Source organism: Netta rufina, assembly GCF_964035555.1.
Source record: "Netta rufina genome assembly, chromosome: 2".
Lineage (NCBI taxonomy): Eukaryota > Metazoa > Chordata > Aves > Anseriformes > Anatidae > Netta > Netta rufina.
This window is the reverse complement of record NC_140124.1, coordinates 59,947,170-60,087,162: the sequence shown is the minus strand read 5'-3', so window position 1 is coordinate 60,087,162 and position 139,993 is coordinate 59,947,170. Positions and strand designations below refer to the sequence as shown.

Below are 139,993 nucleotides of genomic sequence, written 5' to 3'. Positions count from 1 at the left end.
TTGAAGTAAGTTTTAACAGCTTCTTCAGAGTTTTTCTTTCTGGCCAGGTGTGTGTCTATTCCAAAAGGATGTGTGACTTTAATAATAATAATAAAAATCTTCAAAAAGATTGTCTTAACTTTGATTATTTATGAATTTTTTTCATCAAAAGATAATCAACACAGCACATAGCAGCATCAGATTATATTTGGTTACAGGGATGCATGCAAGCTACTAGGGAAAACACTTTCAGACACTTTTGTCCCTGTCTGTCTGTCTAATCTAGTGATAGTGGATCCCAAAGTGTCAAGCCCCAAAATGTATTTTCATGCTGATGGATGAGGAGCATGAAGATGTGTCAGCTGTAATCAGTCATACAACCAGTTTTTTCCTCCTCAGTCAGTCAATCTGCACTGGTTTTGCCCCATTTAATGGCCTTGGACAACAGCAAGGAATGGCTTTTTCACTGATCAGTTTATGAATGTGCATGGTGCTCTACATCATCTAAATTTTGGAAAGTAAGTAACAGCAAATGATCAGGCTAATAGATCCATATTCCCTATGCTAACAAAATCTATCTGTCATTTTTAACACTTATTGTAAATCTATCTTAAAACTTCCCTATTAAAATATGTTTTAAAGGAAATTTCTTCCTCTGTGTTGCTGATACCCTAGTCGGAAATAAACAATGTTTCAAAATGAAGAATTATTTACTACACTTTGCCCTGGTTGTTTATTCTTTATATTTGTTATGGTGTTGTTTATTTGGTTTTATTTAAATTGACACTTCAGTTTCACGCTTGAATAGCAGGGATGACCAGTCATTCATAGAAAAATGTTCCTAGTGGGGTGTCTACTTTTAAATGTAAAATCTGTAAGGGGCAGGGTGGAGGTAAATGTTACTACTATTGCTACGTCACCACTTTTGCCAGGTTTTTATTCTGGTTCACCCAAAATCTTAGAGAAGGAGCAAATCTACATCTCTTCTGACTCATCCACAACAAGGTTTCTAATCACTTCTGCTTTTCTGAGCACTCTTATTTCATGTAAAGCAATAAAATGAGAAGAGATTGGTCTGTTGGAGTCAATTTTACAATGTCAATAAGACAAAAAAAAAAAAAAGGCAAGTGTCTTACAGCCATTTCCACTGGAATGATAATTCCAATATAGCTGTCAACTGTTTAGGAGTAACACAGAGATTTCTACCTCATGGAACTGTACAAACAGTAACAGAGACTTAAAACGCATAAGCCAGATATGGTAGATAAAAGACATTTCAATCATAAGTGAGCTATTTAACAGGTCAGAGCAGTGGCAAAGTAGCGTGGGAAATGAAGATTATCCGAATAAAGCTGCAGTTGAAATCACACAGTAACTGGGCATTTTGGAAGGCAGAATACCTGTACACAAATTCAGCACCAGTCAGGACAAACAGATTAGCAATAGAAAATGAAAGTGAGGAGTTAAATAACTTCAAATTTAATGGATCTGAGTTTTAAACGGTTTTATATAAACAATGCCTGCTTGGTATTCTTTTAGAAGTTTAGGTCAGGATATAATAGGCAGAGAAAGACTTACTAAGCTATCAGACAAGTTCTCTTATGTCTCACTGCTCTTTGGTTGTGGGTCATGGAGAGGAGAGCTATCTGTCAAATCACGAGACAAGGAAGGTAATGAACACCGTGGAAGATACCTGTCAGAAGAAAAAAGTATCTTCATAAAACAAATGTGGTGCCAAACCCTGCAAAAATCTACTCCAGAAAAGAAAAATAATAAAATCTGGTTTTAATAAAATATATATGTTCTATATTCAAAGACATAGGCATTTACTTTTAATTAAAATTGTTACAGTTAAAGCCAAATGCAGATTTTATTTTATTTTTATATTTTTCATCACTGTTGTAACTTCAGATTAAGACTTCTCTTTCAGTATTAACGTGCTAACATACATTGAATCCATACTTACATTCTGGCACAGAACACCAGTTTCATCACTGGGAAGCATTTTATCTGAGAGGTGGAAGTGCTCTTTGATTTCAGCTTAATTTTTTGAACCTGTCTGATTTCACAGAGCTACACACTGGGAAGATGTGCTTGGCAACAGCCTCGCATTTTTCCTCTGGATGCCTGTCCTGCCACTGATTTCTGTTAGCAAACAGTTGGGATGACACCCCAGGCCCTGAAACCCCTGAAAATGAGCCTTAGGTTGGAAAGCAGCACTAATCAGGGCCTGCAGAACTCGCTCACAGAATGAGCACCAGTGATGTGTCTGTGAAATTCAGTCCTGGGTAACACCTGTGAAGCACAGATATTTGTGTTGGACTTCAGCAGGGGGTGCGTTCCTTGCCCTTTCCAAATCTTCTTCCCTGAAAAAGAAGGAATTAGAGAAATGCTTCAAAAACAGCATTTAATATCACGTTAGTGAGAGAATGCCTGGAATTATCACTGCCTTTGGGGGAGTCTTCCCAGGTTTGAGGCTGCTCAAGTAGATAAGTAGACATGACAAGAGATCCAAAATTCATTAGGACTAGGAGGTGGGAGTAGGAGTAAGGAATTAAGCATCACTCAGTTCTATACTAAATATTACTTTTCTTTGTACACAGTTGAAGTGTCAATAAAATACATAGTTGGGGGAAAAGACTAAAATGATAAGGACAAGCATTTTGGACATTCAAGAATAGGCTTCTGCATTGCTAGAGCTCCTGGAATCGACAGCTCCCTCCCCTAGTGAGGGTAACTGCCAATCTGGACCCTGCTGCAAAAGGAGACGCACAACAAAAATTGGCTTTACGTTGTGTCATTTAGACAGCAATAGGGTCGTGATAGGAGCACATACATTGTTAATTCAAGCGTTAGGTATGCTTCCTGAATAGGAGACACATGCTCTGTTTGGCCTTATCCTGATATGTCAGGCTTTATATGAAAAACACTGGAAACGGTTCAGAAGAAGGATTTTAGAAAATCATGTGTACAACATACTAGCTCTTGTATCTAAGCAGAAAAACTCCCATGATGTGATTTAAAAAAAAAAAAACTCGAGGCTCCCAAACTCCAACCCTTTGAAAGAATGTAATTTTTCCGAGAAGTAGCAACCACTCATGGCCTAAATTCAGGCTTCCTTAGTCTATGAGGTGAGCATTCAGAAGTCATTCAAAATTGCTTGTGAAAAGTCTGCATATAGACAGATGTTCTTGACACATTTCATGCTCTCAGTCATAGAATCATAAGGTCAGAGGCCACAAACAGAAATACATGCCTTTTATCTGGCAGCTAAAAAGGATGGAAACACTTTCTGTTGGGTACCCTTTGGATCTCTCCTGAAAGAAAAAATAATCTCTTTGCTTAGAAAGTGTATTCCCCCATTACACACATTTCCATACCTCTCCTCGTCTCTTTCCCATCAAATATATTTATGATATTCCTGATATTTACAGTGAGAATCTAGAAAAAACACCTTTCATCGAGATAACGGCAATAATGAATATCGTAACGTTTTATGTCTCTGTTTTTTGAACAGATTATACCACAAATCTTCCCTTCCTTGGTGAACTCCTCACCAGAGGTAAGTTCTTCACACAAACCAGGCACTTGTAAAGGGAGCAGCTGCATGATATCAGGTTGATTCCATAAATGACTCTTGCTCATGAACCAGAGGACAATTACGTTCTGAGCACATCATATCATCACCTATCTTCTCCATTTTTATTCCTAGTGGTAATGAACATTTACACAGTGCCATCAATCCACAAATTCACATAGGCTAGGATGAAGAGTGGGGTGCAAAGCTGTGTAATCCTAATCCTTTAAATTTCACGTGAAGAGAAAGATGGCTAAAAAAGAACATCTATCAAGCTGCTCCATTTCAGAGCTGTAACTATTCTGATTGTGTGTGCCTTAATTTAGAAAGGCCATGAAATTCAAAGGGTACGTTTATTATCACAGAATCACAGAATTTCTAGGTTGGAAGAGACCTCAAGGTCATCGAGTCCAACCTCCAACCTAATGCTAACAGTCCTCCACTAAACCATATCCCTAAGCTCTACATCTAAACGTCTTTTGAAGACTTCCAGGGATGGTGACTCCACCACTTCCCTGGGCAGCCTGTTCCAGTGCCTCACAACCCTTTCAGTGAAGAAGTTCTTCCTAACATCTAACCTAAAACTCCCCTGGCTCAACTTAAGCCCATTCCCCCTCGTCCTGTCACCAGGCACGTGGGAGAACAGGCCAACCCCCACCTCGCTACAGCCTCCCTTGAGGTACCTATAGAGAGCGATAAGGTCACCCCTGAGCCTCCTCTTCTCCAGGCTGAACAAGCCCAGCTCCCTCAGCCGCTCCTCGTAGGACTTGTTCTCCAGGCCCCTCACCAGCTTCGTCGCCCTTCTCTGCACCCGCTCAAGCACCTCCATGTCCTTCTTGTAGCGAGGGGCCCAAAACTGAACACAGTACTCGAGGTGCGGCCTCACCAGAGCTGAGTACAGGGGGACGATCACCTCCCTAGCCCTGCTGGTCACGCTATCTCATGAAGGTCACGTTTTATTTTTCAAGAAGGCACATGTATGTAAGCTAATTGTGTTAGTTCAATCTCTGACACAGTGTTTACTAAATATCAGTAGATTTTTCCTCTTAGTCCTGTGGAGCTGGGCTATGGAGGTTGGAAACCTCCTGTGCTGCACCAGTTCTTGTCTTGACACTTGGTGATTTCAGTGAAACAAAACAAATTTAGAGCAACCAGGATCTGCTTCTGAAGGTGCAGAAGATCACCTGTGAAAGGAGATGCTATGCTCTCACTACTAGCACTAGACCCACCAGACATGTCCCAAAACACTAACATCTGCCGGGAATGGTGTGACCTCTGGCCACAAGAGAGGCATTTTAGCAGTGAGTTCCACAGAGTATAGCAAAGGATTAATCCAAACTTCAGGAAGGCATCCTTTCTCAAGACACATCCAATTGTAGCATCTATTGCTTTTAATTGTGGAGTCTTAAGAAACCCATGGACTCAAGATCTCACTGCTAGCTTTTGATTAACAAGGATCCTTATTCAAATTTCTCCTTTCTTCCTTCTTAATTTGTAGATTGTCCTTAATTCAGCTAGGCTGGTCCTGACTTCAGTTTCTTGCCATAAGCCCCTGGAGTTAAATAAAGCAGTCCTACCTGTAAATGTCTGGCTAGTTTAACAGACTGTTTAGCGTATTTTTCAGTATATTTGAAAAGTTAAGTTCCATGTTTATGTTATTTTCTATTCTCCCCTCCCCAGAATATATCTTCGCAGCATATGCAAGAGTTATAAACAAATAGCAGGGACTGGAGATCTGTTATCCCTACATCCAGACACCCAGCAAAACTTTTTTGGCCTTTTCCTAAAAGCCATTTCTGATCTGTATCACCTTATTATAGATGTATACATGACAATAAATACTCCACTCATCCAGCCACTGTCTCTGGAAGGACATTTTTCTGAACTACTTCAATAATTAGATGAAAAGACACTTTAAATACTAGCAGTCACTATAGGAACCAAACTCTGAAACTGTTGCAGGCTTCCTAGTCCTTGGCATGTGAGACAGTGATTTTTCTCACACTGTGTGGAAACAAAAAAAAAAAAAAAAAAAAAAAAAAAAAAAAAAAAAAAAAAGTCTATAGCTAATAATGTTATGCTGGTCTTATTTTAGAAGCATATTTTTACATATTTTTTGCATCTTTCATCTGTGGCAGCCTTGGTAAAAGTTTAAGTTATACATCATCCAAATTAAATTTTAACACCTTCTCCCTTCCCTTCCCCCTCTTCAAAATGGTATTGAGAACTGTTCACACATTGCTACTGTTCTCCTTGTTGTATCCACACAGAACTACACAGAAATGATATTTTCTAACTGTATGTCTGTTAAAAACAGTGATTTTTAAAGAAAAAAATAATTAGTAAATCTTTATCACTAATGCATTACTATTACATATCAATTAATTGAAAACAAAACAAAAGAACAGAAAATGCCTTTAGACCAATACAGTTTGTATAATCAATTATGAATGCTTTGCTCTGTAGAGAGAGGTCATGGACTTATTATACTTCTCTGTATTCCCTGAACACCTGTAAAACAGGCAGAAAAAATAAAATCTGTCATCCTAAGAAAATTGAGGAACAGGGTCAGAGAGCAGATCTGTGGCAGGTTGAAGGTTCAGGCCCCTTGGTGCATTACTAGAATAAAATTTTTCCTTCATTGTGGCCACAATTTGCAGAAAAGGAGTGAGCAGAACCTGGTGGTGAGTATTTTCCATTGAATACTCGTTTCTCTTCAGCTCAATACAGTATTGTTCAAAACTGGTATTTTCAGATACTCTAATATATATATATTTTAATCTGACCAAGAATTTTAAAGGGGAAGACCCACTCATATACCCCCTGAAATCAAAGAAATAATTTCTGAGCAAGGCTAGTGAAATAGTAAATGAGCATTAAATAAATTTAAGAGTGTTAAAGGCATAAGTGTTAGTGTCAGTAGTTTCACTACAATGGAGAGCAAATGGGATGGTAACCAGCTGTCACACACCTCAACAAGGAGCTCACGGGGGCAGCTAAGAAATGGTACAGAGGCATGAGTAAGAACAGTGATACACACAACACTAGTTATCTCAGTGTAGCTGATACCTACCCATGAACAAATCTCTGAAGCCCCCACTGCTTCCATATGTCAAGTGAGAAACGAGTTTCTTCTGATCCTTCTCTTCATTTCTGCCTAAAAGTCCCAGCATGGCTGTGTATGGGGACACACATTTTTGGTCTGTTTGTAGGGTTTCACTGTGACTGCAGGGAAGCAAGCTCCATCTCATGTCAGGAGACCCACAGGGAATCATGCCATGGTCTGAGCTGCTGCAAAGCCATTCCTGAACACTGCTGGAGCAGTCCCATCAAGGCAGGTGCCCATCACAGAATGAGAAAGGTAAAGTAAAGCTTAAGGAGCAAGGCACAAAACCTACTTCTCCCTTTGCAGAGTAGACACTCTGAATGCCAGACTATTAGTAGACGAGCGGATGGCAACAATCTCACCTCCTACCCTTCCTACCCAGAGAAGAAAAATCATGATTTAAGGCACTGAACAGCATCAGGTGCTGAGTACCACTTTCATAAAGATGCCTAGCTACACCTACGTTCACGTGAGAAAAATATCCCTGTCTTGAGCATTTCAGAGCAACTGGCAGAGGCATCCCTGCAGTCGGAGTTGTGAGCCAAGGGCTGGTTTTGATGCATGCACAACCCAGGCTCAGGCTCCTGAGATAGCGGCTAAGATGTGAGGAGAAGCTGTGAGAAAGCAAGTTGGCTAGAGCCGTATAAAGCACGGAAAGTAAAACTGCAGGCTGAGGCAAGTTTGCTGAGTCTGCTATAGACAGCAAACGGAGAATTTCAGAGGAAGAATGGTGGCCTGAAAAAGAATTTAACTATAAAGGTAAAACAAGGAATCGGAATAGCAATGAGAAGGTTCCACCCTGTTGAGAGGAGGGATGGGATTTATCCAGTGCCTTGCTGGGGTGGTGGCATATTAGACTAGCATCTTACCAGTCTTAGCTGGGAGACAATACGGAACTGCTTTGCCATTACAAGTCCTATATATTGGTAATATACTGTGTAAACCCTGCATTTAGTTTCCAGCTGCACATGGTAAATGTCTGAACAACGTCTGAGAGTCTAGGTCAAACTGCCATGGAGGCTTCCTCTTCCTTCCTCAGAACTCAGGAAACTTTGGAAACTATCTCAGCCCCTCTAGACCCAACTTTGCAATGCAGTTTAGGCTTTGAAAGACTGAGCTTTTTATTTGCATCTCTGTCTGATGACCTAGGTAGGAGATGAGAGGCAACATGCATATGGAAATGCACATTGGAGCATATGGAGATGTAGGGGTGAATAGGGAGCAATGGGACCTGATAAAGATAAGCAGAAGCAGACTGAGGCAGATTGTTGTCACATAGATGTGAAAAGATATTTTAAGTCAGGCTTTAAATTACATGACTCATCAAAATATTACTTAAAACAAAGAGTTTACATGACACATTTCCACACGCATTGAGATATAATTTAAAACCTTGATCCAAAAGAGCAGTGATACCAAATCCTGGGCTCCAAAATTAGCCTGCAGATATCAGAAGGGCAGCAAGATTAGGATCATACAGCAATGCAAACAGCAAGACCCCTTTTTTGGCACCATCTTTTGCAGTATTCATATATATTTAAAACTCCTAGATATAAAGACTTCAGAAGAGGTAAACAACACTTAGCAGAAGAAGGGGAGAAGTTGTCTATGCTCATATTGAAGCATACCATAATGCAAATGAAAAGTATCCACTTTCCATAGCATAGTGGTTTAACTCAGAAGGCAGACAAGTGCCACACAGCAGCTCGCTCACTCTCCCCAGGTGTAATGGGGGTGAGAATTGTAAAGGTAAAAGTGCAAGAACTGGTGGCTTGATATAAAGACAGCTTACTACGTAAAGCAAAAGCCATACACGCAGGCAAAGCAAACCCAGGAATTCATTCACTGCTTCCCATCGGCAGGCAGGTGTTCTGCCACTCCCATGAAAGCAGGGCTCATCTTGCGTAATGGCTATTTGGGAAGACAAAGTCCAAATGTCCCCCTCTTCCCTCTTCTTTACCCCAGCTTTTGTTGTTGATCATGATGCCATATGGCATTGCATATCCCTTTGGCCAGTTTGGGTCAGCTGTCTTGGTTGTGTTCCCTCCCAGCTTCCTGTGCAAATTAGTTTTATCTCAGCTAAAACCATGACACATAGTGATCGTTGTCTTTATAACTGAGTTATAACACAGCTAACTTAGGTGCACCATGAAAATAGTTTTAGAAGAGAGCAAAAAGAGAGGGAAATAACTTGGACAAAAGCTTTCTGTATTTTACTGGAAGTGAGAAATAAAGAACTACAGGAATGAGCATAACAGTCTCAAGCCTATTGCCCAGTTCTCACAAATAGATCAATGCCAATTTAATGTAATCTGATGTGATGAAGAAACAGCTCTTGGTAGAACACCAGGTGGAATTGCTTACATTTTTCATGGATTTTTAATTACAGTCATAGTGAACTACAAAGATACTTTGAAGTACCAGGGCTTCAAGGCCTGTCCTATCAAAATCAATAAAAAAACTTTGGTTTGACTTTAATAATCTTGATTTAGGATTTCCTATTCTGAGGCAGAGGATGCACATATCCACATATGGTGGCTCTGCAACACAATGCAACATTAATTGTAATGTAAGCTTTGGTACTATTCAACCTTAACGTGCAATTGCCTACACAAATACAATGAACAGCTTTGCTTTGACTTTTCATGGCAGCTGTTACTTTTAATTTGTTTTTAATGTGAGTTTTAAGGCACACATTTTTTGTGGTGAGCTAGTGCCATTAAGTGAAAGTGAAAACATGCTCCTTTTGAAATGGAAGGCTTTTCCACTTTATTTCACGTCTCTGTTGCTAAGCCCTCTAATGGTATTGCACCCTAGAGCCAACAAAATTAAAGCACGAGGCCATCTTATAAGAAGTTAAGGAAATCAAATTCCATTGTAAGACTTTACAGTAATTGTTAAGGGCAAGATTCATCTCCTCTCCCTGCAGCCCTCTACAAGTTCAACTTTTGAGTAGAAATTAGGCTCTATTTAGACAAATGGATGGAAGCACTCTCCTCCTAAGACAAATGACAGCAATTACCTATGGCCTACATGATACGGAATTTAGAACTAACATTTTAAGGTAGATAAAGTTTGTATTGATGAATCAAAACCACCACCGAGAAAAGTGAGTGGGAAGATTGAAGCAGAAGTTTAACCAGGTAGATGCTGCTCAGTGCCTGAAAGGCCAGAGGCTGGAAAGGGGAGAAGGAGAAGAGGTTGGGATGCATATCTAATGATGCTGTGGTATCTTGTTCAACCAGCCTGGGTCAGGCAGATGGCCACAATGAATATTTAAAGACATTTGGCAGATGAATTGTAATGGAAGCAGAAGTGATGCTGGTGTCATTGTGAAACTATACAAAGATCACTAAGGACCATCGGTTCAGAAGTTTTACATTTTCTTATAATGTATTTCTCCTGTCCCACCTAACTGCATCACAACATCATTTTGATGCCATAATTTTTACATTGGTGATCCATCACATGCAGGACATTTACACTGCTACATTCATAAAATCCAGATGTACATCCCTTGCGAGGTGTTCATAGAAGCATTCCCAATATTTTACTGCAATATCTTAATAAATCAGGCCATACACTTTACGACTCTGCTGGAACATTTGTCATGAGAGGAATGTATTAGGAATAGTCATTTATTAATCCTAAGAGATGCTGTGAACCACCAAGCAAGGAAAGGCAGCTGCCCGAGAGCTGACATAACTTCCAAACAAACAACAACAAAAGGCAGCAAGCAGAACAACACTGTTTTTTCCTACACCTACAGAGATCCTTCTAAAGTGCATAATTAACTTGATTAGGAAAATCTTCTTACTAGTCTTTGCTAGTTCATCTGCGTATGGAGAAATTGAAAAGGTCAACTATCACAAGGATGTTATATTAGCAAGCCAGAATTGTGTGAATTTGGTCTGATTCAAAATTTGTTGAGGGCAATGAGACTCTTTCAACCATATTGTATGATCTATGTGTCAAAGTCCATAATCCAGGAAGGTTTTTGAGTAGTGTGCAGATGAGGGCACAGTACACGTGGTGTTAATGGCTAGTGCTGGGAATATCCTTAGTGTATAATACTCAGCATCAGGTAACAAAGGAGGCATTGCTAATGACAGGATAAGATAGAGAAAAACAGGTCTACCTTGCAATAAGCCATTTGATCTTAAAAGAGCACATTATACGTTCATCAATGCCAGGAGCTAAAACTGCAGAAGTTAGAAGCATCATTTCAGGGAGGATCTGTCTGGTGTGATCCTGGAGGATCAGGATGTTTCGGCATTTGGCTTCATTCCAAGTTTTACTAAGCATCAAAAAATATAAAATAAAATTAAGACTCTGGAAAAAAAGATCATGCCTGTACTATGTATTTTTTTTCCTCACATATTCCTGCTTCACTTACAAAGTTCAAAAGTGATTAAATGACAAAAAGTTTTATAAGCACCTCAAAATGCATCATATAAATGATGTCTAACTAGAACATTTTTCCTTTGACTTTTTTTTCCTCCAAGATGCTCTTTAAAAATGCAAGTGAGACTGGTTTAGTTTGCAAAGCAGGATTATTTCCACAGCCTGGCACAGTATTTACCAGCAGCTCGTGTCTTTTGCCGACATAAAGAAGCAATCTTATAAACAGATTAACGCAACATTAGGAGGAGGTTCTGAAGCTGGTTATGCACCACCCTCTTGCTTCTTAAAATATACATCTGAGAACAAACAACCAGAGTATGTGTTAAATAAGACAGTGCCATTTTTTTGCTGTTGTCTTTTATAGTTTATTTAGCCTTAAATACTGTATTGCAAAGAAAGATGAATGTTTGAGTATAATTAAAATTGTCACAGTGATTTTGACTACCACTGTGCTGAGGCTCTGCTTTTATAATTCTTGCTTTACACAGTTGATCCAAACAGAGTCAAAATAACAGCAAATTGTAGACGTAAATCTGAACACGTGAGGGACAGTGTCTGTAAAAGCCAAATTAACAATGTTATTACATACAGAGTAAGACTACTTTTACCTTTTTGTTCATAAATGCCATGAAAAATCTGCCAGTGCATGTTTCCATGCAATTCAGGCTGAGCGTTGTTATCCAGTTCTCGCAGATTAAGATCACAATCACAGAGCAGCACTCACCTGGACTGGCCTTATGGGTCAGACCACTCCTGAACCATCCTCACTCACTGGGCTTTTTGATTCACGCCCCAGAGCAGCCCCAGAGTGCAAAGCAGATTCCTTTTGAAAGAAACTAAACCCCAAAACCGGCTCTCAGAACTGATCTTGTTTGCTGCAGTTGCCTGCGGGTGCATAACCCCCTGGACCAAACTACGCTTTGCCTGGAGCAAATAATCATCCATAATGCAGATACTGAAAGCTCAGCACGAGTTGCTTTGCTCCACAGCCTGGCTCCTCTTGCACCATGCTGCTTGCTGGTGCCATCATAGAGATGTTTTTCAAAACCAATAAACCATTTGGGAATGTGAATTTGTCCTGCTTCTGTCTAATAAGATTGCACCAAGTCCAGCATGTGAGACAGAGATTTTGCTTTCATCACAGGAAGGTTTTGCATTGGTTGGGTGGTGCTGTTGTTTGTTATAGTTTTTATCACGATAGAAAGAGTCACAACACATAAAAAGAAGTTACAAAGGATTATGTTCACTTCTTTGCAAAAACCTTGTGAAAAAGACATAAAGGAAACCTACAGACTGGCTCAACCTGGTGCACCTTCTCAAGGATTTGTTTATTTTAGCCTATAAAAGAAGTCATCTCATTCGCATTTACAAGGTCATCTTGACTTTTATGCATGTACCCAGTCATTGTGGTGCCCAGCAATTTCAGTTATGATTTTTCTCCTTTGCTGTCCTTCAAAAACCTCACTGTCTGCTATTCAGTGAGGTTTACCGACCATCTCAAAAGAAGTAGGAGTTGAACCATCACCTTCTCCAATGGTACAGGCTTCTGTTGTGCTATCCAGTAGCCCGAGCAGCTGAAAGTGTTGCAGCGTGACTTTCTCAGTGACAGATTTTAGCTGAGTAAAAGCAGTTGTTCCACTTGCTTTCCTGCCAATGTCCCTTTTAAGAAAAATTAATAACAGCAGAGCAATGACTGCTGCCTCTGAAGGACTGTGAAGCTCCCTCCCTGTAAGGCACCTCCTCTCACCATGCCAAATCCCGAGCACCAGCCATCCAGCAGTCTGCTATGGTGAGGTGCAGAGGAAGGGGAGAAAGGAGAGGAACCCTGGGACAAGGCCATGCTTGAGAGAAAGAAGGATCCAGATTTTCTACATGGAACAAATGAAATAAGGGTCCCATTTTACTTCTTCACACTTACAGCAGGAATGCTGGACCGTTTCACTGGCTCCTTCACCAGGGAGAGTCTAGCATCCCGGCCCAGCCTGTGCCAAATGAAGCAGATGAAGTGGTGAGCTGGGGCACCTCCCCTGTGATCTGCCACCACAGCAGGTGGGACAGCACCTGACATTAGGGGGAGGACAAGGGAGCCTGTTACAGTGTGTTGACACAGAACCTGACAGAGAAAGGCACAAACACAGGTTTCTGCTGCCACACCAAGCTGCCCTTGGCAGTTCCCACAGAGTGAACCTGGCGGGCTCCATGGCTGGACACTGGACACTTGCCCACAGGAGAAATCACTTCTGCAAAACATTTTAACTGGCTTGAGAGCAGCTTCATAATAGATTTGCCACCTCAGAATTGATTTGAGTGGAAAAATCTCTCTTTCATTATTCTGTAGACCTCTTCCTCCCATTGTAGGGATCACGTGAAAAGTGACTGTGGACCTGATCAACAAGCAACAGAAGAGATTCAGCAAGGATGGAATGAATATTTGCATGGAGCCATTATACATGTAATCCCAGCATCATTGCTTTGTGAAACTTGTATTAAAGTTAGCAGACAATTTCTGTGGGAAGCAGCAGTGGTAGAGGAGCACTAGAATAATAATAATAATAATAAAAAGAAGGTTACAGTTCACAGAATCACAGAATTTCTAGGTTGGAAGAGACCTCAAGATCATCGAGTCCAACCTCTGACCTAACGCTAGCAGTCCCCACTAAACCATATCCCTAAGCTCTACATCTAAACGTCTTTTAAAGACTTCCAGGGATGGTGACTCCACCACTTCCCTGGGCAGCCTGTTCCAATGCCTAACAACCCTTTCGGTAAAGAAGTTCTTCCTAACATCTAACCTAAAACTCCCCTGGCGCAACTTAAGCCCATTCCCCCTCGTCCTGTCACCAGGCACGTGGGAGAACAGACCAACCCCCACCTCACTACAGCCTCCTTTAAGGTATCTGTAAAGAGCAATAAGGTCACCCCTGAGCCTCCTTTTCTCCAGGCTGAACAAGCCCAGCTCCCTCAGCCGCTCCTCGTAGGACTTGTTCTCCAGGCCCCTCACCAGCTTCGTCGCCCTTCTCTGCACCCGCTCAAGCACCTCCATGTCCTTCTTGTAGCGAGGGGCCCAAAACTGAACACAGTACTCGAGGTGCGGCCTCACCAGAGCCGAGTACAGGGGGACGATCACCTCCCTAGCCCTGCTGGTCACGCTGTTCCTGATACAAGCCAGGATGCCGTTGGCCTTCTTGGCCACCTGAGCACACTGCTGGCTCATATTCAGCCGACTATCCACCATCACTCCCAGGTCCTTCTCTGCCTGGCAGCTCTCCAACCATTCCTCTCCCAGTCTGTAGCTCTGCTTGGGGTTATTGCGCCCCAGGTGCAGGACCCGGCACTTGGCCTTGTTGAACTTCATGCAGTTGACCTCAGCCCATCGGTGCAGCCTAACCAGATCCTCCTGCAGAGCTTTCCTACCCTCAAGCAGATCGACACACGCACCTAACTTGGTGTCATCTGCAAACTTACTGAGGGTGCACTCGATGCCCTCGTCCAGATCATCGATGAAGATATTAAAGAGGACCGGCCCCAGCACCGAGCCCTGGGGAACGCCACTAGTGACTGGCCTCCAACTGGACTTGACTCCATTCACCACGACTCTTTGGGCCTGGCTATCCAGCCAGTTTCTAACCCAACGAAGCGTGCGCCAGTCCAAGCCTAGGGCAGCCAGTTTCTTGAGGAGAATGCTGTGGGAGACGGTGTCAAAAGCCTTGCTGAAGTCAAGGTAGACCACATCCACAGCCTTTCCCTCATCCACCCAGTGCGTCACTTTGTCATAGAAGGAGATCAGGTTCGTGAAGCAGGACCTGCTTTTCATAAACCCATGCTGACTGGGCCTGATCGCCTGCTTGCCCTGCAAGTGCTGCGTGATGACTCTCAGGAGGATCTGCTCCATGAGCTTCCCTGGCACTGAGGTCAAACTGACAGGCCTGTAGTTTCCCGGGTCTGCCCTCCGGCCCTTCTTGTAGATGGGCGTCACGTTTGCTAGCCGCCAGTCAACTGGGACCTCCCCTGATCGCCAGGACTGCTGATAAGTGATGGACAGTGGCTTGGCCAGCTCCTCTGCCAGTTCTCTCAGTATCTTCGGGTGGATCCCATCCGGCCCCATCGACTTGTGCACATCCAAGTGCCGTAGCAGGTCACCAACCAGTTCTTCATGGATAGTGAGGGCCACATCCTGCTCCCCATCCCCTTCCACCAGCTCAGGGTACTGAGTATCCAGAGAACAACTGGTATTGCCGCTAAAGACTGAGGCAAAGAAGGCATTGAGCACCTCCACCTTTTCCTCATCTCTTGTAACTAAGTTTCCCCCCGCATCCAGTAAAGGATGGAGATTCTCCTTAGTCCTCCTTTTTGTGTTGATGTATTTATAGAAACATTTTTTGTTATCTTTAACGGCAGTAGCCAGATTGAGCTTCAGATGAGCTTTGGCCTTCCTAATTTTGTCCCTGCACAGCCTCGCTACATCCTTATAGTCCTCCCTAGTGGCCTGCCCACTTTTCCAAAGCTTATAAACCCTCTTTTTTCTCCTAAGCTCAAGCCACAATTCTCAATGTTGACAATGTTGAGCCAGGCCGGTCTTCTTCCCCGCCAGCTCGTCTTTGGGCACGTGGGGACAGACCGTTCCTGCGCCATTAAGACTTCCCTCTTGAAGAGCGCCCAGCCTTCCTGGACTCCTCTGCCCTTCAGAACCGCCTCCCAAGGGACTCCACCAACTAGTGTCCTGAGCAGCTCAAAGTCAGCCCTCCGGAAGTCCAATACAGCGGTTTTACTGGTCCCCTTCCTGGCCTCGCCAAGAATAGTGAACTCCACCATTGCGTGGTCACTCTGCCCAAGACAGCTCCCGACAATCACATCCTCCACCAGTCCTTCTCTGTTTGTGAAGAGAAGGTCTAGCGGGGCACCACCCCTGGTAGGTTCACTAACCAGCTGCGTCAGGAAGCTATCTTCCACGCTCTCCAGAAACCTCCTAGACTGCTTTCTCAGGGCTGTGTTGTGCTTCCAGGATATGTCAGGGAAGTTGAAGTCCCCCACGAGAACAAGTGCTGAAGATTTCGCAACTTCTGTCAGCTGCCTGTAGAATTCCTCATCCGTCTCCTCATCCTGGTTCGGCGGTCTATAGCAGACCCCAACCAGGACACTAGCCTTGTTGTCCCTGCCGATCCTAACCCAAAGGGTCTCGACCTTGTCCTTCCCAGCCTCGAGTTCTACAACCTCGAAAGACTCTCTAATATAGAGAGCCACACCACCACCCCTTCTATGCTGCCTGTCCCTTCTAAAGAGCTTATAGCCAGGCATTGCAGCACTCCAGTCGTGAGAGTGGTCCCACCACGTCTCCGTGATGGCAACCAAGTCGTAGCCTGCCTGCTGCACGATGGCTTCCAGCTCCTGTTTGTTACCCATGCTGCGTGCATTGGTGTACATGCACTTCAGCTGGGCCATTGCCTTATCCTCCAGCCTTGCCATTGTTCCCCCTGGCACAGCTCCAACAATCCTTGTTTCAGCCCCATCCTCCTTCTTACCTAGTTTAAAGCCCTCTCAATGAGCCCTGCCAGCTCCTGGCCCAGGATCCGTTTTCCCCTAAAAGATAGGGACCCGTCTGCAGCCATCAGGCCAGGTGCCGAGTAAAGTGCCCCATGGTCAAAAAACCCAAGATTTCTGTGTTGGCACCAGCCCCTGAGCCACGTGTTTAACAGGTGGGCTTTCCGTGTCCTCTCTGTACCCCTCCCTACCACCGAAGAGATGGACAAAAACACTACCTGCACTCCCGCTCCATCCACTAACCGTCCCAGTCCCCTAAAGTCTCTTGTGATAGCCTTCAGGCTTCTCTCTTCAATGTTGTCACTGCCCGTCTGGACTATCAAAAGAGGATAATAGTCAGAGGGGCAAACCAGGTTGGGAAGCTTCCTGGCAACATCCCTGACCCTGGCCCCAGGGAGGCAGCAGACTTCCCTACGGGTAGGGTCAGGCCAACAAATAGGGCCCTCTGTTCCCCTAAGAATAGTCTCCAACAACAATAACCCTCCTGTCTTTCTTGGTGGAGGCAGTCCTGAGGTGTGGAGTCGACCTCCTCGCCCTAGGCATCCTCCTGGGAACACTTGCTACCTCTTCCTCAGCTACTGGTCTGTCGAGCTCCAGGGCCTCAAACCTGATGTGTAAGGGCACCTGGGAATGCGGGGCCGGAAGGGGAGGGCGATGTCAAGCAGGGACTTGTTTCCATTCCTCCTCAGCTCCCAGATCCCCTCCCTCTGCCCGACGGGGACAGGGCAGGGGGTCCACCCCCATTTGAGGAGTCTCACCTCGGTACCTCCCCTTGAGGCCCTGCAGGGAGTTACTCCACAAGTCTATCTCTCGCTCACACTCCCTGATGGCCCTCAACCTTTCCACCTCCTCCTTGAGCTCCGCCACCATGCGGACCAGGTCATCCACCTGCTCGCACCTCACGCACGCAGTTTCTCTGCCTCCCGCCAATGGCAGCAACAGGCTCAGACACTCCTTGCATCTGGTGACCTGAACTGCGGCATTTTTTAACGGGTAGTCGGTCTGCGTGTGTACCGACTTCCTGGAGAGCGCGCCGTGCCTGGTGGCGACCATTATCACCTAGTTACGGCTGTTGTTAAGGAGGTGTTGTTTGTGTGTAGGGGGAGCGCTCTGCCCTTCCTGCTCACCCTGCCTGCGCGAACTGCCGCGCTAACTGCCGCGCCACTCCCTTCTGACGCGCCACGCCCTGTTTGCCGCGCTCCCTAGGGGCAGCTTTTGAACGGCTGGGGAGGGGGCGCTGCTGGCTCCGCCTTCGCCTCGTCAGCCTCCCTCACGAGGGCTGCCGGGTCCTGGCGGCTCCCTCAAGTAGGCTCGATGCTACTAGTTCGAGGAAGTAAATGCTGTAGCTATCTCCTGTCCACAGCAATATCAGCTGCAGAGCTCAACCTTTTCTGGAACAACTGTTTTTGTGTCAGGCAAGAAGCAAAAGAAAATAAAAGGCATTCACAAGCTCAGTAATGCCTTTAATGGCAACATCTATTGGACCTTCCATGCAGACTTTCAAGGGACCTGTAGGATGTGGTGCTGCTTGGACATGCATAAAACTAAATTACAAAGACATCTAGACAACATTCTAGTCCTGTTGGGAGTAGTTCTTCAGTGGCAGAAAGGATTAAGTAATTTAATGTTCCTTCATCTCTAAATTGCTGTAAGTTTTGGCAAAGAAATATTTTGGTCACAAACAGTATTTTTGGAAAGATGGTTCCCACATCTCAAAAAATGACATTAAAAATAGGGAAGACTTTGCCTTTTGTTTCTTTTTCCTTCCTAAACTAACTTACCACACTGGATCAGGTCCATGAAGCCTTTTTAAAATGTATTCCAGCCTTTTGAGATGAAAGCGATGGGTATTGGGATTTCTTGTAGAACTCAGCAAGTGGAGACACCAAAGAAATATGCAATTTTTTTCCTAATGCACTATACTTTTCCTAGTATTTCCCACATTCTGCTTGCCTTTTGGCTGCCACCAGCTGTTGGGGTGACATTTTTGTAGAAATGTAGCGGCTTCTGGGTCTCTCTCCTCAGTGACAATAACTAATTTAAAATCCATCATTGCCTTTGAATTGCTATTTTTTTCTCTTTTGTTAATGAGATTAAGTGACAATTGAATACAATCTTGCCCAGTCTTGCCAGGGCAAGATCCTTTAGGACATGTTCTCAGTCAACTTTCTCTGTTGATTCTGAAAACTTTTATGTGTTTAGCAAATCTGTTTTTTTCCCCTTCCACTCCTCTACCACACCATCCATAATTAGGTTGAACAGCCAGAGTCTCAGTGCTTATCCCTGTGAAATTTTACCAGCAATTGTTCCTTCCTTGTTATCCCACAAAATATCTCATTTTAAATGGATATAAATCTTCTATAGAAAACTTTTGCTTCTTGTTTCAAGGTTGATAATTAAATTTCTCTCTCTCTCTCTCTCTTTAAAGCACCTGTAGAAGGACTTTAACATGAGTTTTTGTCTGTACGTGTAAAAACACTTCTGAACATCTGAATCAGTTACTGACAAGTTCATCAGGTCCTTCCAGAAACTCAGATAAATGTGTGGGATACCTTCAATCTCCATAATCCATGCTCACTTTTCCCCAGTATGTGATATAAAATAGATATGTTAATCTCTCTTTTTAATGGTGCTTCTATTGATATCTCCACTGAATGGTCTACTTTTATGGATTCATCTTGGATCTTTTTAGAAAATATTAGTGGCATATTTACTACTTTTCATTCCTCTTATACTACTTATAACACAGCTTACATACAACAGGTAATCATGTAGCATTATTCTGTCCTGAGATCCATCAGAATTTTAGGTGAATACCTACTGATGCATGTGGTTTGATACTATTTATTGTTCCCCCCCCACACACACACACATTTTCTATAAACAGCTTAGCTTCAGAAATTTCTTTGTTAAAAAAGGCTCCACTCTAGGCTTTCCTTGAGCACTTTCATAATAAATACATCTTCAAGGAACTCATTTACTTTTCCTGCTAGGGACTCTTTGCTGAAATCCTTTTTTGATTCAATTTTATACAGGTGGCCTTATCCCTCCGTAGTTTACCAATAAAGTTTTTAGCCTTAGCTTTCAGTTTCATCATGTTGCCTCTGATTGACTCTTTTGGCCTATACTATTGTGTCTGGATACAAACTGCCGGAATGTGATGTTCTTCCATTTTCCTTGACACATTTTGCATTTTTTGAAGGAGATCTGTTTATATCTAGGCAGGCTCTTCTCTCTGCTGCCTATCAAAGCTTGCTTTGGAGAGATGCTTCTAAAAGTCCACTATGATGAATTTGGCAGTTTTCGTACCACTCATAAGCAATTTACTGCTTTTAATTTGCTGCTTTTATTTTTTTGTTTAAAGTTTTTTTTTTTTTTTTTTTTTTCTCTCTCTTTAAAGAGTTAACCTTTTCTGTGACAGATTACTTCTTCTTTTTGCTGCTGTGTCTTACAAGGATATTGACTTTGATCCTATTAAGAACTCTCTTCTTGAGCAGCTTGTCAGTTGTAGCATTCAGGTTCTCTGCAGTTCCCAGAGCAAAAATCAAGGACTGCTTCCCCTTTTGTGCTCTCTGATTAGGTGTTTTGAGAGTTAGTCATTTGCAGCACTGAAAAAGTATTTTTCTCATGATGCCTAATCCCGACTTTCACAGCCAACCTGGGAATGGCTGAAGTCTGACATTGTTATTGCTCCTCCTGTTCTCCTTGACTCTTCACTATCCATGCTACCATAGTAATACTATGCTTTATATGTAGACATAAAATTTCAAATCATTAATGACTGTGTTACCTGTTGATGGTGTTCATTTATCTCCCTCCTTTGATTCTATATTTTCCTAAACATATATTGCCTGTCTTTCCCTCAAGATTTTCTCTGATACTTCTTTTACAGAATTTGAACCTCGGTATCAAGGTGTCTTAGCAACACGTTCTTCTCAGCAAACCCTTAAATGAAAGCCTGACTACAGAGATCCCTTTCAAACAGCATTTCTATGATACACAGTATGTTTTCCTTTGAATTTTATGTGCCCTGATTACAAGTTTGGGGGTTTCCTTTTGTTATTTTTTCTTCTTACAGTTCCTCAAATATATTTAAATCTTTTTGCTTTATTGAAAATATAATTTTTGTAACTTTATATTTGGAGTCTTCTGGGCAAAGAGTAACCAACTTCCATGTTAGTCTTTGGTTTAAAACACCTCTGACTTATTTCAGTTCCAGGAACTTTGTTTCATACTGGTTTAGGTGGAACCCACTTCATTATAACCTTAAATTCCCTTTCACCATGCTATTTTCTTGAATATATTTTGGGACTCTGCCTTTCTATGTTTCATGCTTCAGTGACTGGGAATATTTCAGAAGCGTTACCATGAGGATTTTAATTTCATCTTTTAACTGTTTTATATTCTTAGCCCATTTTAGGTTATTTCTCTTATATGATCATGTGCTGACAACAGTTACTATGAATACTCTTGAGACAATGCATCCACAATCACAATGGTCAAAAAAAAAAAAAAAAAAAAAAGTGTTGGTTCCTCCCCTCAAAAAGAAATTTGCTTTAGACCAGAATTAAATGATAAGCACAACATCATACTAGAAATCTGTGGCCAGTTTGAGTTTTTAGTTGCTGGGATTCAACCCCAGCAAAATACATAAAATCATCTCATTTCTCTTGCCACTGCATGAATAGTAAGGCAGCCCATTCAGGGACATAGTTAGATTCAATTCAACATAAAATCTGGTTGCAGTCATGAAAGAACAGGCTGCAGCAGAGCACAAAAGGAGAGAGGAAGGATTCAATATCCAGCAAAATCTCTTTAAGAAAGCCTGATGATTTAATTTCTTTACCTAACCTCACTGTGCAACAAAACTAATTTTCATTCTTCAGATCCAAGAGCATTCGCCTTTCCAGTATAACACTGCAATGCAGCATACGGAAACAAGCATGTAAAAACAACTATAACCATCAATATACTCATATTTCACAGGAGCAGCTGAAGGTATAACCTCTTTAAATGTGTTTATAATTTTGTTTTAATGTGGTTTTGGAAGTACACATTATTAATTAAAGTGTTTTTCACTGCTTCCTAGAACGGTAAATGACACTCATAAACCTCTTCTGCCATGAATCCTATAGATGACCACGAAGCTCTACTATTAAAATAATTTTGTACTACATGCATCTGGGCAGTTACAGACTATCAAAACCTGCTCAAAAAGAAAAGCTCCAGATCAAATCAATTTTATGGCGTTCATTCATAATACAAACTAGCAAGAAGGAGAACGCACATCCAGGCTGCCTTTTTTTCAGTCTTTTAAAGGTGAGCGGGTCCTATCATGAGAAGTAAACCAAAGAGAGCATCAGTGAATAAAAGCACCCTATAAAAGCAGAACTTTCATTAACCTCTAAAACAGCTGCAGAGGATTTTGTATATGCTGCTGACTGCCCTCAGCTCATCACCTCCGATCTCTGACCCCTAGCATATGTGTTACACCCTGCTTTATGCATAGCTTACCAAAACAACTGTTTTTTAAGTGAAATAAGTACCTAAACCTCTATAGCTATCCTGCTAAAGGAACAAATTTTCTTCCTCCCTCCTCCAAAAAAGTGCCTGCCATTTTTTTCCTCTTTCTACCACATACAAAGTGTTTCTATTCATTCCTCTGTATTAGTTTGAGTCCAGCCTCATCTGTTATTCATCAGTAGTGAAAAGGTATTAAATATGCTCTTTAAGAGCTGATACAAGATGCGCATCTACAGACCAGCCTGGCACAGTTCCTTGGTACAAAAAATGGAGGAAGAGAGGATTTCCACTGCAATTCCCAGTCAGCGAGAGCTGCAAGCGCAGTTGTTGGCTATGTGAGTGAGCAAGACAAGAGCAGCAGCTTCCTGTGGAGGAAAAAGGCAGAAAAGGAAGATCTGCTGCCAGAAACATGCTCAAATGCACTGTGTTTTTACCAAGGCTAAGTAAGCTGGCACTGTTTCAGTGGATAAAGATTGTAAAGACTGAATAACATTTCTGCCAAGTGCAGGTGCTTAGGAACATCTGCCCTTTCCTTGGGAATCCTGATCTAACCCAGTGGTTATTTATACTGTTTTCATCTCTGGACTGGGCTGCAGTGTTATAAAATGCCCAAGCACAAGCCTTCAGCATGAAGAAATCACTCTTGATTATCTTTTAACAGTCATGACAATCAGAAGAGGTAACTGAAGGCTGGAAGAAAGCAAATGTCACTTTTCAAGGCCCTAGTCTTTATTTTAACTGATCCTCTGGGATACCATCATCTGTAGGAAGGGCAAAACATAGAATCTGGGGAACTGCAGGCTCATCAACATACCTCAGTCCCTGAGTGGAGCAATGAATTATGGAAATCATTTCTAGACACATGAAGGTGAAGAAGGTGATCAGGAACAGTCAGCATGGATTTACAAAGGGAAAATCATGCTTTACAAAACTTACTGCCTTCCACAAGGAGGTAACTAGCTTGGTAGATGAGTGGAAAACAGAAAATACTGTTTATCTTGACTTTAGCAAGGCTTTTGAGGCTATCTACTGTAACATACTCATAGGTTAAGCTGATGAAGTAGAAGTTGATTAAGTCTTCAGGTAGACTGAAAACTGGCTGAACAGCTAGGCCCAGAGGGTCGTGATCGGCAGCACGAAGTCCAGATGGAGGGAAGTCGCTAGTGGTGTACTCCAGGGGTCAATTAACTCCACTCTGTTTAACTAAAGATCTCCATTACTTTGCAGAAATTCCAGATGAGGACTCTTAATAGCTGGTGATGGACCCTGTAACATGCTTCAGTGATGCTTGTGCTAGCATGTGCGAAGAGCTCCTGTTCAACAGATCCTGCAGGGTAAAAACACTATTGCCACCTTCACCTTTCAGTGCTACTTCTTTACTGTGTGCAAGGCATGGCATTTTATGTGGATGGTCGCTCATTTCTAAAAACATTTCCCCTTAATCTGATTTTTAAAAAAAGCCCATCACAACTGTTTATGTTGTGCTGCAGCACCACAACTCCTCATGAACACAACTCAGCAGCAGAAGCCACTGGCACCTTGTCCATTCAGATTGCAAGCTCCTGGGGGAAAGTCTCAGCCTGAACACATAAAGGTCTCTAAGACCTCCTCTGTTGCAAAAGCTTATTATGATCCCCCTGAAATTAAATTTGAGACTAAATTTAGGTTGTTTCCACCATGACTCACTGCCTTCTCTTAGAACTTCTCATACATTCTGCTTTCCTGTGTGTTTGATACCTCAGACACTTCAGATATCCTCTTTTCAGCATAATTTAATATTTGATTATAGTAAAAGAAAGCATGTGTTGTCTTGGAGAAAAGGATCATCTAGGGATTTCTCTAATGCCAAGACAAAATTAATCTTTCATGGCACAGTGGAGTAAAAATTCAGTCCCCAAAGAAGGTAATTACAGAGTTACTCCCTAGATGTGGGAATGACTCTTTACTTAGAAGTTTTGTTTAAATTGTTTTGAGAGTACAGCAATTGATTTAAAACTAGTATTTGGTGAAAACCTGTTTGGGGGAGAAGTTCTAGAGAGGAAGAGAATGATGTTGTATCTAGTATTTGTAAACACAGGTAAAAGTAATGCTGCATGGATATGAAGTCAAAAGTGCACCCCACAACAGGAAAGAGAAAAGTCTTCTCACTGAGCCTTTCCTCAGATAAAGGCCCTCATTCAGCATTAGGTAAGAACTTTCTTGCAAGTTCTTTTCAAACTACTATCAAATGACACATGCAAGGACTGATCCAACCAACCTGCCAAGATGACACTGTATTTTCCAAGGTGACTGAGACACGTAAAACTTGAATGCTAAATCAGATCAGAAATGGGAAGACTCTAGCTCAATAACCATTAACTTTAAAGTGGAAAGTGAATAAAGTTCCAAAGATGAAAACTTGATAAGCCAGCCTGTGCAGTCTATACAGAGTATTGACAGTGACTACCCACCTATCAGCCAAAATTTAGAAAAAGATGTTGCAACAATTTCCTACTAAAAACACTAGTTACAAAACATTGCAGACAAATGGAAATTTTCTTTGCTTTATAGTAGTACTTGACTTGATTCTGTAGTCAAGCCAGTAGCAGCAACTGTCCATGAATTTCAAATAGGTTTTTCAACTAGAAACATGATGCGGATCTAAAAACAGAAACAACCCATTCTGTGTTGCTCTGACTCTGTAACACAAGACAATTCCTTCATTCCTGTGCCTCAGCACTAAGCCGCTGCCCTTAGCAGTCCAGGTTAACCTGTCCAACTTCTGTCCTTTTGTCACTTAGCCAAAAGAGCAGCACGTGACTTCCCTCTTGCATACTGACATAGTTGTGCATAAGGTTAAAACCTGAAGGGTCTACCTAACCTAAGGCATACAAAAAGCACAGTTACCCAAGGACCATATATGCCTTTAATTTTGAGTGTGGAATAGAAAAGCCTAGGGAGGCCAGAAATGGCAGCTACAAAACCAGCAGTTTTTGATGTGACACCAGAGTTGCTGCGAAGCAATAGCTGTAGGAACATGTTCTGCTGCTGCTGCTGTACAGCTAAGCACCCTCCATATACTCCAGTTCTGTGGTGAAACACTACTCCTACTAAATTCAGTGGTAAAACTTGCCTGAAATGCTCAGCTCCCCAGCCCTACAAAGCATTAAGCATCTGTCAGAGACCTAACAACTTATTCCTGTTCCTGCACAGGAGAGCCCCTGCCTTCAGGTTCCCCGGAGGAGCGTGCCTGTCAGATGCAGCTGGAGGACACATGGACATACCTTGTATGTGGCATGACTCCTCGAAGGATTAACTGACCCACTGACACATGTAATGCGGGACAGCAGGTTCCTGCCCACGCACCAAGCACAGCTGATTCAATACATCGATGTTTCAGGAGCTGCTTCAAGCCCACTGAGACATAGCTTCCAGCCTGCAAACACAGCTGTAGTAGGAGATGCAAAAACCAATCATGCTTTTCAACGTCAGTAAGTCCCAAAAGATCTGCAGAGGTTGTCCCTGTCCCCTTTCAGACACTGTCAGCCATAAAAGAACACCCAATAAAACCCCAAAGAGAGAACAACAGCCACTCCTCACCTGGGACTGACAAAATTTCAGTGTGGCCTAATATTGACACCAAACCTATCACACACGCCTATTGTGGGTTTCAAACAATTGTTTTGATTTAAAAATAAATAATCCTAAGACTCATTATGACTTTTGTCTCATTGATATGGCAGACAAATACATTCCTACTTGGCCCATCACATATCCTTGCAGTTACAATTGGTTACAGCTGAAGAAATCATACAGAATGGAATGGATCAGTGAAGAAAAAAACAAAAATCCCTCGTTAAATTTACCTTAGGTTTACCTCAGTTTGAAGCACAAGCACTGTGATAAATGGATCGACCTATTAAATAAGCTCTGGTGAAACTGGGTAGGTACTGTTCTGTGCTTTCCTGAAGGGCTATGCAACTTTACAGCTACTTATTAGGCAGAACTGTTCTCGAAAAGAAAAGCTCTTGGGTAGCTGAATATTTTAGACTCCAGCCTCAGACTTTTTCTATGATGTGAACGTTTCTTAGGAAGAAAAGTGAATCAAAGTCAGGAACATGTGCTTCTTGCTGAAAGCTTAAAGAGGGGATTTGGAATTCAAGAACATGAAAAGGGTAGTCCCTGAAGCCCAAACGAAAGAAGCTTTGGATTTAGAGAAGATTCTGATTAGATTTTCACACACTGATTTAAAATTACTTGCATAATGCAAAGAATATGCCAGGGTATAATGCACCATGGTTGCCAGTGATGGCAAGCTGTCACCAACTGCTCAAATGCTTTAGGGAATTTAAGGCCAAGCTGAAGTAAACAACATACTTGCTTTAAATTATCACATAAGTGAACTACAGAACACCTTGTGGCATAACTGCGCAAGAGCAATTTGACTTCTTTCCTCCTGGAAGCTGACAGCTTATGGTGCTGCACAGTTCATTCTTAGGGTATAACATGGAAAAGCTGCTTACAGCTACCAAGGAAAAGGTTTTAAAAAAAGTTTTTAAACTTGTTCACTGGCATGCAAGAGCTCAAATATCATGACGAAACAGACCTTGAGCTTACTGGACCATTTTGTTTACAAGGAACCTAAGCAACATTGCTGATCAGCATAGCAAAGAAGGGTTAAACGCACAATATACCTGAGAATGTGTACTAGCCACTGAAAATGAATGGCTACAGAGCCAGGCAGTAATTCTTGTGGGTGAAGTTTGATGTTTGCAGACCATGCTCTGTACTACCAAGTTCCTAACCTTCCATTACTTCATCTATTGCTCGTCCACAAATAACCTGCACCATTTTTTGTTTTCCCTTCAGCAATTTGTATTATCACCATACAATATTATTGCTATGTTTTGAGGGATCTATCCTTTTACTGATAGTTCTGTCATATGTAACTATGCAAAGTTACAGCATTTATAATACACTTAAAATTGTAGCCTGGTACTATACAAAACCACATTGTGGACAAAATCACACATCAGATTGGTAGAGCAGCTCAGCCAACTGCCTGGAGGATAGCAAGAGAGTATTGTGAATTTACATAAACTAGAAATCCTTTTTTATTTTATTTTTTTTAATATAGATTAAGGTGTACCTACATGCTAATAAGGTATGGAAGAACTTAGAGGTATTATGTTTTTCAGTTTTACAGATACACTGCAATATCACTACAGTGTTCTTTCAAAACTTCAGATATTAACTACTTGTTTAAACTCCACAACTAGTTGGTGAAGCAATGTACGTTTACTTTCAAACTTCAGTGACTAAATGGAGGAAAAATATTTGGAGTTCTGAAAATAACTTTTCACAGGGATGTTTGTGTTACTTAATTTCATCAGAGAACATTATGAAGAGATTACATTCTGTGATAATGTACTCTGAAAAATCACTTCTTTTGGATGATGAAATTAAAAATAAATGTGTTTTTGTTCATATCCAAAGAGACTTATTTAACTTACCTCTTTTGAGCTCCTAAGGACAAAAGAAAATCTTGGATATCTCATTTTTGAAAGGCCGCATTTTTTTCTGTATTTAAATGAAGTCATATACTACATTTACACTTACTTTATAAGTGTAAAGACCTACTGCTGACATTAAAATATAAAGTCTCTGGATGGGTTTAATACTAGAAAAACATAACTGCATAAACTACTGCACTGTGAAGACTGAGTAAATAACCAGTTTATAACAAAATGAATGTGTTGCCATGCAAAAAGGGTATGTTCCCAATGCATGGAATTAACAATTAACAAGTTTGTTAATTTAATATATGATTCAGTACACAGTCAGCAAGTCCTTCAAGTCCTGAAGCAGCTCCATGGAAAGCAGTAAGACTCCTCATGGGTCTCACCGAAGTTAAACAGTTCACTAATAGAGTAAATCTGGATTACAGTAGTTTGGTGAGCTGAATTCACAGTGATTCATCTTTCTTTACATGACCATGATATGTTTCCAATATGTGAAGCACTTTAACTGATACCAAACACAAATCTCCAAACTTTTTTCCCCCTTTTTATTTCCTTCTTCTGTTCCAGAGTCAAGTAATGAACAAGCTGAGCAGAGGAACAGTGAATATGAACTATAGAACAAGGAGTTCCTAAGTAAAGATTTTCACATCTCCTCTTTCCAGAAAGTACTTGGTAAGCAGGATAACTTAAAGAAACCAGTTTTAAATCACATTCAGAATTATATACAGAAGTGACAACTAAACAAAAACTACAGTAGCTCTGCATGGTCCTAACAGATTTGGTGTCACAGACTGGCATGTAGAACAAGGGGACTGCTATTTCTTCATCTCCAGGATTGCACTTCCTGGTCCTCGGTGTTTGGCACTGCATATGTTGCAGAACTGGACAGAAGATACCTGGAAACAAAAAAGAAATCAAGAGCCTCTTAGAGAATGTGGGAAGATGAATGAAAATTGCCAATGTTTGTCCCAGTATCACTATTCACTGTCAGGCTGTTCCCTACAAATACTACTAATGGATAGGTTTAGGAAGGTGACGTAGTGGAGCATGGCAAAACAGGTTGTTTTGGAGTCAGAGGGCCGTACACCACTCATGCCACTTGTATTACCACCACTATCCAGGCGAGTAAGTCAAATTCTCTCCACAACAAAGATGAAAAATACAGACTCAAAATGTCGCTAATTATCTTCATAGATGAAGAAGAGACTAAGTCACTTAGCTGGCTCCACTGACCACTGGTTGTCTTAGTCACAGTCACACCTGAACACCTTTCCATTTACTATCAAATAAGCGCTCATTTTTACTGCTGGGTTTAGCCCTCTGTGATGCTTTATGCATGCACTACTTTCCTTTTCCTACATCACCAGTAACCAAGTATCAGTAACACAATTGGCTGTCTAAGGCCAAGAAATACTGTAGCAGTGGCGAATTTGTTTCAGATATGGACAGATACCTTTATATTAATATGTAAAATAAATACTATGTAATATGTCACATTTAAAAAATCACATTTGATGAGTTACCCAGTCCCATCCCTGTCTCAGCCTACTGTGATTGCTAGATAAATTTTAGATTATTTGTGAGATAGTCACATTTGTGGTAAATATTATTTGAATAGATAATAGTTGGTGGGCTTTCTTGTGCAAGCTATCTAATATTCATTAAAGTTATAATAACAATTTAAGTATACAAGCTATGGCTATAAGCACTCTGCTTGGTCACTTTGTGGTGACTCAAAGTGACTTAAATAGATGCTCATTTTCAGAGAGAAACAGAATCAGCAAATCTTAAATCCCATTTCCTTTTTGATTTTAGTACTATTCTGATGCTTTCATTTCTAAATTCCAACATGGTTATATCTAGAAATTACTTTGTTTTCATTGGAAAAAAAAATATTTCCCTACTGAAGAAAAACATTCTAAGCATAAAAATAATTGCAAAGATATTTAAATATTTGCTTTCTGAAACACAAATTGGGATCGGGATCATATAATAAAAATCACCTGAAAAAATATCTTATTCTTTTCTTTAATTAAACATACTTAAGCTGTTGCAATAGAAAAGAACTAATAAAAATTCAACCATGTCATATTTTCTGTATGACTCAAAGTTGTGTTGCCCATTCAGACTGAAGAAATTGATAATGTACTTCTCAAACAGCAGTAATTTCTTTTTAAATTGCACATACTTAAATTGCACATGGGTTGCAGTGGCCCAACACATCTTTTCCCTATTCACATTCTATTATAACGTACCATCATAAATAATTACTGTAATTGTATTATAATTCCTGATAGAGCCATGCCCTTCTCCACAAATGAGAAAAGGAAATATGATTTGTCCTTTTGTCTTTGGCAAAGGTGACAGAGATAGTAAGCTAGTTCCTTACTGTGTTAGATACTGGGAGACACTCTTTGTGAAACATGTGTCTGCAGTGGAACACTACCACATTGAAGGACTTGGATGCATCTGGGAAAAAGAAAAGTAAATCCATTACAAGAGGACAATGAAACAAAGAATTCAGTGACTGTAGCTGTACACACCCCCATTCCATTATACACACGGTGTATACATCAAGTCATGTCTACATTACTACAACAAAAATGTTCAAATTACACTCTATTCCCACACTGGAATTCAACAGCAAGGTTTGCACAGGAGACTGAAATTTACACAGTGATTACCAAGGGAAGAGTATTACACGTTTCTATGAATAACAGCAAACAGTAGCTCCTCTTCAAATATAAAAATAGATGGGTTTCTTACTCTTCCAGAAAAGCATCCTACCTGAAGGAAGTATTGGAGAAAGGCATGACTCACAGATATTCTCTTCTGGGGAAAAAAATAAATAAATAAATAAATAAATAAATTGTATACATTTGTAACAACTTTATTAACATACTCCATGTTTACTTTTTTTTTCTCCTTTTAATAAAGCGGGCATTAATATATTGCTATTACAGAAATGGATCTTGATCTTAAAGTATTTCCTTAAGATACCTACCACAGATTATTAAAAATTAAATAGCAGTACTAAAGCAGTATTTCTATTAAAATGTTTCATTCCTATGATTTTGGTGCAGGCAGAAGTGCAGGAGCTAGACTAATAACAGGGGTGTAGAGGCACAAGGCAAACTCCAAAAAAAAAAAAGCAGCACAAGATGGGTTCCTGATTTCTCTGCAGTGCTTTCTAGCAGAAGCTCCGGGCTTCTGTGTTTCTGTAAGCTTTTGCCTCATGGCATTAACACACATCTTGCATGAATCACAGAACTTTTTGCGTACACAATTAGCACCCTGTAAAACATTTTCAACTATTTCTAAAAACTATCTTGTTGCAGCTTATTATTACCTGACTGTTTTGGCACTGAACGGCATTTTCCATTGTTACAGACTTCAGGACACAATGTATTACTGGCTATGCCGAGACTAAGAAAGTGAAAAGCTGCATGCTGGGTCTTGTTTCTGCAATACAAGTGCTTTCTTTGTGAAAGGGAAAGCAGCTAGCACCCTACCGTACTCTACAAATAAGGTATAATACTCAGGCATTTCTGTCAGCTTCCAAATGGACTGTCATGTGGCTTAGGTTTATAAACCAAGTAAAAGACTTGAAAACCTTGAAAGTCACCACGTTTCTTCTGTACCCACCATCCACTAGAACACCCTTCATTTGAGTCCGATGCATTTTCTTCAACAAAGAAAGAGAGTCGGCAACAAGTATCTTCTTGCAACCTTCCCGCAGCAAGATCTATTGTGCAAAGAACACAAAATACAGCAGTTATTGAGTAGATGGGCATAGCAACTACTTTGGCAAGTCACCTATGGGGTTTTGCTGTTATAGAAAGCACAAGAAATGTTCAAGCAATTATATCTTTAGCAGTGGAGGCAAAAAGGAAAGGAGGAAAAGAGGAACCTCCTGCTATGACCACCTCTATTTCAATGAAAAAAACACATTTAAATAAATATAAAATCCTTTGCAAACATACTACTGTTGTAAATTACGACAGTCTTCCAGTGAACTGCTCTTAAGAAAATAAAACTGAGAGACGTTTTTTTACATTGTCCCTCAGAAATGGTCTCTAAACCACTTCAAAACTTTCTCCACCCAAACCTTCCCTACTTACCTTAGGAAAGGCATTTACTAAACATAAAACCTTTCCAAAAAACAGTAATTCCAAATATATTTTGTTCATCTGTATTTCCTACTGAGGTGTCATTTAGTAAACCATATTAAAAAAGCCCAAGCAATTAATGTAAGATCTGGAGTTTGTTCCTCCTTAGCAAAAGTCTTAAATTCCTTTTTTTTTTTTTTTTTTCAAACTTATTCAGTATTTTACATTAGATTGACATGTCATTGTCTGTCAATGTTGTGAAACACAAAAAGGGCATCAAAATTATATAGAGCATTATTTCCCAATGCATAGTAAGGAAAGTTCATGAAAATATGACAAACCCAAATTAAAACTTGTGAAAGTTTTCTTCCATCCACCACATACTAAATTGATGTTTGGAAATTTGTTTTCCAAGACTGTAATTGTTCTGAAAAATGTTTTCAAAAAGGTTCACAATCAATTTTAATCTGAGCAAATCTACAAAAAAAAAAGTGTTATAAAGAGGTGTTAAAAAGTGTTATAAAGTGTCATAAAGTGTTATAAACAGTTCATCTGTTTCTCCTGATTATTTGTACTACAGGAGACTTTGGAAAAAAGTATTATGAAAATGAAATATTTTACCCTTAAAAAAGCATAGGACCATAAACACAATTAGGACAATATGTTAAGGCTAGAGAATGAAGAGGTTTTAAGTGGATATATTACTTCACTAAATTAATGAAAACATCTGCAACCAAATCATTTATTGAGGTAAAGAATCTGATTTTCTGGCTATGCTAGAGAAGGTGCTACTGCAGAATGAAAACCACAAGCCATGAAAATTTAGAAAGTCCTGATTTACATATGTCTTATATTATCTTTAAAGGAAACCATTGCAGGATGCAGAAGGGTATACCTGAAGCACAAGAAATACATTCAGGCCTTGATTCAGCTTAGCTCTCAACCAAACCCAAGTTTCTCAAGGACAATTACTTAATTGCTTCCAAAATGCGTCACAAACCAATCAAAAGTGTGTTATTTTTAGTCATTATGACCAAGAAGCAGGCATCCCACTGCGCAAGCTGCCATCTGCCCCCTAGTGCCTCCGAGGTGTCTGAACAGCAGCTTATTTGTATTCAGAACAGCCTAACAGCTTTTCCAGATGCTCTTTCAATCAGTGTTCATCAGATTATCAATGATGTCTGTTAGTTCATAACCTCTGTTGTGAATGGACAGACATGAATGATACGAATGGAAGAATTATGGATGGACAGCCCCAGTTATACATCAGAGAGTTACTGCAGGTTTAATCCATGTTTAAACTAATAACATTTGAGTAAAATGGCTAATCCATAAAACCTATGAATTGATTTTATATTTTAAAACTGGGGTGGAGGGGAAGTAATATTAGAATACCTACATATTTTGAAGTCTTTTTCTAAAAATTGTCAAAAAAGGTTCAGAAATTAGGCACATTGTTCTGAAATGAGGGAGGTGTTTGCATCTCTTCCAACAATACAAGCTTTTTGCATATTTCACTCAGGTATAGACAGAAGCTGAAAAGATTCTTATTTTATAAATTCAGAAAATGTAACAGAGTTACGGCTAACACACCAGTGTACAGATAAGGGACTTCTTATATCAGCCTTCTCTGTGAGAGAGAAGTGTGATAGAGCAACTATAGAAACTACAGACCTGGAGCATGATTACATGATTTACTTTAAGAAAGTTTCCCAGATTCCTAATTGCTAAGTTAAAACCACTGTGAGATCAGATAGCAGAGACTTGAACACAGGAACAGTTTCATATTCCTTTCCAATTTAATTCCCAGAGAAGTGAATAATAAAGGCAAATACAAAGATTGACTACACATTAGAGAGAGAAAGTCTTTGTTACGACTAAATCACTGTAATACTGATTAATTTCTGTCCAAAAATGATGTATATAGAAAAATAAAACAAAACCAATAGCACTAGTTTCATTGAGAAAAAAAAAAAAAAAAGAATTTTTGCTTTCCACAGAAATCCTAGTAAACATCAATTTTGCTACAATTTTCACATAAAAGCAATACTGACCTCACTCTGTTGACTAAGGGATCTTTAAAAAATAATTGCACTGGTGAAGTCCTAATGGGAACAGAGGACATGTATGAGTCTAAGAAAAGTACCATCACTAAGTGTGGAAAGTAGATTACACCAGAACAATGATATCTTTTGGTGCTGATCAAGCCTAAGCTGTATGCATCCATTTCATTCAAGGGGCTCAAAACAGGCAAATACCATGCTTACTTAAAAGCAAGTAGCAAACTACCTGCATTTTCAGGATGGTCTTCAAACTGCAGAGCTTTGGGCTGCAAGAGCATGAAGCTGGCTGTCCATCCCTCATTTAGAAGCCTAAATCACTATCAGCAGATCCTGACCTGTTCTTACTAATGATACCTTGGAATGTGAAATAGAAAAACAGGCACCAGACTAAAAATCTGTGTCTACGAAATGCCTTTTGACAAGAGTTTACACATTACAGACTGAAGACAAGTTGGATATCCCAGGAGAAAGCATTCCTCCCACACTCAAATATTTCACTGTTGACGAAGAGTATTATAACTTATTGAGTCTCAGAACCTTTTTTTTTTTTTTTTTTGTAATTTTGTTTTATTTTTTCCCCCAGTGAAGGTGTTCTTATATAGGAGGTCCAGTTAAATAGAGTTTGACTCCAGAAGACTGTAAAAAAAAAATGATTCTGACTGAATCCTGACTTTCAGTAGGAAAAACGAACTTGCAGATTTAAAGAATTTAAGGACTGTTGGATAAAAAAGACCATACAGCTGGCTGGCGTTCTGATATATATGATATATGAAATATAAAAGTCAGTTCTTAAAACCACAACTTTATCTTGACAACTTTTCAATTGTACGGAGATACCTAAGTTTTGATTCTTTGCCTTTGAAAGCCCTTTTAAATGCAAACAATAAAGATGAAAAGTATTAAGCTTTTGCCAGGATATCAATATGTCTTGGCTCAATACAGTTAGCCTGTCAGAGATTTGAATGGTATTTAGTTATGTTGGAAATGTTGACTGTTAAAAAAATGAACTAGGTACATGTTATTTCTACTAATTATGCATATCCCTACTTAAGAGAACATATCTTCTGAAGTTTATAAATTAAAAGGAAGTAGTCCATGGCCTATTTTATCTACAAATTTATGGCACTGAAGAACTAGATTGCAGGAGTTAAATAAAAAAAAAAAGTTTTAGACTACTCTTAGTAACTACTCCTGTTGAAATGCAGACAACTGTAACTTTGTTTTTACTATGTCTTCATAACTTTGTCAATGTTACTGTACAAGAACACTAAAATTGCTATTGTTTCAGCAGTCAGTAAACTTCATCACTATAAAATATCAGCGGCACCCAATTATCTGTTGTTGTTTTAATACATTAACTTTGAAGATGACAAATAGAAAACATAAAAAATGATCCTTAGGAAGGGAAGGGGAAATAAAGGCAATAACTATCTGTAGTTTTATTCCCAGTTCAGAAAAACACTTGAATGAAGTGCTTAAGTCTGACACTGTTTAGGAAAATACTCAGGCCTATGCTCAGCTTTAGGTTGTGCAAAACTGCATTCCTTGAAATGGGAAAATAAAAATGGGCATTCTGATAAAAATAATAAGGTAGCTGATAGACCCCTACTTGTAAAGCAGAGCTGTAGCTCCACAGCAGAAGTAAATTAGTGATACTTATTTGAACTTATGGTCTAAGATCAAAGTCTCACATGATTAGCATCTTATTTTTATCCAATAGAATACCTAATCCTATCTTAGTGCCATGTTTGTTTGGCAGCAAACATTAGCTCCTTCACACAGGTGTAAGTTATCCACATTACTTTAGAGCTGAGGTGAACTTACGGTAGGTATCATTTGAGTAAACATTTGAGTAAAATGGCTAATCCATAAAACCTAGAGGTAATGAATCTAAATGAATTGATTTTATATTTTAAAACTGGGGTGGAGGGGAAGTAATATTAGAATACCTACATAAAACAGTTGCAGCAGTTCCTCTAATGGGCGATAAAATGTTAAACTGAACTGATCAATCTGCAATATACTAACTTTAATAAAAACTTACATTATTCAGGGAAGATGCCAGATTAAAAAAGAAGTTACAACAGATTTTATTGCATTACTAGACTTCCTTACTGGATTCGCTAATGCACAGTGCAAGCTACATATGGCATGATTTGGCAGCCATTCAATTTGATTCACTTAATTTTGTTGTCATGTAAATAATTGTTTTCAAAGGGAGAAAGTCTGTCTAAAGCACTGCTTTTAGCTCATACCTACATTTCAAATCACATCTAATGAAATGTTTACTGCTACAGAAATTTAGGAGCATAATAGGAAATTTGTACCTGAATACTTGCGTAAGTACAGTTTTGCATAAAACAATCTTACCAGGGCTTGCAAAAGGAGGTCACAATTAAATAATAGAAAGGCACAGCTGCAATACCTTTTGGGAGCTGATGTTATGACAAGATCAGCACAGTTTTCACATTTGGCAGTGACTTGCAAACCAAGCAATGGGTTCTAACTTCACTTATTCTCCTGCTTTGTGGTTCTTGGCACAAGATTTTCCTTTTTGCCTTTGAAAATGGGAAAGATGAGACTCGCGCACGTACAAAACTGGTGATCTGAAGAGATGAAATCACACAAAGTCCTAACCAAAAAAATTTGGATCACTATACAAGTTTGAAGTGGCTGGTACATTAGGTAATACAAATCAGGAATTTGAAAGGAGTTGTCTCAGGCCAGAATAGAGGACATACATTCCACAGCAGGAACCTGCAAAACATGATGCAAAGAGGTGTGACCAGGCATCATGCCAACACACCAAAGACTAGCTTTGAAACAGCTAATGGGGCAGCAGTAGTAATGATGAAGTGAGGGTGGAATTGCCCTCTGCTAGGAAAGGCTGCTTAAGACATTTATATGAAGGTCTAGCCGTATCATGAAGCACATGCTTAATGCAAAAATGGTTCTGCTATCAAAAACTGAGCTTGCCAACATAAAGATACTTAGGTGAGCATGTTCAAGAGCTGCGATTGCATCTTTAAATTTCAGTGTAGACACACCATCTGTTTGTAACGGTGCACTTTACATTCCTGTAACACTTCAGGAGCAGTCTTATTTTAAGCTATAGCTTTAATTTCTGTAAAGAAAAATAGTCACTTTAATTTCCTTCCTTCTCTCTCTTTTTTTTTTTTTTTTGCTATATTGTTTTGCTATTGTACAAGCAAGCCAAGCACAATTTACTTTAAGCTTCCCTGATTTCTATTACTCCTAAGAGGTATAAATTTTAGCCCCAGAGCTATCCAAATCTACTTTAAAATGAATTTAACTTAAAATCCATAAAGCGTTTCAATGCTAAGAGCAAATAATTTTAGATACTGCTCTAGAGGTTAAACAGATCCTTTTAATCCCAAAGTAATTTTGTTAAAAGCTATCTGTAGATAAAAAAGATTCTTTCCTCCCCAAAATGTGACCAACTTCATTAGTCTTGTATGAAGCCACCAACATACTCCACATATAGGCAAAATCACTGTGTGCAGACGTACAAAATGTTCCATTTTGATTTCCACAGAATGCAGCAACAGTGGCATCAGCACTGCAAGCAGCAGGGTACTGACAGCAACAAGATTAACATGCAACTGTTTAAACGCAGAATGTAATTTAGCATTGTTTTGGAAGGATAGTAGTATCTAATGAAGTCAATGAAAAACCTGTAAATAATGCTACAACATGCAGTACATACAGACGTGTACCTGTCTATCCGGAGTACCTCCTTGCACATTACAGATGTGTAGGGGAACAAGACACTTAAAATGCTTCTTTGAAATACTCAAAGTCATGATCTAAAAGAAATACCTATATCATCCAAGGTTTCAACATTTCTACTTACCCACAAGGCTTATAACAGCATAAGAGATTTAGAAGAGCCAGAAGCTATCTAGAGAAAAGAGTATTCATTCTGACTAATTCCTACCCCTTCTGTCAAAGTTTCATACCAACTCACATTGGTAATGGCAGACGTCCGAACAAAATGAACAAGCCTTCAGGATAACCATTTATCATGCTACTCGGTAGCGAAGTGGTTTTTTTTTTCTTTTCTTTTCTTTCCTTTTTTTTTTTTTTTGTCTTCTTGAAACTGATTATCACAGTAAGAATGCAACATTTACCTGCAAGTTGTAATCCTGAAGAATTTTCACTAGAGAGTCTCTCAAATTAGGAATCTCCATGCCTTCCTTAATGCGGTGGATCAAAAGAATGGGATCAACATGTGTTCCAATATTGTTCAACAAACCAGTAATAAAAGCTGTGAAAACCAAGATACAAGTAAATTAAGATAAAAATCCAGGCAAACACTTGATCAAAGGATGTTTCAGTGACAGCTAGAGGCTTTGATTGTTTCTATGACAGTTCTATACTGAGAGATAGCATTAAGCCTCTTTTATATAGCCTTTACATCTTTCTTGCTGTTTTATTCACTTGAAAATAGGCCTTTGGGGAAGAGGAAGACACAAGAGTTTGGCAATTCACAGAACTCCTAGGCTATCTGGAAAAGAGATACTAGAGTATCCAGCTCAAGTCATCAAAAACACGACTAAATAACACATTTCAATTCAATAAAAATGGCACTTGTGTAAACAGAAAATTAACTTCATTATTTGAATATTCCATACTTAATTACAGGGTTAAAAAACATATTTGTAAGTATTTAACCTAACTCCTAGGGAACGTGTTTCTCAGCAGTGAAAAGTGTGATGCAAAAGTCTAATTTTTTGAAGTGCAACTGGCTAAATGGAACACTGGAAGGATGAACTTCAAAACAGACTAAGAGGAAACCTTATTGCTTGCTACAACTTTCTGAGCAGCAGAAGTGGAGAGGGAGGTGCTGGTCTCTTCTCCCTGGTAACCAATGACAGTATGTGTGGGAATGCCACAAAGCTGTGCCACGAGAGGCTATTATTCTAAAGGAATAACAGATTTTGTTCGCTGTTGCTTGTCAGAATTAGTGGTCAAGTGATGAAAAGATATTTATTCTGATATTAATTCTATAAGACATGCGATCCTTTAGATAAAGAGATCCCAACAGAGATTTCACAGTCTTAATTTAAAGCACCAGAAGAGGTTGTAAAACTAGCAGGATAGTTAAAACAGTTTTCTATTTTCCCAGTCATAAGAATTCTGAATCTCCCTCCTAAACAAAACTGATTGCTGTTTAGGAGATTCTGACAGATTCTGATTCCATCTGAACTTTAAAGTAGAGTAGACATCCATATCATGAAGAGCAAAAATACTCTTGTTATTGCAGATCTTATCTTTGCACCACCGAAACAAAACAACATAGTTATTTTATTGAGGGGCAGACAGGTGTACGCTCTTCATTTTCAGAATTTCAAAGGGAAGCAGCTGTAATAAACAGACTACACAACATCCTCATCAAGCCTGCTGACTATGTTTTGAACGTGTCTAAAAATAAAGCTTCATATACTGCCAAATTAAAAGCACCATTCTCTCCTTAACTTGATGTAAGGACATAACTATGCAGAGCTTAGTCAAGTGTTAAATCCCTAAGTACTCATTCTGTAGCATGCCTACATGCTGCCTTACTGGACATTTTTATGCCCAGGACAGCTATGGCATGCTCCACAAACCAAAACACCTCCCTGGCTATCCATAAACACCTTTGTTAACACGTGTGGATAATTCAATCCTTCACCTGCAATAGCATTTCACAAAAAATACAAATGCAAGGCTGCTAAGAAACTATTCTGCTTACGTGGTTTGTCAATAGAATATAAGATTAGATCTTCCCAAAGTTCTCCATCATCTTGTTCCTTGGCAAATTCAATAGCTTTATCTACATCTTGCAGTTCTTCCATTATCATCTTCAAGGCACTGCGGCTATTGCCCATTCTACCTAGAAGAATAGAATAAGTAAAGAGATTATAAATCCTAAAGTACTAAGCATTGATAAGCACTTAAGAAGCTTGTAGTGCTCTTTCCATACAAATTTTGTAAGTGTGAAGTTGCCTCAGATGAATTCAAGACCTAATCTAATCTAATTTGACGAAAGGTATGCTAATCCCAGAGCAGTCAGTATAACCTGAACATGGGCTCAAATACTTTGCTGGGCTGGGACCCAGAGACTTTCTTAAGGATGTGTTGGGTTATATCAGGGGTTCTAAATGTCAGCAACATCTGATATAAGGTCGAGTGTGCGTGTGTATGTGTGCATGTAAACTCTAACATGAGTTACCCCCTGTTAAGAGCCTCCATGGACACACTTAACTTGCCCTAAGTATAGTGCAGCCTACACCCATGAAAAATGACAGAAAGAGGAAGCAGTAGTATAAACTCTGAACTGTTCTTTAAGTAAATCCTACTCTGTTTTCAAATGGTCCACAGAACTTTCTTATTTAAACAAAAATTGATTATGTCAATAATAAATGTTTTCCATTCTTTTTGTGACTAACACATAAAAATCTTAGAGTCATAAAATGTCTCCCATTTAGATGCAGATACCTTGTCCTGCTGAGGAAGCTAACAATCTAAATTTAAATTTAAACAGTTTAAAATTAACTTTATTAAAAAAACAAACAAACAAACAAAAAAACAACAAAACACAAAAAAAGCAACATAAGCAAATCTTCCACCTCAGCGAAAGATAATACTAAGCTTCTGAGATGCATACAGAGCAAAACATCTGTTTTATTTGTCCCCTCCCTTCAAACAGATAGGATTACTTTACTGATGATCTTGCAGATCATCACAAAAATAAACAATTCCTGCCCCCATAACCTTTCTCTCCAGAACACACCAACACAAAACTTCAAAACAAACAAAAAACACAAAAAGAGCAACAAAAAACCAAACAAACAGAAAAACAACAAACCAGAAACACAATAACACAATACATGAATGTAAGACATCATACAAATAATCCAGTGCTTTGTTTTATTTTCTAAAGCATGTTATCTGGTTCTATTGACTATACACCAGCTTTGTCTTTGGGAAAGCAAGTTAAATGACCGTAGACAATACCTCACATATTTTCACAGGTTAAACTTTATAACAAGATTAAATGCATGTTATATTTTATCACAGCAAAAGTTACTTACTCAGAAGATAGACTGTCTCTTCTACAAAGTTCCTCTGTTGGCAGATCTCTAGAGCCTTGAATTTAAGAGAAGGGAGGAGGGAAAGAGAAAACAGGGAACCATGTAACATGATATTTTATTGATCATCAATGCTACAAGAGACTAAAGGATACTTTTCCATGAAGTTGCATTACTCATTTTGACAGGAATAGAGCTCCCTTAATAAGTACTGTCAGGTCCTCTGGCATTAATTAAAAGGAGAAACTCCATAGCATTTTTTGATTTTTCTCTAAAATAAGTTTGGAGACAGGATGCGCATTTGAGTCTGGATTTTGTCAATCCCTAGCTTTAAATCTACTGGCAACTTCTTTCTGCTTCCAGAAGTTGGCTAATCCAAAAGCATTAAGGTTATCTACTGGCAAGACTTTTTTCCTGCAGGTGGACTTATGAGGTCTCTAGTGATGGAGGTCTACTTGACATTCACTGTTAACACAATGAATGTAGATCTGTACATACCCACAGGGTAACCAGAATGGCTTGGGGAGAGAAACCTCAAAATTTTTTGTGAACAACCTCAAAGACAACAAAACAAAAAACAATCTAATCCAAGCATGAAAGCATTTATTGTAAATTTGGTTTAAAGACGTCAGAGCCAATGCCATGAGCAGTTACAAAACTTGTGCATAGTTGACCAAAACCACAATTACTAAAATTACCAAACTGATTACCAAAGAGTTTTTAGTAACTGAAGGGCTGGATATGCTATAAATGATGCCATGTCTGTTTCCAATCTTGCAGCAGAAAGCAAACTCAAGATTGATGGCGTTGCTACAAACGTTCACCAATAAAGACAGTTATACTTGGAAATAAAAAATGTAAGTTGATAAGATACAGCTACAGCTGAAGATATAGGTAGGAATTAACTCTTCCTTCCATTCTCAAATTGTTTCAGATGGGTTACTCCACAAATTAAAGAAACACACAATGAACTTCAGAGCAGGGGTAATGATTTCTCAACTAGATACTTTGGAGGCTTTGTAGCTATCCATAACTAGTAATGAATATATTATAAACACATCTGACAATCTTTTTTTTCTCTCCGCTTAGAGGTTAAAGTACGAAGTATCAGGTATTCAGTATTTCCAGGAGCTGCACATTTACTGACTGTCATGCTCCCTCTAGAGGAAAATAGGGAACAACCATACTTCTCTTTCAGTTTGTTTTATAAAACAGTTGCTAAACTAAACTTGAATAACAGTGACTTACTTTTATAGAACAGGAATGATTTATTTTTGCGTGGTTTATCATTTATTTATGACAACAGTAAGTGTGAATTTGTTCATTATAAAGTGTTTTTTTTTATTCTTTTTTTTTTTTTTTTCTTTTGTCAATTTTTACACAGCGCTGGAATCTGCTTAACAGGAATTGAAGATATGGGCACCTGGAAAATAATTTTTCCCCTTTTATTTCCTTAGAACAAAGATTTGTATGTGGTAAAAAGCATTATTATATGATATATAGGGTAAGAAGTATAATTATAAATTATCAGCAAAAGTAAATTCAGTTAAGATTTGTACTTCGTTGGTATCCTTCCTCTCTTCCTTAGCTTCTTTCTTACTGAAACATATTCATGTTTTAACATAAGGTTAAAGTAACTCTTTTTCTAATATCGTGTGCTATCTTCATTTATGCACTACACTTTTCTGTATCACCCATCACTGAATATAGGTGATTGGATCTGGAATAACTAAAATTAGTTTGCATCAAAAAGAAAAATTAGTGCAGGTAAGTTTTGATACATAAAACCATGATTATGCAAATTATACGGTAGACAAAAGCTAGAGAGAATCACTGTTAAAAAAGCAAGCATCACTGACAAAAGTCTCTAGCTGGAAACCTCTCAGGCTCATTGTCTAGAAAGATCACTGAGACAACCTAGGCTTTTGGATATTTTCAAAGACCAAGGCTGCAAGGATAACACAGTATTTTCCAGTGTTCCTATTGCAGAAAAGACGACTGACAGTTTACGAAAAGCAAGCAAAATAAGAGAAAGTGCTAAGAATGCTACTGTTTCTGTTTAGAGTGTTAACCATGTAAAATGCAATATTTGATACTACATTTAAACTATTCCACTGGTATCATCATTATATTGCACACAGAGAGGAAACATTTCAGAATGGCTGAGCAGAGCAGAGCTTAACAGCAAAACCACAAATAATAAAAGAATGACCCAACTGAAGAGGAAAACTCAAATTTCCATTCTGCTCACCTTAATACTAGAAGGGTAAAAAACAAAACAAAACAAAACAAAACACCAAGAACAAAAACAAAACAAACAAACAAACAAAAACAAAAACAAAAAACACACAGTCGAAATATGACCATCATCAGTTTGTTTAGCTTTTGTCTGATGAGAAAGATCACGGAGGGGAAAACATAAAAAGAAGGTGGCAACACCATACTTTGTAAAATTCCAAGTCTACTAGCAGAAGTACAATGTCAAAACACTTTTTGCTCTGATAGTTTAGTGACTGTTACATTGTGTAAACTACTGGAAAGCAACTTAGGACTTTAGAACACAAAGTCCAGTTACAGTTATTCATTTTTCAAGATCTGACACTGAGTAGCTTTAGGTTCTTCAAAACAAGCCTTGATTTCTTGCAACCACAACCCACTGTTTAATCAGGTCATGGATATGATGCATGCATGGATATGCTTTATGCATCAAGTGCAAATCTGGGAATTTTGCATTAAAAATAACCACAATTTCTGCCTTCTGAGCTAAGAGGTCTCAGCTATCAGCCAGCTGTGGGTGCATCACTTCTGCAGGTGATCACAAATTCAAGGGATTCCTCCTTTTGGCAGTAGAGGGCAGTACCAGACACATTTACAAATTTACCAGACTACAAATGACATAAAAATGAAAGACTTGTTTTTACATCTTGGGGGGCTTACCTTCTCTAGTGGACAGTGTGTGCTGTCTCTGAGAAATGGTAGTAAATTTGGACGATCGTATTCAGCATAAAGACTGATCTGTTTCTCATGATATCGTTGTCCTTTATGGTGATCTCTTTTGAAAAGCTTGTGCAAATACTAGGAATAAGAAAAAAAGAATTGGAACTAAAAACTCTTATAACATTATTTGGACTCTGCTGTATAAAAATGTCATCCAAATTTCCTCAGGAATATAATAGTACATACTAAAATGCACAGAGATTAAATACCGATTCAGAAGACTAATTTTACATTTTTCTGAAGTACCCTCATCACAGCAGTCTCTGTAAACCAACTCTGTTAAATAGGTTTTCAGCAACACTCGAGTAAATGTCTTTAACTTTCAAGAAAACTACTGAATTTTGAATTTAATAGAAAACTTTGGAGAAATATGTCATATGAAACATTTTGGTTATATAGATATGTTTGGCCATTATGGATAAGCAAAGATTATGAAATATTTTAACTGAAGTACTCATACGGTAAATAGTGAGGCAAAGCTCCTTCTCTCTTGATGAGCACAAACAAGTCGTAAGAATAATCTGGATGGTTCCTTTTACCCAAAGGGAAGCAGGCTCACACTTTGAAACTAATACACTTTCTCCATAAACTGACGGCCAGTCTTTGCAAAGCACTTGGGCTGCAGGCTGCACACTTCATAAAGCTGTTTGCTATAATCAGATCTCTAAAATATAAACCCACGCTCTCTAGCAGATCGATGCACTGAACCCCAGCCAGCACACAGCAGCAAGTTAAACTTCCCTCCCTAATAGAGCCCAAGACTGCAGTTACACGTTACGCATTCCACTGACAGCACATTCCAACTGGTGCTGTTGGAATAGCAATGTGGAGCTTCCTGTGATATCGTAATTCTGCACGAACCAGAACAATCCTGAAGTGTATGGAAGTTAGTGCTCTAGAAAGACAAGCAGTTTACTGCTTGGAACAGCAAAATGCTCTTCAGAGTTGCAACCACCATCCAACGCCGTTTTAGTGTAGGGGAAGAAGAAGGATGCAAACAAGAAGTAATTGACCAGAGAAGACAAGCATCCACAACGTGAATAAGGAATACCCCAGACGATGTTAAGTAGTAAGCAGTATGTTATCAAGTTCTCACAAATTAATCACTTTAAGATTATTTTACTACTGGCAAAATGCTATTGACATGGTAAAAAGTGGATTATATATGCAATTTCAGTGTCACATGCACACTGACAGTGTATCTATAAAAGATGTATCCTGCAAAGATCATATTCAGCTCAAAGTGAAACTAGCAGAATATAGAAATGCTGTAGTTCAGGTACCACATGCTGTAGTTCGGGTCTGTTTTCTAACTCTTCAACAACTCTGTCGATCTGAAAAAAAAAAAAAAAAAAAAAAGAAAGAAAACCAAGAGATCAGCAAACTTGTGAAGAACATTGCATTCACTGGACTGAAAGCAAGACGGAAAAGGCAAGCAAGCACTGGAATTACCATGCCATGAACTTGTTATACTTACGGAAATTTTATCTTCATTGTCCAAAAGCATGTCTACTGCTTTCTAAAGTAAAGAAAGAAAACCCCGTTATGGAATAAGTTTGCACAATTTCTCACTTTTGATACAGTATTATACTTGTTCACTTCTTGGTATCCAAAGGACACTGCAGACCTACTCTTTTCAACAGCATTAATTCAGAGAGTAGTTTGCATAACATCAGCACTCTCTGACAGCAGAGCATTACAGGTAAACACATCGCATGTTCTTCCAGAACACCTCTCCTAAGTTTCCACATTATCACCAATCAATTCTATACACTCACATTGCAGGTAAAGTATGCCTATTGAATCGTGGGTCACAGAAGCCTACTGGCAAATGCTGTACAAATACTATTTACCCCATTGCAAAAGGGGATTTTAGGGTGACGACCACATAGGAAACACACAGCATAACTTGCCTCACAACTAGATTCCTCCAGCCTACCTGTACACTGACACAGCAACACAAACAAACATGATCATGTAAAGCAGAGTGGCCACCAGGGTTCCTTTTCTGCTTCCTCTTAAAAGCAAAATTTGCTTCACATTAAAAAGAAAAAAATCACAGATGCCTGTGATACAACTTTCTTTTTTTTTCCCTTAATTTATTAAAAAAAGAACTATACAGTATTTGTCATACATAGTTTACAAGGAGCATACCAGAGACGGTCATCTTTGGTATAGTCCCAGTGCTGCAACAAGAGCTGCACTGTAATAGCAATCTACTGGGTTTTCTCCCAAGGATCATATGCAGATTGTTTCCCCAAGGACCCTATAGGTTCTTTCCCCAAAGCTCACACTTTTCCACTAAAGCTCATTTGCTGAGGTTTTAGCCAGATGGGAAGAAAGAAGGATGAATTCAATACAATATGCATACTTCTTGATTTGGGGGATTTAACTCAATAATCTTGCAACGTTTGAGAGGTAGATTAATCAATTGCAATGAAAGAAAAGTGGAAAGTACATTTAAAGTCTGCCTCACAATAAATTAACTGTTTACTTTCTGTGGCTCATTAATAGTATTATTTAATCAAAAACGCAGAAAGAATATCATGAAAGTCTACCTGAGAATCACAACAATCTCAGATACAGCACTCTTCTCACTGTGAACAATAATTTGTATGGAAATACAAAATAAAATTTCATCCTTAGGTCAATTAGTCTAGGCAAACATCTCCTTATCTCAGAAAGTATACAAACATAGCAAACACACTTCCTGCCTCAGCAGTATCTTTAGCTCATTTATTTTTCATCTGTTAAAATATCTCTAGCTGAAAGTGAATATAAAATCATTAAAATCACCGTACCTCTGAATCAAAATCCATGAGCAGAACAATTTTATCTCTGATGGAACTGAAGAGATTGTGCTTGTGGATCAACTGGAAGACATCTTTGTGCCTCAGAGTTAGGTAAATTTCTAGGGCTCTGCCATAGCGCTGGTCATAAGTATACCTGATAAAAAGCAATGTTATAATTTACTTGATCTAATTGTAGGAAAATTACCCGAGGGGAAAAAATAAATATACCCTAGGATGTGAAACTTATTAGGATGCTGCTTGATTTGAGGAATGTTTGAATAGTTGCCATGATTCACTTTTGTTGATGGGGAACTAACACTGGGCAATGTTATTTTCAATTCTGTTTACAGAACAGAACACAAATATGTGGCTGTTATGTGGTTCTCTGAGTTTTCACTATCCTCTGTTTTCAAACCACAGGGGAAGCTACACAAAACATTAAATTTTCTATTTTTGGAAGCTAACTGGAAGTCACTTCAGAGCTAAGAAAACATTATTCTCTTAAAACTTTGGGATGGGCTTTAACAGAGGAACAGACAGTAGTAGGTTTGCTTTCTTCAAAGAGGCAGTATGGAAAGAACTTAATATAAGACTGTGGCTGAGAAAAATGAAGAACTTATCCTTGGAAGAAGTAGCCTAAAACCATACCAGTTTTAACACATTTTTCAGTCACATATTTCCAGCCATGCAGCAAACTTCATATACTACTTTTGAAAAAGAGGGAAAAAAACAACTGTTTATTTTCCCGTGGATAATTCTGAAACACACGCCTCACAAAAGAGGCTTCCTCTGACAGCACAATGAAGTATGCTATTTATTTTGGAAGAAAAGTAGCAAAAGCGATCTCATATGCAACTCTTTGCCTTCATACACTGCAAAACTGCAGAAAAGCAAGTATTTCTGTTAAGAGAGTTAGGTTATTTATAACCTACAGTATACTATCTCAAGCTTACTTTTTGTAATAGGAGTTTGAAATTGTACTCACAGTTCTGCAAGTGTTCTTAGCAAAGTCCTGTTCTGTGGATCTTTCTTCAGGTGATCTACTACAGCTTGAACTATGATTGTGTTGTTGTAGAGATCTCCAGGCCACTCTTTTATCAGTGTTGCAAACCCCTAAAAGTATAAGAGATTGTAACAGAAACAGAAAGAACTGCCTAAGGAACATTTCAAAACATCAAAGCCTCTGAGATGATACCTGCTGTGCTTCACCTCTAAGCAACTTTTACGTGCCCAGAGACCTGCACAGTGTAGAGCACAGATTTTCCTTCTTAGGGCAATGTTATCAAGATTCATGAAGCTGGGTCTCTTTCAGGTGCTGTACGCTTTGTGCAGCACCTGGACCACTTGTGCTGTATTAAACAAACTAAAAATAGAAGTATTCATAATAAGTAAACAATCTCACAAAACTTGTGTGCTCTGAAGAACATCCTACTTATTCTTCTGAAAACAAACAAAATCTGTCTTTTTATTTTTGCGCTATCATGAAGTTGTCCACTGGCAACCTGTTTGAACACAGTGGAGAATTTGTAATTGGAATTCTATGTTGCTGAGGGTATTTGGCTGGCAATAGCTACTACATGTGGACATGTCAGGCTGCAGTACCTCGTAGTCACTCTCCAAAAACTCATGCAGGACCATCTCATAGATAAGAGGTTTCAAAACTGGATCCCGTCTGGGCAAGTAACGACTAATTGCCTATAGGAACAAAGAGAACAAAGAGTAAGAAGGAGCATGATAAGTAACATCCCAGTACTTCAATTATATGAAAAAGAATTATTGTGAACCAAACAATAAAACCATGTACAAAATACTAGTAAACACTTGATAAACATTGGAAGCATTGCATAATCATATTTGTAAGTAGCATTGTAATATTACTTGCTTTAAGATGGCACACATCAGAATCTTATTACTTACCCTGAAGGAATTTTCATTAGAAAGACAGCAGTAAGATACTAGTTGGTGGAATCGGCTAATCAGCCACTGGACTTACCAAGGTGTGAATATTTACTGACAGTCATTAGAAAATAAAACATACACAATCACACACAGAATCACACAGAATTTCTAGGTTGGAAGAGACCTCAAGGTCATCGAGTCCAACCTCCAACCTAACGCTAACAGCCCTCCACTAAACCATATCCCTAAGCTCTACATCTAAACGTCTTTTGAAGACTTCCAGGGATGGTGACTCCACCACTTCCCTGGGCAGCCTGTTCCAATGTCTAACAACCCTTTCAGTGAAGAAGTTCTTCCTAACATCTAACCTAAAACTCCCCTGGCTCAACTTAAGCCCATTCCCCCTCGTCCTGTCACCAGGCACGTAGGAGAACAGGCCAACCCCCACCTCGCTACAGCCTCCCTTGAGGTACCTATAGAGAGCGATAAGGTCGCCCCTGAGCCTCCTCTTCTCCAGGCTGAACAAGCCCAGCTCCCTCAGCCGCTCCTCGTAGGACTTGTTCTCCAGGCCCCTCACCAGCTTCGTCGCCCTTCTCTGCACCCGCTCAAGCACCTCCATGTCCTTCTTGTAGCGAGGGGCCCAAAACTGAACACAGTACTCGAGGTGCGGCCTCACCAGAGCTGAGTACAGGGGGACGATCACCTCCCTAGCCCTGCTGGTCACACTGTTCCTGATACAAGCCAGGATGCCGTTGGCCTTCTTGGCCACCTGAGCACACTGCTGGCTCATATTCAGCTGACTATCCACCATCACTCCCAGGTCCTTCTCCGCCTGGCAGCTCTCCAACCATTCCTCTCCCAGCCTGTAGCTCTGCTTGGGGTTATTGCGCCCCAGGTGCAGGACCCGGCACTTGGCCTTGTTGAACTTCATGCAGTTGACCTCAGCCCATCGGTGCAGCCTATCCAGATCCTCCTGCAGAGCTTTCCTACCCTCGAGCAGATCGACACACGCACCTAACTTGGTGTCATCTGCGAACACAAGACCCCTCAGAAGATGAAAGTTATCAAAATCCATTTTATCCAGCCTTGATATTAAATATGGTAAAAAAGTATGAGCAGTCGTTAGCTGAAAAACTTTTACTGAAATGGTTGCTCCACACTGACAGGAGCAACGTCTGCCAGGCTGGGGTCCAGGCGGGGAGCTTGGAATCAGCCTGGGAGCCAGGGATGTCCTTGACATGCAGCTGGACACCTGAGCACCAGAGACATCCTGAAGAGACCATCAATAAGGAAACAACAAGAATCTGAGGAACAACTTGTTCCTCAAGTTGCGAAGGTGAAAAAGAGCCTGGGCATAAGGGAATTGGCCCAAGAAAGCAGCAATGTGCATGAGAAATAAAGAGATGTTTAAAAACTATGAGGAACATCGTCAGCTCTTGGCTGTCCCAGGAGTATGGGAGAAACAAATAGCATCTCCTGGTTTCCTGAAGTGGTGGTGTCCTATGCTTTCTTAGGCATAACATTTATAAATGGTATAAAACAGGCCTGATTTTCACCCCAAACAGAGCTCCTTTCGTCTGAGAAGCTTCCTGTGCTGCTCCGTGGAGAGGAACCCATGCTTGAGCAGGCGGCTCCTGAAGGACTGCACCCTGTGGTACAGCTCCCAGGCTGGCACTTTTCAGGCCGACAGGCATTTTCTTCTGCCCCAGGTTCGGGAGACTTTCTGTCAGCCTTTTTCCCACTAGAGCATGGTCACCTTTATGGCTCCTCTGACCACCCACACTTTCCCATTCCCCTCATGACTTCCCATCCCCACATTTCCCACAGGTGCACACCACATGTAGCCATTCCCCTTCCCTCCGTCCCCTCCAAGCTGCAGCTGACATCCCCAAACCAATTTGTGTCTGCAGACAGAGGCTTTGTGAAATGGAAATTAAATTTAAAAATGGAATTTATTCTGGTTGGAAGTGTGGCTGATGCCACCATCCCGGCCCCAGGCAAGGTCTGTCTGCCCGCACAGATACTGGGCCGGCACTTCTCAGGCCGGCAGGCATTTTCTTCTGCCCCAGGTTCAGGAGACTTCTTCTGTCAGCCTTTTTCCTGTTAGGGCATGGTCACCTTTATAGCTGCTCCCCACACCCAGTGTTACAACACCATGATAATTTCCCATCCCCAAAATGACTTCCATCTGGGTTGCTTTTTAGGATTTATTTTTTTCTTAAATGCCGGGCCCGGCCTGGCGGCCCCCATGGTCACCAACCCCCAGCTCCTCCTGCCGAGCCCTGCGCAGCCAAGATGGATCCTCAGGGTTGATGTTCAGTGGGGACCGGGGCCGCCTGCGCCCATCCTGCTCCCAGTACCAGGAGAAGCTGCGGACGAGCTGTCATGGCATGGCGGGGCTGCGGTCCCTGCGCCTGGGCGAGACGCTGCGGGACCGGTAGCTGTAGGGGCTCTGCCGCCACTGTCGTTGCCGCCGCACCGGCCCCATGTTGTGCTGGAACCTTCCCTGGGGCTGGCGGGCCGGCACCAGCCTCACGATGGCAATGATGGGCTGGCGGCAGAGCGGACAGGTGGCTCTGTGTGCAGCCCAGGGCTGGATGCACTCTCTGCAAAAGCAGTGCCCGCAGGGGTCCACATGAGCTGCATCAGCCAGCGGGCCCTGGCAGATGGCGCAGCTCTCTTCTACGGGGGCCTCCGCTGGCTGCTCCTGGCGTGGCTGGCTCATGGCGTCTGCGGCTCCTCCGGTGTGGAGATGCTTGTTGTTCCCGGGACGCTGCTCTGATGTCAAGTGGGTATCAAGTGTCTCTGGTCCTCAGCACCTCCCTCGGGGGTTGCTAGCAGAATCTCAAAGACTCGCGGCCCACCAGCAGCACCTCAATGACTTGCACTCCACCAGAAGAACCTCGATGCGTTGCCTGCAACCAGAGGGATCTCAGCATCTCACATGCCCCCAGAAGGACATCAATGGCTCGTGTTCCAGCAAAAGGTTGTCGACATCTTGGGTTCCAGCAGAAGGACCCGTATGCCTCACCTGCCACACAGAAGCACCTCGATGTCTCTTGTGCCACAAGAAGAACTTCGACGTCTCGTCTCACGTTCCACCAGTAACACCTTCACCTCTCACGTTCCAGCAGTGAAACCTCAACCTCTTGAGTGCCACCAACTGGACTGAACACAGGCTGGACACTCAGGGCACTTATAGCCACCTGCCTTTTGTGATGCTGGAGGGTGGCAGTGACTCTGGGGTGACATAACTTGGTGTGCCCCTGATGGCAGCACTAACAGAGGTAACGCGACTGTTGTGAGAAAATGCTGACATGAAATGGCTGCTCCACACTGTCAGGAGTAACGTCTGCCAGGCTGGGGTCCAGGGCAAGAGCTCTCTCTTGGTCTGGAAAATGTGCCTCAGAGCCAGGGACATCCTTGACGTGCAGCTGGACATCTGAGCAGTGGAGATATCCTGAAGAGACCATTTAGGAGGACACAACAAGAATTGGGGGACCAAGTCATCACCTGGGAAGGTGAAAAAGAGCCTGGGCATAAGGAAATTGGCCCAAGAAAGTGTCAATGTGCATGAGAAATAAAGAGATGTTTTAAGAATATCAGGAACATGGTCAGCTATTGGCTATCCAAGGAGGATGGTAGAAATGAACAGCATCTCCTGGTTTCCTGATTGTGGTGGTGTCATCGTAGAATCATCAATGAACCACAGAATGGTTGAGGTTGGAAGGGACCTTTGAAGATCAAGTCCAATGCCCCTACCAAGCAGGATTACCTAAAGCACATGGCACAGGATGGCATCCATGTGGGTTTTGAGTATCTCCAGAGAAGGAGACTCCACAACCTCTCTGGACAGCCTGTGCCAGTGCTCTGTCACCTCCACTGTAAAGAAGTACCCTTTCATATTCAGCCAGTACCTCCTGTGCTTCTGTTTGTGCCCACCGCCTTTTGTCCTGTCACTGGGCACAACTGAGAAGAGACCAGTTCCATCCTCTTGCCACCCTTCCCTCAGATATTTATACACATTTGGGGGACGAGACTCTGGAGAGCAGCCCTGCAGAGAGGGATCTGGGGTTTTTTGTTGATAGCAAGCTGAATATGAGCCAGCAGTGTGCCCTGGCAGCCAGGAGGGCCTACTGTATCCTGGGGTGCATCAGGCATAGCATTGCTAGTCGGTTGAGGGAAAGGACTGTCCCACTCTACTCTGCAGTGGTGCAGCCTCACCTCGAGTACTGTGTGCAGTTCTGGGCACCATAGTACAAAAAGGACGTGGAACTATTTGAGAGTGTCCAGAGGAGGGCTATAAAGATGGTGAAGGGCCTAGAGGGGAAGATGTATGAGGAGCCGCTGAAGTCACTTGGCCTGTTCAGCCTGGAAAAGAGGAGGCTGAGGGGAGACCTCATTGCGGTCTACACATTCCTTGTACAGGGAGGATGTAGTGGGTTTATGTGGCAAGGTTTTGGTAGCAGGGGGCCATAGGGGTGGCTTCTGTGAGAAGGATCTAGAAGCTGCCCCATGTTTGGTAAGGGCCCCACTGCTGACCAGAGCTGAGCCAATAAGCGATGTTGCTTTGCGCCTCTGTGAGAGCATATTTAAGACAGGGGAAAAAAATGCTGTGTCACACAGGAGCTGGGAGAGTGAGAGGAGTGAGGAAAAGCCTTGCAGGCGCCAACGGCAGTGAAGAAGGAGGGGGAGAGGTGCTCCAGGTGCTGGAGCAGAAGTCCCCTGCAGCCTGTGGTGAGGACCATGGTGAAGCAGGATGTCCCCCTGCAGCCCATGGAGTACCACGGTGGAGCAGGGTTCCACGCTGCAGCCTGTGGACGAGACCATGGTGGAGCAGGTGGCCCTGCACTGACGGAGGCTGCCGCCTGTGGAAGACCCCTGCCGGAGCAGATTCCGGGCCGGACCTGTAGCCCGTGGAGAGGAGCCCATGCAGGAGCAGGCGACCTGGCAGGAGCTGCTGCCCATAGGGGAGCCAGGTTGGAGCAGTTTGCTCCTGAGGGATGGACCCCGTGGTACAGACCCATATCTGGAGCAGTTCTGGAAGAGCTGCTGCCTGTGGGAAGCCCACACCGGATCAGTTCATCAAGGACTGTATCCCATGGGAGGGACCCCACAGCACAGGAGACGAGAGTGACCGAGAAGGAGCAGCAGAGAAGAAGTGCTGTAGACTGACCATAACCCCCATTCCCCTGTTCCCCTGTGCCACTCGGGGGGAGGGGGTGGAAGAGGGTGGATGGGGGGAGAAGGTGCTTTTGGTTTCTTTCCTTTGTTTCTCACTTCTCTAGCTTTTTAGTAATGAGCAATAAATCTTACTGTCTCCCTATGCCGAGTCTGTTTTGCCCATTACAGTAATTACTGCGTGATCTCCTTGTCCTTATCTCAACCTTTGAGCCCTTTTCATTGTATTTTCTCCCCGTTCCTCTTTGAGGAGGGAGAGTGAGAGAGCAGTTGTGGTGGAGCTCGGCTGCCCACTCGAGTGGAACCACCACAGGGGAATGAAGGGGCAGGTGCCAATCAGTTCTCTTTAGTGATCAGTGATAGGACCCACGGGAATGGTGTCAAGCTGCAACAGGGGAGGTTCAGACTGGATATCAGGAAGAGGTTCTTCAGTGAGAGGGTGGTCTTGCACTGGAACAGGTGACACAGTTATGGCACCAAGACTGTCAGAGTTTAAGCAGCATTTGGACTATGCTCTCAGTCACATGGTCTCAGTTTTTGGGTAGACCTGTGTGGTGCCAGGAGTTGGACTCAAAGACCCTTGTGGGTCCCTTCCAACTCTGGATATTGTATTGTATTCTAATTTGTGACTTACTGTGAGGCCACTACATTTTTGAAGAGTTCTGTTTCACCAGATATTTTTACAGATCCAAATAAAAATTAATTTGAGAATATACCTCTCCAAGGAAACATTGAATGAGTGTGATCTGTTGCTCTATAGGACTTGTAAAGAAACTGCATGCTGGCAGTCAGGAAGCAAGAACCTGCTATAATTATTCAGCTCATGCCATTGAATTTCAGCACAGTATCTTATTAGCACTATTATTCCATGCACCAAGAGGCCAAGGCTATTACAGCTTGCCAAAATAATCCCTATCACTATCAGCCATGCTGGTACTCCTGGGTTTGTAGCTGAAGGCCCAGCACTGATGAAATTCCTCCAAACATTCAGTGATGTTGCCTGTTGCCCACTAACAGTACATGTTACAGTAGCATTTTGTTATTGAGGATGCTTGAACAAAGCTGGAAAAATAACAGCTCACTACAACATAGGTTGTTGTTTTTTTTCCTTCCAGTTTTACAAACAGCAATGACTATTCACAATAATTCCTCCCAATATTTAACTCAACAATTGCTTAAGTTACAGATTTCATGATAGTCTTCTGTCTGCAGGAAAAAAAGGAGGTTAAAAGAAAACATTGACAAAAAAGGAATTGTTAATGACTTTGCAAAAATTAGAAGTTCATTGCTCACAGGACATCTCTCCTCTCCCTCACAGTTTGAGCTCGGCCAGTCTTTGAAGTGTAGCATGCTGCCAACATCAGCTCTCACCATCTGTCACAGAATTCAACAGCTAACTTGGGGCACGCTCCTGCCAGCTGCCCCAGGGAACCAAATGCCTAAACACAAATAAAAAGCCTTCTTTCAACATCCACACGGTAAGAAAGCTGGAATATCATCTGGAGACTTGAAGAAGAGGACAATTCTAAACTGCTGTTTTCATATCACTTTTGTCTTCCTGCCACCTCCTAGGCAAACAGCTTCATCCAACAGGCTTTGCTGCAACTCTCGGCTCCAGTTTGCCAGCACAGCTCACTGCAGAGCAGGGCAGCTGCCTCATTACATGGGGCCAGGATAATGTGGGAAGGAAATCACTCCTGCCCAAAGTCCCACTGCTACAAAGGAAAATCACAGCCACCTCCTGCAGTTGCCAAACTGCCCAGCAAAGACAGAAAAATATCCAAGCTATTTTTGAGCCTAGGCATAAAGCTGAACCAAGACATGCTGGAGGTTACAAACTCTTCCTATTTTATTTTTATGCAGTAGTTAAAAGAGTGAGGTCAGACCAACAAAAAGCTCCAGAATTGGGATGCCTTTGTATCAATTCCTGAGCCATGTTGGCAAAGTGACTTTAAATGAAAAGAAGATACTATACACAGAAACATTTCCTTTCCTTCTTTATTCTTCAGACGTGCTTTCAGACTTCTGATCAATAAAAGCAGGGTATACACAAGAAACCATATAGAAGGTGACATGAGATAGCCTAAAACATCTCACCAAGAAGCCCAAAACACAAATACGTATTCCTCAGAGGATACCTGTGAGCTGAAACGGGCTGTTTGAATAACGCTGCTCAGTGCTAAGCCCACCATAGTCAGGTGAAGTTTTTGATGTGTCCCCTAGCCAACATTTTGGTCATTAAAACATTCCTGCTGCTAGCTGATCATCCTGCACCCCTGCTGAAAGTCAGTGCTGCCACAGCAGAGTCAAAATAACACAGCATATGCCTCATGCCACAACCAACAGCACTCACAGAGTTTGGCCTCTTCCTTCAAATCCACCTTCCTCAGTTGTTGGAGCCGAGTCCCTGGATGTTACACTGAAGTGACTCATGCACAAGCACGTTAACTCCACCAAACCACAGCTGCTGGGGGAGGAGTGGGGCAGATCGACTCAAGGCTCAAAAATCTTGAAACAAAGTTTGCTAGAGTACATTCAACTGAAGCCTCAACAGACACCAAGATACCAAAATGCAGCCTTTGGTAGTCAAATAGGACCTTTTAGTGCAGAACACACACACACAAAACTAAACCTACAAGTTAGTTATTGGCAAATCATATTATACTGAAAAATATAAGATTTCAGGCTACAGCTAATAGATGCAGCAAAAATTCTTAAAGAAAATTCCCTTTTTAAAGGCACAAGTAATCTGAAGAGGGACAGTATAGCTCCAAAGCTAAGTACCCAGCATCCAAAGTTCTTGTAATTTCATTTCTTGATGCTAGAAAACACTTTGTCTCCAAATCTCAAGTACAGTCCCCTCATCAGTGCTAAAAGACATTACAGCAGTTACACTTTTGTGTAATAGCTGCTTGTTGGGTAAATAGGTAAAAATTCCAAACAACATAAAAGAAACCCACGGCATTTCAAGAACTCACAAAGGATAAACTAAGTTAAGCCTGATCTAATAGTCTGGTATCTTTAGTAACTTGGGAAAACTTACTTGTCATTGCAATAGTAAAATAAGCAAAGCATCTTCTAGAACTGCAGCTTGAAACTGAATAATGTACTGCATCTTATGTTTTTCTAAGTCCACTTTCAATGGGCTGAAAACAACCAACAGTTTAGAAAGGCAGTAATTTAGCAGAGATGTTTTTGCAGCAAACCTGCAAATATTTTTATATTTTACAGTCTGCTGGATGACATAAGTGGAGTCAAGAAAAACATCCATTCCAGACGCTTGCATCTAAAAACAAAATAAAACCAAGAGGATGAAGAAGCAGTGTATCAAAATTTCACCTGCACCTGCACTCAGGCCTTTTATTGGATTGAAATAAAGAGACAGAAACATGAGATTTCATCTTCCAGTGTGGCAAAGAGTGCACCAGACCACTAAGAACTCATATAAAAGGCAAGGCTGTTCTTGCACTGGTGTGACTCTAAAACAAAAGCCAGGCATTTCTAAAAACAGTAATGCTGGAACATTTTCGCTCTTTGAACAGAATTAAACAGCTCAAGACCAGCTATGGACTGCATGCTGTGAGATCTTTATAATATGTCCTTTTTGGCTCATTGAGTTTGAATAGGAAGACATAAAATTCAGAAATAAACGTACATGCGTTACTGAAGGGAGTCTGCATAATGTTTTCTACCAGTTTGGCAGTGACAGCACTATATAGCCTTATGTCCTGGGCAATTTATTAACTGAGAATCTCACACTAAGCATGTACCATTATGGTAGTTAGTTTCCTAGGAGGGAAAACACAAGACAGAGCAGGCTACTCCTCTTTTGCCACCATTTCTAGCACAGAGCATATATTTTCCCTAAATTACTTTGCCATTTTTTTTTTTTTGCAATTACAGCTGTGTCTCTGTTGCAAGAGACTTGGATTTTCAGGAAAGGTTGACACCAAAGAGGCTCTTTTCCTTAAGAGTTGGGGCAGGAATTTTCAGGAGATATTGGAAGGAAGTGGAAAGTAAACGAAATGATGTATTTAACTGTAAGCATCTGTGAAAGTAAAGGCCCTGGGGGTGGGTCTTTTACTTGTGGGCTGTCAAAAAGCTAAAAATAGGTAGCTGAGTACCTGGGTGTGGTCTGCCTCCAACCCTGTTTGGAGGCTTGTTAACATATACATATCAACCTTAATGACAACTGTATGACAAGAGGTCTGGCCCAGGAAATTTAAAGGCAGTGCCGTCTTGTGCTGCCACATTAGAGCCATTACATGTCAAACCTTTAGATACTCGGTCAAAACATAGAGGAAACAGAGCATGCCAAATAATTCCTTTCAGAGATACAAATTAACTTACCTTAAGCTGACCTATTTCTTTAAACTTGTAAACTTCAAATTCCCAGAGTTCTGTGTTTTTGCCAAGAATTTTCTGGCACTTTCTGGAAGGAAGATGAAAGGGAGAGAATAAATTATAAATACACAGAATAATACAAACGTGACAGCATTACCGCATGATTCTTTCCTCCTCTCTTCTCCCTTATCAGAGCTCTTTCAAAGGTCACTAATTTTGGCAAGCACTGCTTCAAGCAGAGTATGCCAGGTAACTCCTCCTGTAAGGGCTTACAATTTCATTGCATTCAGGAGAACCTGACTGCTTACTATGCATTCGGTCTTATTGATTAGGAACACATTAGCTTAATGAGTGAAAAATTTAAGTTTCAGCTAAATAAAATTAAGTGCTTAAAGATGTACATACACATACATATGAAAATACAAATCTCAGGTGATTTCTTATGCTTCAGATAACCAAATTTGACATTTTGGTTACATGCATGGAAACACAAATTATCTTCTGAAGATCTTACATGCATTGACACAGTAATAAGATCAACATCCAAAGAAAACTTCGATGTTGAAAATCTAGTGTGGTTTCGAAAAAATCACGGCTTATTTTCAAAAATATGTATGTCCCAATTACAATTAAACTTAAGATTCCAGTCACTTTTGGGTCACTACAGGCAACAAAATATAGAACACAGTAACATATCTATATGTTTTGATACCTTAGAGACTCCACAACACAAGGAAAATCAACATTTCAAAATATTTCAAAATCATTAATTGCTTCCAATTTTTCTCACTGACACATTTTAGCCAGCAAAGATGATCTCTTAATATCTTACCGAGCAGCCAGATCATACTCTCCTTTCTCTACTAGGTGATTTATATAGGCTAAGCCAATGTCCTAAAGGGAGCAAAAATAAGGAGTTAGTTATAAAAGTTTGGAAATCAAGTACTTTACTGCTACAATAACTACCATTTCAGCTGTAGGCCTTGTTGTTAGGTTAAGCACCAGGCCCTAAGTGAATACCCCCAGTTCTTTAGATGTAGGGCCCATGGAATAGTCAACACAAAATGTTTGCCTAGATCACTAAAGGACTCAAATTAAGATGCTCTTTTAAATAATTTTCATAATCTCATTGACACTGAGAAGAGTGTACCACTTCTGTATGTTAAGGACGGTTCAAAAAACATAGCTGATCATTCAGTACTTGCATTATTTATCTCAAAAATAAGAACATCAACCACTGTCTGAGACACCTTCTCTGTCAACACAAAGTTTTCATTCAAGAAAAATGTTGGTGGAGAATGTAAATTACAGAATGGGTTGGGTTGGAAGGGACCTTAAAGATCATCCAGTTCCAACCCCCCTGCCATGGGAAGGGACACCTCCCACTAGACCAGGTTGCCAAAAGCCCCATCTAGCCTGGCCTTAAACACTTCCAGGGATAGAATATCTACAACTTCTCTGGGCAACCTGTTCCAGTGCCTCACAATCCTCATCGTAAACAATTTTTACTTTATATCTGATCTAAATCTAGCCTCTTTTAGTTTTAAGCCATTACTTCTTATCCTGTCACTACACAAAGAGTCCCTCCCCATCTTCCCTGTGAGGCCTCCTTTAGCTACTGAAAGGCCACTATAAGCTCTCCCTAGAGCCTTCTCTTCCCCAGGCTGAACAACCCCAACTCTGTCTTCACAGGAGAGGTACTCCAGCTCTCCAACCCTAATGAAGTTTTCCTGCTGCTTCATAAAGTAAAGAAATTATATATAATAATCTCACAAAGTTCTCAGTAATAACATACTAAATTCATCTTCTCAAGAGTTTATCACATAGGTCAACTGTAAAGTAATTTGGTAGGCATTTAATACATTAAGTCAAACCACCATGCCTTATATTGTAATCCCCATGGTAGTGTCAAGGTCAACATAGACCAGTGTATTCACTGCATAATGGAAGAGTCATATTGCTAAAAACGCATTTTTTCCAGCCACAAAGAGGGCTGTAAAATGAAAGAAGTCCTTGTTTCCTGAAAAGACAGACATTTGGGAAGGTCTTCTCAGACAGAACATATTTTTTTATGATCAAAATCAAAGACAGTACTGAGAACAGCAGAATGTGAATGGAGATATCCAATAGCTTCGATCAGTCAATCTATTACAAAGCTGGAAAAAAGAAAAGCCATAAATATACTCCAGACTTTTGGATTTCATGCTACTACATGAACCATCTCTGTATTTTCAACTTCACCATTCCTGAGAATGAAGATTGCTGGCAGCCTCTCTCCTGTAGGCCAGTCTCCCAGCAAGCAGAGAAGACAGTGTAAGGAAAGGGCTGCAGTTGTATAAGATCCGTGCACTCTGCTGAGGAGGTACAGAGGGGCATGCTCATTCCTGCAAACTAAAAAAGGCCCAAGACATCCACCTGACTTGGCAGGTGGTGCAACTGTGGTGTCATTGGTCTGATCGCTGATAGGCACTGAGAACATGATTTGTTGTAAATCCCTGTACCACCAAGACTTTACTTAGAGCTTGATATCAACAATTTTTCCCTTAGGTTTTGCGTTAGGGGCCAAACACTCAATGACTGTGCTTGTGTATACCCACAATGAATTGAAACCTAGTGGAATAAATTTTTGCAAACCAAGAGAAAAGCATAAATATATATATATTCTAATGTATTGTCAGGATGTCCTCTAAGAATTTTTACATCTTCTGCAAGGGTCATGAAGCAGCTAAATCACGCAAGCTGTGATAGGTGATGGCATGCCATTAGGGCTTGATTCAACTTTTAGACAGCATCAGAAGAAAAGAATTTTTAAGATGTATTTATATGCAATGTGCATATTGTAGAAATAATCTGGCTAAAAATTAAACACCTCTTCAAACACTTTGTACCTGAAAAGAACACTTCCATTAAAGAAACACCAGTATTAACAAAATACCAATGTGTTCATACTGAGGTCAATTTAAAAATAAAATAAGTGAAAATTAGTGATGCTTTTGTGGCTGTTATATTATCTCCCTCACTCTTTTGTCTATAACAACAATATCCTTTTTTGTGCTCTGAAGGAACTATAAACATGGGAAATAACTATACAGGGGAAAAGAAGCTTAACTATGTAAAATAATGAGAATTGCAAAGCAACATGAGAGAGCTAGATGTGAAACTGCAACTGAATTTCAATAGCATTTAAAAGGTCTTCCAACGGCACCTTTGAAACTCCTGCCAAAACCCTGTCAAACATACAAGGTAAAAGTTAGAGAAATGTGTCACCCCCCAACCCAATCTCTAATATTGTAATACTGTGTTACTTGAAACAACAGAAAATTTAAAACAAAAGCAAAAGCAAACAAAAACCCCATGAGCAATCAGAGAAGTGCAATTCTCTTCTTTTTAATGTCAATAGCACCTTCATAAAATCCACATCCTTTTGTGTTTCACACACTAACATTCCTGTTCTGCAGCTGAAACCAGGAAATCGAATGCTAGTCAGAGTATGCCTGACAGCTATTGTCTGGTGTGACACAGAACAGGGAATGTATTTGTAGCATCTCACAGTGCTCTAAAAGAAATCAGATATTTTGTTTTGAATAGAAGTTTTGAGACTTACCAAAATCTTGTGCTTTTTTATGGTTTTCTGACTGATCTCAGCTGCCATCAAAGCTTCCTATATTCAAAAAGTAGAAAACTGAGATACTAGCCAAATACACAAACTTTCAATACAGAAAGCTCTAGAACTGCATAAATCAACTATTTCTTTTTCAGAGCAGGGTGTTTGAAGCAGTAGAATTTTTAATGCCATGGCTGAATGAACAGCTTTGAATTCATACTCAAACAAAAGCAGTCAACCAAAGAGAAAACTACTTTTGTTTCCATCTGGGTTCACTCCACATTACTATATTAGGATCAAATCTCAAGATTACAACGAAACAGACAATGCAATCCCATTGGATCATTTTCAAATGAGAACCCTTCACTACCAAAACCTGTGAAAAAAATCATCAGGATGGCATTGGGGGAAGGGTATGCTTTTCTCTTTTGTACCCCAAAAGCCTTCTCCAATCAGTATGATTTATATTTAAGTGTCATTTGCAGTTCCTCTCCCTCCTTCAAGTGCATAGAAACAAAGCTGGCACTTTTACAAACAAAATGAAACCTTTAACATACATCATAACACACAAGCTATCTGCTACCTTGAATAGCTTTCACAAAGACACGCACACAGCTGTCACTTGCAAATTACTGGAGTCTTCAGGGACCAAATGCTGTGATTTACATAAACGGCATAACTGTGTTCATCATGTGAGTTTTTTATTCAGATGCAAAATCATCCTCAAGGATTTAAACAAATCTGCATGAGGAATATCATGACAGCAGTAACGGAAGGAGCAAGTGCTGAACAGCAATTTTTTCTTATAATGGGCATCCAACGAATAACACGTAAATAAGGATTTGAAAGTTACTTCATGCACAGTAACAAGTGTTTTTAAATCACTGGCTGCAGGACAGCAGAATCCAGAACACTGGGTGCATGTTGAGATTGTCTGTAAGAATTTAATATCGTTTTAGGTGTTAAGATACAAATGCTTAAAAACACTAATATTTAGAAAACTAACTGCTGAGCTGCTTTTTCAAAGGGAGTTATATATCCTTGTTTTTCAATATTGGCTCTGTTTTTTTTTGGCGAATAATACTGCTTTCAGCACCAACACCTACACTTGGAACCCATATTATTTTACTTTTAAAAACTTCGGTGTTGAAGGTAAGTAACATGGAACAACACGCAATGCCCTAACACCATTTTTGTTCTATATTGAAAGCAATATAGAATGGGAAAATCTAATATCCCTCACTATGTCCATTTCCCTTCCCTCTTTAGTCAGAAGAGATCTAGAAAAACACCCACACTGCTCAGTAGTCAACTGTTCTGCTGCTTTAAAGTCAAAAACCAGCTTTAATAATTTTTAGTAACAGATAATTTAATAACAGCTAAATTAATAACAGCTGTTTAGTAACATCATATCTGATGTTGAGGGCAGTATTCACAGCATTTAATTCATCCACGTCATTTGGGTGCAATTCTGACGAGTTTTTCCAGTAAGAAGTCTAACTCTCCACAGAGGCAATGCAGAGATGTATGGTCAACACCTGCCCTCACAATCATTTAGACAATGACTGAAGGAACAGAAAATATTTAATCCAAATGATCTAGCTAAGTTCATCACCCCACCACAACTTCAAAACCAGGTAAGTCTGAAGGAAAGACTGTTGTAAAAATTACTTCATATTTCTTCTTTTCCAGAAGCCAGTCAATGTGGTCATCTTGGTCCCGCTCTTTAGCCACAACCACGTCTCTTGGGCTGATGATATAAAAAAGTGATTCACCTTCCGAATACTCTGCAAATACATACACGATTTTATTATTATTATATTTTCCTTAAGTAAAGCTCTGCTTTTTAGTACACCCTTGAGGGGAATTTAAGAAAAGGAAGCCAGCAAAGCTACTCCAGCTGAACATGCTTCTTTGGGAAGCTGGATTCTCCAATAAATTAGAACTGGTTTAAATGGCAAAATAGCTTTCAAAAAAAAAATCACTACAGCTTATTGCAAATTCTGATTCATCCACTACGTGTAAACTTTATGATGGTTTAGAACACATTATTATACTTTTAGAAGACTATTACACCACATGGCCTGCAATAAACTTATCCTCCCCATCAAGGTCAAGGCCATCAAAAACATAAATGATAGATGCCATAACCCCTGGGGACACAGCACATCATTACAGCAATGCATTTGCAATGCTATAAGTTAAGGTTGTATGTATAATGCATTTGCTTATACCATAAGTCTTTATTTTTGAGTAAGCCCAAAGTAAAAATGTACTTAAAGGTAAAACCAAGCACAGAAGACTGCTGTTCAGAATAATTATTATTTGCAGAGAACCCATGAAGAATCACTATATTTTGTGGGTATGGGAAAGAAGCCCATCCCCCAGCCTGTAGCTGTATCTATGCATGCATACAAATACAGTCCCGAACCTATAAGCAATCCACAAAATACTGCTTGTTTTAAAGCCATCTAAAAAAATCTAGACTTGTCAGGTTAACTAGAATATTCATTAAGCATAAAAGTAGAACTGTGGGCATCAGTGTTCTGCTTTTGGACAGGTATAAAGCAATCTCAATTCCACTGATAGCAGCAGAGATGTTCTGGAGATCAGGAGGAGATATAGTTTATTTCTAGTGGCTTAAGGGCACTGATGAACACAGAGGCCTGCCAAGCCTATGATTTGAACTGTGCTGCCAGAGAAGTTGTTTAATAATCAGATTCATGGATTTTAAAAGCCAGAAGGTATGTTTCTGTTTAACACTGGCTATATCATCTTCACCAAGGATTTCTGCATCAGCTGTGCCATGCATCTTCCTGAACTACAATACATATATCAGAAAATCACACTGGCTTATTTAAAAAACTGGTATATGCTGTGCCAGAGTTTATTCTCCTTGCCTGTTACATAATTAAACCCATCTTCAAGGCTGAACTAGCCAAACTCCAGTTTCTACTCATTTTACCACTTTAAGGTCTGTCATATGCTGGAAGCTTTATCAGCACAGAAAAGCTAAATAAATACTAAAGTGAACCTTTTAAGCTGATCTTACTGCTGAAATCATGTTTATTCCATCTTGGGCTTTAACATAGCTTTTCCAGACACTGTTTCATTCATTTCAGTATTCCTGAAGCCCTTCTAGGTTTGCCCAATGATATGGAAGAGCTCCTAAAGATCATGTTGAGTAGGGCTCTATCAAAGATAATTCTTTCCATGACACTGCACATTACACAAGATCTAAATTTCTCCCTACCACACTATGTGTGGCTTAATAAATGGCATTGAAAATCATGTGTAAATACACCCCTTTGCAAATAAAGCATGTTTGTGTTTTTTCATCTGACTTGTTCTTGTGGACTTCAGCGTACACTTCAGTGTCATAAGCAGTTCCAGACTGTTATTCAAGGAGATAGCAAAAATGAAAAAGGAGGCTCAAAGTATTTCCAAATCAGGTCATTTTAATTCACTTCCAAAACCACAACAAAATAATATTAAGGACACCTACCTAAATGATAATCTCTACATTCATTTTCCTGAAATCCTCGTACTGTTAGCGCATCAGAAGAAATCTCCTCACAAGACTCAGGCAGGGGCTGTACAATGTCCAGCCTGGGCCGCGCACAACACTCCACCTCCTAGAAAAACACAAATGTCTTAGCTGCATCCTATACAATTTACTTAGCAATACCAGCTGATGGTCACCTATGAATAAGGTTGAAATTCAACAACTGCAGCCATTCCCAAAGATGCAGTATCAGTATTCTCTTGGCACTAGGTACTCAGTTTCGAACCACATGAGTTGTAAAAACGTGACCTACTGAGGAGCTGTAATTGCATCTGGAACACAAAGGAAAGTTATCCCAACTCTTGGCTTGCTTCCCTTGAAAAGGAGATTCAGCCAAGACACAGGTCTAAATTTCTAAATTCTACCCCGAGTCTGACCATTATTTTTCTACTCTTGGTCACAGAAGTTTCCAGAGCTATCAAAGATGATCATCAACCACTGTGTTCAATAAACAATGGAACAATTTCAGAGACTTGTCAGCTGGGCTCAGGCCCTGGAGGACAGAGCTCTAAAAAAACAATGTTATTCCAGTACAAAGATTAACTTTTTTTGAGGTGTTTTGTTTGTTTCTTTGTTTTTTAAAGAAGTTTGCACTTCTAAGCATCCAACAGCAACAGAGCTAAAATTAGTTTGAGAATAAACTAAAACCTTTGCTGTGCTGGTGATATTCAGTAATGTGAACTTTGGCAGTGCAAAGTAGGTGGTTAAGGTAAGATGACAACACAGGGAAATCACTGGCTTCAGCTAGCTTTATTTTTAATTAGGTTAAGGTCCAAGATAATGCATTATTTCATATTTCTAGCTATGAATAGTAGCAAAATACAGAGTGCGAGAACAGGGCAATGCAAGAAGTGGATTTACACAGCTCCAGCCTATGCATTTGGCTGCAGCATCACTTGGTCTTTCCCTGATTTAACTGTTCCAGAGCAAGTGAAAAATGAAACACAGCCATGAGTTCAACTCAGATGCAATTTGTAACAACTAAGAAGTTGTTATTTGAAAGCTGTGAAATCAAGCGTAGCAAGAACAGTGTTCCTCACAACCCAGCAGCATCCATAGTGAGTGATCAGCTCAACCAGCCTGCGCTCCGCGGAGCTGAGGTGGTAAGCAGGGGGCTCCCATCAGGCCAGGTCACAGCACAGTGCTGGGAAGAAGTCCTTTTGTCTCCTTGCTATAGGTACTCAGGGGACTGGGAGGCTATCAAAGTCCAGCTTGCAGTTTGCTGTTTGCTTAAAAGGCTAATTAAAGGCAAACGCATGAGAAATTTCTTTCCTATGTTCTATTACCATTGTATTACCTGACATGCTCTTTTCATCCTTCTTCCCTAAAGCAGCCAGAATGAGTTTCACCTTTCTCAGTTACTACTGGCTTTCCACTAGCTCCCTTCTTCGTTACTGACAACTTCCCCATTTCCTTGCTTCCTTGCGTTCCAGCCTGCCTTTTCCTCCCCCTTCTCATCCCATTTGTTTGCCTCCTTTTCTTTCGCTGACTCTCACACACTAGAGGACTACTACGCCGGCTCTCTGGGGAAACTGTGCTGTGACATTATTTTTCTCCTTCGTATAAATAAAGAAATAATAATCTGACATCCTGCAGCAGAGCTGGAAGCTAACCCTATTGATTTCGGCAGGCTCGAGCGTTTGTTTGAACCTACAGCATTTCATCGCCTAGCAACTTGTGCACCCAGTTGCTCGAGGTTACTATGGCGATGGGTGCCTAATGCAGACGTGCTATCAAAGAGATGATCAAGAGCATCTGCCACTCTCACACTGCGACTTCAAGGGTTTCCTCTGCTACCTCGCCTTTCATTCGGCAGTATGAAATAAATGTCGGAGCCAGCCGCCATGCGCACCCGCTCGCTGTAGGAACAGCTGACACAAATCCTAATTTTTAGCTATCTATGCGCAGATCTTGGTGCAACACAGCTAAGGTCTTGGAGGTGAGGTGAGCAACAATGCTACTTGGCTTGCACCAACGCATCCCACCCAGCACTGTGACTCCTATTGTCTGAGTTCATCAGCTTCACTGCTCTCATTACTTCTGAGGCGCAGTGTCAGCAAGGTGCTTCTTCGGCTATAAGGATCCTTCAGTTCTTTTGGTGCAGAAATAGCAGAAAGAATGAGAGAAAAGGAGAGGAAAAGAGAGAGGGAGGGGAAAAAGGAAGAAAAAAAGCAAGACTACCTAGGGACCTTCTCCATTTCCTGCAGGAAACAAAGGAACCCAGACAGGACTTTTAAAAGGTAAATCCATTAGTCTTCAGCGTGACCTCCACTGCCCTGATTTGATAGGTCAGAGAAGTCTCAAGCACTGCTCACTACAAGCTGACTACAAACTCTTTCATGGGTAATCAGATCTGTGTGACTGGTGCAAGCCCTAACTCACCAGACGTGGCTTGGCACTGTGATGAAATTGTAACGTAAAAACAATTACCGTTTTTTCTGAAATCTCCTTTACATATGAAAGTATAACAAGCTGGTCACAAAGAGGAGCGAGCCCACTGATATAAAACTCAGTGTCAAACTGGAAAACTGAAACACAGGAAAGAAAACAGGTTGTTAGGCAAACAAATGTATGAACTGCTCCCTAAGAAAAAAACACAACTGATTTTTCAGAGACAACCACCGGCACCCAGTATCAGTTCAGAGAAACGAAGACGTGATACATATAACAAACCTACAGTCCTCCCAGTTGGATCAGCAAGATGATGAAAAATTACATTTAACAGATTAAATTCCATTAAGGCTTGCAAGAAGAAATGTTTGTGCTCCAGGACATGCCAGAGATGAAACATATTAAATGAATGGTCAGCTAGACTTTCAGTAACTGCGCTGGGGGGGTTGGGCTGGGAGGACTAAAGAAAAAAACATCACCAAAACTCAGTAAAATAGGTAACGTATGAAACATCTTTGTAGGTTTGCATATTTGCAGCAAGTCATGTTGCCTTAAGAGAATCACGCTTGCTACATCTGATATGATCTTGCTACATCTGATATGATATGTATGATAAATGAAAACACAAAGCTCATTATTAATTTATCATCATGAGAAGATTTACAGATACACTCGTTACTAAGAAAAGATACAGTTAAATAGTGGCTTTGCTTGTTCTTAAAACTGAAAATGTAATTTCCTAAACTGTCTTATTTCAAGACCAATTTAAGTGTGGATTATTTTGAGATAAAAAGAAAAAGATTTGAACTGTATTTACAAAAAGGCCCATTGAAGCACGTCTTCCACAGATATAACTATTTAATTTTTATTATGTATGGGTTTAACAGAACAGGCATTAAACATCTGGGGCTCTCTTTTTTCTGGGTGCCTCTCTCATGGAGCCCAAACACAACATTGGGAATTTGATGAAGTACCAAGACCAAGTGTTTTCATTAATTAGTATTTGTATTAGCAAACTTATTCTTGTAAAATAAGGTATATCAGATCCACCGTAACTTTCTCCCAATAAATGGCTTCAGGAAAATCTAAGTATAAGTAGAAAATAAATGTCTCCTTGCTTTCTAATTAGCAAGCTACATTACTATTACCTATCGTTCATTGAAATAGGTACTAATTATTTTAATAAAGAAAATAGAAAATACAGTATAATGACAGTAAATATAGAGTTAATTTTCTTCAGCTATGGTAATAAGAAGAAACAAGAGAAATAATCATCATCCTGCAAAAGAAGAAAAAAAATACTGACAAATAGAATAAAGATTTGACATCTGTCTTTCCCTGAATAAGCAAATGCTGTTTTTCTCTTAACGACCGTTGACACTTTGAGATCACTGGGGGACCAAAGCATGGCATAAGGGTAAAACACAATCTATTCTAGGAAAGAATAGGTTCACGTTTGTAATCCTGAATGCAATTTTTTTTGTTCTATCCTGCAAGACTGATGAGATTACTTGTACTGCACCAACATAGTGCTCTGAATGGTGGCTTTAAACCAACCATGTTAAGAACGTCTATGTAATAAATCTTATTCCCAGTTTACTACCTAATATTTGGCATTCTACAAAAACATGTGAGCCAGACACAAGAACACAGAAAACTAAAATGAAGCGAAATCCAAAGCAGTAGGTAGAAGGACAGCAAAGAAATATTTGTTGACAGCTTAAAAAATGACAAGAGAAGGTTTTAGAGGCATCTAAAATATTGTCATTTGAATTTGGAGAGAAAAACAGGGTGGTGAATGGTATCTTTATAAAGATTATAGGGGCAGTTTTCAAAAATCCCATGTTTGACCTGCACTGGAGCTTCAGTTCCTTAGCCAGGGAGGCACTGCTAAAAACGATTGTAACACCCCTGTAATGGTGTATTTAGGATAAAGCAGCACTGCTGTTCAGCAAGACAAAAAAGAAAATCACTTGAAGCTTTGTTTTTTAATAGAGTTTAGTTTCCTTGGTTTCACTTTCAGCTTTCTCTCAGCTCATCCTCCTCAAGAGGCCTTGTGGAAACACAATGCTCCAGCTCTGCTGCGACAGCCTTGAACAAAGACCACCTGGCACAGACAGTGCTTCTTGACCTAGCAGAAACCTTTGAGGCAGCTCATCAAAAACAGTTTTACTGAAAAATTACAGCAGTTATAGCTGTACAGAACACTACGAGGTTAATTTGACTTATTCTCTGGACAGTGTGTTGTGAAAAAGGTGGGGGGAAATCCAACACGGAGGTATTGCAGAAATGCTGCTAATTTGAAAAAGATCCAAAACAATTAAACCAGGTGTATCACTGAAGTAAATGGAAATGAAAGCGGTATTACCATTTGTCATGCATGTTTATGCCTGTCATAAGAAAGGACAGAAGATATGCTGACAGTGGATCTACTTTATGTTCACCAGCTATATACAACTGTCAAACAAATTACTAGGAAGCACAAAGACAAAACCTGTAAATCACCTTGCTCATTAAATGAAATGTACAAAATACACAATACAGTACATGCTACCTTGTTTACCCAAATAAAACTTCTTTCTCTGTGTTTTAAAGATACACAAGCAGTAGACTGAAACTAAAAAGGTCTGTTCTGTTTAATCAAATCTCAAAAAAACAGTCCCTGCTTCTCCACTGCAGATTTAGCATGTGAAATTTTGTTTACAGTGATATCAGAAGGTTTTGCCATTCATTTCAACAGGGCCAAGGTTTCCATGTTATCTTTTGAGAAAGTAGCCAGGAAGCTGCATAGAATGAACGTGAAACTTAATGTGCAGATGAAAAGAAGTCTTGTTATTGAATTTTATTTTATTTTATTTTTTTTAATTCCATATGATGTATGAGAGAAACCTACCATGAATTCCGGTGCACTGCTACCTGCTGGGGTGATGTCAGTATGCACTCCCAAACTACCTTTTCACCAGCTACTTCAAGCACATCTGCAAATTTTGCAGTCATTTCTGCTGGCTGCAGTATAACATACCCTTAAGTGTTCTAAAGGTAGTGTCTCCAACACCAGTGTTTTTACTGAGCTAGGTTGTTTATGCAAAACAAATAGTATACTAAATGGCATGCTTCGATTAACTATTACTATCAGGTTCACGCAGTTGCATTTGATATAATTTTTGCCCCACAGTGTATGCATTCAGTTCCAATTACAGGACCAGCAAAGGCTTTTGTCCTACATTATCATTATTTAAGTTGTCTTGAGGTGCATACAGGCAAATTACATATACACAGTTTACTTTTAAAGAAATAAAAGAATACTACTACTTTTAGATGTGTTATCAACATAAACCTTGAATACAAACCTCACATATCTAATATTAATAAATTTCTAATATTCATAATTTTCTTTGAAAATCATTATATATTAATACCTGCATCAGCATTTGAGTTTTTCTGTACTCAGATGGTTTCTCTCTCCTGCTAGACTCCACAACAGTCTTCATAAATTCAGATTTCCAGGGTAGACCTACTTCTGACTAGGAACCTGAGCAGAAAGCTCAAGATGTGCCCAGTTAATGAAATGTCAGCCACAACTCAAAAGGAAACAGAAATTTCTGGGGAGGACCAGTGAAGTAACCACGTGAGTGTCCTTTATTTGTGCTCAAGTATCCTTACAATTGCCTGCAATTTTTCTCCCCATATAAGTGAAAATTAAGCAACTATTTACCTAACCATATACATGTTGCAATGACATTTTAATGGACTGTTCCCTTCAGTAGGAAGAGCAGTAGGGTAAGACACTTATCAGTGGTAGGACCTATACACCAGTGATTACAAAAACAGAATTCCTCAGTTTATGCTCCCAAAATCACAATTCATAGCCTTCACTCTTCATTTAAAAATAATATATTAGAAAAAGTGTGATCTTCAAATTTATTTTTGATTGCAGAAAGTTTGGAAAGGCTTTAAGAGAAAAATTAATAGTGATCAATTAATCATTCTTAAGATAACCTCAAATGCCACAGAGCAAAGAGGATGAGCATTTTCACTGAAATAAATCAGGGCACTATAAATGATATTGTAAAATTTAATATGATGACAGAAAAAAAAAAAAGCTTAAAATCGGTGAAAAGTCTGTAAAACCTCTATAGCTGAAAGTTGTTGCCTTACTAGCTACCAGCACAAAATGGAAATAAGCAAGAATTTTGCTATTGAATATAATTTATCTCAACTACAGTATCACACGAATTAGAAACATCAAGAAAAAAAAGAACAACAAACAAACAGAACAACTGTTTGGTCATGCCAGTAATCATCTATCTGGGGCATTCTGCTCTTTCAATTAAATTAGCAAATGTTTTGTGTACTGTACGCAGTGCCACAACTTGCTGTCTTACTTGCAGTCAGGCTTCGTGAAATGGCAGTGCTACACTGGGGCTGAAATCCTCTTACCCCTATTTTTTCCCACACAACAATAAAATCATCTTCAGAAATATGGCAATTGTCTTTACAGTTCTGCAGACAGAAGCACCTGCAACCTTTAAGCAAATCCCATAGAAACCTTGATGACAGCCAGAAAGTCAGAACCTTAAGTTTCAAAGCTTCAAAGTTGATTTTCTGAAAAACTATTTTTTTCCATTACAGACTGAACTGAAAAGACTTTATCAACAAACAGGGAAAATATCCAATAGTTTGATAGTAATTAGTTTGATAGTCTGAAATATTTTTTTTTAATCAAGGAATTTACAAATGATCAGTTTTGTCTCATGACAAAAGATGACGAACAGAAGTCTAAGTGGATTCAGTTATACAAATGGATTTTTTTTCCTTTCTTTTTTTTTTGGCAGTTTGCTTTTCAGAATGTAGTCAGACATAGTCCAATTAAATGTTTGCATAAATCAGCATATAAAATTGATAACATTTATTCATCATTGATTTACTGCTCACCCTATTTGTTAAGCAAGCTTTAAGCTCTGTCTATGTAAAGACAAATAAGCTGCTATGGTAGATCCCAGTATCTCACTTTACAAACCAAGAAATAAATATTCCCATGTTTTCTTTTCAGATAAAAGTGTGTGATCTCAGTACTTGATGGTAACTGGGCATGCAGCGGTACAGCTATTCCCTCACAAAACATGAAGATGTGTTGTTACAAGAATATCCACGTGCAATTCTTATACCAGAAGTCTGCTTTGTCAGGAATGCGGGGGAATGCACATGGGAGACAAGTGCTCAAGGCACTGCTGGCTACTTGGCGCCTGGAATTAAGCTGAGATTCCTCAGATAAAATCTGCACTAACATGAATTGAATAGGAAGTCTCTAATCTACTTCTAGTCTTTTACTGACTTTCAATGTTAATTTTTATTTTCCGCTATCATTAGAGAGCCAAACTGCAGCATAGGTAAAGCAACTCACGAAGGATCCATAAACTTGAGCTGCCTGATAAAGTCACCTGAGGACTACTTCATGCTTGTAAGATGCACAGTTTCACTTTGAAAAGGAATTGCATTAGCTGCAAAGTGCTAATTAGTTCATTAGGAAGCAGCCTTCTAGCAGGCTACATTTGAGTAGGGCTCCCTGTTTAGAAGTTGTCCAGCATTACAGCTTTTGTACATGTAGAGGGAGCAAGCAGAGAGGTCAAGCAATCTTTAAGAACGATCACAATGGCATTTAGTCCACGTTAAGCCTGTAATTCAATACCAATACTTTCTAATCAATACGCTACTTCATGGTGGTAGCTGACAGAGCTAAACTGATAGGATCTGCTCAGCTAACATACATTTAAAACTAAATAGAAACATTTCACCGGAGTTTATCTTTGACACTGAATGGAGACTCATGTAAGCAATGAACTGTAACATGGAACCAGGGACAACAGAACAGATTAATAAAGAAAAGCACCATTAATACACCAAGATGTATAAATAAACTTGGTAATATCATACAGATCTCAATACATGAGAACTCTCTATTTTTTTTTAATTTCTCTTGCGTGCTACCACAGCATTATCTTCTTTGAAGTACAACATCCACAACTGCTCAGTGGTGGTACTTTCCCACACCATGGGCCATCTGGTTTAGAATTTGAGTAGGTACCATATTTACTTTCTGCCTCAGAGCAAATATGGCTGCGTGTCAAGATAAAATCCTTGCACCACAGGATCCTGTGGACCTAACTTGCAAGGCTGGAGATGCTCTGCTTCCTTATTCACTGGGCTACAAGCCACTGAAGAAATATTTACAGTCTACTGATGCCACCAAAGTTTGCTATTGTGTTATTGTAGAACTTTGAGGTCTTCAGAATGTCTCTAAAAACACAAATCTGAAACTGCTGAGATATGAGAAATCACCATATTGTCATAGGATCCATACATATTACCCTGATGAGCTGATGCCAAGATGTTATAAGCCAAAAGGATATGTATGGCAGGGTAGCTGAATATCCTTCAGATATTCTTGTCTTGTGTAAATTCTTTACATTATGAGAGTAAATCAGCTTACACACCCACTTAGAATATTAATACTCTTGCAAAAAAACTATACAGGCTGCTGGTCAGTCTGCCCAATAATAATTTCAGACCTTACAGCTATGCATTTGAGAAGTAAAAGTTTAAACTATAGTAAAATTGAAAAAGATGCTGTGGAATAACATAACTCTCAAAGACCTTCTGTGTGATTACATCAAAAGCTACTGTATTGTCTATTGAGACTTGAACAAATATCTCACTTTTCCCTCCCAGCATACAATCCACGTTCCAATGAGTAGTACTGGCAGAATTTGGCAGAGCCATTTCAGTGCTTTGACATGAAACCGGAAATAAAAATGTCAAGCACATCATTAACAGGCTAAGTGAGATAAAACTGCAGTCCTCAAGAATACAGAGAAGAAATTTAGGCTAAAAATTGCATAAAAATATGTAAAAGTAAGTTCTGCAAAAATCTCTAACCTTCAAAATTGTACCTAAATAGTTTGATGACAGCTTTTTATCATTTTTCAATGAAGTTCCAATAGACAGTCTTGTAAGCCTAGCTCCCTCCCTGTTAACATACTACAACTGAAGTTGTAGAAGTTCCCTCTGTTCACTTAACACTATGTAACTCACCTCATTTATTTCCTAAAAGCTACTTAGACGTACAGAAAAGATTTATATAGGTGTTCTGAAGGTAAAACTCAAGGCTGAACTTTTCCTTGACATAATTCTCTCAAAAATCCTAGAATTCCATGGTTAATTGGTTAATTATTCTTTTGGGACTATATACTCTTTACCAACAAATAGCTTTCAAGAAGTCTCAGTTAATGGTCAGGCATGCCTTCACTCAGTATCCAGAATTCCTAAAGAATTTAATGTCAGAACATCCTCGCTGATTTTCAAAAGCTACTTTAGAACAGTTCTTTTCTGAAATCATAAAGCAGTATGCATCTGCAGTACGCATATGTCATGTACCACTCTGGTCAGCATGCTCACCTGAGTCAGGATTTTGTTTGAACACTCTTGTTTACAGTCTCATGTCATCACAGTCAAGACAAGGAAGCACAAAACTTTACAAACAGTTGTCTATTCTGCACTGCAGAGTCCCAGAGGGCCTGCTTATCTTGGCAGTGTTACCTCTTCATAGATCTTTCCTCATCAGAAGCTTCTTCTGGGAACAGAATAGTTTTTGTTTGCCCCCCGCCCCTCAAATTTTGTTTGAATTTCTTGACATTTTTTGTCAAGACCTTTTCCATTAATCACCAATAACAAAATTATTCACATCACCAGAAGAAACATGAAAGCAAAGTACAAAATGCAGAAGCAAAAAAAGCAACAACAAGAAATTCAAATCAACTTTCTAGAGCTATACTGAAGAGATGCTCAGAAAAAAAAAAAAAAAAGTTATGAGCAGGGTAGCTAAACAACGAGTAATTGATTAAGCTCGTGTCTGTTTTCTCCTTATATCACTACACCCCATCATCATTTAACCAAGACGAAAACCCAAGTTCTCTGTAAAACTTTCTGCCTGAAAGGAAAGTTGAGACATCCGCTCTTTCTTTACACAAGGCTCTCTGATTTTGGGAGAGCACAGAATTTAAGACCTTATGATTACAAAAAATAAATAAATATGCAGGACATCATGACAACCTCATCAAGTAAAAACGAGCAGACATTTATGTTACATGTTGTCTCTGAACTCTAACACCTTTTCAGGCTGAATGTGAAAACAAACCTTTGAAAGCTTATCTGATTGTGAAAAGGCACATGTTCACACAACCATACCTATTTCCACGTAGCGGTTTGGAAGGTCACGCATTTCACTGGCATGCCGCTCCTTTACTGAGCAAATCTAGGAAACAGATATTTGGATCATTATGATGAATACACATTCCTAAAATTACGCTAACTTTCCCCAGAAACTTTCTTACTGAGGTGTTCTTAGACAGGCAATTCTCTGCTTTGAAAAACACTGACTTTAGAACAGTGATGATGCATCACTGAGGAAGAAAACCCAACAGGAAAGTTGTGACTGTAGCCCACAGCCTTATAAATATGCTGGGAGAGGAGAAGATGGGCCACCAGACAGAAAGAAATCTGAAAGCACATGCTCACTACCATTTCTTAGAGCAGCATATGAGTTTGGTTTTGCTATCTTCTCACACTTAGTGTCTCATTACCTTACTATTTCAGTAAGCACATGCTACTGCAACTCCAAGTAACAGGAGGAGAGCACATATGTATAAAGAAATGCAGACACCCAAATGTTGTGAAGCACATGTAATACAAGGGGAAAGACAGATGCCAAACTTATGACAAACCTCCTCATTTGTAAAACTCTAAGTTTAATGCTCCAAAAGGTTTTTATGCTTCACCTACCTCACTTCACCCTCCCTCTCCATCTACTCCTACCAAGCACTTTAATTTCCCACTGTGCAATGATGTAGCAAGCTGTTATTAGAAAACATCTAACAGGCTCTAACAAACTCCTGTCAGGTGCTGGTCTGTACAAATCAGTCTGCTGTGCACAAGTTCGAAATGCCAGTTCCCTGCTGAAAGCGAAGCAAAGTCCGAAGCAACCTGTCCCCCACCCCCTTTTTTCTTTCCCCTTGGCTGACTGAAGTTCTGTGTTTGTATTAGCAACGATGAACTCCTCAGCCCCCAAAATAAGTCTCTCCAAAAATAACTCATGATAAGTTGTCCTTCCTTAATGCTAATTAAAAGAAATTAATTCAACAGCCCCTCTAAAAGCTTTCAAAAGAGGAAAGCTCTTGAAGGCACAGAGGAGAGAAGTGTCCCTGAGGATTACACTTGCTGCATGCTCACACACAGAAATCTGTCTGACCGCTGGGTGTCTTATCACTCCTCCTCCTCCTCACGAGGGTCAGTCCAATGACATTTCTATGGCAGCAGGCATTCTGCAGACTGTAGTCAAACCAAACTCTATTTTTTTTGATTGTCTTTGCTTTTCAGAAATAATCCTCTGTTTGTCTGTGATAACAGTAAGCATTTATTACAAAGACAGGTAATTGCACCTTTACTGAATTTCCCCAGCCAATAATCAGCGTTAAATTATCCTTCCAGCAAAGGCTGCAGGGATACATATCGGGGCGAAGGCTTATGTCATCTCGAGGCACGTTGGTAATTCGTTGCTTGGAAATCATGTCAAGTATCTTCACGCCCTGAAAGTTTAAATACAAGAGAACTTTATTCAGTATGAAAAACTCTTACCCACCAGAGCCCATTTTATTTTGCACAGTAAGACAGTCATAGCAGCTTATGGCACAAGTTGCAGGGTAGGGATGAAAGTGCCAACACAAATAGCTGTTGATACAAAGACCAATCTCACCCAGGAGGCGACAGGAGAAACGATGAGATTAGAGTGAGTTAAATATTGTAAATATGCATGCTAAATACAAAGATTTCATGAGTCAACAAGTGACAGATTAGCAATTCCAGTCATGAACCAGACCAGCTTGTTTAGGCTGGTGCTACTAGTGGAGAAGCAAAAGCATCTTCCAAAACATTCCCCATCAAGAAACAGAAATTTCCACCTCAGAAAAAAAAACGAAAAGATGAAGTAACAACAAATTAAGGTAAATGAAGACAATCTGTGCTTCTATAAAAATGTATTTATACTCTTATGTTGAAAGAAAAAAAGGAAACATACTTAAATGATGCTTGGTTTTATATGGTGTGATTTTTCACTGCCTCCTCAGGAAATATCTCAAACTAACACAACAAAAAGTTTAAAGACAGGAAGATTAAAGTCATTTTAGAGGGAGGGAGAGGGGGAAGAGACATCGATTGAATTTTTCCATACCATTTAGAAAATGTGAGCTATAACCTTTCTAGTAGCAAAATGGAGATTAATTTCATGTTAAATAATAATTTCTTTCTTTGTGATTTAAAAACAAAAGTTGCCAACATAAAACCAAGCATTTAAGTAGATATTTCCCTTAAGCTCGGTGAGCAGAAAACCACATCTCATGATCACAAAAAAGGGATGGAAAGGACCTTGAAAGGTCAGCATCCAGGATGCTATTCCACGTTTGGATTTTTGCAGTTACAAAACTGATTCAAAAGATTCCCCTGCTTGTTTCTGCCATGCCTGCTCTCAACCCCTCAAGTTTCTGTGTCCCCAGCTATACCAGTTCAACTGTTTTTAAGTAAAAGAATCTAAACACAAGGGTCATGATCTAAGCCAGATCTAAGCTAGAAGCTTGGTTTTCCCTCCTCCCCACCCTCTCCTTTTCTTAAAAAAGAAAATCAAACTCCTTAAATTTCTGTGATTCTGTAAATCTTTAAATCACAAGGAGCAGTAAGTAGTATGGAGGTGAACAGAAAGACTCCTATTGGCATCTTTTAGGTTAAAGGTCATCAAGCATCAAAGTTTCAAAACAAACAAAAAAGCCAAAAAGAAACATAAAAACAAATCAACAAAAACTTGTACATGTCATCTGCAACGTACAGAGCCCAGATCTCAGGATGGCATAAAGAAGGAGCTTATGCTTTGTGTTTTCTAAACTCATCTCATAACGTTTGCAATCTTGTTTGAACTGCATTTTAATAAAGCTGTCTTTTATTAATCTCACCACTTTGTCTTTAAGTATGATTTCCAAATTAGTGACCCATATCACATCTCCTGTTTTTCAACAAGGCAGCAAATTGAATTCTATATGGGGCAGACAAGCTTACATTTAAAGTGGCTCTCCAACCAGCACGGTAGAATCCTCTATAGTTAAAGCATGCCATTTGCGCTGTAACTGAAAGGACTTCCAGTCTCAATTTCCTGTCATGAAGGAGCCTAAAATGTGTTTTTGTGAGAGTTAGGCAAGTTAATGCTGCTAAGGATTTGGTCCTCAGGTGTCTCGGTCTGTAAGACTTGTACTCTTTGTCATGGAAGAAGGAGAAGAGAGAAAAGTGGCAAGCATGGGAGCAGAATCAGACCCTGCCTAATGAATTGGAAGCCCATCTTGGAATGTCCAATGTCTAGCAAGCATGCAGACAGTGTGCAATAAAAAAACCAAAAACACATGAGAAAATAAGAACTAGATACAGACAGTAAATGGCAAGGCTGTAAATGATTTTCTCCGACATACTTTGAAAGAAAAAAAAAAAAAAGGAACAAATACCTTGCTTGAGGATGGAGAAATTTTTAAGAAGGTAAAGGGGGAAGGGACGGGAAAAGGCCAATAACCAAATATATTAATCTTTTGGAGGGCAAGTGTCATTTCATTTCTCATTGAAAGATAGGCCCTGACCATGGCTTTTTGTCTCTGACAGATGGCTCTCAACATTTTATTAGTATTCTGTGTTCTGATGTGACACATCATCTCTAGGGATAGCTCTCCTCAACTGTCCTATCTATTCCCTGCAGATTCACCTAGAATATATATTTTAATTGTATGGCTCTGAAAAAAAACCAAAACCTTCCAAAGGGTTAATGTTACGAAAATCAAGCACTTCCTTAAGCTATAGTGCTAATATATAGTCATTAAAGGGGAGCAAATAAACACAAAGACCACCGCTAACAATTTCATATCAAGCTGTTTTTAAATGGAATAAAAGAACAATGGCTTTAAAATATTTTAATACATGCATCCTTCCAGGAGGGAAAAAAGAAGGGAGAAAGCAAATGCTTTCAGAAATATCTTCACCACATTTTAAAATAAAAATCTGGAATTTAGACATGATACATACTTAAAAATGTATCCCTCTCTGCTGAGCTTTGAAACACAGACCTTGACCCATCAATTACATATACACTGTTAGGTGAAATGCAACACTCAGCATGAAAGCAGGAGTTCCCTTTAAAATATGAATTACACTTATAGCAAAAAGGGCTTGTTTTCTCTTAAGTCTAGCCTTTTCAAGTAGCTTACCAAAATAAGGAATTATTACTATCATTTTTTATAATCTGCTACATTAGGAATATGTATTATGCTGTTAGTTCAATACAAATTTCAAAATTTAGGCTTTTTTTTTTTTTTTTTTTGGGGGGGGGTGGAGAGGGGAGAAGAGGGATTAGGAGGATTTTATACTTACAAAGAAGAGTTCACATTAGCATTCCTTCCTCAAGCAATTTGCTTCAACAAATCTCACTGGCCGAAACTCCGATATACAATAGGGTACAGCTGCGACTACCCCTAGCATTTGTATGTATGTAGAGCTGCTTTTCTAAATTCCTTCAGAAACTGCAAGTCACATGGAGAACACTGAACAGACAGCAATAAATGCAAACAGCAGGGCTCTCTATGAAGAAATCATATGTAAAGCACTTCAGTGCTTCATGTACTGGATTCTTCTAACGTACCAGTTTTCAAAGGAATATTTTAGCAATTAACACCATTTTAAAAACATTTCAAATATCAGTGTAAATCAGCAGTATTTCTGCTCATTCAAGAGAGGTGACAAAAACTTACCATATTATTGGCCCAAGCAATTAAATGTCCTCTCCATTTTATGTTTCTTATGTTTCCTTCCCCTTCATGTAAAACCGAAGGCTTCCATCTATTCATCCAGCCTCTCTCATATAGCAGCAACTGTGAAGAAGTGCAACAAGAAATATTTCTGTGACACAGTGCTATATGCAAACAAAGGAGTTTTTTCCTTCCTTATCTCTTACTCCACTTGCATTTGAGGGTAGGGAGAAATACACAGCTATGACAAAACAAAAGCAAACACAATCAAACACTTTCATATAGTTCATTTACACTGACAATCCTACATACTAAAAAATCAAGTGACTTTCATGATTACATTAATCAGCAGCCTTCCTATCAATTTTTTTTTCAAATAATAGTAAATATATTTCTTTCCATTTGAAAGATAAAGCATGTAAGGCATTTGAGAACCTAACAGCACTTGTGACAAGAGTTAAGAAAGCTAATAAAGAAACCAGGCTGTCTTACACCTATCCACTGATCTGTTGATAGGCTTTCTTCTCTCCAAAAAAGCAGGAGATAGTAAAAAACATCTCTTATGCTTGTGCTAGTCAAAATTATTGAAGACCTCCAAGCCTGAAGCCTTTCACTCGGCCCCATATGGAACTACACAGCCTTCAGTAGGGCTCTAGAGATGCTGCACGGTCCCACTCATGCAACTGCATTCACAACAAGCACTGCTGATTGTAAGACTTGTGTGATGGGGGATCCCAGGTTCTGCAAATATGGAAGGATTTTACAGTATCTAGAAAGCACAGACTATTTTTTGTAATATCTTGCACAGCAAAGAAAAGCACTACTACATGCAGACAGTCTGTGTGACAGTCCAACTTCTTTAGCGTTCCTGTGTGGTTTCAGGGAGTTATTTAACAGGATTAAATGACAGAATCACTTCAAGCAACGCAAAGCCCAGTGCTTGGAGAGGAACAGGAGTAAGGTACCAGTCCTGACAACTGTTGCCACAATACACACTAATGGAGATGCGCACAATGTGAACCCTAGCTCATAAAATGCAGAAGAACCATTAAGAAATGTAAAATTACAAACTGCAAGGACCTAATTTGAGTGACTATGTTGCTACTGTTCATATATGCTTTTTTACACCAGGCTTGTCTCCTCCACCTCTATTTGCATAAACAATGATAAGACACGAACTGTTTAAAATAACATCTTTTAATGAAGTAAGGGACTTTTGATGGTAATTATACTGACTGCTCATCTCTCCCACAGCCACAAGATGGCACCAAAAGACAAAGATTTTCTCCAAAAGTTTGAAGTAGTCACTATCCAGGTCTGTCTCACACTTTTGCATGGAGCACACAGCAGACATCAGAGCACACCTGGCCACCTTAACCCCACCTGAAATGACCCAGTGCCTTTCCCACAGCTCATGTGAAGGACTCTCTTTTAGACAGTCTCAGGGATTTTTCCACCTGTGAAAAGGCTATGCAATGAAACAAAACCCAAACTAATCAGCTCCCCTCAGAAGCTGAGGATGTTACTTAAAACTGAGTACCATGCTGATTCTGACTTTAAAATTAGTTTCTTCCAGTTCACAAACTTCTAAGGGGAAGCCACTCAGATGCTTCTTTCAATACAATCCAGTGGAGACAGCAGCAAATACATAGCGTTTTCACCTGGACTTTCTGCACAAGGCTGCGAAAAATGATGTGGATGACGTGAAGTAAAACTGGCTGATATAAGTTACAGTAACCAATCTTTGTTCTGCTTATGACTTATGTGTGATTTATGTTTATTTAGCCTACAGAATCCAACTGTTTCATGCAATGAAACACTTGCAATGACATTTTCCAGCTGTTTTGTTACTGTTCTTTGCTTGTGAACATCACGCTTTTTTCATGCCTTTCTACCTGAGTATGAAACTGAAAAAAACAACTGACCTGAAAGTGGTGAGGAGAAAATTAAAACAAAATCCTGCTTCAGCCTATGCTCAACTTTACACATGCTTAATTAAATTCTCAAACCAAGGACTATAGAAGACACCAGGCTGATCATGCCTGTAAAAGATGGAAAGTGAATCTGAATAACTGCAGCACCCCAAATTCCCCAACTCACATCACAAAGTGCAATAGAAGTGAAAGGATATGCAACATTATTGCTTCAAGACAAAACCATTTTCATCTCCAAACACACTTTACTACTTTACCTGCAGTGGAATTATCTCCCTTTTACTGATATGTGATTTACTTATTATTTCCTACAGCGACACCTGGAAACTGAAATACTGAACATACAACTTTGCTACTTGCTTTGGAACTGCTATCCACTGAACGCAGCCCTCTCAAAATAAGCAGACTAATTTATTTCTCAGTCTTCCTTTCTGTCTTTATAATGAAATATTTACTGCACCAGAAGGCCATTTAAAACTTCAATAGCAGCTAGACACATAACAAAAATCCACCATTCCTGAAGGGGTTCCTTCTATCACCTCCCACTCTTTTTGGGAGGTGAAAATATTTTAGGACTTTATTTCCCATAAATCCCCTATTTTGGCAGTCAGCATTCCCAGTACTTATATTTCAACAGCAGCCACAAAATCACTTTCTTGCATTCTGTGCAATAGAGTTTATACTTTCCTCTTTTTGATTTGCTCTGGTAAATCTTTCAAGTTCTTTGTTACAATCCAGTAGTGCTTAGAATGCACTTCCAGCACCTCTCGCACGTACCAGAACACGATAATACAGCTAAAACAAAATAAAATTAACTTTGACTGCAAGGGTCCCCACCCACATTCCTTCATGGTACATTGAAATCTTCCTGTATCTCTCTACTAATTTTTCTGTTGGTCTTAACTGCTTATGCTTATCTACTGATTATTGAGAAAAAAGACATATGGAAATGCGTGAGACGAGGATGGTGCAGGTCTTGGTTCTTTTTGGTTTTAAGGACAAGTCAAAATAATTTTAAAATTCTCTTGGATTAGTGACTACATCTCTCTGTATCTTTCACTACCATGAGATTAAACTCCTCTGAGAGCTCAAAACTCTATTTGTACTGTGCATCCACTAAAGAGAATAGACTAGTGCCTGAGTTTAATGGAGCCTATCATGCAATTAGCATTAACACTAATTGCATGTAATCCCAGCTTTTAAACTACGCACAGAAATTCTCAGTCTTCTGAATAGAGGACAATGACTGCAGTTTTGGTCATATCGATACAGTGAAATAATTCAATTTAACTTCATCCCACTACCAAATTGGAAATTGCTGAAATCAAAGATGTCTATTCTCACACCATTAAAAGTTTCAAAGTACAAGACTTTTCCTCTAGCACTGTGCACAGCATCATGTGTGAAGAACATCTCTCTTCTACTCCACACAATTGCTTTGTTTCAACAGTGCCTTCTCTGTAAAGAGCTGTAGGACTTTGCTGAAGCAAAAGGCTGAGACTTCAATATGTAACTGAAGTGCCACCCTTCCTTTTCCTACAGCAGCCCTGCTGGATTAGTTTTAACATTCAACGAAATAAATACCAGGAAAAATATTGTCCTTGTCCTGTTCTTTGCCCAAGTGTGACTACATGCCTACCTGTAGCATTTGTTCTGGGTTTTGGCACCTGCTTCGCCAGCTCTCTCCTCAGCCAGGCAAGATCACAAAAACCTAAAATGCTACTGCCATGGATGCAACTGATCACAATAGATATTTCTTGTTTTAAGCATAAAAACAACATTTACAGGCACAGCCGAGATTAACAGGTATCTGGGAGTAGCACAGAACAGCACGCCACATGAAGACTTACTGTTTAATCGTGCATCCCTAGGAAAATATATAGCCACAATAAAAAATTATCACTTCTGTGTGGAGCTGCAACGGGCTGGATGAGTTCAAACGAGGCAGAGAATATTGTAACCCTCAAGTTTTCAGCTGAAGATAGGTTCTCAAAATATCATTACCAATCACTGTTGTACAAGGGGCTGCAGTGTGGGTAGAGGGAAGCAGCACTGGGAGTCTGGGGAAACCGAACACGAAGGCAGAGGCAGACACAGCTCTGGGAAGTGATGGGCAATGGTGAGATGCAACACGGGAGCTTCTGCTGTACAGTTCACGGGCAGAGAAGCTAGAAATCTTGAAGAGTTCAATTCAAAAATAATGACACGGGACTTCTAGTAGGCTACATTGTTAATAACTCAGGCACTAGATTCCAGCTGTCGCCTATTCACAAATAGCTACAGACCTTAACACCCTTGGAAGCAAGCCCTGCAGCCTTGCAGGCAGAGCCACAAGTTCTCCCACATTTCATGTATTTAGATCCTCTTTGCTTGCCACCTCAGGCAACAACAACAAAGTTTTTTACACAGACTTTTGCACAACACACTACTATAGACTACCCACACGCAGGACTACAGGCGATCTCTTCTCAATTTCCACAAACAAAATCAGTCCATTACAGCACAAGATGAATGTTTCTCTTCTTCTTCATTGTGAAAACCCAGCCTCAGTTAAGGACAAAATAAGCTGCTTATTAAGTAAATCAGACTTCATAGCACTACATCTCCAAGTCTCATCTGTTGAATAATACAGGATACATCTAGGCACCATACATCACAGCACCCAAATGTCAGACCTGTACTATTGTGGCTTGCTTGCTTGCTGCTACAGTTTGCTTCCTGTTTATGGTAAATTATCCAATGCATGGACAGAAATTGCCATAGTATTTACTCCTTCTTCACTTAAACCAGACCTTTGAGTATTTACTGACTGACATTTTATAGCTTACAAAGCAATCTGCCTTTCTTGTCTGGTACTCTTCCACCCAACATAATGCCAAACAGCTGACTATCTGCTTTCTAAAAATGGACTGTGCTGCAAACAGCATCCTGACAATTTAATAATTTGTCAAAGTAGTCCAACCAGTTATTATGAAGTACATATCATAGGGTTCAGAGGTAAAGGTCATCTACTTACTCACAAAGCAAAGTGCTTCTGCTGACACTAAAAAGCAGACAATTAAAAGAAAAAAAAATCTGAGACATTCCCTGGCAGACTTGACTTTAACATACAAATTCAACTATCCGTAAGAGCAGTTTGCCGTTCCACAAGAATGCTGTTTCTCTTCCTGTTTGTGCATTGTTTGCAATTGCTATTCTTCTTCTGTGTACAGCATTGCTTTACCTGGAGTAAAAAAGGAATTTAGATCATCTTGTTTTGCCTCTCAGACAGGAGACAATGTGGGTCCAGCCCAGGCTTCTAACACTGAAATTTTATATCTGATTTTTTTTTAAAATGAGATATTTGCCCCAGGCAACACTAAATTCTCTCTGCTTTTATAACAGACAAAGAAAAGAGTCTGATGTTCAACCATGGGCATCTATATGCTCAGATGCTAATTCTGAGAGGATAAATTGGACTTCAGTATGTTGACATAAGTATCTGCATTTGAAAACCAGTACTTACAATGTATTCTCTCCAGCAAAAGAAACACAGACTGCATTAAAGATATGCTTTTAAATATTTCCACCATACATATTTTATATACATGTATGATACAGATACAGATAGATATGAAGATGTAACTACTTGCAGTCGACAGGTAAATTTTTAGTTCTATCTTGGTTCCCTAGCTCTGAAAATCCAGCTGAAATTGTTTCAGATCTGATACTCAAATCAACAATTATTATGAAAAATGAATACCCTATGAATGCATCCTCTGAGTTGCTGAATGTCCTCCTCCCCTACTGGTTTCAGGATTCATTTGCTGAATTGTGCTTGTTCCCCAACCACCATGCTGAGTAGAACCCATCCCCCCAAAACTTTAATAGCACAAATTCAGCAGAGTGACTTAATCACTCTAGAGAATTCATTCTTCTATGAACTTTACTAAAAAATCTGTCATGTCTAGTTATTGATCTTAATTAACATCAAATAGGGAGTGTCTTCAATGCCTCTGCCAAGAAGGAAACCTCCAATTGTCCTGCTCTCCGAAGTTATCTTTACACAAGAAGCAATACCTTCACTTTGGAACTGCAATAGCCTTCAGTCTTCTCTCTTTGGTGGTTCTGCCTCTTTAACCCTCTGGATAAAATGGATACTCCGACTCTGCAATAATGTTCATTTAGATGATGTGTTGGGAAAGACCAGCATTCTAATAGTTAAATAAAGAACACCTTGTTTTCAGCTTTACCACCCTCATTTTGTTGACTTTTACCCTGTTATTTTTTAAGATTAGACCCTTTTTTAAAAGGTAGAAGGTTACGGCCTTCAATAGCACAGTATTTGTCTTTTCCCTTGCTTTGAAGCTCTACTGTCTGCTCTGGACAGGAATGCCCTGTTATTTACAACATACAGTATTATTATTTCAGGGTTACCATCATCTGCCAAGCCACCACAATGGTGCTGAAGTTAATTGCAGAGGTAACGGGAAGGGGAGCAAGGAAGTGCTTCTTTTGAGTATAGTACCTATTGCTTCTCACTGAGTTCCCATCAACATTTCTGTAATACCTGCCTTTATTCTAGGCACAGATAATGCTCATTCATTGAAAAAACAGAGCAAAAAATGCTTTTCCAGCCCAAAATAGAAGGCAATGGTACTATTACAGACTTAATGGAAGTTCTTTACTTTTAAAAACAAGTGTTTAATAAGCAAACAATTTAAATTGTTTAATTAGTTCATAATCCAGTCTAGGAAAAATGTTCTTAAAGGACTCTAGCATGTGCCTAGTTAAACATATGCCAGGTAGAGTTAAACTTCCAGCAATCTGTAATGATTTAAGCAGTTACCCCAGGGAGCACCGTTCTCAAGTCAGCTTTAGGTCAGGCTGCACTTCTAAGCCACAGCAAATCTTAGCACCACCCGATGGCTCACACTGCTCCCGAACACCCACCTGCCTTTGGAACCGAGCAGCTGTAACACGTGACCCCGAAGTACATCGCTTTGCTCCTCTCCTTCACCCTCTTTTCTACTTATTTTTTTTTTAAAGACATCATAGCTTGCTATGAACTTGGCAAAATGCTCTGCAGTGGGTCTTTGAACTGGAATGCCTATTGTGCATACATTTCATATTATTATGATGAGCTGTATTTTTCTCAAAAAAATAATTAAGGAGGTGGTAACTTACAATTACAGCTCCCCACCCTGTTCACAGAAGTACTATAATTAAGGATCCTACTAAGGCAGATGCTTGTCTATATAATTAATAAATTTAAGCAGATCTTTAAGTGCTTTCTTTATTTGAGACCAAACACAGCATTAAAGTTAGCAGGTGAGTACAGTTCTTGATTTCTGAGTGCAGATGTGGTTTGGCTTCTCTGTTTTATTTTGCTGTAAAGCAAAGTCAGCCTGAAATTCAAGTAAGAAATCAAGAACATCCTTCTCGTATCCTGTGACAACGTTCATAATGCAACTAGAGGGGTTTGAGTACACGACCAAATTCCTTTCTGGCTTGTTCCTTTTATCTGCTTTAAAGGTCTTAGCAAATGATTAAAAACAAAACAAAATTAAAAGGGTAATATACGTAAAGTCACAATCTCCCAGAGTAAGAAAAAACAATGATAGACCCCACAGCATTTGGGCACAGAATTCACATCCCTCACACTATTTTTGTGAATGCAGCTCGGGCAAGGAGCATAGCATGAGAACCTTAAGCAAAGCTTTTCTCTTAAGATTGATATAAATGAGGATAGCCTTATGTCCACAGCAGCACCACAATCTTGAATAGCTGTCTTACTGCAGCTCCATCCTCACCGCCTCTGTGCAGGTGGGGCAGGACAAGCAGCGTGCCTCGCACCACTGCCAGCTATTAGGCAGCTGAAATCTCCGTGTCCACACAAAAGCTTGAAAAGCAGAGAGACCTCAGGAGTTGAGCGTCTCCTGCCTGAAGGAGCTGGCACAACTGCACAACTTACAGGCATCAGGCCACAGCCCGAGGGGACGTGCTGCAGGCTCCCTGTTCCTGGCTCTCATGGACCAAATTCCCACTGCCTGATGCCCCCCACACAGCTCATTGGCTTCAGACTTAAGGAGGGGTATAAAGAGCAGAGATGTTTTTCAAGGCCTTTTTAGGAAAAAAAAAAAAAAAAAAAAAAGTATCTTTGATAAATAGGTAGGCAAAATTTAATTTCCTGAATCTTTACAGAGCACTTTGTTGTCACCATTATACAAGTAAATACACTCCTTTTGGAGGAAGGGAGAAAAGAGGAGTGGTTTCTACCACACGGCTAAAAGGTTTTATTTGTTGGTTTTATGTATCAATAAAATCAAATTACAGGCGTCAAGGGACATTTATTTCAATGCTAAATACCTTATGTTAAGATGTCAATTAAAGTTTTCCTGAAGAGGAAAGTTCCTCAGCAAAAAATGAATGCATTAAAAACGAGTATACTATTCCCCAGAGGACAGAATATAAAACAACCTGTCAAGTAATCAAAGATAACCAAAGAGAATGTGTTAACTCCCTGATGTTTTTTTCTGTTCAGCATCAGGTGAATGTAAGCTCTTTTACCACCTGACGGAGCCCTGTTCTATTAATTCCCTGCCTCCCTCTTTCCATACCACTTCTATCAGCACTAAAAAGCTTCACAAACTGGTGGCTGACAAAGACACACACTGACTATGCATTCTTTTAAGGGCAACACCAGCTCCAACCAGCCTGCAAAAGCTGCCAAACATGCACGCTATTTACAAAACAAAAACCACAGCTATTCTTGGAAACATACTGAACTGTTTATGAAAATTTAGATGTATGGAGCACAAGTGTTTTACATTCAGTTTAATGTATCTGCAGGTGAGGACTGTTTACCCTTAATTAGAGAAGGCAACAGGAAAATTCCATGAATTCAAGAAACTGGTCCAAATCAAACTTCTCAAATTTTAACTGAAAATATGCCATGTGATGCATCATACTTGTAGAGCCTGGAAACATCTGTACTCTGAAAAATCAGAATCACATCCTACACCAATAAAACGTCATAATGTGCATGTAAAATAGCAAACTCCTCAAAGAGAAGACTTTGATTACACAGATACGAGTATATAAAAAAAAGAAAGTGGGAGCTCTTCTCTATTCAGAGCTCTCCTGAATTACTACAAAAGACCAACATATACAATGTATATTATAAAAGACCAGTATTAAGGTCTAACTTGTGCTCCCACTTCAACAAAATAAAATGAATGTAAATGAATGTAGAAAGGCTACCCTAGGAAATACAAACGATTTTTTTTTTCCAGGCTGGAAGGCCAGAAGTATTTTGATTCTGAAGCTCTACTTGTTGCAACATGTTTTTAACATAGTTAGTGCATTACTTTTTTTCCTGCAATCTCAATTAAGAGTGTGGTACACTACAATGCATGAAGAGAAAGAAAAAGATGAATTCTTTGTTCTAGGTGTTAAAAAATCACAGATACAAGCCTTCTGAGCTGTTTTTAAAAGCTGCTTAAAGATAGTTCTTTACACTGGGACTGCTTACCTTTTTTCCTCCTGTTACAAATTGCTTGAAGTGAGATCTTACAAAATGAGGATGAACAGCAACAATCTGAGTATAAACAGGAGAAAAAAGATGATTATGACTCATATAAGAGTTTAAAAGGTACATTGTATCTTTTTTTTTTTTTTTTTAACGGGATAGATCTTTGCCAAATATCAAACATTACAGCTGAGTTCTGCCTCTAAAGTAGAGACCAGTTCTTTCAGATATCTCAGTCTGTTTCTTAGTCCCACTCATTTTTCCTAGAACAAAAAGAAAATTCTCCATATTGTAGCGCACGTGACATGCAAGATGCTGAGGGACACAATAGGCAGAACAACCACTTTTTTCCATATCAGGCAGCAGAATAAGGTCCATTATAAGCACTGCAAGCATTCCTCTAAGCGAATCTTCTTTGGGACCTACCTAGAGGACAAGGCTTGACATTGCCACACAACTATCTTGTGTGTTGTTACACAGCTTAAATAGCCTCCTTACTTTGCCCCACCAAGCATCAGGCTCACGTTCCAACTGATAGCTGGGTCTGGCGTGTTGAATCACAGTGCCAAAAAAAGGGCTTTTGTGTTACATGTCAAGAGATACAGCTGTAAGAGTAGTACAGCAGTAGGAGCCAAGTGAGTTGCATCCAATGTGTGTGAAAACTTCATAAGCTCATTCTTTTTCTCTCCTCCAAGTGTGGATGCAAATATGGAAGAACCCAAGCAGCAAAACACAGTAACTTGCACACACCACCTTTTCTTCCATAAGAAATGCTTCTTGCTAAGAAAGCTAGATCCTCCCATATGTCTAATAGAGGCATTTTTTCAACAGCCAGCCAGCCACTTATCTCTACCAGAGTAAAACTGAATTCTTCCCTCCACAGAGAGTACATCAGCATCGCCACCCATTGCTCTATCCTGGGACAGGCTTAACGGATATGAAGTGGTTGCAAAATATTGACCTCACAGTTAGCAGAACCCTCGGAATTTATATCACACATCTAAAAAGAGAGAAATAAGTTGAGACAGGTAACAGCTGAAACAGGACAATTTCTCTTTCACTTTGCCTTTTGTATTTGAAAAACTCAATAATACTTCTTACAAAACCTAGATCAGCTTTCTTCCTGCCTAACCAGATCAAAAGCTTTTATATTGAGATAGATAACTATTTTCTAGTGACTTGAATAACATTACAAGGAAGCAGTATTCCTCTCTCATTTAGATTCAATGTGACCTTTCTGTTATTAAAGACAACAACAACACAATTACTAAAGATTAAAACAAGCACTTACTTTAATAGGACAGTCAAACGTTTCATGAAACTCTTCCGCTGAATACAATCCAAACACCTGCACCTAATTTGAAAAAAAAAAAAAAAGCAACAAAAATATGTACCCAATAACCACTTGACAATTAAAGGTGAATGTAAAACACTAACAAGTAGAAGATTAGTGTGAATGCCAACAGCTACAGCATTTTCCTGAAGTAAAAAGTCATATTTAACTATTCAGTTAATTGAGACATCTTCAACTTCTATTTTGGCTTATCTCTAAATATTTTCAGCAGTGCAAAAGGACTTATTTGAATCTTTTTTTTTTTTTTCCCCTAAACAGAAACACAGAAATGACAAGTTCCTTTTGCTTTAGGCTGATCAAATCTGTTTAACAGATACTGATCTAGGTAAGGTATGAGCAACATAATAACATTCAGGGGAAGATAAATTAAAAACTCTTCCTTTCTGAGAAGGAACCGGAATATTTTTTCCCCTCCAAGCAATACAGGCTTTACATAAGAAAAAAGAAATTTGTGACAATAAAGCAAAACCAGCCTGAAAACCAAGTCCCGTATGTTTCTTGGCATCCTCTGCTCCTCCCAGGTGCATTCAGTGCTACTTTGTTTTATTCCATGACCACTGGGAATGTCTCTCTGAAGATTGCTCCCTTCTCATCTATGTTGATGTCTTAGTACATTTAACAGTCACCACTGGAGCTGTAACCATAGGCCATCAGAATATCTATCAGAATTAATTCTTCTCAAGAAGGCTCAACATGAATAAAAAAGTGTCTTTGTACTGTCAAGAGAATTAACGGATTTTTAAATGTTTTCTTCTCTTTATTTACAGAATTGGTATGGAGGTATAAAGTATATATATTACAAAAAAAAAAAAAAGACTTCTTAGATGCTACGACCCCACAATAGGGTTTCTTCAAGCTTTATGCAGGTGCAACGCTCTTTTGGTCTAGTGTCTCGTCACGCAACACTCCGTTCCTTTCCCTGATTCTCACATGAAATGGTGACAGCTGATTTCCTCCAGAGCTCAGGAGTAAAGTAGGGCTGAAGACTGATGGCTAGGGATTAGTAATTGATATACTAATTATTATTTCCACAGGGATAATAAATGGTTTGCTTTTACTTGATGATTTTAAGAGGTTTGCACCCACTGCCAGAAGCCTCAGCAGGGATGGAAGCTGCTGGCGGGAGAAGGGAGGGAAAACAGCATCCCAGGAAGCAAGTCCATGGAAAACTGTATCTGACAGCAAATCCACTTTAGAAGGTGCCTGGACAGGCTTGGTCGTTCAGCCTTAGTTTCTGGGAGAGGTAATCCCTTCAGTAATTCTGCTCTACATGTTCAGCTAGTTGGACTAACTACGTGTTGGACTAACTACAAGATTTAAATCCTCTTTTAACTCTATTGTGTTCTCTTTCTCTCCAGCCCCACTGCGACTACTTGAGTTGGAAGGGGTGGGAGGACAGCTACAAAAAAAAAAAAGGCAAAAATATAAATCAAAAATCACTAGAGAAAGATTTGCAGAACAAAGCCACTAAGTCCCAGTAATGGGCCACAGAAATAAAGCTTAATGGCTCTGCGAAAAGATCAATTCAGCTATCAGAGGATGAGAACCCAGACAACCAAGGAGACAGAGTTAAAAATTAGAGCCCAGGTAAACTACAAGAGGAACTAAGCCATCCTCAGATTGGCTCGAAGTTTGGCAGTGGTGGTAAGCTAAAACCACCCCACAGCACCTCATCTCCCTTTCAAGCTCGTCTCCTGGATACATTTCCGAAGCAGCATTATCAGCTCTGTCCATTACTCATTAGTGACTATACAGTCTCTAACAACATGCTTTACAAATACTGCAGCATGCGCTGCGTGGGGCTGAGCTACTGCTCCAAAGGATTGGAAAATCAATATTTGGAGACAGTGAGATGCATCGCAAAGCTGTGATTATGTAAGCCAACCAAAGGGTTATGTTTGAGTTGGGCCTGGCTGTGAGCCTAGAAAACCTTCGGGCTGATGTCTAGAGGATTTTGTTTTCTGTGTTTTTGTTTTCATCAGTTGGCACAGTGTACCCAGTGCAACAGACTAAACAAAATAAGGTGCAGAGGAAAGAGAAAATACAAGGAAAGGAAGGAGGAAGAAAACTAATAAAAATGGTTAACACGCAAGTCTAGAAATTCCAGGAAAGCAACATTCTCAAAAACATCTCTCCAATAAAAAACAATTAATATTGACATTGGTGCCTTCAACATTTTCCTAATAATGAATCGAATGCGGCAATAAGATGTTTCTTTAAGAGTTTGAAAACAAAATGAAGCCAGTTAACTAAAGAGGATAAAACAACTCAGCATAAAATACATGTTATCATGTTTACTCTAGGGACACCATATAACAGTTTATTACTTCTTAATGTCTTTTATTCTTCAGAGAGAAAGTGATTCTTTTGATATTACAAAGCTATATTGGATTTATCTATTTCTACTTTCTATCCCCACTCAGCTCATGATATTTTTAGGTAGCTGGAAAAAGGATTTCATGATGAGAGCCTGCTGTATTTTGCCAGCCCTCTCCAATTTTAAATACCCAGGATTCACCACTCCTGCGGTTCCGACTGAGCTGGTTTTTTTTTTTTTTTTTTTTTTTTTGTTTTGTTTTGTTTTTTTTTGCTTCCACATGGTGGAAGAAGCAGCCAACCTTTTGGTGGTTAAAACACAAAACGCACACATAATCTATCTGAGCCATTTTTTTTTTTTTTTTTGAAAAATGTGGAATTCAATACTTCATAAATCTTAATGTAAAGTTTGCTGTAGTAAACATGACACTAAAACATGTAAACACACGAGGTTTCAATATTCTTTATGCATCTTTGTATAAGAAGCTCAAAGTCAATGAAGATACAAATTATATTACCATACTGTAATGACATAGGAGAACTTTTGCAAAACATGGAGTCAGACCAAGGTCCTTCAAGACAGTATACAAGCAAATATCTAACCTAAATAAAAAAAAAAAAACACAGCTCTGAAGCTGCAAGTGTGCTTCCCCTTCTATTTGTTCCAGTGCCAGCACTTTCCTCTTATACCCTCATATTTCAACACCTGGCCCATACCGAAATGGTGTGTGGGGGGTGACTTCTGTTGCTTTCCATGGAGATGTTGATCAGCTGCAGAGAGTCCACTGGCAAGGAACATTTTCAAAGAAAAAAACTTGAAGTATGGAAAAAAAAAGTGACTCCCAAAAGCAACTGGGAGTGTATGACATGCATGTGCCAGGTGTTGATATTGCATCTGGATGCTGCCTGACAAGAAAACAATTAGAGAATTGCACTTTGCTGCTATTCCAACCTCAGTCAACATCGTTAGTCTAGATGTAATTTGAGTGTGGAAAGAAAGAAAAAGCAGTAAAATGAAATGCAGAATACAGCAGAACAGATACAAGAAAAAGGCTTCAAGCCTTCCTTTGAGAGGCAAATGGTTTCCATCTCCCTCATGTTGGATTCACTCTGATATGGGAAAATGCACTCCCTGCCTACTGCAAGAAGCTTTTGCAGTGGCCTGTGGGACACATCTTCAGTGATTTGTAGAAAATACATACATCAACCTAGTTAGCTCAAAATGCACAGCTGTTATCATATCCTTCTTGTTTGTTTGAAACACGGTTAACAAAATTAACTTGTTTCTTTTCCTCCCCCTTCCCTCCCTCCAAGCAGTTCATTATTTCTGCTTATTTATTTGAGTTAATGATAATCTTGCAACCACTTGAACAAGCATTTAACTTCTTACAATACAAGCACACTCACCAAGGTAAGGAAAGAGAGATACATGGAGGGTGAAGTTACACTTTTCCTATGACCAAGAACGTTGAAGTGCTATATTATCTAGCCAGGAATTTCTGCCTTTTTATTATACAGCAGCACAACATACTGCTATGTGCTTTCACCCGCTCCTTGGGTGGATTCTTTTATAAAAACACACATTTCTGAGTAAAGTCAAAAGTTTAACTTCTAAAACATCCAGATCTTTTAAGTGTTTAGTGTACAGTGTGGTGAGGTTGCAATGTCCCTGGACTTCATGAACACAAGCGTGGTTCATATTGCACTTGTTACTGCAACCCTGTGTCAAAAGCATTATCTGAATTAGCTTTAGCAACAAAGTTTAGGTTGTCTTGTATAGCGCACAGTGTCACCTACTGGATCCACAACACCTATTTCACTAAATGAAGGCAGATTCATCATTTAAAGTAATAGAATTTTGTCCTTTTCAAATACAGCCGCATCAGAACAGGGATAATGAATTTCTGAATATTTCTGCAATCAAATACATAATTTAAGATTAATGTATTATATTAAAAAAAAAAAAAAAAAGCGTGGCTTGTAGCCTTACTGCAACATATACATTTCAAGTCAGTAATTCACGATCATATCTAAGGAGTCCTTACAGCAAGTGCTCATTCCCCCCCACCATTCAAAACACCCCAACCACCAATGCAAGCTCAACATTTTTTATTACTGTGCACAATTACTGACCCTTCCCTTATCTTGCTAAGACAATTAGGATACTGTTGCTGTGTTTCTCACAGGCTGTAAAATTCTACAACCCACTTTGATAGGCACTAGTATCCCAATTACTGTGTCAAGATACTGACATCAAGAGATCTCTGAGAAACAAAAAGCTTGGATACATAAAGTGGCTCTCTGCCTGTTGCAGAAAAAAACCTACCTGTTTGGAAGGGAAAAAATCCAAGTTCATACAGTCTAAAGGGGTTGTTTCCCCATTTTGCCTATTGCAAGATTAAATTTTAGTTTTCATTTATACATCTTACACTGAATAGGATAAATCCATTAGGATCACCAACACTCCTCCTCCCCCCACATCTACTCTATAAGAAATGTTCTACTCAGGAAGTCAGGTGGAAATTGAGAAATGATTTAAATTATTTTTAATGCACTGCATTTGTATATGCAGTATACAAATATATATTATGTATATATGTATAATATATATATGTATATCATATTCAAAACAGAAGCTTAAAAACACCCTGTGCATTAGAATTTTATCATTGCAAACCAACATTAGTAAAGACTGCCATTGACTTAAAAACAAAAAAGACATTCTTATAAGTGGAAAATCAATCACCAAAACCACTAAATGTCACAGCTCAACATTCCAGAGAAGCACTGATAATTGTTAGTTATACACTGCACAAATGATGTATGTCCTCAGTCAAGGAAGTAGGTGCCAGTTTTTTAGGAAACTGTACATATATTGATTTTACATTTATTTAATGTGGCTGTTGTAAGACACTTTATTCTTCTGATAAACTATGATTGCTTATCAAAAGATTCTATAATTCAAGAGAAACATTCATAACGTGTGTGAAAATGAAAACCACCAGCCCACAGAAATCATGCCCACAAAATCCAATTTTGTGGATTTATAGCAGAAAGGCATTAAACTACTGTCTTGCAGGAACAGCAGACTAGTCACTGAAGTATAACTGGCACAGCAGTAATGATTAAGGTGACGTGTCCTCCTGCCACAGCTGTTAATCAGCTTAATACCAGTTACATTATTGACATTCTTGTAATTACTTTTCCTACAGCACATTTGCGCAAAATATATTTGACTTTAATTTTGAGTATTCAAAGGCGAGCCCAGTTCTCAAAATGGATGGTCAAAGTGGTGCTAAATGCAGGAATTAACCCCACAAGTATCACAATTATCACAGGTTTAACACGAAGGGCTGCCTTTTTCCTTGTTAGATACACAAATGGGTTAGTTGTACCTTGCCATCTTCTGAGCAAACACCCATGTGTTCTCCACTTTCATCCAGACTGATCTGATTTATCTTCACCGGGCTCTAGAGAAAGAAAAGAAAAAAGACTTTTAAAGTTACATTTAAAGTTGCAGCAGCAATCATATGCTTTAATGACCTCTACGCTTTCTGAGATTTATGTATGAAAGGTTGTACGATGTTAAATTGCACAAATCCAAAAATCACAGAATAGGTCTGTTTCCAATAATGCCAAAACACAGCCTTCTTTCCAGCCTTTTGCCTGACCCAGAACCCTGACATTTTTTGTAGCTACCTGCCTCAGAGGCCTAGAGCCCCCACAAAGGGCCAGGCTCCCAGGACTGGAGCACCTGAGCCTATGCACCACGGCTATTGATTAAGAACCTCTCCTGCTCTCAAAACTCAGCATAAAACATGCTGACAACACAGGCATCAAAGCAACTGAAAATTCTTCTGGTTTGGTCTGATGGCTGTACTGGTAATTATTTCTTCCTGCAAATCCCTTCTCTGGCTTTCATTTTTGCCTCTAATAGTGTTTTCAGAAGCTAGTATTAGAAGGTATTGAAGTGCAACATAGTTGTACTCAGAGAAATATTGAGAAAAGCCTCAAGACTGCACCAATTTAATAAATTTTCATTTTTCCTATCCATTTAAGATATTCTTTTACTTCTATCCTGCAGGGTTAGACAGTTGTTACTGTTTACTTTAGCTTAAACATCTGTCCTTAAGTACTGAGGACTAACATAACATTATTTGGGTAATGCTGTGCATATCCTCTCACGTATAAAAAAAAAACTTTCAATTATATTAAATATCAAGAACCTTCTTATGTACTATGAACCTGATTTCACCCTCCGTAATATATCATCATTTCAAGCATCACTGAAGGATCCTTACCCAAGTCAATCTCTCTTAGATATTTAAGAATAACTTTTCAAACCCTTACAAAGTTTTGAACAGATGGCACCATGAAACAGATCACCTCTGTGATTCTGAGCATCTTAAAAGAGAAATTCATCATAGGTTTGTATGAAAAGAAAGCATCACTGGAAGAGTGCTAGAGTCATGGGGTCACATTAGATGCTACAGATGTGTGCCTAAAATACCACAAGTCCTTACAGATGCTATGGCAGGTGGAATTACACCACCATTAAAAGTTTTATGAAAACACGCTGTTCAGATGAACATCCTATAGGGGATAAAACTCAGGTCTTCTCAGAGTCTTTGCAAAACTTTTTGCCTTTTCTTTCACACAAACACAAAATGTAACTCAGGAAAATGAAGTTTTCCTCACCTCCACCTTGGGAAAAAACAAACAAACAAACAAACAAACACAGAACACTAGCATTTGCATAAATTACGTTTTCATTCTCTAAAATCTTCTTTCTAATCAAGGTTGAACAACTGCATGCTGCATTGCAGCTGGGGAAAGGATGCTGCCTTTGCTCTTCTGTTTCCTTGCATGCAGAAGACATCGCTCTTGGTCATCAGGGAGCGCTGCATGGAAATACCGCGGCTGCTGCCTATCACAACATGGGCTTTCCACCCTGTGTTGCCTGCCAAAAAGCGCACTGCCAAGGAAGCCATCAAGCCAACTTCCCTTGATTTATGTGCTCCAGCTGTATTTTCATCTGCCGCAGGGTGGATATGCTGACTCGCTGCGTTTGAAAGCCAGAAGTGAGCACGGCCCTGATCGTGCAGACAGCTGGTGCTTGTTCCTCCTGCCACAGCTGGGGCATCCACTGAGGGGCACAACTCATGTCCACCGGCCTGCTGGTGTGGTCAGTGGCCTCACGAAAGCTCTGATTCTCAGATGCTACACCCACACCTGGCTAATACCTTGGAAATGCCTTTCTAAATTTCTGGTTTGCTCAGAAAGGTGCAAGAGAAGATTTTTGTCTCTGCTGGGGAGGTGGTGGGGGGTGAGAAGGGAGGTGGGCAGACAGGCACCCACAAAAAAAACAGCATGTATCTCAGTGGTACCTAAGTTGCCGTTGCGACAACTTCCTCACAGAGGTTCTCATCTTTTAATACTCTGCAACTGGAAAGGCAGAAAGTCCACCCTGAAATAGCACTACCCAGACACAGGGCCATACGCTAAGTTCCTGTGTTCAGTCAGCCCCACCCTTCTCATCTCTCCAGCACCTAAAACCTGCTGTCAGCGCTTGCAGGACAGCAAGAACAGATTTAGTGGCATTCCTTCAAGGGGCAAGAAAGCCCAAGATGAAAAGAAACAAAAGACAGTCCAGAAGAGCCAACAGCTCAGCCTGTAGGTCCACACTGTTCCCACCGTGCTGGTAAATGGCTTGGATAAAGTTTGATGCTCAAAAAACAAAGTGCGGTAAGCAGGCAAGGAAGGTTGTGTTAATTATCTATAAAAGATGAGGCAGAAGAGCAGGATGATGGACTTGATCCATCACACTGATGTTTGGAGGCTGCACAGCAGACTTTGGAGATTAAATGTGTGATTGTGCTCAGGTAACCAAATGGTGTCTAGCAAGGCAAAACTTCACCACGTACATTATTTCACATTATGTGCGTTTTTCACGTTGAAAATTGCACACGATACTTCAGAAATGTTTGTTAAGTAGAAATTTGTTAGGAAGAAATCAAGTAGATGTGGTATTTCATGACACTGTATATAACTGGCAACTTGTTTCAAGCCTTCTGAATGCCAAATACTTCTATAATTTATTTTTAACTTTTCCTTTTTTCACTTCCTTCCCAGCATTTTTTCCCTGTTGTCTGTACTGTACGCAGAGGACACTCAGGGAAGACAAATTCATCTAAAAGCAGAGCTGCTCACTTACAAAGACTTTCAGCTAATTTCCAACAGAAGACACTATGCTAGATGATATACACGAAGTAAAGCAATCACGGAAAAAAAAATTAAAAAAAAAAAAATACTTTTTTTTTCCATAGCTCATGCTGAATTGGCACTGTTGGTTACCAGCCTGCTTGCTGACTTTACCAGTCAGAACTTGCCATGCAACTCAGAAAGTGATGATAGACCACAAACTCAATAACGGTCAAGTCTGAATATTAAATGCATTTTACAGTAAAGTTCTAGCAAGGTGAAGAACTCCAGTGCCAGGAACTTCTAGTTTGGCATTGAGTAACAACAAAGCTATAATTTCCAGAATTATATTCCACAGTAAAGCCATTTAAGATATGTACATAAAGCTATCCCGAAAATCAGAAATAAGAGACCACCGATAAAATTAGTGTGCTATCTAAATCCAAGGTGTTTCTCCTAGAATCATCTATTCAGATTAGTTATTTTTATAAATACATGTCTGCATGCCAGCCAGCAAAGGTACTTACCATTTCAAAATTAGTCATACTTATATCCTATCAACAGGTTGTGGATAATTTTGAGATTTCAGAAAAAAGAAGCACAGACAATTTTGTGGCTTTCCCTCCCTTTCCTTTTTCTAGTATAGTTATTTTATTTATATATTAAATATATATGTATGATATTAAATATATATATAGTGTGTGTATATATATATAAATTAAATGTTACTAAAAAACATTTTTTTTTAAACTTTATTCCAACTGTCCCAACTGAAGAGTTTAATTTGTTTATCAAAAGGAATAGGTTTGGTTTTTAAAGCATAAGCACCCCTCCTGCAGCATCTACCTGCACAGGTTGACAAAATAAGAAGAATCGCTGAAGGTCAGAGAGGACACAGAGCCACTAAGCCACTGCCATCTGGAAGACTGATCATTTGATACAGTCTGAACTAGGAAATGCTCTGGGGTTTGGTCAGCTAGCTGTTTTAAACTTTTTTTTTTTTTTTTTTTGAGGGACAGAAGTAAAGGGGGAGGAAAAACCTCCAAATTTATAGGCATCATATTAAAAAAAAAAAAAAAGAAAAAAAAAAGAATTGCAACAGTAAGGTCAAAAAGTGTTAATCCACAACTTAAGAAAACCCTACTCACGTATTACTCAATAATAAATATGAACTGATCTCAAATCCTATGCCATAAAAACCTGGGCACCTGTGTATAAAATTCTGAGTTGCTAACAATTATTTAATTAGCACTACTTTGGGCAATATTTTTTTTTAACCTAATCAGGACCACTATCTTTAGGCCAACCAAGGGAAATAAAAAAAAAAGGGGGGGGGAAGAAAGAAAAAAAAAAAAAAAAAAAAAAGGCACAAGCAAACCAAAAAACCACCACCAACTTCTTTTAGTCACAAGGATACTTACAGGACTGAATAAGTAGCAGTAACACACACAGTATCTATAAATCGAAATGATTCAAGTCCGGCAATAAGGAGGATCCTGCTAGTTAGGAAGGGAGATACACTGAACTGATTAACCTGAGAACAGCCTCTGAATTTCATAAAGTGTGAAAGTTCTGGCAAAGGAGGAAGAAATGTCTTCAGCTGAATTTCCATTAGCTGCAGTTTTCTTTCTGATGGAGACATGTTTGGAATTCTCGACAACATAAGTAAGTTTGACTGTTCAAAATCAATAATGTCAAGCTGACACTACAGAACAAAAAAAATGTTACCTTAATGGAAGAAAGAAAAGTTTAAGGAGAAGGAAAAAGAGCTAGCAGGGATCTTGCTCAAACAGATCTAAATACAGGCTTTTGGAAAACTCTAAATTTAAAGGAAAGGAAAATCGAGCATCTATCAACAAATGTACCTCATGCACTAATCAATTACCTAATGTAAAAATGCTTGAAATAAATGCACTTAGTATGGATTATGTCAGCTCTTCAATTAGGACTAAATTCACGGCCACTCAGAAAGCTTCTTTTAATTGTGTTCTTTGTGGCAACTCCTTCTCCCCTGACACTCATCATCAACCCACCTTATACTATCAGTCCCCCAACAGTGAACCTGAGAAATCAATCTGCTAATGTATAATTTGTAAAGCTCTTCTGACTAACAAATGGATAATTGATTCTTTCACAAATGCTGCATCCCAATGGATATGAACTGGATGAACAAGAAACATAAGACTGGATTTCACTCCAATTCTGTGAGAAATGCAATATTTACAAGCTAGGAATCTAAACGTTTTAATAGTTGCCTGTGACTTCATGCCTTTTAGCCATGGTTAGCAGGCAAGCAACAAACACATTAAGAGTGTGAAAAGCAAAGCAGTGTTCGATCATACTTGCTGCAAAGCTCGTTCTACTTCAAGAGGTTCCCAACGCTAACATAAGCCGTTTATGCAGCATTTTCATCCACTCTTTAAGAAGAATTTTCAAGAACTTTCCTTAAATTAATCCAAAGATTCTTAATTACCCACCTATGCACATGCATGCATATACATGTATACTTACCCACAGGACACAATCATCTCTAAGTCTTTTTTGCTGCATTACATTGTTATCTACCTAACCATTCTGTAGCTGCTCTTCATACTACAGGAAAACTATATAAACTAGAGTTTAAACTGTAATAAGAAAATTAAACAAACCTGTCTCCTAAAAGTTCCCCTTTTACACTTACCCATGTGTTTCCATCTGCACAACATTCACATAAACATGTACAACTCTAGTGTTCAGCAATACAACCCCACTTTTAAAAAAGTTAATCCACGGGAATATGAGTTACTACCTTTTTGTTTGTATTGTATTTCCACCATTTTAATGGTGGAAACTTCTTTCCAATGGAAGCGATTACTTCTACCATGGAGGTCTGGTGTCAAATGCTGATTTGTAAACAAACTGCCTTAGCTATTGTCATATTTAAGCAAAGATGCTCTCTATATATGAGCCTTGCACTAGCAGAATAAGGAACTTGCTCTAAACAAAGCCTCAACTCTTCAGCTTTTGCACCCATATTATTAGATGTTCTATACATCACTGAATAATGAAAAACAATGTTGTTAAGACTACTGGGAAAAAAAAAAAAGAGAGGACTTGGCAAGTACTGAACGTTCTTTCTCCAGGGGTGTCTTTCCAATTTGAAATGATAACCTCAGCCCACCTAGAAGAAAGCCTAATTTAACTAACTGGTCAAAAAACAACTTCTACCTTTTAAGGCCTTTTCATCTTGGGAAGTGAGAGGAGGTGACAGGAAATACAGCAAACAGTTGAAGACACCGTCAATATTTAAAAAATATTATGGTGCTGTACTGACTTATGCATGGTTTGCCTATTTGTTGAGTCTTACTAACACAATAGAGTGAAAAAAAATCCACAAAAGCAAATTTTGATGCTATATCATGGATTACATACAACATCATATAAGTACATATACATCTATGTACATATGCACATATGAGAAACGTAGCAAAACGAAGGTTTAAATTGAAAAGGCAGCTTTAAAAGTTACAGAACAAGCTGTTTGCCACTGTCTCCAATAGAAATAGCATATTCTGACTTTACAATATGAATTTTCATTTGATGAAAATGTACTAATATCCACACCAAAGAGGTTTTGTTCAGCAATACTGGTAGTATTCTGATAAGTGAGGATTCCTGCTCCAGTGCTTTTCCTATAACACTCTTGAATCTGTCATTCTCCAAATGAAAAATGGGAGATTATATTGGTTAGATGAAAAGGGAGGGGGGAAGGCTGGGGAGAGTGACAAGGTCTGGGACACAGAACAATAACAACATTAACTTTTATTTTGTCTGCGGGAAGGCAAACCTTGCCTACAAAACAGAAAGATCTCAAAAGCTTGTCGGAATGTAAGGGAATATGAGGACAAGGAATCTCTAATATACGGTCTAAGAAAGTGAGAAAGACCAAAAAGCCTACAGTGATTTCAATATTTTCCACATCAGTGAATCCCTTAATCTTGTTTGTCAACTACAGGGACTAAGCAAAAATACATCCAAAGAGAAAAATTAACAAGGGATCTCCCTAAACTTGTAGTAGTTGCTAGATAATCAGAATGCTCGTCTAGGAATGACCAAGCTATGATTGAAAACAAATCTATATTGAAAGCCTATACCTCCTCCTAGCCGCATTTAACTGTTAGCTAATTCCTGACACATCCAAAACAGAATCTCATTTCTCTTAAAACACTGGCGTGTAAAGCTGTTTCCTTCTGGGAGCTTTGTGCCACGGCAAACAAATTACTCCCTTTCCCTTCTCTCCCCAGGTCCCCTTCACCATCCACTGCGTAACTGCAAGGCCTCAAAGATGAAATGTCCTAAGCATGCCTCTACTTCACTGTTGCTATCTCTGTATTAAAGCATCTGAGAATATGGAACAATATTCCCCAGCACACACTTACGGGCAGGGCTGAAGTAAGGGCTGATGTTGGGGAGCCGAGTAAGGGCTCCAGGTGATAACTACGTATATGTGCCTCAGAAAACGCAGCACATGGTGGGAGAAGACTATTCCAGGCCACCTGGAGGCTCACCTCACTGATTTCTCTAACTGCTTTCTTTTCAGAATGGCTCCCCAAGCACTGCGAACTTGGAGAACTCATCACGGAACATGAGTTTCCACACAGGCTACCATGTTATAAATTGAGCCTTGGAGAACAATACCAAAAAACGTATATAGAACTCTGAGGATCAAACTTAGTGGGGCACTTTCACAGGCTGTTTTTAATAGAAAAACACCAGCACTGTCATTAACACATTTAACAGGATTTTGTAGAACTTAGAAGTGGGAAGTTTGAGATTTTCCTCCATTTCTTGATAAACCACAGTTGAAAGAAGTGACTGATGGGAGAGGCCAACCAGGTCATACAGTGCATGTTCTTGTCAGGACAGGTTTTCTTTAGAGATTATTTTATTGGTGCTTTGACCAACTTTTAAAGAAGCAATGAGGCTTTTGACTATCCTTTTCAGGGGTCATTCATTGTTTTGCCAGCATCACTTCCAGGAAGGTTTTCACCACAGCCATGACAATCCCCCTCCCTGACATAACACAGGACAGAGGACATGACCACAGGGCGCCCAGCATCCCTGCTTTTCCATATGCCCATTACAAGGCTATTATCCTTGCCACAGCTACACAGTTTTCATCCTTCTATGAGCTCCTGCAATGAAAAACTGCACTATTTTTTCCCCAGTTATTTTAGCCTGCCAACCATTCTACTATAGATGATGATCCCAGTCCAGTATCTACTGCAACCAGTGAAAAGATCTCCCATATGAATGAAGAACTCCCTTTCCTGGCTGAAAAAAAGACATAGCTAGTCACATCCTTGGCATTGTTGAATATTACACTGGGTGATCAATGCTGAAGTTCAGCCAATAGCTAAAACTGAAGTGACATTTTTCCATGTTGATAACATCCCGTTATCAACACTTGCACAGAGCTGTCCGCAAGAATAAATACATTTCTTGACTACTGAATGTATTCTGTTCTCTTCGGACACCAAGTCAGAAACTTCTTTTATTTGCAACTGTGTCATTTGAGCAAGTCTCACAAACCTGGCAGAGAGATCCTCAACAATGATCAATTTCAGGTTTTGGATTCTTGACAGGATCCTAAAAAATCTGCAAATCAAAAAGATGGGGGGAGAGGGAGGAGAGTACTCACACAAGTAGAAACCATTAATCTTGAAGTGCACTGTAACTTACTATAAGTGGCAAATCACATGCAGTATTCTTACTGTGGCAGTAAGACAGGGAAAGCTAAATGTGAAGATGAATTGATCCTGTGCAACTTTCACAAGGCATTTGCATATAAAGAGGCTCTATTTCAATAACAGCAAGTGTAGATATCCTTGCTTATAATAAACTTTATTTAATGTAGATCCAAAAACGCAAGCAGATCCATTCATTCTTCCATCTTTATACTGCTCACATTTCAAAGCTCCTATCTTCAAGAACTGCCAAGGCCTGTAGCAATTAAAGATTTCTGTTCTGAGTTGGGGTTGCAATGCTAAACACAAAACCAGCAGATTTCTATCATTTCTTAATCTTTTACTTATTTCTCTGTGCCACAGGACTGTGAGTGGAACTAGCTTCCTCAGCAGTGTCACAACAGAGATGATCAGCTTTTAAGTAGCTACTTTTGTCAACAAGCAATATGAGGATATTAACACCCAAGACCAGTGAAATCTGGACTGTCCATATTTAGCATTGCATCAGGAGGGCAACAAAAACTACTATACACTGTCATGTCTTTTAAAGCAAGTTGGTCTCATCCTTTAGATGTGCATCTTCATTAGATTTACAAAGTTCATTATCAACAATATCTTACCCCCTATGGGAAAAAAAGGCTTAGTTTTGCCTTCATGTTTTGTTCATCATATTATGCCCCTGTTATGTCATTCTATGTTTTAAGTAGTGTTGCATTTTTATTGTTAACAGAAACAAAGGGCTGCAGCTCTATCATTAATGTCAACTTATATAAAAAACATTGTCCTCCAGAACTCAGTTGCTTTGGACTTTCTAACTACGAAAACATTTTATAATGCAAAGAATATTTTATTAATGCCAGAACTCTGAATAATTCTGACAAGCTAACTGCTATTATTTTTATACGTGCACGCAAGTGCCTGCCTTCGGTGTACACAAAAATGTCATTCAGGTATAATATGCCATTTAACAAAAGGAAAACAGCTCTAGGAATCAGCAGTATACCAGCTTCTTCGAAGGCAAACTTTCCCATATCCTTCCTATGCTTTTAAAGGTTGTAAGGATTTAGAAGACACATCTGTGTAACCTGAAACTTACTGTTTCATTGCTGGTAATAAAAACTCTAGAGCAAGTTGGCCCAGTAGTCCAGCAGCATATCAACAAAGAGGACTTGGGGAGGGTATGAGACAGATGTGGCACAATATGCTTTTGAGATGACTGGAAAAAGGAACAGGCAAAGCACTGAAAATATGCCTTTGGCCAGTAAAAATCACCTGGTCAAACTTGGTCAAGTTCCTAGTAGGGCACAGACATCCCCAATGGTTGAGAATCTGAGGTTTCTTCCAAGAGAGAGAACAACCTAGTCTTGCCAGGGACAAAGCCAATGGAAGGAACAGAAAAATATAAATACCCTGTATTAACAGTTGTTTGAAATATACTGGCACTCTTCTGAGGGTTTCTTTTAGGTGTCAATTACACTCTAGTAAAATAATACTCTGTTTAAATCTGATAGGAAAAAATAATACTGTATATGGCTGTTTCTGTAACAGTTATGTGCACGGTTATGTCCTTCAAATTAGAAGCTATGTTTCTGTGTTATTCTTAAAAGCAAATAAACTTTGTTGCTTAATTGTCAAATTATGGTGTGTAGGAAATTTAAAACAAAAAAAAAAGCCATTAAAGTTGCAAAGAAAATAAATTTTCTAAATAACCACAAGATACAAGATGCAGTTTACATTCAAGCGACAAATATTACCAAACCCGGATGGTGAAAGAGTTTGGGAAAAAAAAAAGAAAAACAACCAAACAAAAAGAACTTTTTTTTTTGATGTTTCTGCATAATGTCACAAGTAATTTTGTTTGAAAATGCCACATGTAAATATATTTAGCAGAATTACAGTAGGTCTTCTATTTGATCTTTCACAAAAATAGATTCAGAGCTCCCGCAAGGTCTGATGAAAAAAAATAAAAAATACATTGAAAACTTTGCCCTTTGGTTGACCAACAGGGTACAGTAAAAGCTATAGAATTAATGTTCTAAATGTCTATCATTCTCCTATAATGCGGTATTTTCACCTACAATTTTCCGGATATTAAAAATTTATTTGAGAAAGCCCCCAGAGCAGGATAGAATCCTACTAAATCAACAGAAACTGACTTGTTTGCTATCTCTAGATGACTGTGACAAAACAGTATTTAGTAACAGCCCTGTACCTCACTAAAGAGTGACATTAACAAACTCGTTCTAAAATCAGTGACATTGAGGAGGGATTCTAAGGTACCTGAACATAGTACCTTAAGTGTTGGTCATGACATACAACTGACAGACAGTAAGATACCCTATCCACTCTGAAGAAAAGCGATGGATATTAAAGAACAAAAAGGAAACTTCTTCCTATGCTTCTGTGTCAAGAAAACAAACAAACAAGCAAAAAACCCCATGCATTTTAAGAGTAATGAAGTTATAGAAAGACATTCAGCCTAAGGATGGGGTTGACATCCTTTTCAAAAGAAGGACAACATAGCTGCTGGTGAAAAGTCAAAGAAGGAAGAAATGACTGCAGTCCCAGAAACAGCTGATAAAGTACACAAGCTTTATAATTTTGATAGAAATTAAATATACAGCATACAGATTACTGTTTGTGACTACACAAGCCTATGTTTGACTTGTACAAGCTAACCTCATTTAAAAAACAAGTGTCTGGACCACCCAAGATCTTCTGTAGCCGAGCCTATACTCCCAATTAAACTTTCTACATTACTCTGCATTAAGCTACAGCTATTACAAGTTACAAGCTTGAAAGAATAATTGAAAGTAATAGCCATCTTTCCTTCAGTTTTGAGCTTACAAAAATTAACTGTACATGACATGACTGAATATTCCATATTTCACCCAGACACCAAGCAATATATCTATTAATAACAAATACTTTCCACATCAATCTGATCTATTTATTCAAATAAAAATTCAACCAACACTCCATTCAAGGTAAGAGGGATACGGTGGATAAAAGGTGATGTGCAAAACTTCTACAAGAGGCTTTTTGTTTCAATCTTGTTGAGTGAAGTGAATGTCCCACTCTGAGCTGACGCAACCTCACTTTGAGCACTGCATGAGGTTTTTGGTACCACAATATAAGAAGGACATAAAACTATTAGAGAGTGTCTGAAGAAGGGCAGCAATGATGGTGAAAGGTCTAGAAGGGAAGACATATGAGGAGCAGCTGAGGTCCCTTGGTTTGCTCAGCCCCGAGCAGAGCAGGCTGAGAGGAGGCCTCATGGCGGCCTGCAGCTCCCTCATGAGGGGAGCGGAGGGGCAGGCGCTGAGCTCTGCTCTCTGGGGACAGCAACAGGGCCCGAGGGAACGGCATGGAGCTGGGACAGGGGAGGGTCAGGCTGGATATCTGGAAAAGGTTCTTCACAAAGAGGGTGGTCAGGCACTGGAACAGACTCCCCAGGGAAGTGGTCATGGCACCGAGCCTGCTGGAGTTCAAGAAGCATTTGGACAATGCTCTGAGGCATATATTTTGATTTTAGGTAGTACCATGCGGAGCCAGGATTTGGAGTCAATGATCCTCATGGGTCCTTTCCAACTCCGAGTATTCTGTGATTTGTCATACAAGAAACTTTTATAGACCTACAAAATAACAGCTCTAACGCCACAACAGTACCCAGTCAAGATAACTCCTCATCAAATGACAGACATGTGCAGGGTACACTATGACACCTGCTAAGGAAGGGTCCTAATATTCAGTAGCATCATAGTTCCCATTGAAAACACTCCAGATTACAAACAACCTGGAGTGGTTTGTAGGCACAATAACAGGAAAGCATCATAATACACACTTTCCAACCCTTTATAAGATCCAAAATTACAGACCCAAAGGCCATGAGAGTTACTCCCACAACTACTATAAAGAAAACCTCTGGACTCCCACAACTACTGTAGAAAGCTCTGAACTTCCAAATAATCTACAGCTAAAATGAAAATACAGGTAGACAGAAATAGAAGGAAGGCTATTAAATTGGGTGTCGACATCAAAGTCTTCAGAGCAAAACACTGCAGAATGTCACTTTTCTCCAGTTTTCCCACTGGGCTGAGCTAGGGGTTAAACTTAGAGCCCTGAAGCCATAGGACGGCACCACCAACATGGCTGATAGGTCCCACAGAAGGGAAGGACAAACACACTGCATAAACACACTTTCCTATCAGAACATGAATTTTCTACTTCATTTTATTGGAGCCCACATTTATAGCAGCATGCCTTTTTTTTTTTTTTTTTTTTTTTTTAAACAAATAGCAGGATTTCAGCTTCAAATTTAACAGGCACACTGACACACTGCAAATACTAACACAGAGCTACCCAGATCTTTACTCTAAATTCCATTGCTTCGTTTCATTTCCCGACTAAGTCTTTTTTCATAGTCTGACAGTGACAACTAAAATGATGTAGTTAAAGTAATAAACAGGGAATTTTAAGTAGCCTGTCAAAATAAGTGACATTTATATCATCTTAGTCTTAAACTCTCATGTAAAGTTCCATTCAAAACAACTTCTTCATTATACAATCAAATGCTAAAAGTTACCTCCCCCATTGAAAGATGCTGCATTATCTCTCTCAACAGTTAGTGGAGTTTGCATCAATTCCAGCAACAGCATTCAGTGCTCAGCAACTGCTGCTGCTTCGTTAGAAAATATGGTTTTCTTGTTAGCAATTAAACTCTTTCAAAAGTGTGTCAAGCCAACAGAAACCTCTGACATTTGTTTGCAACTTTCTGAGGTATCGGCAACACCAACAGACCATTGATTCATCTTTAAGCAAGCAACACTCTTGCTCCAGAGGCTGCAAGTGCTGTAACTTTCTTAAGTCTAAGGACAATAACCTTACGACTGAAGGAACTCCCCTTTGAATTTTCAAGGTAGCAGGAAGGACCTGGTGACTTTGGATTACTGACACTCTGATTAAAAAAAAAAAAAAAAAAAAAACACACAAAGAAATGATTAATACTACACAATGGGAAGCAGAAAAAAAGAGTTTGGGGGAAAAAGAAATCTACAAAAAATGGACCTCTACTTAATTGTTTCATTCTCTCTTTCTGAAATTCCAGCACACTTGAACAGCTCACGAATGTTGCATGCAAAGACTACTACAACTTCTTTGCACTAATAGAAGCTTTAAAATGCTATTTACATTTGTTTTCTAGGCTCATGCATCATCTTTGAAGCACCTCTGATGCATTAAACATTTAAATCGTCCCCTACTTGTAAAATAGGCTGCATTTCCACTCCTGACAGAGTATCACTGGCACCAGCCAAGACTTCTTACTGTTTTTGCTTTAAGTTTGATGTTTATTAGAAGACCAGAACGGGGACAGGTTTTCTTGCCCTTTAGAAGGTTTTTGATTTGTTACTTAACTAAACATGTTTATACAGCTTTCTTCATACCTACAAGTCCTTAATCCACAACATGTCAGTCGAAGCAATAATTATATTAATAAATTGTAGACAGTCTAAGAGGAAAAGACAGATGGAAAGGCATTTGGAATTAACATGCTGTGAATCAGTCCTGCATCATCCTTTTCAGTGGCATTAGTAGGCTTTCCCCCCCCCTTTCTTGTTTCCTTTTAGTAATAATTTTCAGGACGTTTGACACATTTCATCTCACTCAATGCACTGAACCCTAATACAACAGAACACCAGTTTGTCAAACATACGTTATTTGAGGATGCATATCAGTTAATCTTAGGCGGCTGACATTGTCAAAGACAGCTACACTGGTGAGAGCTAAAAACACACTAAGCAAGGAGTAAAGGAGATCATGCAAGAATTGCAAGTGTGGCCACTGAGATACCAGCACCACCCAAGGCAACCCCCACAAATTCCTGTCTTGTAATTCTCCCCAAACCAAGAATCTCCCACACAGTTTCAAAACAAACATTTTCACTTCTATTGGTAAGAGGAGTTGCAAACCTGAAAAGACTAGTAGTCCACCTGGTACAGATCCAGCATCAGGTATTTCAAGAGCAGGATGAAAGAAAGATTGTTCTGAAGACTTCTTAGCCATTGAGGTTAGTTTCACAGAAGTCTCAGTGAATTTTATGGGTTAAAATAGAGCACACAAATAAATCTTTGCAACACTAGAAACAGTATTTGTAATTCAACATCAAAACAATGTGGGTATTTTAAGGACATTACAGGATGAAGTTCTAAAAGATTTATTGAAAAAATAACCAAAGTATTAAGGTAGCAGAACTTATATGGCTACCAGACTTTATATTTTAGTGTTTCTTGCAGAATGTTTTTTATTTGTTTTTGCTTTTAAATTAATTTAGACTTCAACAGGAAGGTCATCATCCAGAAATTGACCATGTTAGAGATTCTGCAACATACCTGTCAGTTTTCGCTCTCAAAGTTCACAGGAACTGAAGACAGGATAAACTAATTATGCTGTAAATCCTCTGAGATCAGTCTCTATTTCTGTGTCACAATTTGGATCAAATCCAAATGTGAGACAATATAAAACAAAACTGACTTCTCATAAAAACAAAATTCATATTTGTTCAACTTCCAAGCCCACTTCAATTATTGAACATGGTTATTTGAGATTAACAGAGAGAAATGGAAAATTGAGAAGACTAAAACAGAAGTAGTATTTTCTACATATATGTAACTTTTTGGGGGGATGAAAGGGGAACATCCTTATGTCTCCCTCTCTATGGTACAGTTTTACTTAACTATGGCCGAAGCAAAATCACCAAGACTCAAACATGAAACATCTACACCACTGTGTAAAAGGAACACTTAAGATCACCCATAAAAACAAAAACAAAAACAAAACTCTCTTAATTTTGGTTTATTTCACATACTGACAGTATTTGGGATTTAGTGATTTAAAGTTTCACTTGTAAGGTTTGTTTTCCCTATTTACACATTTAACAGACTGAGATGTATAGAAAAGTAATTTATCTTCTCAACTTGGCTTAAAAAAACAAACCAAAACAAAACAAAAACAACAAAAACTGAGCAAGGCTCAAATGCAGAGCAATTCCTTGAATTACATAACTGATTTCTTCTAGATGGAAGGCTTCATGTTACTTCTGCCATCCCGTAAGACAGAAAGCATCTGCTAAATGGAATCTTTCAAAATGCAAAACTTGTAAAACTCACTCCCAAGGAATACTGTTTATTTCAAATAATTTAAGATTTCTGTGTTTGAGGTAATGTTGCCTACTCTCTAAGAAGAAACTATTTTATTTAGTTGGAACAATTTTTAAACGCTACTGATTTTCAGAAATTCTCTGGAAATCTTTCTCCTATTTTGGACTTCAAATCTTTTTCCTATTTGCTACTTCAAGGTAGAATCACACCAGCTATTCAGCAGTAGAAGCACTTCTCAGAGGGAACTTGCTCATTCCAGACTCAATGAAGAATCAGAGAATATGTAACCAGAGAAAATACTCTTCGTCACAGAGAATTTACAAGAGAATGTTTTGCATCTATAAGAGTTCAAGAAGTAGCTTGCTTTCTTTTCAATAAAAATGTAGGTTTTCTTTGCGATTCAACACACAGCAATGCTCTAATGCATAGACAGACTGTTCGGTTCAACAACACCCAGTAGATCCAAATAAAAGATTTTATTTAAAAGGCAAGTGCTTCTTGATCAAAATAAATCTTCTTCAAATTGTAAAATAAATAAATAAATAAATCACCCTTTCCACCTGATCGACGTTATAATTTATTTGTTGCACAGAGGGCTTGTGCCATTACAAAAAAAAAAAAAAAAAGATATACTAAGAATAGACAGAAATAAACATTTTCTTCCTATTCTTCATCTTAAAAAGCAGCTTTTAATTAAAAAATATAGTTAAATAAAGAAATCATTGCCATCTCTATAAGGTGGCGCAGCACAAAAATCTTTAGCTTGAAGCCAGGAAAAGTCTGGAAAAGATGTAACAACATAAAAGCTTTAGAGTAGAAAGTGGTTTATATGGCCTAACCTTAACTTCATCATAAGAAATCACCCTCCCAGCAGCCACTGGTAGGACTTCAATAATAAAGAAAAGTAAAGCAAAGAATAGCAGATTAGAGTGAATGGTATAAAGAGGATGCAGGGATTTTGTTTCACAATTTTTAATAGACACTAAGACCCCTTATGACTTGCTATACACCTAGGCAATGCCCTACATCTTTACACAGAAAGATGAGGATTTCACCTTTAGGAACCAGTGTGGAAGAAGAGGGCCTTGGTCATGCACCTAAAAGAAAGATGACAGTACTACAAATGAACTCTTCCAAGTGCCTGACCTAGAGAGGAATGAATACATGTCTAAGACATTTAATGCCTGTCTCCAGAGAAAATCTCCACTTCATTTGAGCAAGTCTTTGAGTCAAGTCATTTACTTCAGCAATAGAAGAAAAGAATTTGTGTATGCTTTACTCTGGTCTTTCCCAAACAGATTACTCTACAGAGAAAGAAACTGCATCTTTAGCAAGTGGTATACATGAAATCTAATTGGTACTATAAGACAGACACCAAAAGCCTTTCCTCTTTTGAAATGCAGTCAGCATCTCCTCTGCAGGGCCAAGGAACATAAAAAGCTAAAAGAAATAGGAGAACATCATTAGCTTGACTTTTATTAATACCCAGGAAGGTCACTGTTAATCTGACTGTTGCTATCTATAAAATTTCCTCCAAAGGTTGTGCCTAGGAGGCTGGGTTTTGGCTGCTACTTTTTCCCTTTGCACAACAACTGTGTAATTAGATTTTTCAAAAATATAAACAAAACCTTTCACCCCTCCCATGCAGCTAGCTGTGTCAGCTTTAGAACATACGTTCTCTCTGCAAACATGCCAACGTCTTGCGATGGATACTCTGACAAGGGCTGACATTGCGATGAAAAACTGATGCTTGGTTACCAGATTTTGTGACAACACCAGATGGGGAATAAAAAATAAAAATTTAAAATTGCTAATCCCCTTCCTCCCAACCCATGGAAAATGGGGAGATTGAAGAAGAAGTATTAAAGATTAAAAATAATAAATAATAATAAAAGAACAGAAAAATTATCAAATATGCACAATTAAAAGAAACATTTAACATTCTTAAAAATAATTTTAAATTGAGCATTTCATTCATCCTCTAATATCAGGAACCAAAATAAAAAAAAATGTCTGCCTCTTCTCTTTCAATCAATACATTCCCTTAAGAGTCCAAGCTTCAAAACATTCACATAAAATATTAGCGTTATATATTTGCAGTAGATAAACTGAACTAGCAAGGCAATCAATCAATTTTCAATTACTTGTGGCAAGTAGATAAGACGATAGTGTACACACTAACAACTGACAATAGTCACCTAATGAGCAGGCTCAAACCTTATGGAAGTCACAAGCCTCCAGGGGTCCGTAATTAATAATAGCCATTAACAATTATAAATATGTATTTCCTCTTCTGTCTTCACAACAAAAGTTTATTACATGTAAACTGAGACGTCCTCATCACAAAACCACCCAAGTGCAACTTCTTTCAAGGACCACAAAATGTCTCTTGTTTTATGGGGGGGAGGGGGGGGAGGGGGAGGGGGGGGGTGGGGATGAAGGTGGCGGGGGGGTAGTTCATGAAATGCATTCGCAAAATTTCAGGTGTAGCAAAAGCATTAATTTATTTATTACTCAGTACATCACATCATTTTACATCCCAGTAGATGTGTTCTAAATAATGTCATACTTACAACGTCAAACTTCTGTGTGATGTTCCCCTGGACATCAAGTAAATAAACTTTGCCATAATGTGTTCCCAGTGCCAAAAACTGTAAAAGAAAGAGATTGATTATACAAAGAGAAGACACCACAACCAGAACTACAGCAATGCTAAATGAACTTCAGGATGTTTAGCAGATTAATGATTAGCAGCACTCAGAAGAAAAAAAAAATAATAACTTCTATAGACAAAGCTTATTTTAGCACCTAAAGAATAAAACAGGGCTTCAAGCCCATATTACTGTGATAGTGCAAGTTAGCTGTCAGAATGAGTCATGAGGACCCTCATCTACTGACAACTAATGGTGTGTCTGCAGTCCGTACACACTGCCTGATGGACTGTGGCAGCAAATTAAAAATGCAGTGTGAAAGCAAGGACTAAGACACAGATCTGAAACAGTTCTGTACTCCCTTCCGCAGCTTTCTTTCAATTGCAGTGGTTTCCTTTGGGCTTTATTTTAAAATTTCCTTCATCATTAACACAAAACAAACAAACCATTGAAACACAGGAAAAGGCCACTGGTAAAATACTGATGGATTATAGAAGGTCTCTGGTTGCATTTAAGCACAGAGATAACCACTGGGTTTGCTTTCTTTCACATAGTAACACTTCTATGTTGAACACTCTCAAGATAAATAATGCCTCTCCTTGGCAATCTCAGGGGTTTCATTCTAAAAATAGGTAACAAAATAAAGAAATCTCCACACAAATACATACAATCACAAACTTATTTTGATACAAACAAGAGTGCAATTGATTCTGAGAGATCTGCTGTTAATTGAACCATGTGAACTACTACTAAGGAGTACCGAAGTTCTTCGTTTTCTGTTTGATTTATGACAGAGGTTTCTTTTATTCCCCCCCTCCTTTTCAGCATTACTTAAATAGTCTAGGCTCCTCAATTCTCTGTATTTCACTGCATGTGAGCATGCTTCATTGCAACCTATAATGAAATGCTCAAATTTACAGGCACTGCTAAGCGTGTCAGTCAGGCAGCACAATCTTTAAAAAATAACCTTACAGAAAGTCAAGGTTTAAAAGGATTTATCAAAATGGAATTGCTTAAAATGAAATTTCAGTTCAGGCACTTAAAATATGAAGCTACATTAAAAGGAGTCAAAAAAGGGAAAGAAGGGGTTCATTAGAAATTCATCCCCTGCAATGCCTTTCACTCCTGCAAGGTTGCCTTTTTTCAGGAAGAAAAAAGTCCCCCGGGTAAAAAAATCAATACTGGTTAATAAAACATCAGGTGTGCAGACATAACTAGGTATGACTATTCCACTGCACAGGCCTGCTTGAATGCACCAGGTGCCATGACGATTAGTCATCCAGTGCAGACAGCAAGCCTGGTGAAAATATGATGCTTTAGCAGTGAAAAGAAAAGGAAATAATAATAATTCTGGGGGGAAATTAGTTGGAATAAGGATTCCTAGCACAGTTAAAGTGCATTAATCAGGGACATATTTTACATAGCACTATGTCATTTTGTTAATTATTAGTCTTTACCAGGGCTTTTCCCATTTTAGCAGGAAAACAAACAAAAAATCTAACCAAAGAATACCCTCACAAAACCTATGACCCACCTTCATTCTTCAGCTCCCTGCTGTAAGAGACATATTCCTAAAAGACTCTGGCACCTAGCTTCTAACCATATTGATCTTTCTTATAAATAGTGTATCTAGTTTGCTGGAAAACTACAAGTGTTGGGATACTTAAACAGCTTTCCTATATTGTCACTCCTTGTGACACTACAGTTAAAGCAGTATCTACGCATTTCCTTATAGAAAAATCCTGTTTATTTCTTGGCTTTCAAAATTTACCTGAAGCTCAGAAAGGTTAATGCAAACAGGTCACAGCCCAGGACGAAATACTTGCCAATTTTCAAAATATCTGTTTAATTCTAAGTTGCCAAAAACATTTTAAAAAGACTTATTGTTTTCATTCCCACAGTTAAAATACAAGCTTCATCTTAAGAGCCTCTTGAGCCATGGCAACAGTCCTTTGAGTAAAAGAAACACAGCACAAGTCAATCTAAAAATATAGCCAAATAATAGAGATAGATGTCTCAACAATAACAGTTAAGGAGCTATTACTGGCTGTGAAAGATTATACATTCAGAAAACAGCAATTATGTTTTACATACTAATAGTTATTTGACAAATCATTAACTCTCATACTTTCAGATGTTCGTTAGAATTCTTCAATATTTAAAAAATGGTCTCCAATATTTATAAAAGAAAACACAATTGTTTCAATCAAAGAAAGAGATGAAGTTTCTTCACTGCAAGAACAAAGAAACAGTAAAATTTATTTACACATCATTGTTGATCTCATTCTCCCATTCATTCTTGTACATCTGAAACTTTAATAGTATTAAACCATTAAAAAAAAAAAAAAAAAAAGATTAAAAAAGCATTGTAATTACTTTCCTTCACACTGTATTAACAGAAACTCAGCCATCTACCACAGTTGGATAAATACTAAGCTGGCCCTTGGAATGATCAAGTCAGTTTTCAGGGATTCAGGACATATAAATAAACATAATATATGACATATTATATGACAATTTCTTTTCTGAGATAAAGGGAATTTGGGACTTTATCTCAAACGTAGTTCATGGTACTATCCATAATTAAAAGCTAGTGAGCATTTCCCAGTAGCTTATGTAAACATTGCATCTAACAAATTACGGCACCTTGAATTCTCACGTCATTTTCCTACTGAGAAAGGAGGGATTGTTCAACATAGGCTTACCATGAATTTTGTTTATATTATTGTTGGCTTGCGCTACACCTCTAGATTTGGCAGTACTTCTACATAGAAATATACTGGTGCATTATAAGCACGGATAAAATACATAAAACCTAAGCAGAAGTACTATCTTTGCCTCAAAATAGCATGATACCTTTTCATGCACTGTCATGCAGCTGGCTGCATCCTTCTGTAGAATTTCAGTCACTCCATTAGAAAGCCGTTCATACTTCAGCTTAGGCTCTTCTTCACTCTCATCTTCCTATATTTTTAAAAGCATAAGGAAAGAATGAACAAACAAAAAAAAAAATTAGAAGTTCATTTTAAATAGAAAGAAATTTACAGATACCCCACAACTGTCACACAGCAACAGGCGAAGATGGATCACCATCATATCTTAACAACAGCCATTACAACCAAAAGCCAAACTTTCACATTTTTGTCTCATTCCAGAAGTTTTGGGTTGTGCTTTTTTTTTATTGTTGATTACTCTTTTCACTCCAAAGTTCTGGGTGCAAAGAAAGACTGTTTAACAGCATATCAATTCAGCTGCATTGTAAGAGGCACTTAGTTAATATCTAAAAAGCAGGAAAAAATGTATATGTGTACTTTGTTACATAAAGTTAGTCATTCCCAATTCATAAGAAAAATATAAATGGCAGGGGGGTTGGAACTGAATGATCGTTAAGTCCTTTCCAACCCAAGCCATTCTATGATTCTGTGATGATTCTATGATATGGAAAAATGGATGATAAAATAAAGTGTGCCGCTATAGCCACATTTAACTCTAAGCTGAAGCATGCAGGTTACAAAAAACTTCAGGACCTTTACAAGATGCTGCACCTCTGTAGGAAGGGTAGGGGCAAAACACTGTGAACAAAAATAAACAGAATCCACTAGGAATAAGTTAATTGTACAAAACATACCAGTGGGTTTATGTTCAAAGCAAGAAATATAAATATGTTGTTGCAAAACTATCTGGGGAAAGGATCCAGACACAGCATGTTGTTATGGATCACCTATATCATCTGCAGTAAATCCCAAAGCTTTCCTTTTTTCCCCCAAACATGTTAGGTATTATCACCAATCACTAGAAAGATGCAAAGACAATGGCATACTGTGAACAAAGAGGAGACGGAGCTAAAAACCACAAGGAACAAACTCATTGCTCACACAACACCCAACATGCTTATCTCCTAAGAAAAGGAAATCCAAGGTGCAAAATAGGACTCTGGTCATTGGCATCTATCTGTAACAGATGGTCTACAGCGGTACAATGCCAGGGAGAGATTTCATAACCTTCAATAAGCCTCAGTTAATACTACACATGCCTAGACGTAAAAAACACACATACATCCCTTGGTTCTCACTGGGAAACAGTATACACCTTTCCTAATAATCTCCTACACACACTGCCAGTTCTAATGAATGCATCAACGTTGAGTGTATTTTCCACACAAAACATTTCTTTCATTCCTAAGCCACCAAAATACAGCAATGAGTGCTTTAGGAAAGCAGATCCCTTACTTCCCACCAACCACTGGTTTCAAGCTTCTAGAACAAAAAATGAAAATGCACTGTGTCGGCCTATGGTAAAAGAAGTCTATTTGTGCAATGTCTTATTGTAGCTAATGATCTGAAAAGTAAAGGTGGAAAAAGAGACGCATTAATAAAAATATTTTAAGTTGCCTTTGGAGTAGTAGCAAAGCCAGTCTTTCCCATTTACCATGTGTGCTACCACTACGCACGTTAATAAACACATGTCCTCATATAAACCATATAAAAGCCATATAGACTAATGGAAACATTCAATATTTGGCACCCTGCTTGTAGAAATACATTGCAAAGAGAAGATCTTTTAATATGTTATTCCAGAGTTTTGTGACAGAATACAAATGAGATTAATATAGGGATGTCAGCAGTCCATGACGTAGCAGCCTGAAGTGAGGTGTCAAAATGTCCACCAAGAAACAATTTTATTCAGTAAAGCCCAACACTGAACAAAGTTGTTACTAGACAGAATGACAATGTCAAATTACAGGGCTGTATATAAATCAGCCAAATTACTTGTGCCCACAGATCCTTAATAAATGACTGCAGTGGAGCAGGAGGAGGTAATGTCAAAGAAAAAGGAGGATAGGGAGCAGAAGGAGTATGTGTCTATTTTACAGCAATTAATGCATTACTGCATTTTATACATTGCTTACACTTGAAATGCATGGGTAATCTGTGAATAAATTCATAAAAGTCAAAATTGAACTCCAGTCATCTAGTTTTTATAAGATCCCACATGTTGCCAAAGTCTGGACATCAAATGTGCAACCAACGTGAAAAGTTAATTCTAGTCTCTTCAGTACTTTGCATAAAAGCATTCATCCATGGACCATTAGATAAAGTTACTGTAAATAAGTTTTGCCTGTCTTACTTATGAGTGAAAACTAAGTAATTTTGCCTGCACATGCATATACAAAAAACATATACTTTCAGAAGTCAGTGCACTGAAGCATTCTGCCAGGCTTCAAGAAAAAGTAAATAAAATGAAAACTTCAAATATAAGGCACAATGATGTACCCATTTCATGCTTTCTTGACAGGTATCTTTTATGTTAAGTAAAAGTCAAGCTAAAAGGTGAATTGAAATGTGCGTGTGGAAGGGGAAACTTTGCTGTAAACAAAGTGAAACGAAAAAGGTGATTTGCGAAATTGCAAGATTTCCCTATTGCTTCAGACCCTACCTTATGCACTAAATGCATTTGATGATCCCTTCTTCAGAGTATCAGAGTTTAATCATTTTCAAGGTATTTTTCTATCAGGAAAAGCTGTTATGCAGTCTGAACTTCTCAGGTAAACACAAGCCAGTGTTAATAAAAAGCAAATCAATAATTTTTGTTAAATTTTAATAATCCTGAAAACCTACAAATAAAACCATCAGCAGCCTGAGTTGAGATGACAGTTAGCTGCGTTTCTATGACAACCTGGAGAAATTGTACAAGTCCTGACTCGCAGCAAAGCTGCGATATAAACAGAGTGACATTTACCCCAGACAAGAAAACTCACAGCTTCCCTTTAAAAAAAAAAAAAAAAAAGAAAACAAAAAAATAAAAATCAATTTCTCAACTAACATGGATTTTTACTAAGTGTATGGCACTTTTAATTAAAGAGAAGTCCTTTAAACCATCCTAGAGGAATCTAAACATTTGAAAATAAATTTTCTAGCACTGCTTCTTGTACCACTGCTCAACACTTCCTTCCATATAGCCTGCCTAAAAAAAAAAAAAAAAACACAACACAAAACCACTGAATTCTGAAATTCTTGTCAAATGTATTGAGAGAAAAAGAAATATATACTCTACAAGATGTTTAAAGTACTCCACAGATGGCGCAGATGGCGGTTTTCAATTCTGAAAATGAAGAAGACCACAGAGCTGACAAGAGGAAGCTACCCTTGGGTAGGTTTAAAATAAATAATAACCACTTTTCAACCACAGGAATGCTAATTTGAAACTCATTTTCCATTTATTTTTCTCTTTGCCTGTTACTGCTGAAGCCAAGAGTAAAATTGCTCAAAACACACAACAAAGAACTTGCTCCAGGTATCCATAAATATTTCCCACTGAAAGCACGCTTCCAATTGAACGACATATTCTAACCAGCCAGGGAGACCAATATACTTCCCTTTCTATTGAGGGCTCTCGTTTGTCACTGCTGAGCTCCTGAAATGAACACAAAATGAACACAAACTCCCCTTCCTTCTCCTACCACCCCAAGGGGATTAAGCTCACTACCACATCCTCCTCAGGAAGAGACCAACTTGGCCGAAGGGCACTACAAATATGCAATACGCACTCCAAAGGCCGGTTTCACTGCAAGGAAGCTCATCTGCCTTACTAAATGCAAGTTCGTGGCCTTCTTCAGGTATTCTGGCCCTGCCTTTCCTAGTTTGGAAGCAGGCACAACCGCAGTGAAATCACGAGTTGAAAACCAATCCACATAAATTGGTCCTTGCAAAGTCAATTTCCAGCAAGAAGCTGTGGGCAGCTCCTGGAGTTATTCCATTAGCCCACATTTGCTCCTGTAGCAGCGGATCTGCCCACAGGACAGTCTGTCACATGAACTACATGCTCTACTGATTGTGGATACTCTAATTATGTTACGGGCATTGACAGCAAAGTGTCATCCTTCCTGCACGATTTGTCCTCTAAGTTTTTCAAAGCCTTTATGGAAATAAACGGTGCATACATTATAAGGCAAGTGCCCTTCATCTTTGCTCGCATGTTGTCCGTCCAGTTCAAGATAGAGCCCCAATTACCAGAGGTGGTCATCCCGGCGTTCTTTATGCTTTCAAGTTTTGACCCTGCAAAGCATTTAAACACAAATGGAAAAATACCTGAGCTAATCACTCCCGGAATTTCAAGGGAGCTCCGCTCGCATCCTACTGCAACAAACCCTGGTGTCACTGGTCTTAAGAGGTCATGTCTTGAAGAAATGAAGGAAGAAAAAAAAAAAAGAGAAAAAAGGAAAAACACCAGCTCATTTTCATACTTTATTTCAAATTCATCTCTGTTTGAGAAACTGTAAGAAAACTGTTAAATTGGCTCAGTTTCTCCCAGCTTAAAAGCCATTAAAAATGCTCTGCTGCCGAAGTACAAAAACAACATTTCTTGACATTTAATGCAGGCCAGATCTGTGGAAAGCCATGTAGAACCAACTAAGAAATTATTTTTTCCTTCTAAAAACAATTATCACTCAGAAGAAAAAAAAATTAAACTAGTTACAGTTTCAGAATTAATTAATTGATGAACTATGCAAAAATCTTGAGTTGAACCAAAGAAATTAATGCAATTTATTTTGGGATTGAAATTAAGGTTCATAGAGCATCCTCTGTTATGCAAAAAATAAACGCATCCTTCTTTCGTTGCTGATGGTAGATTCATTTATTAAAGAAATCCAAAAACAAATAAAATACGTAAAAAGACTTTTAGTCCCAGAGCACAGTCTCCATGGAGAATTACTTAATTCTCTAAATGTAAAGAAGCACAAAGTGCAGCAACATTTCCAGCAGCACTCCGTTATCAAGATCACCAATTACCTTTGCAGATAAATCAAGGCTCTCTCAACAACTTCTTGACTTGATCCAGAAGAGAAAAATGTCCAACTGTTAGCTTTTTATGGAAGTGCTGTCTTAACTGGAGGGCTAGATTTTTATTTTCAAGTTTAATTTTGGAAGGTCTCTGAGAGGTGCACCATCAGTGTGCATTTACACCAGTGCACCACTTTTAAGACAGCAGAGTCCTGAGCCCTCATGAGTCTAAGGAAACCCAGCCTCCCCTAACCACCCATTTGCAAGACATGGGAAGATGGCTAGTGAACTAAATAATCCAGCAAAAAACTGCTGCAAGTCAGCACATCACACAGGAGCAGCACATGATGTACCACACACACGAGGTTTAATATTCTTAAAACAGTTTTCAAAATTATTAAAAGACAAGTTGTAACAAATCGCTAATGTCTGTTGATGGATTTACGGAATAACATCGTAATGTTACACAGTTTGTATATCCCTTCAACTTCCAGCCCAGATGACCTCTTCAAATGGTTTGGGTTTTGTTTTATCATGCTCATCATTTTAAGTATGATAATACCTTGGTTATAATTGTGATGGGGATAAATCAACTTTTTCCTTCCTCCTCCATTATATTCCCATTTACTGGGCACAAAACAGTCTTCATAAATGCTACTCTCACTTTATGCCTGCTCGTATCCAGTTATTACCTGTACTTTAAAGACAAGAGGTAAGAGGTAAAAACTTCGAATCCATATATTAGATCTGAATTGGTGCATAATCTATTTGATATCAAAAGGGATCGAATAATATTTCTAGAAAGTTGTTCACTTTCCTCTACCCCAAAATCCAACATGCTTTTTTTCCCTACAGTAAATCCAATCAACCTGATATTAACACAGGTGGCACTCAGCATGTATACCAGCAAAGCCCTGTTCTTCTTCATGATTTGGAAAGATCGCTTTATTTGAAAATCATGACCAGTTCTGGTCAGAAATGGGAAGAGGAAGGAGGTTTGGTCTGGAAAGTCTTATAAGTCGGGCTTCTTCCGTTGGAACATCCGACTTCTTTAGTATTTGTTTCTGTCACCACAATATTTGAAGGAAGGCTCCCACAAAAAAAACATTTTCACCACTCCTGTCATGGGAGTCATAAAATCACAGAATCACAGAATTTTCTAGGTTGGAAGAGACCTCAAGATCATCGAGTCCAACCTCTGACCTAACGCTAACAGTCCCCACTAAACCATTTCCCTAAGCTCTACATCTAAACGTCTTTTGAAGACTTCCAGGGATGGTGACTCCACCACTTCCCTGGGCAGCCTGTTCCAGTGCCTCACAACCCTTTCAGTAAAGAAGTTCTTCCTAACATCTAACCTAAAACTCCCCTGGCGCAACTTAAGCCCATTCCCCCTCGTCCTGTCACCAGGCACGTGAGAGAACAGGCCAACCCCCACCTCACTACAGCCTCCCTTGAGGTACCTAAAAAGAGCGATAAGGTCGCCCCTGAGCTTCCTCTTCTCCAGGCTGAACAAGCCCAGCTCCCTCAGCCGCTCCTCGTAGGACTTGTTCTCCAGGCCCCTCACCAGCTTCGTTGCTCTTCTCTGCACCCGCTCAAGCACCTCCATGTCCTTCTTGTAGCGAGGGGCCCAAAACTGAACACAGTACTCGAGGTGCGGCCTCACCAGAGCTGAGTACAGGGGGACGATCACCTCCCTAGCCCTGCTGGTCACACTGTTCCTGATACAAGCCAGGATGCCGTTGGCCTTCTTGGCCACCTGAGCGCACTGCTGGCTCATATTCAGCCGACTATCCACCATCACTCCCAGGTCCTTCTCTGCCTGGCAGCTCTCCAACCATTCCTCTCCCAGCCTGTAGCTCTGCTTGGGGTTATTGCGCCCCAGGTGCAGGACCCGGCACTTGGCCTTGTTGAACTCCATGCAGTTGACCTCAGCCCATCGGTGCAGCCTATCCAGATCCTCCTGCAGAGCTTTCCTACCCTCAAGCAGATCGACACACACGCCTAACTTGGTGTCATCTGCGAACTTACTGAGGGTGCACTCAATGCCCTCGTCCAGATCATTGATGAAGATATTAAAGAGGACCGGCCCCAGCACCGAGCCCTGGGGGACGCCACTAGTGACTGGCCTCCAACTGGACTTGGCTCCATTCACCATGACTCTTTGGGCCCGGCTATCCAGCCAGTTTCTAACCCAACGAAGCGTGCGCCAGTCCAAGCCAAGAGCAGCCAGTTTTTTGAGGAGAATGCTGTGGGAGACGGTGTCAAAAGCTTTGCTGAAGTCAAGGTAGACCACATCCACAGCCTTTCCCTCGTCCACCCAGCGTGTCACTTTGTCATAGAAGGAGATCAGGTTCGTCAAGCAGGACCTGCCTTTCATAAACCCATGCTGACTGGGCCTGATCGCCTGCTTCCCCTGCAAGTGCTGCATGATGACTCTCAGGAGGATCTGCTCCATGAGCTTTCCTGGCACTGAGGTCAAACTGACAGGCCTGTAGTTTCCCGGGTCTGCCCTCTGGCCCTTCTTGTAGATGGGCGTCACGTTTGCTAGCCGCCAGTCGATTGGGACCTCCCCCGATAGCCAGGACTGCTGATAAAAGCCCATACCCAAACTCGGGTTTCTTCTCAAAATCAGTATTTAGGTCCCAGTTATTGTGAAGAATTGTTAAAGGAAAATCATTATTTCTAATAAAAAGAGCTGAAAATTCACAACACAAATAGTTTCTAACATTTGTGTTTCATTATTGTAAAAGCGGAAGTGTGTCTCTACTTGGTATAACAAAGAAACACAAACTGCCAATCAGAAGCCCATTCACTCCTAGCAAGGTAACACCTCAAAGTTATAAATTAAAGATCTTCAAGTAGATCTGGCTACATTTGCTTTTCAAACAGATCCCTGTGTCCTGAAATGATGCAACATTTCACTTTATTTGCAAGGAAGCATCTCGAATATCACCTTCCCAGCTGCTCATTTCTACGTTTTACCTCTTTTTAAAAGAAAAAGGAAACAAACACAAAAGCAAAACCAGAAGAGAGCTCTCCATCCTTCGCTGTTTTGGGACCTATATCCACTTGTGCTGAAAAAACAAGTGACACTGAGCCAACAAAGAGAATTATACTAGAAGATATACACCTATTGCATAGTAAAGCTTCATCTTCACTCTCTCCATCCCTAGGATATGATTTCCAGACTCCTGTTCCTGTCTCGGTGATAAAGAGACTACCCGTGCTATTTTCAGGATTAGGATCCTGACTCAATGTCTCTCAGTGCAATCAACTCTCTAACACTAGAAGGATGCTAAGAAAAACTCAGAGTAAGGCCTTTAACCCCCACAAGCTCAGTTTGTTAGGTAATAAAGGAACTAGAACAAGATTTCATTGCAAGTTGTCGTCATATTTATTGTGCCAAATTTAAATACTGTGTGCTTAACCAGACTTCATGGAGGCTAAAAGTGACTGAGAAAATGCAAACCTCTTTTACTCTGGAACTCCAATACTGAAAAGTTTGTTCCCACAAAAAGCTGAATCAAACAAAACCTGAAAAGACAGTTTCCTTTAAAAAAAAAAGAGCCAAATTATACAATTACTGATCTGAAGTGATAAACTGGTTAGTAATATCAATAAAGAAAAAAATTACTAAGGTGGGCAAGGGGTACATAATTATCTTTATAAAACCTTGGCTATTCACTTTTGCGGAACACTTGTGTGACAGTGCAAAATGCAGCAGCCTGTGCACTTTTGACAGTATTTAAACACAGGTTCTGTGATAATTAGTTTGGAATAAATGCTAAAATCACTCAGAATAAATACATAAATCCAGCTGCCTGGCTGTACAATTACTTTCTCTTCCATAACCACTGCTACACAAAACAAAAAGACACAAAGACTGAAAATTCTAAACTATGAAGTCACGCTTGTACCTTGAGGTGCTAACAAACATTTTCCTCTAGTTCTCTGGTGAAAATACAGTAATGCTAGCTCAGTGAAAGAAGTGGAGTGAATAACCTTCCATCCAGTTCCTTTATGATTCCTCTTACACAAATAGATACACAAATAGCTTGCCAGTATCTGGCTGTAAAATTGGCAAACATGGATTACGATGTTGAAATTTCACACAGCTGTTTTCTGTTCTCCCCATGCATTTTCTACAGGGATTTACTTAATCCTTCAGCCTCTTTGGGAAAATGCAGATATCCACCAGGAGCAAGGAATTACGATGATACTTCTGCCAGTGAATATGTATCAAAACGGGCTGCATTCAGAGTATGAAATAACACACAGATGAAAGGCAAAGCAGAGAGCATTTTATTTCTTCTCAAAAACGTTGTGATACGCAGAATGTCACACTGTATTTGTGGAACACCAACTGAGGATTCATTTGCACAGGTTTGAAGGAGCTGGGCATCAGCCAATTTGTGAAGCAGAAATAACGCAGATGACACACTGCAGATGAGCAATCATCATAAATCACATGTACAAAAAAAAAAAAAGTAGTAAAGCCTATATAGCATGTGATTTGGTTTCAATACAACTCCTGTAAGTTTCTTTTATTTTACTGGTAATTTTGTGCATAGCAAAGAGTATGCGAAAACTTTTAAATCCACTTCAGTGCTCAAAAGCACAGGGTCAGTCCATCCGCTTCAACTGCGCCGTACACAGAGGCAGCACAGGACAGGCTGTTTTATCTTCCACGTCTCAAGCCAACTCCAGCAGTGAAAAATCCAAGCAGTTCAAATCTCAATAGAACTACACATTTCTACTTGTACTTTCCGTTTGCTGAGTAAGGAACTTGGGCAAACATTTGTTTCCTCCATGAACACCACTTGAGCAGTCCGGTTGCCACCATGTGATGTACTGCACATGAAAACCCTTCAGTGCAGTTTTGGGAACAGTAGTTTTTAAAGTTACTTCTACCCACTCGCTACAGTGAAAGCTGAAAGGAAATAGCTGAGTTTTCCCACTACTTTCAATTTTCCACTCAAAGTGTTATTCCGCCCAGATGAATGCATTTAGTATTTTGGAAAGGCCACATCTGCATACTCCGTTAACACACTAGTTTTGCAATTGCATTTAATTTATGTAACATGCTCAGCAGCATTTTGACTTTTTATGTATTCCACAACACACAGACAGAACAGGCACTTCTGGTTAATATTAATAGCTCATTAAAGGAAGTATCTAGTTTTCACTGAAAACCAGAAGATATTAAAAGAACTTAGCAATAATCCATTTTTTTCCTGCAAGTCAATCCTCTAACGATGTATATTATAATGTTAGTTACTGGTCACTGCAAACTTGTTTTTCAAATTAATGTATGAAAAGATTCCATTTAAACTTCAATAAATAATTCACCACGCTCATCCTACTGACTCAAATTGATAAATTATTTGCATGATACATTTTCTCATTAATAAGGAGGATAACTTTCTATTTAGAATTTATATCTCTTTTCCTTCCGTTCTCCCTACTTAAAAGGCCAATTTCACTTAAAGCCATGCGGGGAGAAGCAATCTCTCTCCAGATTGCTCAGGTATGTGAAACGTTCTTGCGCATTTTCCTCCCATTTTATATTTTTAAAACAACAGGAAGAGAAAAATGGCAACTATAATGTAAAGCTATTCAATGATAAATACAGGAAGGATGATGACATGAAATGATTTACCAAAGGTCAGACAGAAAACAAAAAAATGCAGGTTGGGCTGAGCTACAGTAGCCAAGTCTACTTCTCATTCATTTTCTGTTGCAATGGTGATGCTCCTTCAAAAACTACTAGCCGCAGAAGAGCTCACCTCTTCCAGCCCAATGGTCAACCCTCCATGTTAAGAGAGCATTTTGATGAAAACAGAGTATGACAAGGAGCCTTTTTAACCAGATGCTTTATTTACTTGAAATGATTTAATTGCTTTGACCTAATCCAGACCTAGCCTACAAGACTTAGATCTGGCGTGCACTGAAAAGGAAAAGAAAACATCAAGGCTTTTTAGTTGTCCTCCTGTTAACGTTTACGTATTTCCTAACTACGCTCAAGTTCAGATCACAGTTTTTAAAACCTTAAAGAACAAAAACACCACCAATTTCAGTGGAAAAAGTGTAAAGGTGAGGGACAGTTGTAAGCCAACATAAACTGTTTGAACACTGTGTTAAACAAAAATTTCTAAAATACTTCCCCACTACAAATTCTCCTAGAATTTATTAATACATTAATAGTGTTTAAATAGCTAACAGAATAAATTTAATGAACAAATATATCCCTTTCACAACGTAGCAGTGATCAAAGATCAGAAAACAGGCCAGAAAACTGAGACTAGGGAACATAAAAATGGAAGTGCTAGAACTGAAACATACAATGCTATACAGAAGAGAGACATGAACCGTAACAAACAGAAGTACCTAATAAAAAAAGAGAAATACGCATATTTACACAGCATTTTAATTCTGAGAAAACAAATTATTATTCTTCAAAACTGTTTGCAGAACATAAGCATCTGCCATTTTAGTTGGTAGTTTCCTTTAATAGGTCAAGAATCCAAATCAAAGAGTTTACCCTCCATGCAGTGCAGCCCATACAAAAATCAAGTGTAATTCTTTACATAATCATAGAATCGTTTTACAGGCACAAGAACTAGTTTTATGATTCCACTGACACTTCTTTTTGAACAGGTCCTTCCTGTAAAGGAAATAAGTACTGGACCAGGGCAATCTACTCCAGTAAATTAAAAAGGAAGAGAAAACATTAAAGACTGACTAACCAAACTTCAGGAAGTTAACTTCAATTCCCTCATCAAGTTGGAAGGTTCTGGTTTTTGATACTTCCCAAATTTCATTTCATCAGAATCTCATACTGACAACAAGTGTTTCATGAGCTAAGAAACTTGTCAGAGGTAAGAAACTACTGCTCCATTTCATAAGTGGGGTAGGATAGGAAAGAGGAAGAGCATAATTAAGCCAGTACACCAAGTCTGAGGCTGAGACAGGAGCCAAAGGTCCCAGGACTCAAAGACCTGATTCAAAACACTTCTGCATGCAAGGTACACATGGAACAACTGCTACTAATTTATGCAGACCAGCAATTTCCAAGGATGCAACGTAAATGATATGCCTTTATCAATACAAATTAATTCTCAGTGAGAATGTTTTGTGCTCTATCTATACAGTGAAGACAAAAAATAAAATCTGCTTGATCTCATAAGATTTCACCATGTCAGATGGTGAATTTTAAGTTTCATATCGTGCAGCACCAACAAACCAAATCATCACAATACATCAATGCAGTGCAGAACAGCACGGAGGTTCAGAGAGAGGAACTTCAGGAAGACTAAAGTTGACTCTTTAGAAAGCTTTTGTTTGAATTAACAAACACAAGAACTCTGTTCAGAGAATGCAAATGACTCATGAGTTAACTTCACCTTACATAGCGCTGTATGGGCTATTGTAATCTAACTATTCCTTATTTTAAGTTTAAAAAAAAAAAAAAAAAAGACTTGTTTTCATGTAAAATAAAAATGTCTTTAATTCACTCCATCATGGTCCATTATGTAATATAATACAATTCTCTCATTAAAATAAAAGCCTTCTAAAACCAAATTACAGCCTAAGCAGCAGCAGCAACTTCAACACAAGAAAAATACTATTGTGCATCCCACTTTACCAGTATGTTGCACTGCTACTGAAGAAATCTCAAGTACTTCCTTAGTTTGATTAGCATCATCTTCTGCTGCTTCACTGGCAACATCTAAGAAGGATCTGCCTGACAGAAAACAGCTCAGCTAAGAAAAGTCATATGTTAAAGAAACAGACACATTACAAAAAAAGAAAAATATTTTCAAAACAGAAATTCAGACTCAGGCTATACATAATTTATGCAGACTTTTTTTTCTCCACAGTTTATGAACAGGCAAAAGTCAGATTTCTTTATTATCTGTTTTTAAGGTCTCATCATATGTGACAGTCAAAACATGCAGCTCCAGGTGCTGTAAAATAAAATTAAGTAAGCTAATGAAACCTCATTATGCTAGGAATTTTCAACCAAACAAAGCTGCTCAGGCTCAGCCCCAAATGCAGCCCATTTGATGATGGGGTTGGAAGTAAAGCAAGTATACTTAATAAGCACAATTTGAAACAAACTAACCAAAGAGGAAAAACAAACAAGGAGAAGATACAAAGAGAAAATGATTGTGCTTCAAGAGCACAGCAGAAATACAGTTTTTTCTCTTGAGAATTAAAATACAGAATTAAAATATATGATGCTTCCTCATCATATGAGTCTGTCTAAAGGAAAATAAAGTTTATAAAATCCCATATCAGACGTAAGTATATGAAATAAAGTCTAAGTTGTACTGTAGTTACAGAAATGCTGTAGATCTTTCCTGGTAAGTGCTGACATGATCAGGCTTCTCAGTGTGAGGATCCTGATAGTTGTTTAACATCTGAACATACGCATCACCTCTGCTAATTAACACCTCTGAACTTTACACATTCTGACAAACAGCTGGCGAGTATTAAAACCATTTAAACAGGCTTAAGAACTCAACTTCCTGAGAAGCAAAAGTTGCAACCAAACTTACAAAAAGGGGACTCTTAGCTGATGTACATTCAAAACAGTCATTTTTACAGACTCTCCCATTTGAGGCCTATTGTAAAGCTTTACCTCCAGCCTGTGCTAATGAGCATCCTGGCATTTGTTAAAGACCATTTCATTCAAATCAAATCAAGCAAGTAGCAACTTAGGATTAGCATGTTATTTGCTAAGAGCTAATAAAGGAATCACACTAAAGGAGTTGCTGCATCGAAAAGAATCACTGCATGTTTGACTCTGTACTAAGGCAATGGCAAAGCAGTATAAAAAGCACTGAAAAAAACATTCCATATTTTGCTTATGCATCCAGTTCAGACAGGGATGTGATTTACTCAAAAGAAGTTACTTAAAATTTATCTTCCTCCATAGTAGAAAATATTCTTGTAGTATAACTTATACGCATCACATATTTACTGAAACCAACAGCAGTAATTTTCAATTGTATGGAAAGCATTTAAATGAAGTTAAGTGCAACCAATTGTATATGTAAAAATCTTTATTATTGTGATGGCAAGACTTCAACAAAATCTATGCCATAAATACTATTTTAAATAGATCACATACAACACTGACAGCAAGGATTAGTCCCAGATTCTAGTACCATCACCATAGGATTCATCCCCAGTTATTCAAACTATGAGCCACCCAAAAAAAACATCATACAATTTTACAATCACAAGAAGTAAGAGCAAAGCCACCAGTTCAATCTTATCTCTGTCCGTGCTTCAAACAATATAAGCACACACTAACAACATTCAGACTTGGTGGTTCTACCGCTGTTTTTATACCACCTTTGATATTGCAAAAGCTGTATGATGCCTATTATTTCTTGAAGTGAAAACAAAGAAAAAATGCCAGTGATCTGGCAACCTAATTATACTAATACCACTGTAAATACTTAATTCGTAATGGGCTGTGTTGAAAAGCTATTAAAGTACTACTAAACCAAGCTCCTCCTTGCAATCGACTTTCAAGAAGAAAAATCTTGACAGGTAGCCATGCTCACTATCCTGCGAACGTCAGCCCTCGGGAGATTATTTTTCTACAAAATGCTGAGTACTTGGCCCAGTCACTGTTAATGTGTATTTCACCTCATTAAGCCCCCCCCACACATCCAACGTAGCTCTAGAACAAAACCATTTCATGCTGGGCAAAAAGAGTCTGGTCCCAGCAGCTGTCCCAAACAGCAACATGCAGGAAAAGAAATATGCCAAAGAAATCCTTGCTGATCACTACGAACGCCCTACAGTGCCACCACAGCCACTCATGAAAGGCAGAGGAATAAGTTATCCCACAATCAAAGCTACTGTCCTCTGCACAAGGATTCTTTCAAAAGCCACCACCACAGCCTCTGCAGAATCCACCATTCTGGAAATTAGGATTTAAACCTCCTTTGAACTTAAATAGAAAGCATGAAGATTTGGCATTAGGAAAAGCACAGAAAATCTTCCTACCAGCAAATCCTTTAAAGTTCTGGAAGCCTAGGAGCTACTTTCATTTATATACATAATGGGTGAAAATGCTCAGTCAAGCTAATAACATGCTCTAAAATCTGTTCTTGCTGGTGGTCTCAACTGAAGCTGCTCAACTTCTTCCTTCCTATAGTCACCCTAGAACACGCTGAAGTCATGTATCTCATGTCAAATATCTTATGATCCCTTCAATGATTGCAGCTTTGGAGTTACTACAGTATTGCCCCCAGACAAATTCTTGAGTTCTCTGTAGTTCTCTTTCTCTCCTCACCCTAGTCCACTTTTTCCAGCAGGTAGACAGACCTCTCTCGAACACAAGACAGTTCTTGACAAAATGCAATCTCAAGAACAGAGACTTTACAGAGCATGATTAAATACAGGCCTTGAAGTTATTAAATAACACAGGAACTACTTTAATGTATTACCACTGAATATATAATTACACTGTCAATTAATTTTTCATTTGTTTCATTTTCAAACAAAACTGCGTACACATGAATCTTTCTCTCAGCCTAATTCATTTTACTACAATTTGGTGATTGTGTATTTTTTTTTTTAAATACAAGGAAGAACTTACTAGCAAATCACAGCTCCTTTTAAATACCTGAAGTGCAGCTTAACACCCTTGCTATATAGTACCAGCACAACTTTTAAGTAAGCAGATACCAAAAAAAAACAAAAAGCATGGTATTTTTTCACACCGACAAAGTAGCAGCACTAATACTGATTCAGATACCAAGGACTTTAAGCAGGCTTACCTCAGATTCATCTGTTGATTCTTCATTATACCCACTTTCCTGAAAACAATGCAAAAAAAATAGGGAAAATTAGGTAAGTGCATACATAACGCTAGACAACTGAGCAACAGTTCCCCTTCTAAGTACTTTTTACACCTTTATTAAGAGGCATGAGAAAACTGGGAGCAACTCAAAGTTCAGAGTGATTCTGAACACGTCAGAAATTATCCTTTGCATTCATCCCCAATTCATGCACATGTAATCTAGTGCCACACTGACACTCAGTGGCACCAGCTGACTATGTGACTATAGTTGGTTACCTGGCTAAAAGAGAGCGTGAACAGCATCATCTGTGAAGTTTCCCTCCCCTAAGAAGCAGCAGTAAGTTTTGCAATGTCTCCTCATGTCATGACTCACACGGCAGAACAGCATTTTCTGGTTATCTAGCAACTAGCTCTTGTATTCAACTATTAGTTCACTTACTTTAAAATTAACTTCAAGACATTATCCATAGAAATCAGCATTGAATGACTTTCTCCTTCCCATCTTACATCAATGCAAACCAAGTGCCTTTCTCTTGCCTTTGAAGCAACGGCACCTTTAAAACATCACTCTCTGGCAAGACAGTGAATCTTACTGTCCTACAAAAAAATTTAAGTCGACTTCTGCTAATCTCTCACCTGTCCACTGATAAAATCTGCTGATGCAATGCCTCCTCAAAGAGGTCAGCAAAATGAAGATTTACTTAACGTATTTATCATTATCAATAGCAATAAAAGGTTACAGCTAATACGCTGACAGTGAATGTAAGCATTTTAACAACAAAATATGATATAAGTAAAGAATGAGCGGGAGAGAAGGCAGCAACTTCCTATAAGCCTATGAGATAATATCTGGACAATAAAATAAATAGGTAGGGAATTTCATAAGAGAAGGCAAAAAAAAAGAGACAATTACCAACGGCTTAAGGAGAAATGAAAGGGGAAGAAAATTTAATGCACCACTGACCAGTGTCATCTTTAGTTTGCTACCTTTATTTATTTTCCTTATTTATAAAAGGCACTGCTTGTGACCTCTAGGCAGAAAGCAAATGCATGCAAATGCCTTGAGTGCATTAGAGGAGGTTTGCCTTTAGTGACCATCACAACTGATCAGAAGAGATGTGGATGGGGGAGAAGACAAGCACTAGTTTTATATCCTACCTGAAACAAGATGTTACCATGACTGCTGCCCTCTCATTTCCTGCATCATACTTAACACAGTGATGTCCACCTCTAAAACATGTATCCCACAGAAGGGTTATTTGCCTAGTCTGTATTTATGACTTGAATAGGGAAACACCAATTGGAAAGGATATAGGAGTCAAGGACAGATGAAGAGGGATTAAAACCTAAGCATCTTTTCAAGTCTGGGTTTGACGTTTTGTGTAGCACTAGTTCTTTGTCATTCTCACTGTCTCCACTCACTAAACACAGTTACTTCTCAGGAAACAGCAATTTTGTCATATAGAATCTCTGCATCTTAAATTCTACTCAACAATAACAACCAAATGACACAAGAACTAAAATATCATGATGCAACATTGCTGGCCTATAGGACAAGCAATAACACACAAAGTCCAATGCAAAAGATCACCAGATTCCTAACAGAATTTTTTATTTTTTTTTTCAGGGACACTAAGAGTTGCATACTCAACCGCTTTATACATCAAAACCATTAGATATACCATGTTGATATTCTAACACAATTCTCATAGTTGATAACAAAAGAAGAATTTGTTTGGGAAAAAAAAAAAAGATCTATTCCCCCCCAAAAAAAACATGCAATAACTAAAAGTGACATTTTTGCTGTTACACAGGACTTGCTAGTAGTGCTGCTATAACACTTAATTTTTTCCCCAGTTCCTAATTGTTTTGACTATTCAGGAAAACACATGCAGGGGAAGAAAGTGACAAGAGGGTGAGTTCACTATGTAAACACCAAACAGACAGACACACACAAAGTGGAATAACAAAGCCCACTGTTACACTTGTTGATCCTTATATCCACCTGTCACTTAAGATTTAGTGTAATCTTTCTTGTTTTAAGTTGTTATGTTAAAGGACATCCTTGGAAAATATTGGCCTACGAAATCAGGGCACACCAGAAGTTGATTCAGATGATGAATGTGTTTTGATCTGGGACTGCTACCAGTCCCATATTAAAATACTGTTAACGCTGCTGTATTTGAAAGCTACTGCGATTGTGGCTACAAAGTTTCATAACTGGCACTGAAATTCAAGAAAATAGTTAGTAGCCTTTATGATTAACTAGGGAAAATGACATTCAGTAATTCAAAGGGAGTCTTGGCATAGGAAACAAATCACAGAGTAGTTTGGAAGGGATCTTAAAGATCACCCAGTTCCAATCCCCCTGCCATGGGTAGGGACACCTCCCACCAGACCAGGTTGCCCAAAGCCCCATCCAGCCTGGCCTTGAGCACCTCCAGGGATGGGGCATTCACAGCTTCTCTGGGCAACCTGGGCCAGGGCCTCACCACCCTCATAGTGAAGAATTTCCTCCTATTTGTTCCTTGACAACAACTTAGCTGAACGCATTTAGGATTGACTCGTACCTACCAACTCACTTCGCTAGCAACTTTCTGTGAAAAGCTTTCTGCTTGACTTCTCCCACTCGCACAGGCAAACTGGAACAGCAAACTGCAGTTACGACTACCCTGGGGTTTTGTCAGGTTACTTCCCCCTCCCACCAAATGCACGAACCAAGAGAATTATACTCCACTTCTACTTTTTAGTAGTCTTGTAATTGTGGAAAGGAAATCCCTCAACAGGGATTTGTAGATAGCCAGAATCTCAAATCATGTAGGAATGACTGTCACTGGTAGGTCTCATACTCTAAGGGAAAATCAGTGGTGCACTCCAGTCAGCTGGCAAATGCTCGTGCTCAAGCAGCCTAAGAATAGAGAAAGGCAACACGGATGAGGACACCACAGAAATGCAAAGTAACCTCTGACCCTTATAATCTCTCATTTAGTAGATCCAACATAAGCTTTCAAAAGATTTTCCTATCTAATAAAACGGGTATAGAGTTTTCCCTTCACTTACAAAACCAGATGTTACCAAGTATATTTTTAGTCTCAGATCTGCTGGGAAGGGAAAATTATGAACTTGGATTTCCAAGAAACTGTGCCAACATCCACCTACACAACGATATACACCTTCCTTCCAGCACACCTGTGCATATTCTACACGGAAAATCAACAGAAACGAGTAAGATACAATAATGAAAGTTTGTGAAACACAGACTGCTTTAATCTCTTATGTTATTGTAGAAGGTAAGAAGATTTATCAGGGTTGGTTTTATCCTGAGAGCTCTCTTCAGTGTTGTTACAGTTAAAAATTCACCATATCAGGCAATGAAGCCTCCCCAAGAGAAGCCAGCCCCTAAAACAAAACCCCTGACAGCGGAAAATGCGTAAACCAAATGCCTTTTCCCAAACAAGAGAAATTTCCCTGGAAGATTTTTAAAGCTCGGCCACACTAAGGCTTTTAAGAGAGACAGAAGTCACCTTGTCAAAAATAAAAGGAAAGGAAACTGAGAAAGTATTCACAGTAGTGAGGAACTTCATTGCTAGCTTGCATTTTGTCTTCCTGGGAAGGAGCCATCTGGAAAAGGGGAGCTTTATGAGGCCACTCACTTCAGAGAGGTGGGGATCACAAGTTCCAAACTGTCCCCGTTTGCCTGGGAAGATTCCCCTGCTGAAATGCACTCGCCCACATTCCCTGCACCACAAGGCACAAGCGAGTTTCTTACCCCTTTTAGGGTTCTCAGCCCCATCTAGGGCCCCTTTTGGGGCTGAGAAGGACCCTTCCCTCCCTTTACCCCCCTAACCTTGACTCGACGAGGCTGCCAGCTGCCTTCCACCCACCCACCCTCACACCCAGCCCCCGGGGACTACCCAAACACCTTCCCCCCTCCTCCACCTTCTCTCCCTCTCTACCCCAGGCGCAGCAAGGCTCGGACCGCCGCCCCCTGGCCCCTCGGGGACCCTGCCCCGCCGCTTCCAGGGGCCTCCCCGGCCCCGCTCCCCGCTCCCCGGGGGCTCCTGCCCCGGCCCCGCGGCGGGGCAGCGCCCTGCCCGCCCCTCGCTACCTTCTCCGCGGCTTCCGCCATGGCGCGGCCGGCGGCGGTCATGTGAGGGACAGGAAGGCGGGGGGGCGGAGGCACCCTGGGAAATGTAGTTTGGGGAGGTTTTTGCTGCATTCTGTCCGTCTTTCTTAACAAGACGTCTTTCTGTCCGTCTTGTTAAGCCACACGATGCCGAGGGCCGGTCCCAAGTGTGTCGGCCAGTCCGTGAGGGCAAGGCGCGTTTATTGGTGCCCGCCTGAGCTTGGGCTGTAGGGCCAGAAGGGCCTTACAAAGCCGGCATCTCTTTCTGCAGTTCTAAGAGCTGCTGTGTTTTCTCTTTTAAAACAGATCCAAATGCCTTGCTTACTTCCAAGCTACTTTTTCAACATGTTAAAAACATAACCAATGCTAAAAAGCAGTAGGCTGCACTTTGTATCACTCAAGTTCTGTCAGTGGAGAGGGCTCAAATCTAAGCTGGAACTACTGTGTACAAAGTCCTTACTGCTGCAGTCAATGAATTTAAAATGTGGCTTAGTTTGACTACAAAAGTGAAATCTAGACTGCTATGCTGGAACCCAATGACCATAAGGCCATGAATTGCAAATTAAATTCAGAGAGTATTACCATGGCACTGGAAGTCAGGTATATCATTCTATGCTTCTGAAAAAAAATAGGAATAGCCTGGGTTTTGACAAAGGAAATGCAACTGTCCCTTAAAGACAAACTGAGGGGCTGACACTGGGCTGAGGGAGAGCTGTCAAGTCAAAAGTATTAATACAAGAACATATAACTATCATGACTACTTTTTTCAACCATTACCAGATGTCTATGGCCTATCAGGATACCCTAGCAAAGAAATTTATAAATGCCATCCTGGTCATACACACCAAGGGACTCCACAAAGAAGATGTTTGGCTGCCATAGTACAAAATATTGTTGAGACCTCATCTGGGAAAAACTGAATTTCAAGCCACCTGTGGTCCAAAAAGATGAATTCAAGATGAAAGGGGGCACATCTGAAATGATCACAGAAATTTAGGGCCTGTTTTATTGGTTTCTCCAGTCTAGAAATAATAGGGAGCTGAAGAAGAAAATGAGCTATTAAAATGAAAGGTACGAGATGAAATAGTCGCCAGCTTGAAAACAGCTGATGCATTTCAGCTGGAAATGAGAAGTAGATTCCCATGTATCAGACAGGTGAGGTCCTCAGAAGAACCTTGCTGGCAAGAAACGTAGCTAATTTCAAGAAGAGGCTTAATAAACTTCTGTAAGAGACTGTGAGAGACGTTTGCTGATATCTGTGTTATCTATACATAGAAAACTCATTCCAGTCCCATTCTGACCTCCTTGAACCTTAGTCGTGTTGCTGTCAATGGAGCCAGGATGTGTCTTATCTGGTACTTGAAGACAGAGTATAGCTAGTGAAAGGAAACTTTGCCTGCTGGTTTTTTGTTTGTTTGTTTGTTTGTTTTGTTTGTTTGTTTGTTTGTTTTTTCCTCATTTAGGAAAAAAAATATTAGGGGGTTTGGTTTTCATTTTTGTGGATTTTTGTTTTTCCTAAACAAAGACATTTTGTAGTATGTTTTAAAATGTAATAAGCATTAATAACTGACTTTATAATTGCCAAGAAAAACAGAATGTAAGGGAGGGATGGCAGATCCTGTAAACTTGGCTATTATAACACCTAACGGGACACATTTGTTCCAAACAGAGCAGTCAAAGAACAGCTGTTTTTGTTTCCACTGCACATAGAATAAGTGGTGTAAACAATGTGATTTACTTACAGCATGCTCCTTATGTCTGGCAAAACTGTATTTTTTCTTGTTTAGGCTTAAGGTATGAATTCAATGTGCCATGATTATAGGTTTTTATTGTGTCAGAAAAATTTAATATGTTAACATCT

The 139,993-nt window shown here is 39.3% G+C and overlaps 1 protein-coding gene across 4 annotated transcripts; it reads right to left on the bottom strand.

Annotated features, from left to right (window-relative positions):
• Nucleotides 1–27,695: 27,695 nt before the first annotated feature.
• On the bottom strand, nt 27,696–138,137 carry VPS41 (VPS41 subunit of HOPS complex). 4 transcript variants are annotated; one of them, XM_084281859.1, is made up of 30 exons: nt 138,115–138,137; nt 133,984–134,022; nt 118,254–118,361; nt 115,320–115,397; nt 97,058–97,132; nt 91,284–91,346; nt 89,996–90,061; nt 80,552–80,671; nt 77,162–77,308; nt 75,912–75,978; nt 67,707–67,804; nt 65,217–65,346; nt 63,383–63,498; nt 61,712–61,768; nt 58,940–59,001; nt 58,114–58,195; nt 48,286–48,378; nt 47,669–47,796; nt 46,693–46,837; nt 45,369–45,410; nt 45,175–45,225; nt 43,832–43,969; nt 40,898–40,952; nt 39,556–39,696; nt 37,952–38,088; nt 37,538–37,627; nt 31,274–31,373; nt 30,416–30,460; nt 30,018–30,097; nt 27,696–28,524 (listed from the first exon to the last, which is right to left on the bottom strand). In XM_084281859.1, exons 1-30 carry the CDS (start codon nt 138,133–138,135, stop codon nt 28,444–28,446), a joined length of 2,655 nt encoding a protein of 884 aa, XP_084137985.1. In that variant the 5' UTR covers nt 138,136–138,137; the 3' UTR covers nt 27,696–28,443. The 4 variants fall into 4 exon arrangements, with proteins under 4 accessions (XP_084137985.1, XP_084137988.1, XP_084137987.1 ...); XM_084281862.1 differs by lacking the exon at nt 138,115–138,137 and adding an exon at nt 130,827–130,921 and having other exon boundaries at nt 27,697–28,524; nt 133,984–134,024; XM_084281861.1 differs by lacking the exon at nt 138,115–138,137 and adding an exon at nt 130,827–130,925 and having other exon boundaries at nt 27,697–28,524; nt 133,984–134,005.
• Nucleotides 138,138–139,993: the final 1,856 nt, after the last annotated feature.

Excerpts from the sequence above, each read along its gene's own strand:
- VPS41 (XM_084281859.1), bottom strand. The coding sequence starts at position 138,135 with ATGGCGGAAGCCGCGGAGAAG. Across the intron at positions 61,769-63,382 it reads TGGAAAAGAAGAAATATGAA|GAAGCTTTGATGGCAGCTGA; the intron begins GTAATTTTTACA and ends TTTTGAATATAG. Across the intron at positions 38,089-39,555 it reads ATATTCTATTGACAAACCAC|CTTTTATTACTGGTTTGTTG; the intron begins GTAAGCAGAATA and ends TGGTTTTCACAG.